We start from the raw sequence: 144179 nt of genomic DNA, 5'->3' as shown, positions 1-144179 counted from the left end.
AAGACTATAGAATACACAAGACATGTCACTCATATCATTTTAAATGGAGAATAGTGTAACAGTCAATATGGCGAATGAAGCCCTGCCTTCTAGTACAGGAGTCAGTCAGCAATCGCTATAGACTGACGATTCTCAGAGGGCGAGGCTCTGACGAAATGTGAGTTTCTGTAGATTTTGTCTGATTTGATTGTTTAGAAATGAAACTAAAAAGACAGTTGTTGTTTAATTTTATTGTTGATTCCCAAAATGAAATTTAATTGTAAGCTTGGCAAGCAATTTTGGAGAATTAGATTTTTCCCTATTCAAACAGAAGGTCTGAGCATACCACCCATTTGAGGCATTTTAAAGATGGCCACAGAGTGAAATGACTTGCCTTAAAGGGAATTTGATTAAACTGAAATTTGCAGAAAAAAAATTGTAAATAAAATAAAAATTGACATTGATTGACAGCATTTTTGTTAGAAAATAAATATGAATGACTATGAATGGAGGGGGGGGGTGAGCGGGGTGGTGATGTTGCAGATGACAGTGAAGAGGTATGGGGAGTTGCGGAAGACAGTAAAAGTGATGAGGAGAAGGGCGGTTGAGGAGGGGGATCGATAAAATGAGATGCCGGATCAGATTTCAGAGGTTCCGGATAAAGTTTAACAAATTAAAAAATGTTTTTTTGTCGCCACTGCCTCGCATGGTTCAGGATTGGTAGAGCTACGCATCGATGAATTGGCTCTTCAGTGTTTGAACTCTCAGAAATGATTAAATCACACTGAACTGAGCTAAACTGAACTGAACTTAAACACTAAAACCTGAACCACACTGTTCCAGTTACTGAACCACACTGTTCCAGTTACTATGACCATTTATGTGAAGCTGCTTTGACACAATCTACATTGTAAAAGCGCTATACAAATAAAGCTGAATTGAATTGAATTAAGTCCTGGTAATGCTTACCTACACATTCTAAAAGGCTTGCATAGCAGTTTTATTAATGTACAAGACGCTTTTTTTGTTTTTGTATTGTACACAACAACAGCATTTCTGTCATGGCCACTCTCTGGATTCAGTATGCTAATGAATATGTTATTGCCAATATTGATGTGTTTGGTCTTGGTGGAATAGATCTGCTATGCTGCTGTTACTTTCATTATTATGGCAGAGCAAGTACCGAGATCTGCTATTGCCAATATATTCACAGACATGCTGTCTGAGAATATAACATGCTACTGCTGCAAATATAATATATATGTAACCCCTGAAGCAGATCTAAACACAGGTGGAGCTGGGGTGGAGATGGGTCTCCGAAAACAAAAACAGAGCATTTAAATCATGAGGAGCAAGCTCATTGGCTGCCAAGGTGACAGCAACCAATCTTCTGCACCATTTTGTTAATGACGCAGGGGCAAATTAGGTGTCTGCCTGCATGTGCAGTTTCATGGCAGAAATTGTACTTTTGTATCTAAAAACACAAACATTTTTTAAAGTTTTTTTTTAAAAGTGCAGACTTTGTTATGTCTTTAAACACCCAAATCGAAGTTTCATTAAAACTTTATTTTGATGGTCTATTTGAGGCTTTATAGACTTTCTGCTTAATATCTGTTGATACTGCTCCTTCAGCAGACATTTAGGATGTACTTGTACTATGTAAAGTTGCCTCAAACCGGGCCAAAGCCCGCTAGTCCCCTCTCCCGTCTCCCCTGACAGCCTGCAATCACATTACAATCGGGCCTGGGCACGCTTACGTCATTGATGATGCGCTGTTCAGTAAACGCTCTCGCTCAGCACAGTGGCAATGTCTCTAGTTATATCGCTTTAGTCCTAAAGGATGCGGTGATTTATTAATTTTCTTTTCGGCTTAGTCACATTATTTTATCTGGGGTCACCACAGCGAAATGAATGCCAACTTATCCAGCATATGTTTTACGCAGCGGATGCCCTTCTAGCTGCAACCCAGCATTGGGAAACATCCATACACACTCATTCACACACATACACCATGGACAATTGGCTTGATGTTTGTGTGGACGTTACCAATATGACGTCTATTAGACGTTAGATTTTAGTTGATTTTAGTTGTTAAACACTGACATGTATTTGTCAGGTATGGCATCAATATGATGTTGGTTTAAGATGTTCCCTTGACGTTGGATTTTGGTCGCTTTCTAACAAAACAGAAATCAACAAAATATCAACCTTATTTTATGTTGTTATTGGACATCAAAATAACATTATCCTTAGATGCTGGCAGCCTAAATCTAACCTAATATTAACATCTTATGATGGTGTGTGTCTGTTGGGTTTTCACTGTTTACGAACAAGAAGAAGCTTCAAATTATACAGCATTTTTGGCCATATATAACGATAAGGATCGTTTTGAAAACGTAGTCATGTAAAGAGGAAATCATTTTCCTTTTTGGCTACATCAATGTTGTGTAAGCGTAACTTAAAATTGCTGGTCAAATATGGGCAAACCAATGTAGAACAGTCCTTTTTCCTGTTTCTCTCATGAAGCTTTTGGTTTTGAAAATTTCTAGATTTGTGCATCTATTGTTCCAGCTCAGCACCGCGTGGAATACATCAGCCTGTCATCTCATATTCTGAAATAACCTGTTCTCTTTCTCTAACTGGTATTTATTGATATGTATTTTCCTTTGTTACCAGAAGTTCCATCTGAAAAAGACACGAATACTTGACAGTGTAATCTCTTCTTCTGAGCCGAGGAAAAAAAAATAGCTTTGCCAAGAATTCAAAGACAACTCTACAATAAGGAACAAGCTCTATTGGTGCCCTCACAGCATTGTTGAAGCTCCTGTTTTATTCACCAGAAATTAAATGGGCATTCCTCTGCCGTCTGCCTCTCTCTCTCAGTCTCTTTCTTTCTGTCTCTCATCCCCTTTTCCAGCGCCTGCACTGTGACTCATCAGCGAGGCATCCTGGGACTGTTGAATAATGTATGTCCCACCATACAGGCGGAGACACAATGCAATCTCAGAGAGAGACTCGGGCCCGTGTGCTTGTTGGACAATCAGAGCGCTGCCTTGTGCACTGTTCTGTTTAAAACCGAGCACGAGCCCATCGGCCTCTTCTGTCAGTACTTCTCTCTGAGGGTTTCTTTTTAGAGGAAGACCAGTGATCTTTGCTTTACTATTATGTTATAATGGGACAATTTTTCCAATCAACTAATCAGACTTAAGCGATAACTTTACAGGTTAAAATACAGGTTCCAAATGTTTACGGATAAACGTTTACAGGTTTCAAAATCAACTTTTTCTAAATGAAGTTTCTGGAAATCCTGAAGCTGGGGTGTTAAAACTAGGTACTGGAGGGTCAATGTCCTGCAGAGCTTAGCTCCAAATTGCTTCAACACACCTGCCAGAATATTTCTAGCAAACCTAGAAAGAGCTTGATCACCTGTTTCAGGTGTTTTTAATTGGGGTTGGTCCTGGAGGGACCAAGTCTGTTTCTTTATATGCATTTTTAAGCGAGCTTGCTTCCTCGTTTTCTTGTGTAACGTCATCATCAACCACCAAAGTTCAGTTCCAAAACTTAAGACTGTAAGAACAGAGGAAGTGTGAAAGTAATCAAATGCAATCTTGAGATTGAGTAGGCATCACTGCAGACTTGAGTATAGTACTCACTCTAGAAGTCTCAGAATTCATTATGGTTGAAGGAGGTGGGAACCGCATCATTGTTTAATACAAGTTCAGACATTTAACTTAATTATCTCAGGAGTTTCTTTAAATGAGATTGTGATAGTAAACAAATGAATGCTGTACTGTTTAAATTTTTTTTGTTAAAAACGACTGAAGGTCATGTGACCATCAGGAAGAACGCAGCATGTCATTTCTCACAGGACGGATTCTCCCAAGTCTCCCGGGTTTTGTTCTTCCAAGGTAACTTAGCAAGAATGATCTCCACAAGAACACAAGTCTGTTCTATGTGTTCTTAGAATTGAGAAACAGCACCCTTGTCCTAAAGACCTTTCCCAGAAATGGGTTGCGGCTGGAAGGGCATCTGCTGCGTAAAAAACATGTTGAGTAAGTTGGCGGTTCATTCCGCTGTGGCGACCCCGAATTAATAAAGGGACTAAGCCGAAAGAAGATAAAATAAATAATGCCACAAATTCAAACCAACCAAAGATCACCATCTACTGATGTTAGACTTTAAAGTTGTATGGATGTCACATTATGACGTTAAGATGACGTTGGACTTTGGTCAACTAATTACACAACCTAAAATCAACGTCTAATGACGTTGTTTGTATGTCTTATGACTTCATTTGACGTTAAACTGACATTGGATTTTGTTCCCCTGACATCTTAACCAAAATATAACCAAATACCTACATTTTGTGACATTGTGTGTCTGCTGGGAAGGGACAAGCCAAAGGAAAATGAATGAATTTAGTATAAATTTAATGTCTTGTTCATCTTAATTATGGAAGTAAAAATGGACACATTTGCATTTGTGAAATGTGTCGCTGAAATTAAAATTTGTTATTTTCTTCATTGTGCAAAATCTCTTTGTACATTCACAGAACATGTTGTGTTCTCGTATTCTTCCAAGTTCGATCTTCCCAAGGTCACTTGGCAAGCCTGATCTCCACAAAAACATGAGTCTGTTCACTGTGTTCTTAGTATTGAGAAACAGCCACAGTTTAGATGTTGTGTTTCAAGACATTTGTCAGGTTTATTTTTTTTAAGTGCTTCCTCTGCCTTGTTCATCAAAATCAAACAATTGTCATGCCAACATTCTACTGTCAACAGAAGCTTACTGTGTTTGATTATTTAAACTGGACAGTGTCTAAAAAAACTATGAAAAAATTTAAGAAATGAACATCATGCATGTTTGGCAAGCGCATGTTTACATCGAAAAACAATAGAAAAGTAGGACATTGAAATGGAAAACAGATTATGTGTGAATGGCCCATTAGAATGTTCAACAGCCAACCAGAATCAAGCATTCATTGTCTGGCCATCTGAAAAGTATATAAACTAAACAATGAAGATTTTCAGTAGCACTACAGCACACTGCGATCATGAATTAGTACCATTTGTCGTTTGCTTTTGGCATTTGATAGAGTGTTTTGACCCAGAAATTGCAACGCGTGACATCAGACATGACAAGAGGAATTGGGGCTGTTATAGTAGCTTTTGTTTTGTGCTTGAATCTAAAGGGTCTGAAAATGTGAGCTATTTTCCAGACAAAAGATTATTTCCAGTGGTCTATCCTGCATGGACCTAAGTATTTTTATCACCCTCCTATCATCTCACACAGACCGGAAGATGGGTTTAAAGCGCAGGGCAATTATGAGGGACCTCCAGAGTATCCAGAGGGTCAAGTGCCTTTTTCAAGGACACAATGGCAGTCAGTGATGGAAAAGGTTTCTTTTAAAAGTAAAGTGTTAGGAAATTGTGCTACTCAGTCATGGTAAAGTTTTAAAATAACAATTTAAAGGGCCGCTATTGTGCTTTTTACACTTTCTGCTTGCTTTAGTGTGTAATTTTACTTTCTAAGCATGACAACAGTTTTTAAAAGAGGGTTATTCTTTATATCAGTAAAAAGAAAAGTGTTTCCGAACTCCCTCAAATGCCTTGATTGTAGTTCTGAGTTTTCTTCTGGGAAGAGACACATCACAGTATCCTGAATTGAAATAATTCCTGCCCGAGGCTTGCCCAAGGAGGTGAGGCCTGGTTGAACTGTGTTAGTAGTGTGTTAATAGGGACTTCTGACAGCTGGATTTTTGTGTGCAACTTCTGTGTCTGCTCGAAAAAAAAAAAAAAAAAAAAACATTAGGAGTTTAAACAAGAAATGATTTAAAACACATGCATATGTTTGGTTTGTTGTAGTAAAGACACAAGCACAATTTCAAAGTGGTAGGGAGTGGCAGTGAGCATAATTTGCATTTAAAAAGACACACAAAAACAAGTGTAAAATAAATAAATAAATAATCTGTGGGATATTTTGAAAATGCACAGACATACAGTAATTTGGGCTCTAAATCATACCTATAAACCCTCCCAATTTTTCGTGGGAATCTCCCATATTTTACAGTTAACCCGCTATCATCCCGTAAAGGTATTTGCCCGTGTTTTTTCCATATTTTCAGTCTTTCTCTAAAGGGTGGCAATAAACATTTAAAGAGCCGAGCCTCCCTATACGCATCCCATACCTCCAAACCACCAGGGGGCACCCCCTGGTTTTTAAATACGAGTATGTGCTGTGCTTTTGTTTTATTTAGGCATGAAAAGACATAATAATAAATATAAAAACAACAAGATTCCCTTTCCTTTTCATTACAGGTGCCGTCGCCCCTCCTATACAATCCTCAAAACAGTCATATAGCGGTGCGTGACTGTCAGCTGACACGCTCCATAGTGATAAACAGATGCTGTTTTCCAGTGTTTTTTAAGTTTACCATTCATTCATTCATCCATCCATTTATTTATTATTTCGATTGCAAGTGCCCTTAATAATGTCTCTGGGTGCCCCCTAAATGTATGAGCCCTTAGAATCATCCTAACCCCCTCCTTCTCCCAACACCCCCCCACCCCCAAGCGGCACCTCTGGTGTTACCCACTGCGCCACGCTGCTGCCTTTAAGTGTAAGCACCGTGCACACAACTAAAAAAATGCACCTTAATAATGCTAATATTTCACTCAGTAGACTAGAGTTAAATCTTGTCACTGGTATTTATTGGTAAATGAAACCACAGAAAAGTAATGAATATTATTTATTTAAAAACAAAAAGGCATTAAGGTTTAAATTTAATATGCTGCTACTGAATATGTATTACACTCAGCAAGCAGACTTACTATAAGTAAACGTGTACATGATAGATTATCCCCTAAAAAAATCTACATTTTTTTAACTCAACCTCATGCTGTTGTAAACCTAATAGTAATAAATTCACTTTATTATGCATACCTTAAATGCAATTTAAAATAAATCACTTTAAAATAAAATAAACGTCAGTGTGCTTTACGGTTGTTTTGGGCCACAGTGGCTTTCATTACATGGACAAAATACTAGAAAAACATTCTTCAGAATATCTCCTTTTGTGTTCCGCACATCTCTTTACAAATGCACTTCATCCACAAACACATGCAAATGCAATCTGTGCATGAATGCGATCCCACATGCAATCTCCTGTAGAGACTTTAAGTGCGTGTTCAACAGAGAATGAAAGAGAAAGCGAATCACTGCTGTGTGTAGTGTTCATTTACTGAAGCTCTCATGTTCATATTCGGAGGCTTTCGTATGCTCTCCTCCAATCCCAGCAGCCCCTGTGAACCGAATCCTCTCCCGCTGCCGCTGACTGTAATTCACCCCGGAGCTCCTTGCACCTTTGCAGCAGGGGTCAGTGCTATACTGCAACATACAGCTCCCGCATGTTCACCTCATTTCTACACTGCCTCCACTTCCCTGTCTGTAATCAGCCATTACTCCAGCACACAGCAGAAGATCAGTTCTTTTCATTTAACCCCACCGCTGTCCCACACCACCACACACACACACATATTGGCTCCCTGCTGAAATCCCAGTCACCGCAATATTCCATTTTCCCAACCTTTATAAAATGGGAAAACATATCCTAGATATTGAGGTCTTGGGATTAGGGATTTCAGGAAGATTTGATTTCGTAAAAGACATGACTCTCCCACATGTGTCAGTCTCTTTGATCAGTTATCGTAGACTCTTTCATTGCAGTTTAACAGGGTTTATACTTCAGCTCTGTCAAGATACGAGTTTAACTTTGTATGTTCATTTATAGTTAGTGGGAAGATGCTGCTGGATATCTAGTGCAGTGTTTCCCAGCCCTGTTGCCGAAGGCACACCAACAGTACAGATTTTCAACCTCTCTAATCTAGTACACCTGTATCAACTCATCAGAGCATCAGACTCCAAAACCTGAAGCTAATGGGTCAGATAAGGGAGACATCCAAAATATGTACTGTTGGCGTGCCTTTAGGAACAGGTTGGGAAACACTGATCTAGTGAACTGAATAAAATGATTAAGTCAGTTACTGTGTGAATAAAACAAATATTTTCTATTGTAGGGTTCAGGATGGGGTCATTATGTAACTCCTAGCTGTCTTTTTTTTTTCAAGTTGGTTCGAATTTAAATGGATCTCATTGTATTAACGTTAATTTGCAATGCGGAAGTACGCTAATTTTTGTGATTGTTTTAGAACTTCTGATTCAGCTGCTTATGGAGGAGATGACTCACAATAATAAACATCAGAAAACAACTTGGCCTAAAAAATATTGTTCATGAGTATACATGAAACGTAGAATAATATAATAAGAAAATATCCGTTTGCAACATCAATAAACTGCTGACCCTCATGGCCAATCATAGTCATTTCTGTTGAGCACTATGGCAAATCAGCAGTGTTAAAGAATGCGCTCAATAGGGCTTAAATGTTAGCAGGAAATGTACATTTTTAAAACATCAGTACAGACAAAACAGAGAGGTGCTATAAACATTTTACACAGGATTTCATTGTTTTATCGCTCATTGGGCTGAGCGTCCCCACGGTGTTTACCTGGTGTCATGAACTGAAACCTAGGAGGACACTTAAGCCTAATACTCCTGAAGAGATTGTGATTTTGTATGATGCCTAATATACTTTTAGTTGTTTAAATTAAACTTCATTGAATGATATTAAAGTCATGTTTACACCACATCTGCACTGTGAAATCACAGCAAAGGGCTAGAAGTTTGTAGTCCACAGTATTTTGTTGCAATGTTTACAGTGCTGGTTCTCTACTTCTGAGTTTCTCCCTACCGCAGCCTCACTTTCGTTTTTAAAATGACAGCCGCATGAAATTAGCATGTTGGGTAGTTTTCATTTCTGTGTGAACCTCTGCTTTAAATATTTTCGGACTGGCTGTTCATTTTTTCTTCAACAGTTTTGTTTTATATGCGCACAGATAAATGGCGTGTTGCTTGAAACATTGCTTTGCATCTGATTAATACATTGTTGGATTTCAATCTTTGCTATCTGCAATTGAAGAGTATCATGAGGAAAAATCTTTATAGCTATTGTCGTCGTGTCCTTCTCAGTTGTTACCTTATCTCTGCACCCTAAATTTTGTTCCAACTTTCAGAAAACAGTTAGCAGATACACTCATGGGTTTCCAACTTAACTGTCAACACCACCTTGGAGAGCCAGATTTGGGCTGTAGATACGGGGATGTTTATTTCATGCGCTCGGCACTATCAGAATATATCATCAGCTGTGCCTCGGGACATGTCGAAAGATACAGAATGCTAAGACACAAGTTCTTAAATTCAACCAACAGACATTTCACAGGATTTGTTGTACAACACAACAGCGGCAGCAGTGTTACAGTAGCCTGTCACATCGCTCCTCCTGGTGATGCTCGCCGATGCGTTCCATGTGTGCAGGTGATGAAGGCCAAGGCATTCAGAGCTGGCTGGGGCAAAATCATTTTGACAGTAGAGTAGCATGGGACCTGGAGCCTGAGCGGCGTCCCTGGGCCGGTGCACTGATGAAGAACGACACATACAGGAGGCACTGAGCCCCAGGCCTCTGATTACTGAACACACACGGACCAGTATCACATTTAACAGTCAACAAACCCAGAGGTCATCTTTGCAAAGAAATCCTGCAGTGGTCATACAGAATACTTCTCTCTCTGTTGTTCTAAATGTCTCTTTAGTAATGCAAGGCCTATGACAGCTAGGATGCCTGCAGACGCACTTTTGTTTTTTTCAAATAGGCAGTGTTAAAAAAGGGTCATGTTTAAAATTTTATTGTTGTTGTTGTTGTTTGGAACATGAAGTTGACAGTGCTATAGGGTGCAAATAAACTAACAAACAAACAAACAAACATTAACACACAACCTTTTGTGAAAATATAACTATGGAAACGTATTTTTCTTAAAGATGAACTATTCAAGAGTTCATACTTAGCTGATGATTGATAAAAAGATGGCATGCTCTCCAGGGAGAGACCCCTGAGCTCAGAAGCTCCCAGAGCCCGGGACTCCCTCCTGTTTACTGTAGAGCGAGGTCTCGAGATCTCCCTGAATTAGTTCTTTGGGCCTATTATTTGACTTTTGAAAGTTGCCACATGTCTTTGGACTGTAGGAGGAAAGCGAGGAACCCACATGACCATGGGGAGCATGTAGACTCCGCACAGAAATGCCTACTGGTCTGGACAGGGCTCGAAACTGTGACCTTGCTGTGAGGCAACAGTGCTAACCACTGAGTGCTAACCACCGTGCTGCCCTATCCTAGATTCATCTAGGAAAAGGGGGAGGATTAGGGGTGGATGGGGGGATTCTTTAAGACGAAGATTATAAGGTAAGATAATCTGGTGTTTGGATTTATCTGGTTGGTAGGTATCATTTTATTTTGATTGTCTCTTTAATGCAAGTCAACTTATTTTTATTAGATTATAAGTAGACTGTTAGGTTGGGGTTTAGGTTAGGATTAGGGTTGGGGTTAGTGTAAGTTGACATGTACTTGCAAAGTCTCTTATAGTCAGTTGAATGGCTGTTGAAGGAGCAGTATCAGCAGATAGTTAGTAATTGGAATGTTGTTGCAATGCAACTTTTATTCAACAAAATATGCAATAGGGACCATCAAAATAAAGTGTTACTGATTGGTAAATCATGTGTTAGCTAATATGGGACCAGCTGTGTTCAATCATGTGACCCTCTCGAAATTAGTTTATAAATAAATTTCACTACATATCTATAGATTTCTACCCACTTTTTAAATAAATATAATTTAATATTGAATATTGTTTAAATATTTTGCATAAAAGTTACATTTATAAAAAGTACAAGACCAATGTACATACAGTACATACTTTCCCCCATTACAATCACATGCACACATCACACATGTTGGATTCATGTTTTATAGACAATTCCCATAATTCCTGGGGTCCAAAAAAATGTACTGATATTGTTATATTTTTGGCCACTTTTGGTCCCTATATATATATATATATATATATATATATATATATATATATATATATATATATATAGTACTTTTAACATTTTTTTATTTTTTCCTCCGTTTTTTCATTCATTCATTTTTCTTTTTGGCTTAATCCCTTTATTAATCAGCGGTTGCCAAAGCGAAATGAACCACCACTTTATTTGAAATAGTCAAAAAGATACATTCACTAACAAACATAACTAACAATACAACATACATACAAACATAGTGATTTAACATTGTGTACATACAAACAAAGTCTATAGAATACACAAGACATGTCACTCGTATTATTTTGAATGGGGAAAAGTGTAATGGTCAATATGGCAAATGAAGCCCTGCCTACTAGTACAGGAGCTTTGATCGCTATATGGCGAATAAAGCCCGCCTTCTAGTACAGGAGCCAATCAACGATCGCTATAGACTGACAATACTCGGGGGGAGGGGGAGGACCAGACGTGAGTTTTTGTAGATTTTGTGTGATTTGGATGTTTAGAAACGAAACTAAAGAGACAGTTGTTATTTTTAATTTTATTTGTGATTCCTAATATGAAATTCAATGGTAAGCTTGGCAAGCAGTTTTGGAGAATTTGATGTTTCCCCATTCAAACAGAATGGCCGAGCATACTGCCCGAGAAGTGTTTCAAATATGGCCGTCGAGTGAAATGACTTGCCTTAAAGGGACTTTGATAAAAAATAAAAACAAAAAGACAAAAAGAAAAAAAAAAATGAAAACAATATAAGTATAATACAAGCAAAACCTGACAGATTTAGCAACATTTTGTCCACCTACAATTACATTTGGCTTTGGAAGTAATTTATGAAAGGACACCACATAGCAGAAAGTCTTAATTTTCCACATTAAAAAAATGCAATACATCATTGGCCAACTGTTTAAAAGAAGGATGATTGTTTACAATTGATTAAAACCAGGCGTCTTGGCAAAAGAGAAGTAAAAGCAGTCTAATTCACTTTTTGACAAATTGTTATTTTCATATACATTACCAAAGATGGCAGTTAAGGGATTTGCACATACATTTACAGACTTTACAAAATACTCTGGAGTTTGATAAAAACATTCGTCCAAAAAAAAAAAAAAACTGATTATCTGGGACATAACCAAAACATATTGACTAATGTAGCTGGATTTCTTATGCAATTGGGGTTATTGTTGAATTATAAAATGAAAAAAAAAAGTTATTTTTTTTCTTCTATTCTAATATGCTTAAAATTAGAATGTTTTTACTTTTTATACAATTTTATTATTATTTATTAATTTTTTTTGTAGACAAAAGGCCAAGAATCAAGACAGCTTTATTCTCCGTCTATATCTGTGCAAGGAAATAGATATAAATTGACCAGCTCACCTCAACTAGTCCATTATAGAGCTCTACTAGAAGCTGCTCTCAATTAGAGCCAAGGAGCCTTTATTTGTCTTTTTCTTTATCAGAGGCAGTTTATCCTCTGCCCCCTTGAACTGTTGCTCAATCTCTCTCCTTTTTCTCTCTCAATTACTGTCTTCGCTCTCTCTTTTTTCTTTCCTTTTCCCCTTTCATCGGTTTTCATGATCTATCCATAGAAGCATCTCACGCACACAGCGGAGCCAAAGGAGGGGAGCAAATCAATTAACTTTTCAGGCCTGCGAGGCTGGTGGGAGGACAAGTTGAACTGGCAGCGTGGGACTGTTTCTCCTATAGCAAGGTTACGCGTTGTCATCTTATCCAAGAAGCTCATCGCCAGCTTCACACTTGAGAGGTGCCCTAGCAAGCAAACTGGTGTTTACCGTCAGTACGACCCAGAAGGAAAATGCAACTGCAGTGTCGACAAGAGAGCTGAATAAACTGCCGGTGACTGACAGATAGTATAAACCAGGTGGAGATTTCTGAGAGACAAGACGAGCCATTTAGTGCTAAAAAAGGAAATCACAGAGGTGTGAAGGTGTCCTGGTGCGTTATGTCTCATATTATTCCTTTTGGGTGACTTTAAACTGCTCTTTTTGTTTTTGTATTGTTACTATAAGAAGTTAATATTGTACGAGGAAAGAATTTAGTGCTGATTCAGCTTGGGGTCTGGAATCAGAGTTGGGCATGATGCTGATTTTCTAATCATATGCAAATTAGTTCCATCTTCTACTATGTCATGACAACTAGAGTGTGTGTATGTTTTTCTGATAGATACTTTGGTCGAATATGAGAAACAGAACTTATAAGCTTTTTATGAACATTCTGTTACACTTTCTGTTCTTAGCAGAATGAACCGCCAATTACCGATGCCCTTCCAGATGCAATCCAGCACTGGACAACAGCTATACACTCTCTCATTCACACAAACACACACATACACACACACACACACAAACTCATACACTATGGGAAGTTTAGTTTACCCAAATTGCCTATCCTGCATGTCTTTAGATTGTTGGGGAAACCGGAGCTCCTGGAGGAAACTGCAAGGAGCATGGGAGAACATGCAAACTTTACACAGAAATGCCTCCTGACCTAGCCAGGACTCAAACCAGTGACATTGTGATTCTTTTCTGTTCTGTATTAAAGTTAAGATTCAATTCTGCTCTGTTCTTAAATTAAGAATGGGTTCTGTTCTAAGGTTTTCTGAAGATTGTTTCCTTTTCTGAAGTTAATATACTCTTTTGCTTTGAAATTAAGATTATGTTCTAATCTGAAGTAAAGATTCTGTTTTCTAAAGTAAGGATTCTTCTTCTTCTTCTTTTTCTCCTTCTTCTTCTTCTTTTTCTTCTTGAGCAATTTCATGCAAATGTCGACCTTGCCATGAAAAAAAATTACGTATTCACCAAAATAGCGAGACTCTTTTAAGTTTTAGGTGTAGTCTTGTATTTTACTGTACTGTAAAATACTCAAAACATCTCTGTCTGTGCTTTCCAACAATTATATTTGATTTACCAAAGTCACACAAGTGCCAATTTCACATCTGTCACATCCATAACGGTGATATGTCACATCCGTAAGCTTTTTTGCGATAAAAGCAAAAATGTAAACTAAAATAAAATCTGTAATATTTATTCTATAGAGAGCCAACTCTTTTCTTTTTGATTAGCATTATTTTCTTTGGGTTATGCAGTATAATTCACATAATTTCTACAAAGTATGTTTTATACTGTAAACGCAGTATTTTTTTTTTTTTCATCACATCCATAATGCATGTTTATTTCCCATTTAAAACATAAAATATGTTTACAGGTTTATATTTTTTCTGATCTCATAACTCTTTGGTGAATTGTTTTGGAAATTATAAACAGATATTTCAATATAATGTTAACATATTCTTCATATTATAAATTCTGTGTGAATTTAAATTGAGTTTTTTTCCGCAAAAGTCACATCCCTAATAATGGAATTGCTCCTTTTATTATGATTTATGTTAATTTATTAAGTTTAGATACTTTCCAGTTGTATTCCTAAAGATTTGGCTCTGATTGTTGGTTAATATTTAATTTTGTGCTAAGAATCTTTTCTGTTTTCTAAATTAAAAAATTATATTTGGTTTTGATTAACTTTCAATAAAGTGCAATAGATTTGTTCTGATCAAATGAAGTATTTGAAAAAACTGACAGATTGAAGAGGGACAGAAAAATATATGCTAATAACTAATATGTTGCATTGTCGCCTCACTGGGTCACTGGGTCGAGTGCCTGCTGGACCAGTTGGCATTGGGTTCATGTGGGATTCCACCAGATCCTCCGGTTTTCCCCACAGTCTAAAGACATGCAGTATAGGTGATTTGAATAAACTAAATTGGCCATAGTGTGTGAATGCAAGAGTGTATGGCTGTTTCCCAGTAAATGTATGCTGGAATAGTTGGCGATTCATTCTGTTTGTTGTGACCTCTAAAATAGAGACTAATAGGAGACTATAAATACAGTGCTCAGCATATAAAAGTACACCACTCACAAATCTATCTTTTAAATTCATATTTTTAATAGAAAGCTATACAATATTATATTTGTGCATATACATTAGATTAGTCAGTACTAAAGCCAAATCTGCAGCTTATCTAACAAAATATCTTACGACAGTGGTCCAAACACTAGTACACCCAAATGTATATGTTATAGAAAAAATATTAAATACAAATAAAAAAATCAAGAAAAATCAAGAGAAGCAATTAATAAATAAATAAAAAAATGTTTGAAATGTGTAGGTTGTAATTTTTTTTTATATTTTGCTTGAATTTAATTGTATTATCTTTCAATTTCTAAATTTGTTTGGTGACTAAAATATTATTTTAATAAATAAAAAAATATATATTCCTTTTTAAAATGGGCTGTACTCAATTTTGCTGAGCACTTTGTGTGTGTGTGTGTGTGTGTGTGTGTGTGTGTGTGTGTATATATATATATATATATATATATATAGTGTCATATATAGACTCAGAATTCAATATAGCGGAGGCAGGTTTTACATTTGAAAAGAAGATCAGTGTGACTTTACGTATCGACCAACAGGAAGTGGCCATAAAGAGATACAAACTCAATGTGATAGTAGTAAAATGAATAAAACCCTTTAACGACTGCAGAGAAGAGTAAACTATCAAATAAACTGAGATCGAGACACTTTATTGCGTTTGCAAAGACAAACAGAAAGACGCATTAGATTTTTCTTCAACCCAAACCACTCTTTAAATTTATCTTTTCTTTAGGTTTTTCTCTCTTTTACCCTCACCACCTCATCATTTTTGCTCTCTTCCCAACTCCATTGGTTGTATTTGCGCCGCAAGGTTGTGTATTCCCCATTAGAGTGATAAACCAGTCGGCATCAGATTGTCCTTATTAAGCCATGGAAAGGCTCCTGGTTTTGAAGTTCACTCTCACTTCCCTCTGGCCCCTAAGCCTGCGGGCCGGGCCCACCAGAGCAGGCCGACATTTTCACAGCCGCCATTGATGTATATCTGACCTTTGATGCAGTCGTTCTGTGTTCCCTTGCCTGGGGCCTAATTAAAACTAACAGCCCTGTGATTCGCCACAGCAACATGGCCCCGCATCTCCACCTCCACCTCTGACAACCCCATCCAGTTTGGGAAAGTCTCCAGAACATTCTGTCCCTCTTCTGGTCCTGAAGTCACGGTGGATGGCGATTGTACCACAGAAATGTATGAGTGTAATGTCTAATATATAGCCCCGTATGACCTGTGAAGTCAGCAATAGAGCAAGAGTGTAGAGAGTTTTTGGATCTATATTCTTATATTATGGTGATTCTCAAAACTTTGGGATAGTTCACCCGAAACTTAAGTTATATAGTTCACCCGAAAAGGAAATTTCACTCATCATTTACTCATCCTCTACTTGTTCTAAAAGCTTTACATGTTTTTGGTTTTTTTTCTATAGTTGAACACAAATGAAGGTATTGTGTTGAATGTTGGAAACTGGTAATATTACTTCTATAGTTTTGTTGTTGTTGTTGTTGTTTTCTACCTCATGAAGTCAATGGCTACAAATTTTATAAAGGAAAAGATCACTGAAAAAAAAACTACAGTGAAGGAGTTCTTTCCCATTTTGAAAATGAATATTTTTTTCAACTTCTCAGTGAATTTATCCAATGATTTTTCAAGCATTTAAGCAAAACAGTTTCCATTACATATTAGGTGAGAAACAAAATACATCTACATTGATAATACATCTACATTGCAACAAAACACATTCGTTCATTCATTCATTCTTTTTCCTTCAGCTTAGTTCCTTTATTTATCTGGGGTCATCACAGCAGAATGAACCGCCAATGTTAACACCCTGTTTTACACAGCAGATGCCCTTCCAGCTGTTAACCAGTACTGGAAAGCACCCATACACTCTCATATTCCCACACATGCACTACAGATAATTTAGTTTATTTTCACTTATAGTGCATGTCTTTAGACTGTGGTAAAACCGGAACACCCTGAGGAAACATGGGAAGAACATGCAAACTCCACACAGAAATGCCAACTGACCCAGCCGGGACTCAAACCAGCGACCTTCTTGCTCTGTTAAACGAACCAGTGACTTATATCGTCCTAAGACCCAATCAATTTTTTTTCTGTGATTTCCTACATCATTTGGGTTAAAAAAAATCTACAAAACATTTTGTTTTTATTTTTAATTTTACATCATGTCCACTGTAGTGGACCACAGGACCAATTTTAGTTTGAACTGACCACCACTCAAACAAAACAGTACAGGATATGGCTGTAAAGGGATATTAATCCAGCATAAATGTAACAAAAAACAAAACAAAAGCCATTTTTTTCTTTTGTATTGAATTTTCTGAAACAGTTTAGTCTGAAACAGAGCCAAACTCAAAAAAAAAAAATAATAATAATAAATTAAGTGATGTTAATCCAAAACAAATTTAACATAAAAGCAATTTGAAACTGATTGTCATTTTCTAATTGTCTGACTGTCAGACTCTAAATCAGAGTCTCCCTCAACTATCTTATAGCCACAGCGGATTCAACCGCCAACTATTCCAGCATATGTTTTACGCATTAATATTTTAAGTTTTATTATTATTATTATTATTATTATTATTATTATTATTATTTTGTGTTTTTAATATTTTTATTTAATTTACACAATAAAATATTTTTATAATCCATAATAATAATTGTTGTTATTATTGGTATTATTACTTTTATTGTTTTTATTATTAAAAATAAAAAAAACATAATAATAGTAATAACAACAACAGGAATAATAATAATAATAACTCTTCTAACTCCTCTAATAGTTATTATCATAGTATACTTTAGCCTTTACTACAGTAAACTGTATATATATATATGTATATATTTTGTTGACCACCGAAAAACAGAAAGAAGAAGAAATCGTTATTCTCACCATCATATGGACTTACTTGCATCAGCTAGACACCAGCCTCATAGCTCAGACTGGTTTTAGAAGCCTAATACTTTCAGTGGCAAAGGGGAAGTGCGCCACAAATTCAAACCGGAAAACCAAGCAAAAGCATCAGAATAGCACCGCTTTAATAAATGGCCATAGCAAAAGGCATCGTGCATAATAAAAACAGGCAAAGCAACATATTAATATTATTCAACATATCCCAGATTTTTAAAGAATATTTTTAGATGTAACCACATTTGTAATCTTTAACATTTTCATACTGTAAGTAATTGTAATTTAATTACACATTTTTTTCTCAGTAACTGTAACAAATTACTGTTACTTTTATTTTGTAATTTAATTACGTAACGCCAAAGCATGTTGTTAGTTACTCCCCAAAACTGCTAATTAGTGTGTTCTGAATCTGTACAACATACACAATTTAGCATTACATTTTTATATGCTCCCTATTGAAAAACAACTAGCTACATTGGCTAAGGTTTGTAGCTTTAGACTGATGTATTGACCTTATTCTTCTATGCGGAAGTGTGCTTGTTTTTGCGATTTGTTTTAGAACTTCCGATTCAGTTGCCTATCGGAAAAATTACTAGAAATAATAAACGACATAAAACTAAAAATCTGCTTGCTCTACAAACAAGTGTTTGCATGACAATACATAAAGAAGTAGAATTATATAATATGAAAATATCAGTTTGCAGCATCAAGCAGCAAAACAAGTTGATTTTAACCTATAAAAATGAATGGAAGTAAATGAGACCGGTAGTCTTGAACCAAAAAGATTAAAATGGCTGCGTCCACTTGTACGCAGAGAATAATGTGAATAGTTTGTCAAGATTACTTGTGTTCTTTTTAATGTAATCAATTCATAAACACTGACATGTTAAAAAAAAAAACAGCACCTTATAGTGCGTCCATGTCCTGATGCTGGCTAGCTTTATCAACTTGAGTTGGGACAACATGAATGAATTGTGTGGAATCAAGCATTTTTTACAGTGCAAGATGAGTCCTAGTATATTGCAAAATCACTGGTAAAATGTCCTTTGCTGTCATTAAGACAAAATGAATTAGTTATTAGAATTATAGGGTTTAAAAATGTGTTATAAAAGCCTCTCTGTTGAAATCACTTGGATTTAGATTTTTTTATAATTTTAATTTCACAGAAGGGCTAATAATTTAGCAAATTCTACAAATTACTGTAAAAAAAAAAATCGCACGACAGTCTGACCACAGTGAAGCAGTTCCTCCAGAATCAATGTTCTTGGCGGCCGAACAAGGGAAAAGGAAGGGCACAAAATCCAGGGAAACTTTTGACATTAGTGTTGTGGGGCAAGGTGATGGCTCATAGTGAGTACATCTCTGCCCCTCTGTGCTGCCCTGACAGGGCCTCGTTTATCTTGCTGTGGTGCAGTGTGAGAAGGTGTGGGTTTGTGCCTGAGGGTTGTGAAAGGGCTGATTTATGGCATGGCGCCCCAGAGGTGGCAGGAGCGAGCTGTGACAATCTGGTCTTTTGGGAAAATGGCGTGTGCCCAGAAAGCCCCAGGGAACAGGGGACGTGCCAGTGTCCTCAAAGAATGGCACTTCTGCCCCGGTTGCCCTGCTGTGGCTGGTAATGGCAGCTGTGTGGATGTAGAATCTTGTTCTGCTCAGTGGACATACAGGTGAAACAGTTTGGGACTACATCATTCGTATTACAGTCATATTTGAAAGTTTTGGGTCATTGCTTGGTGATTGTGCTCAGTAAATCTGGTTTTACTTGATTAAAAATTAAGCAAAAATGGACAGTGTGAAATATTTAAGAATTATAAATAATTTAATAATTGGGGTAACGTGGTGGCTCAATCGCTAGCACTGTCACCTCACAGCAAGAAGGTCGATGAATGAAGTACTGGCTGTGTCAGCTGGCATTTCTGTGTGGAGTTTGCATGTTCTCCCCGTGTTTATGTGGGTTTACTCTGGGTGCTCCGGTTTCCCCCACAGTCCAAAGATATGGCGCTATAGGTGATTTTGAATAAACTAAATTGGCCGTAGTGTATGTGTGTGGATGTAAGATTGTGTATGGGTGTTTCCTATGTAGTGATAATTGGATTTATCAAATATTAAAATCAGTATTTATGTATTGATATTAATAATGATATTTTACCCTCGTGTGGGGGCACCAATTAATGTAAAAATAACAGATAAATAACTCCTTTTAAACGGGGCACCAGACAGCTTTCCACGGTCAAAATAATTAACCCCCCCCCCCCCCCCCCCCCACACACACACAACTTCTAACATTTATTTATTCATTAATTCATTTATTCATCTTTCTTTTTGGCTTTGTCCCTTTATTATTCTGGTGTCTCCACATCGGAATGAACCGCCAACTTATCAAGCAAATGTTTTACTCAGTGAATGTCCCTCCAGCTCCCCCCCATATTCCCCCCACTCCCCCAATTTCTAACAATGCAGCTTCATTTTTTTGCAATTCTTATTCTATATCTCACTATTTTGAGTTTATCTCACAATTCTGACTTGTTTCTTAGAATTTAGTCTCATCATGCAATTCACATTTGGCTGTTGATTGATTGATTGATTGATTGATTGATTGATTGATTGATTGATTGATTGATTGATTGATTGATTGATTGATTGATTCATTGATTCATTCATTGATTCATTCATTCATTCATTCATTCATTCATTGGCTAATCAATTGGTTTCTTAAGTACTTTATTTTTTTCACAACACTCCTAAATATTTAGCTCTACTTTTTACAAGTGTAATTTTCAACATGCTCTTAAGACTTAAAACTGCACAATAAATAAAACTGAGATTACTTTATTTACAGTTGTCAAAGCTATACCAAAAATATCATTTCCCAGTTCAGTCAGTTAAGCTCCTTCATTCATCAAACCTCTTCAGTTTTGCACTCGCAATCTTTTTTTTTTTTTTCAAGGTCTCATTTAAAAGTTCTCCAAAACATCAGGCTTCTCTTCACTGGCACAGGTCACATTCCTTCAGTAATGTAACCGAATTACAGATCACACAGAGGGGAGCTGCTATCATTTATGCACATAAATTCACTTCCTAACTAGGTTTTCCCAGAGTCCGCAAGAGACACGGATGGATTTCCACACACATGCTTGCTCTCATTTTTTCCCCCTTTTTTGGGGAAGATTCATCTGACCTTTGACAGTAAATGCAGACCATTCATTGGTATTCCTAACATCAGGATGATTCGAGACCATTGCTCTCTGAACCCCTCCAGATCAACCCCAAATTTGGCATTCTCAACATGAGATCCGTCCTAAACCACTCATACACATTTACAATGCAAATATCCCAAGACAGATTTATCCAATGGCATTGGGAATCGCAGATAAACAGCGCACCGGCAATGACTTTGCTTGTCATTCTCCTCAGATGAAGTAAACATCATTATGATTTATAGTAGCGTGTGACTTTGCGGGTGTACGAAATATAAATATCCCAACTCACATGCTGATAGGCCGCCATTTGAACCTGAAGAAAACGTTCTGATTTGTAACATCATAAATACATTTGGATCAATCGCTCTGCTTGTGCGCATACATCAGTGTCAGACTTTATAGAGGCACATCTGGTCTTCATTCAGTTCAGTTAATACAGCACAACCTGTCGGAGAAACACAAGTGGACAGATGCCTCGGAATGGACGAAATTGCACTATTTGTGAAGAGATTGAAGCCATTATCCCCATAAAGCCCACTGTTTTAATATCACAACACAAGTTTTAGCTGTACATAAATAAACCTATACACTTTTTTTCTTAGACTACACTTTCACATTTAACAGATCTTATAGTTCAATCTCGCAATGCTATTAAATGGTAGGTTTTGTAAATAAGAATCTTAAATTGGCAATAAACAACTTGACACCTTGGTGGTTGGAGGAATATTAACATATTAAGAGCCTTCAGCTTGTGACAGTGGGAATTCTTGATCATTTTCAGCCAATCAGCAGACGGTGAACTTTCCTTAGTGCTTAGAGCATCTGCTGATCTAGTGGTCTTGATTCAGAGGGATATATAATGGCAAAGTAATCTTTAGGGTGTTTTTTTTTAATTAGCATGCCATTCACATGTGTATATAGAGTGTGTAAAAATTATTGCTGCCTTTTGTTAAATAAAATGTACTTTTCTAGTCAATTCAACTAACTTCTAGTCCTTTCAACCTTTTACAGTTTATGTAATATATATATATATATATATATATATATATATATATATGTGTGTGTGTGTGTGTATGTATGTATGTATGTACAACAGGGGGGCAAAGAAGTAGCGCAGTAGGTAGTTCTGTGTGGAGTTTGCATGTTCTCCCTGCGTTTGCGTGGGTTTCCTCTGAGTGCTCCGGTTTCCCTCACAGTCCAAAGACATGAGGTACAAGTGAGTTGGGTAGGCTAAATTGTTCGTAGTCTATGAGTGTGTGTGTGAATGAGAGTGTATGGATGTTTCCCATTGATGGGTTGCAGCTGGAAGGGCATCCGCTGCATAAAAACTTGCTGGATTAGTTGGCGGTTCATTCCGCTGTGGTGACCCCGGATTAATAAAGGGACTAAGCCAACAAGAAAATGATGAATGAGTTCTGTTTCGTTCTTGAACCTGATTGGCTGATAGCTGTGCGATATTCGGCCAATAACAGCACTCATCTAGCCTCCTTACCCTTCACTCTTGTGTTTTACTCCGCCCACATACAGCAACAAGCAGAGGACACTACGGTTTGAAGAATATTGCACCTGTTAAACAGCATAATTTTCTTTTGAGGCTTTTTTAGTCGGGAATGTTGTTGTTTAGATTGTAACTATGCAGTTTATTTATAAGGACAGTGCCTATTCTAAAATATTTAAAAATTTTTAGAGACTGTGAGTTGGTGGCCATTAACCTGTCTTTGAGCAAATGTTGTGGATCCACAAGATGGTGACAGAGATCGCATAATAAACCATTAGAAGATTAAAACTGCATAATTTCTAACTACAGCTGATCAAATCATTATTAAACTGGTGACTTTCTAAGTCGATCTGTATTTATACTATAGTAATTATGGTGTATTTACTGTGAAATGGGACTCACATATCAGGAACGTATCTATTTTGTGTTGACCAATCTTTGTATAATGATGCTAGTCTCTAATAAGTCTCCTGTTTTCGCTATTGCAGACTAGTTCAGTAAATTAAACAAAGCAGAAATGCCAACATCTGTTTAGCAATTTTCCTCATCGCAAACACAGAAGTAGCCTAATAGTGTTTGCTTTGCTTTGGCTTTTTTGGGGTTAATTATTGTGATCTCCCAATTGCAACAGTAAAATCTCTGTAGACTGATGGCATTTCATGCTGTCCAGCCTTAAAATCTTAAAATATCAGCAAAATCATCTACTTGATCATCACTTTAGACATTACCCTTGAGAATCATTCAAATACTAACTCTAAAGTGACATTGATGAAGTAGCAACGTTAGATGCCTCAATGTTAGGTAAGATATGGAAAAATCCAGCAATGAGGTGTTGCTGTTTCTCTTTTCCCAATTAAATTTAAATGATAGACTTTTTAAACCAGTGGTTGGGGTTGTCTACTGAGACATCACTGGTATGTGACAACCTAGAAAAGTAGATAGATGGATATTAATGGATTGATATAAATATATCTTTTTTTAATAATTTTTTAAAGCAAACATTTGCACATTCTAATGGATAAATAGCTGGAAATAAAAATTTCAACATAAGAAAAAAAAACTTTTACTACCACTACTAATGGTAGTTTACCATTAGAGCCTGGTTTGTCTCAAAGCCTGGTTTTTTTCCTTCACTTTCATCAATTGGTGAAGCTTTTTCCTCTGCACTGTCACCACTGGCATGCTTGCTTTGGGACTTGTGAAGCTGTGCATCAATAGATTTGCTCTTCTGTGTTTAAACTTTCAGCAAAACTGGACTGATGCAGCTTACTAGAACTTCTATGCTAAGCTGACTAATCTACATTGTAAAACCACTATAGAATTAAAAACCAATAATAATAATAATAATAATAATAATAATAAGTATAAATAATAATAATAATAATAATAATAATAATAATATTAATAGTAGTAATAATAAAATAATAATAATAATAATAATAATAATAATAAAAATAATGCCAAAACCAAAAAAATCAATCATCTCAAATAAATACTTGTCATATAAAAATGAAAATATATTTGTGAAATTCTCACTAAAATGAAAAAGAATGCAATAGTTGCTCATAAATACTGAAATAAAACCAGCTCTAAAAATAATGTAAAACATAAAAACTACTAAACAAAAAAACTAACAAAAAAAAAACTACATTTTGCTCAAAACTATGTATGCTATGCCACTATTCTATGTAGTTAAACTACACTGTTCTGCCTAAAAAAGTTGGATTACTCCACAACATCATTGTTACCTCTTCATATGCTGACTTGCATATTGAAACAAACATGTAAAATATAAACGCAGCTGTGTATGATTCCTCATTCTTATAAATGGTGAAGTTATGTAGACACACATGTATTTGAATATATGCTCATTCATGCAGATCCGCTCATTGGTAATGTGTGTTGAGGCACTCTGGAATGATGGCAGCTGATGAGCCCGAGGCAGATGAGAGCTGGATCTCACTGCAGATGCAGAAAGAGCACTCAAACACACACCCTGAATGTGTGCTCTGATCGGGGGTCCTTACTGCAGGTCACTGCACACTGAGCTGGATCTCCCTCTGCTCTCAATGTGAAGGCGTTTCTAAAGACGAGTGGGAGTGGAGATTTCTGTTTAATGCTGCAAGTCAGGAGAAATTGGAAAGCGGTTGTTTTTTGAAAGCAGGTGGGCGGATTGAACTGTTATGAGTCAAGATCTGTTGGATTAAATGCAAACTGAATGGATGATGGATAAATAAATTAAATAAATACATGAATAAAATAACCATAATAATAATAATAATAATAATAATAATAATAATAATAATAATAATATAAAAAAAAATAATAACACAATACATTATTTTTTTTATTACTTCATGTTTTGTTAGTTTGCATATAATAATTATTAGTATTATATTAACAACAACAATAATAATAATAATAAATAATAATAATAATAATAATTATTATTATTATTATTATAACGCGATGGTGCAGTAGGTTGTTCTGTCATCTCTTAGCAAGAAGATTGCTGGTTCGAGCTTCGGCTGGGTCAGTTGACGTTTTTGTGTGGATGTTCTCCCTGCGTTCGCGTGGGTCTTCTCCGGGTGCTTCGGTTTCCCCCACAAGACCAAAGACATGCGCTACAGGTGAATTGAGTATGCTAAAATTGTCAGTAGTGTATGTATGTGAATGATAGTGTGTGGGTGTTTCCCGGTGATGGGTTGCAGCTGGAAGAGCATGCGCTGCATATAACATATGCTGGATAAGTTGGCGGTTCATTCCGCTGTGGCGACCCCAAAATATGAATGAATGAATGAACGATAGATCATATATTATAGTATCATCATCATGCTATGAAAAGTGCAGTCATGCCAGATTGAAATTATCTCTTCTATCTTTTACTGTGGTAGTGTTCATTTCAGTCTCCAGTGGTTTAGTGTGCTGAAATGGCGAACATCTTAAGCTCTGCAAATGTTATTTTTTTCCAAAAGATATATTTGCTTTTGATTAAAAGCTCTCGATCCACAATACCCCACTGCTTTCCCACTAAGACACATTTATGAAGATCTATATTCATTTGTAAAACATTACATATTTTAACAAACAATGGAACCAAGCCACAAAGAGAGCAATTAATTTTAAGCAATGTGCTTTTTTTCATCTTATTAATATAAACAAACTCATTGTGACTTACATAATTGAAAAGAAGTCTACAAGTAATTATATATAAATTACCTTTTTATTTATTCTGTCTTGACAAAACTTCAAGTCGCAAACACATTACAAAGTTTCCTCATTTATTGAATTCAATAACATACTTTGTAGCCTAATTATTATTATTGTGTATTTTTATTTTTTTTTTTCATTTTTCCTCAACTTATCTATAACTAGCCTTTCTGAAGTATTTGTATGTTTGTTTTTTTATTACTTTGAGTGTGTGTTGGTGGGGGGGGGGGGGGGGGTGGTTGGTTGGGGGGGGGATGACCACATGTCCCCACATGTTTAGCAATTTCAGGCAATTTTTGACCTTCTGTCACTTAGGATTTAGTATGGTAATGAACATGTATATGGAAATATAAATGTATTTGATGTAGCTGCTGCTTCTTTGATTAATATGGCAGAGCAAGTACTGAGACCTGCTACTGCCAAAATATACACAGACATGCTGTCTGAGAATATATCACGCTACTGCTGCTTACATGATACATATGTAACCCCTGTAGCAGATCTAAACACAGGTGGAGCTAGGGCAGAGGAGGGTCTCCAAAAAGCTTAGCAGCTTAAAATAACTGAGCATTTAAACTGATGAGGAGCAAGCTCAATGACTGCCGAGGTGACGGCAACCAATCTCCTGCACTATGTAGTTTATGATGCAGGAGCAGATTAGGTGAAACTATCAGCTATCCATAGAGTTTCCTGGCAGAAATTTCTCTTCAAGAGTTCACACTTAGCTGATGATTGATTATAAGCAAGTTTGGCATGCTGTCCCGGGAGAGAGCCCTGAGCTCGAAGGTTCTTGAGCCCTGGGCTCCCTCCCGTTTGGAGGAAGAGAGGGGAGCCTCGAGCTCAGGTAGATCTCGACAACTCCCCTTTGATAATAGCTAAAGACTAAAATTTAAAGCTATTAAAAGATATGCTGCATTATTAGATTACCTGTATTGAAATTTAGATTTAACGATTAACTTGTTGTCCATGTTTTTGGAATGTGGGAGGAAACCGGAGGACCCGGGGAAAACCCACGCAAGCACGGGAAGAACATGCAAACTACACACAGAAACGACCACCGGCCTGTTAAGGAACTAGAACCGGTGACTACTTGCTGTGAGGCGACAGTGCTAGTCACTGAGCCACCGTGCTGCCCTATGGAGGGAAAGGTGAAAAGGTAGGGGTGGAAGGGGGGATTCTTCAAATCGAAGATGACTGTAGTGAAAAAACCCTGGCTCTTTATAGTGGTTAGGAATGGCCTGATTGGTGGATCAAGCATGCTAATGCAGAACCAGCCATGTTCAATCATAATCACATGCTCCTCTCGAAATTAGTTTAAGAATAAACTTCACTTATGGAGACATTTTTTTTTTTTGGTCCTCGTGAGGAAAATGGATAATACATTTTATAAATGAGTAATAAATATAAATAAACAATAAAAATAAATAAGTCACACAAATTGCCTTCTTGGGCAGCATCATGGCTCAGTGGTTAGCACTGTTACCTCACAGCAAGGTGGTCGCTGGTTCGAGTCCCGGCTGGGTCAGTTGGCATTTCTGTGTGGAGTTTACATGTTCTCCCCGTGTTGGCGTTGGTTTTCTCTTGGTGCTTCGGTTCTTCCCACAGTTCAAAGGTAAGTGCTATAGGTGAATTGGATGGACTAATTTGGCCATAGTGTATAAGTGGGTGTATGAATGTTTGTTTGTTTACCTTTTAGTGTTGACAGCGTGCTATTGAATCAGCTGACTTAATCAGCATCCTCCAGCTGATCCCTGTTTTACTGGCTATATATTCAGTCTGTGGTTACTGCTGGTTATTAGTCCGTTGTTTGTCCTTGAGGATTCTCTGCAGTCTGTGTGACGGTTGACGACTTTCGTTTGGGCCAGTGGGCTCCCTCTTTGTTTTAAACTTTGCTGTTGCATTGCCTCTGGAACAGCCAGTTGTATCCTTTAATACAAATTTTTTGGTTTTCATTCAAATATTACTTGCAATAGGATCCTCTCTGTTTAGGGTTATGACAAAAGGTTATAATTGTTATTGCTAAATAATAATAAAAATAATAATAATAATAAACAACAATAACAACAACAACAACAACAACAACAATAATAATAATAATAATAATAATAATAAGGTCTTATGGTTGTATTATTATTATTATTATTATTATTATTCCTGTTGTTGTTATTAATATAATTATGTTTTTTATTTTTAATAATAACAACAATAAAAGTAATAATACCAATAATAACAACAATTATTATTATGGATTATAAAAATATTTTGTTGTGTAAATTAAATAAAAATATAAAAAAACTAATATATGAATAAATATTATTATTATTATTATTATTATTATTATTAATAATAATAATAATAATAATAATAATAATAATAAAACTTAAAAAAACAATGCGTAAAACATATGCTGGAATAGTTGGCGGTTGATTCCGCTGTGGCGAATTCTGAAATAGAGACTAAGCCGAAGGAAAATGAATGAATTATTATTTCCTTTAAAGACTGGGTTTAGGGGGTAGAGAGATAGAATATACTGTTTGAATGCTTTTGTGTTTGTGTGTGTGTGTGTGTGTGTGTGTGTGTGTGTGTGTGTTTGAAAAAGCAATTTGCATTAAGCAACAACTCTACAGTTTACAGTAATGAAGGAAAGCCATTATGTCAGTAACACCATGTGGGTCGTCATGGTAGATTGGGCTCTACTAAAAATTTAATTGCGTTTAGTGTGCGACCCAAACTACTGGCTCATTGGCTGGAGTACATGACTAAATTCTTGAGGGCTGCGGGTTTGAATCTCACCGAAGCAGAGCGGCACTATAACGAGGAGAAAATAAACTAGCTCCTAATTATAAAATTTGTGCAGAAACTTCATTCGTTGGAAGGAGATAAGCTGTTCATGCAAGACTTCAACCGATTAATACCCCCATGATAAAGGATAAAGCTACTACCTGCTTACACGCTTGACGACACAGACAAACAGCGGCCGATGGAGAGATGCGTTTCTGCAAATCTAAACAAATAACAGATCCAGCAGTGTCCATGTGATATTTTTAGCTTTGAATGAGAATGACTGCAACAAATATATAAGCAGCAATTAAAGGGTGAGCAGAACAGAGACACAATGGAGAAATAAACATGATAGAGAGGAGTAGAGGATTTTAGTTTACTTATTTCCAAGTTGTCTCTAACAAGTTATATCTAGTTATATGATATAATGGTGTACTTTTAACCAGCATATGGACCATATTGATGTAGTGTGGAGTGAAAAGTTGGTGTCAATATGTCAGATATTAAGAGAATAGACAAGGTAACATTGCAAATAATGTGCTACACAAAACCATTTTCTCTCAGCATGAAGTCTGTCACATTTTTCTAGAATGTTTGAAGAGTGATCTTAGTTAAATTTGGTAAAAACCTTTTAATGAAAATCAAACTGTGGACAGAATGTTCAACTGATTATTGGTGTCAATATTCTCGTTCATTCATTCATTTTCCGTTAGCTTTGTGCCTTTTTTATCAGGGGTCATTATTCCAGCATATGTTTTATGCAGCGGATGCCCTTCCAGCCACAACCCAGCAATGGGAAACACCCCTTACACTCTCACATTCACACACGCATTGATACACTAGTCAATTTAGTTCATCCAATTCACCTATAGCGCATGTCTTCGGACTGTGTTCACCCACGTGCAAACTCCAGACAGAAATGCCAACTGGCCCAGGACTTGAACCAGAGGCCTTCTTACTGTGAGGCAACAGTGCTAACCACTGAGGCACTATAATGTAAGCAAAACTATATAAAAGTCCTTACCATTTTCTGAAAAAAAAAAACTTTACTGATAAATACCAACACTGAAAATAATTAATGAATGAAATACCTACATGGTTTATTGAGTGTAAAAATTTCAGTTGTGGCATTTTGTTCGAGTAGGACCGTAATCAGTGTTTCACGCTATGTTCACGGAGAGTGTGGGAGTTATGTCAGCCTCAGTCCATGTTCAGACATTAGCCCCTTTCACACATACAGACCTTTCCGGATAATTGCCGGCAATTTTCCGGAAAGGTTGTATGTGTGAACAGGTCCTTTTTGAAAATACCGGTAAATTCGTTCTGGCTATTTTCCGGAAAGAGAAGTTGTAACATTACCGGCAATTTGCCGGAATGCTGCGCTGTGTGAATGCAGAAGTAAGATTGTCGTAATAAGCCCGTGCACGTCTAGAACGTGCTGACGTGAGACGTCTGCTTTAGCCAATCACAACAGTCAGATGCATTTACGTCCGCGCGGTTTGTGAGGATAAAAGCTTTTGAATATTTTTCCAGGCACATTTAGCTGCAAGAAGTTAATCAGATCACGTTTATATGTTCTTCTTAATGCCAACTGTGTAAATAATCATCGATGAGATGCTTATGATAAGCCGTTGTTTGTTTACCTTCAAGCTTTGCGTGTGCCTGTGATACAGCCTAAGAGCGCCAGCACACGCACATATTATGAACATCTCGACATGCGAAAGTGATCCTGCGAAAGTTGTTCACAATATTGATCATCCACAGAGTTTGTAATTTAGTCAAATGTTTACAAATACAAGCGCAGCCGTTTAAAGCTCATTTGTGGTGAATGATGTCAGAATTTACCGGTATTTTGGAATGGATGTGTGAATGCTCTTTTCCGGAATATTTCCGTAACGTCCTCGCCTGTGTGAACAGCGCTTTTTTCAATATACCGGTAAAGTCGTTCCGGAAATTTTCCAGATATTTACCGGTATCACTGTGTGAAAGGGGCTATTGAGAGGGTAAGAGGAGAGAAAGTTTTCTCCTCAACTCTCAATTATATTGTGAGTGAAACAAGATAGCATGGAGAGTGTTTTTCGTGATAAAGTGTCCCATATGTTGCACATCAATATAGCAGCATTTTTTTATGACACTGTATAGCAATAATTCATTTTTACTGTACTGTGACTGAGGGTAGGGGTGGGCTTTAAAAAATTACTATTTATTGGGTAATTTCAAAGTTAACATAGATAATACTCAGTACAGCTACTGTTTTTGCGTTACTGTGACGATTGGGTTTTGGGTTTTTAGGGGTATAGGCGTTAATAAAATACACTAAATGTGTCATGAACCTGGTTTGATCAATGTTAAAGCTGCGGTCATACTGGGCTTTTCTCCCCATAGACTGGCAAATGCGCCAGACCGGAAACGCAGGGTCATGCGTCAAGTTTCGCAGGTTGCTGCGGTGCAAAGTTCAAGCTTGGTGAACTCTGACCTGCGAAATCGCATCACTTGACTGCGTGAGAACAACTGAGGATCAAAACATGACCTCTCTGGACAGAAATTTAAAACATGGAGCTATCGCTTGCTTTTTAAACACCTAATAATCTTGTTTATTTCTGCCCCTTTTCACAAGCGCTGCACAACAGAATTCCGCATTATCAAACTGTAGTGTGACCGCAGCTTAACGCCTTTCCCTCTGTGTCCTGCTCTTGGCTGTTAGCTCTTGTAATCAGCGTGAGCTCTGATCACCAGTCACCTGTTTTCGCTTTACCCTTATTGGTATTCCTATATCTTTCTCCTTTTCATTCTCTCTGTTGTCAGTTTGTTGTTGCTTCGTACGTTACTTTAAGTGTGTTTAGCGCTTCACTAACCTACACTTTTTTACCCAGTTTCATCCCATCTTGTCTTGCCGTGATCTTGATTATATGTACAAGTTGGCTGAACCCTGTTAAAGTGTGCGCTCATCTATAACTGTGCTCTGACCATCAGCGCCTGGAGGTCAGACGTTCTCCGCATCGCAGTGGTGGGCTTACGAAACCAGCCTGCCCTCTCCTCTCTCTTTCTCGGCCAAGTGGGTAGCCTTTTGAGAGTCCTTTTTGAAGATCCAGCTCTGTGTCCCTTGTTAAACGACAGACTGCCTTGTTTTGACTTTTTCATTAATCAATTCAGTTAAACCGCACTATTGTGTTCTGTTTCGTGACAAAATGAGACGTTTAATTAATAACATGAGTGCCCACGTGGCCAGTAAGTGTGAAAGGTCACAGATCACGCATTTTTAGGCTGAAGTGTGGATGGATTTTTTTCTTAAACGGTAAGTAGCATTTCTGTTCTGAAATGCTGTTGTAATGAATAAACAAGCTATTATAATCAACACCTTCAACTCAGTAGAAAAAAGATGACGATGATGATGACTATTGCAATCTAACAAGAACAAGATGCTTTCAGTGCTGGAGAAGATGTCTGTTTTATCTGATTATTCTGCAGTTTTAAAGCTCTCTAGAATCTGCTGCATTCGTTCAGGTTTGACTCAAGGCACTGGCATTTACAGGAGCATGTAGGCAATTTGTCAAAGGAATAACACAGAATTATTAGAGGTAAAAATCACTCCGATGTCAGGATTAACAAGCTGTGTCTAATTTGCTACATGTGGTCTGCATGTGTATGTACATGAGAATGGATGTATGCAAGACTATATTTGATAACATACTGCAATATTTCTGTATGTAATTAATTGATCAGATCACAGGCAGGGTGTGAGATCATTTTAAAATATTTACAGATTAAATATTTAAGTGGTAACTTGTTTGATTTAGTGGCTAATTCATATGAATTTGTTTGATCTTATTCATACAATTTAGCATGATTTCCCCAATGATGGTTGGGTTTAGGGGTTGATTTTGGTGCCGTGCCTCATTTTAAAAGTCGTACTGAACACTCTGAAAAGTTTAGATGTGAAAACCTCTAAATGCTATCTATCTATCTATCTATCTATCTATCTATCTATCTATCTATCTATCTATCTATCTATCTATCTATCTATCTATCTATCTATCTATCTATCTATCTATCTATCTATCTATCTATCTATCTATCTATATATCTATCCATCGATCTATCTATCTATCTATCTATCTATCTATCTATCTATCTATCTATCTATCTATCTATCTATCTATCTATCTATCTATCTATCTATCTATCTATCTATCTATCTATCTATCTATCTATCTATCTATCTATCTACATAATTTTAGGACAACTTTATTGAAAGGTTTTAATTTATTTTGAATGTTGTCTACTGTTATGTTATACACGTGATACGCACATCCATCCATCCATCCATCCATTCATTCATTCATTCATTCATTCATTCATTCATTCATTCATTCATTCATTCATTCATTCATTCATTCATTCAATCATTCATTCATTCATTCATTTATTCATTCATCAATTCATTAATTCATTCCTTTACTTCTGCTTATCCAAGGCAATATGCGTTTATTTAATCATATTCTAAGATTCACCTGCAATTTTTCTAAAACTTTTGCTTTCAAATTTTCTAGGCTTTTAATTTTGAGGTGATGGAATGCCTATTGGCTCCCTCTTTTAATACATGCTGTGTGTAAAACACATTCTGCACACCATAGACTAATGAGCAATTTATGAATTGAAAAGCTCATGAGTTCAAATCTCATTCAGGTGCAAAATATCACACTGACCTACAGCCAATGTGAGACAATTACAAAATTAAACTGTTTCTCCTTGTTACAATATACTGAAAGTGAATTTGTTCTTTGCTTTCATATTATTTAGGAATGAAAGCAGATTCCATTCATTTCTATTACAGGCACCATCGCCCCTTCTATATGCAATCCTCAAAACAGTAATGTAGTTCATGTAGCTGTGCATGACTATTAGACAAGCTTCATATTTATGTATAGACACAGTCACATAACTTAAAGTGGACGAAAAGTGACACTGGGACACTGGGACACTGGGTTTTGGGTGCGTGTTTGAACAGACTTACACATAATAATAATAATAATAATAATAATAATAATAATAATTATTATTATTATTATTATTATTATTATTATTATTATTCATTTGTAGCTTTTTCTAATGTATGTTATTTATTATATTATTTGTAGATAATAATAATATTAATAATAATAAAATAGTAATAATAATAACTATTATTATTATTTATTTGAAGCCTTTTCTAATGCATGATATTTATTTTATACTTTATAAGTAATAATAATAATAATAATAATTTATTTGTAGCTTTTTCTAGTGTATGCTATTTATTATATTCTTTGTAAATAATAATAATAATAATATATTTGCAGCTTTTTCTAATGTGTGTTATTTATTTTATCCTTTGTCAACAACAACAATAATAATAATAATAATATTAATAATAATAATAATAATAATAATAATAATAATAATAGTAATAATAATAATAATAAACATATTACTGGCCGTTTTCACTTTATTTACAATGAAACTGCTCCAGATGAACATATTTACGGGGGTGGGTTGGGAGGGCGAGGAGGGGGGTATCTCTTATTTTCACATTTTAGTGTTGACAAGTATGTCTTATTTGCTGACATTATCTTCAGCATGTGCGCTGTAAAAACTAATGGCGGATGGCTGCTTCTTACTCAGGGCTGTTTATGGTAATGAGAAAGAGATCGTCACTAATGGCCTGGGATTTTTTACCTCTGATGACATGTACAAAGAGCGAATGTCAATCAAAGTAAAAATAGAATTAATTTAGTTTGCCAATAGTGGCTGACTATATTTACAGACTTGTTGCCACATAACTGTGTTTAAACCCTTTATAATTTATTTTTATTTTATTTTATTTTTTTGCATAATGAATCCCCTTTTAGACTTTCTTTTCAATCTTCTTTTCCAATAGTTACTAAATGTGCCAATTGACCAATTCAATGTGGTCATGTCATTGGCCTGTGAACATTTCCAGCTTGTTATCTATTTCACAACTCTAACACAAGACAATTTAATCATACCTTCATGTTAAAACAGCTATCATAACATTATTTATCAATATGTGGACCTTATTGGATTCTCGGATGCTATGGAAATTAAAAATGTAAAACAGGAAATAAGTAAGGACCATTGCTATTGTTTACATTCGTCAAAATGGTCTGTAACAGCGTAAAGCACTGTATGTACACTTTAATAACAATAGATAAGGTGAAGTTCAAAGATGTGTGTCCAATATAAACTACTGTAACGCAATGCTTTGCTTTTTGTTTTCATAAAAAGTCAGATTCAAGCTTTGAGTTTTGAAGAAAAAAAAAAAATGCCCTACACTCTTACTGTCTTGCTGTTGAACGTGAATTTGTGTTGATTGAGCTCATTTTGCTTCTTAGGCTACACGCTGAGAGAGAATTTAAACACAAAAGCACCTGATTAAAAAGCGTATTCAAACAAACATAAACACAATGTAATGAAAGGGCCTTGTGACAAAAATCATCCCACCACTGTCTGTGTGCGTTTAGATAGCAGTCGGCGGAGAGCTCTTTCATTTCGTCTCCTGCAATTACCCTCTCCATCTTACCTAGCAATCAAAAACTTGTCGTGCTGTACAAGGCTAAATGCCTGCATAATAGAATCTTCCTATGATCTTTTGTAGTAGAGCTCAGCCTGCGGTGCTTCTCTCTCTGTGTGTGTGTGTGTGCGTGTGTGTGTGTGTGTGTGTGTGTGTGTGTGTGTGTGTGTGTGTGTGTGTGTGTGTGTGTGTGTGTGTGTGTGTGTGTGTGTGTGTGTGTGTGTGTGTGTGTGTGTGGATGTGTGCTGGTCTAGAGCTTTTAAGCATAGCACATACAGAATGATGTATCAGAGAGTACATGTAAATTATGACATTTAAAACAACCTCTCTTTTTTTTCTCTTTCTTGCTTACTTTCTTGCTTTAAATGCTAAATGCTAACTTGGCTGGTTAAATTTCTGCATTCACAAATGACAAATTCATTGTTTCATTCATTCATTTCATTCATTTGTATCTGACAAATTTAAAATGTTTTAATACTTAAAAAATATCCTAAAAGAGATGAATATATACATTATGTTTTTGTGCATTTAAAGGTAAAATATGAGTTTTTTTCACTAACATCTTAAGGAATTAAAAGATAATGCATTCAAATGCAAACAAGTTATTGAAAAATAATAATTGTTTATTATTTTATTATTATGTTTCTCTTGATTTATCCTGTTTATTTACATGTTATTGTATATCTTCTCTAGCATATTAATTTGGGTGTACACATGTTTTGACTGTGATCTTAAGATTTGTTCCAGTTTTAGGTTTGGAATTGACTAATGTGATGTAACTGCATACATATGTTTTTGCAAAACATTGTAGCAAAATATTTATTTAAAAGACAGATCTGTGAGTGGTGTGCCCATTTATCTGAACACATTAAAGTCATTAGTTTGACTTCACTTTAAAACAATTGAGTTAAACTGAAAAAAATTAAATTAAATACAATTTGTGCATAACTATAAAAAATAAGTTTTGTAAACTTAACATTTTCAAATTGTTTACTCACTTTTTTAAGATAAGTTAAGTTGTCGTTTTTTTAGCAAATTAGTTACTAATCACTAATAAAATTCTAAAGTTTGATGACAATAATTGCAAACAAGAAAAGATAGCTCATGAAATCTTCATTTTCAATTTAATCTTGTTTCTAGTATAAAAACATAAGTAATAGGAAAAAAAAGTTTGCTTAGACTTGTTTGACATTTATTCAAAACTGCAAATTCAAGTTTTAACATTATCTATCTAATGTAATTTGCTATGTCTATAGATTTTATATTTATATAGTGTTTAAACCATTTTAGATTATTTTAGCCTATTTCAGGCTTCTCTGTTTTTAATGTTTGTTAAGTAAGTAAAGGTTTATTTATATACAGACATTAAGCCAAAAAGCGCTTTACAATAAAAGAAAACCAGAAAACAAGTAAAAGAAAACATATTAAAAAAAAGAAAAACATATCAAAGCAGGTTAAAAATCTAAGAACAGAAACACCAATGTAATACCAGCTCACCATACTAATAATTAATAGGTTGGCCAAAAAGATGTGTCTTTAAATTATTTTTTAAAAGGTTTAACTGATCTCTGAATTAAAAATAATATAATGAAAGCGAATAAAAACAATAAAAACATAACGTTTATTGCTACACATTTACATATAGAGTACACACTGTAGGCATTCTCTTTATTGTTTTAGAAGAAGCTACTCTGTAAAATGCAGGGTTCCACCAACGCAATATTACTGCAATCCGTTACTTTTTGATTTAGTGGGTAATTCGTATGAAATCGTATGATCTAATTCGTACAATTTAGTAGGATTTGCTCATCACCCTATGACGGTTGGGGTTAGGGGTGGGGTTAGGTGTCATGCCTCCTTTTTAAAATCGTACTGTACATTTTCATACGACTGAACTAGTACGAATTCGTATGATATAGCCACTAAACAGACAAAACGTAAAATACTTACGTTTCCTCGTGAGATCAGGCTGGTTCCACACAATTTCTTCATGTTGTCCCAACAACACAAACTTATTATTATTATTAGTTTTTTTTTTACAAATTTAAGTGGATTGAACCTAAAACAATTAAGCTGTCCCCAATAAAATATTAGTAATTGTGTTATTTCAACACAAGTAGTTTAAACAAGCAGCAAACATATTTTTTTCAGTGTATATCATTTAGAACCACATGCAGACACAAAAAAAAAATGCATTAAAACTTTCCAAAGGTCTTATGTACTAGAACAACTGTGTCCTGTTTGTGAAATATAAAGTCATTGCAAACGGAGGCTCTGCACTCTATAAATAGACTCGCATCACTTCTAGTAAGGGCTGTTTTCTCCTTTCTCCGTCCTGTACCCAGGATGGCAAGGTTACCTCCCATCAACTTAGTTCCGAAACAAATAGTTGACAAACACAATGATCATTCCCCATATGGTCAATGCCAGCATTATACTCACAGGAATCACCCCCACCTCCTTCGCTTCTTGATTTCAGCTCTTGAGGATGCTTTGTTCAGTTCGCCGGTTTCTGTTAAGTGTTTCATCAAATCCCCCATGAGATACTCAAGACTGACCATTACACCCCATCTCTCCTACCGTACTTTCCAATTTTAGCTCTTTTATTAAACTTTCCCGCTCAGGTGTCAAACCTACCGCTGCTTTGGGGTTGAATAGCGAGGATAGTATTCCCCAAACAGCCCAAATCTAGCATCTTGCCTTTCGTTACCAATGCAATAATATGTAGTAACACAGCTAGTGACGTCCTTTCAAGATGTTAAGGAAACATTCTTGGTCATTTGGGGGCTTTTTCCCAGTTTAATAACCACAAATGATCCTACCTCCATCTCTGAAAAGCATCTTTCCCATGGGAAGATGGAGGAGGTGAATTAAGTCCTTGTTTTTCTCAGTCTGGGTTAGGAAAGACATCTAGGTCTTTTGATACAGTAAAAAGCGGCAAAACATACTATTAGTGAAAATGCAGAATGAACTGGTATGTTGGAATTTCAGACAAAATCAGGCCAAGGTAAAGTTCAAAACAGCTGCAGTAGTTAAAATAAACCTTATGGAAAGCAATGGCCATTACATGATAAGGAGATTTACAAATATTTAAAAATAATAATAATAATAATGCCATTAAAGTCTCTGTGAATTTGAAGTTGTTGAGTTTTTTGAGACAGAATGTTCTTTTTTTTTTAACTGAAACGGAATAGTAAGTTGGGGGGGGGGGGGGGGGGGGGTCTTCCTTCTTCCGCATCATTCAAAAAGGATCGCCACTCCAAATGGGGAAACAAATAGTCAGACTTTGATCAAAGAACTGACCATTACTTTAAGAATATAAATGTGCTCTGGCAAAATAAATATTTAAAAATTTTAATTTCACACAGACATTAAGGATTTTTATTAAAACAAACATCTGATTTATTGAGAGGCAGCACGTGGCACAGTGGGTAGCATGATCGCCTCACAGCAAGAAGGTTGCTGGTTTGAGCCACAGCTGGGTCAGTTGGCATTTCTTTGTGGAGTTTGCATGTTCTCCCTGTGTTCGTGATGCTCTGGCTTCCCCTACAGTCCAAAGACAAGCTAAATTGGTCGTAGTGTATATGTGTGAATGCAAGTGTGTACGGGTTTCGCGGTGTTGGCTTGCGACTGGAAGAGCATCCGCTGCGTAAAACATTTGCTGGATATGTTGGCGGTTCATTCTGCTGTGGCGACCCCTGATTAATAAAAGGGACTAAGTTGAAAAGAAAATGAATGAATGAATGAATCAGAATTATTACATTCATAATGTTAACATTGTGTTTTAGTCATGGTCGTCAAAGAAACAACAAACAAGAAACAAATCTTTTTAATTCTGATAACTGTACTTTATGACTTGACAGAATAGCCCAGTCTGTCAGAAACATCTGGTGGTATAGGGAATTATCTCATTTAAGGGTGAGGTTATTTTCTTGTAGTTACATCCACAAATGATCCAACCTCCATCTCTGAAAAGCATCTTTCCCATGGGAAGATGGAGGAGGTGAATTAAGTCCTTGTTTTTCTCAGTCTGGGTTAGGAAAGACATCTAGGTCTTTTGATACAGTAAAAAGCGGCAAAACACTATTAGTGAAAATGCAGAATGAACTGGTATGTTGGAATTTCAGACAAAATCAGGCCAAGGTATTGTAGAATTGTTACATTCATAATGTTAACATTGTGTTTTAGTCATGGTCGTCAAAGAAACAACAAACAAGAAACAAATCTTTTTAATTCTGATAACTGTACTTTATGACTTGACAAAATAGCCCAGTCTGTCAGAAACATCTGGTGGTATAGGGAATTATCTCATTTAAGGGTGAGGTTATTTTCTTGTAGTTACATCCATAAAGTTGAGCACTATATCTATATTTTTATGTATTTTTTATTAAATAATTAAATTTCTTGTAAAGCATTTTGGATCAACAGCGGTAGTGTAAATTTGTGCTCTATAAATAAATTGCTTTGCCTTGCCTATATGTAAATACACAAAACAGTGTTGTGCTTCTTGCAACATGATCCACCAGTCGTAACAGTGATGCACTTGAAAACCCTGAAGCTTTCAATTCATCTGTGCATGTCATTAAGAAAGAAAAAAAAAATAGTTAGCCAATCTTAAATTGAAATCTAAAAATGCACTTCCTGTTTTTTTTTTTTTTTTTTTTTTGGGGGGGGGGGGGGATGTCAGATTACATATATCTTAGTAATTGGTGTAGCTATAACATATTTAACCATACAACCTCTAACTGTCAGTTTTAACAACACAGAAATGGTGAGGAGTAGGTGTCTGTTAGGTTGTAATAACTTTCCCCAAACACTTTCCCTGATCTTTCTAAATGAAACGCCTACTTTACTACATCCAGTCAGCTCACTGTATAAAAAACAAACCACACTCACTGTTTGCTCATTACATGTTACCTTCCGGAATAACCATGGATAATGACAAATAGTGAGGAGAACATTTTTAACACACCTTCACACTGGTACAGAGGAAAGGGAAAAGAATATATAAAATATAGAAAGTACCTGAAAGTACTCAGCCCTCCTTTTTGTTTTTTGAATTAATCAAAAAATAATACTTTTTACTTAAATGCGTCCATTCTGATGTTGAATGCTCAGTTTATATAAACTGAATTCATATGACCGAGTGCCAATCACTAACGAGGATTTAAACATAATGAAACTGTGGATGGCTGTGATTGTTTTGTTGTTAAATGTTGCAAATCTCAAAGAATGTGTTTAACCTTTAGTTACAGTATACCTTTGTTTTTGATTACCTAAGGACAATTTTAGGCTGTATGTTATACTTCTATCTACAGTAAGAATGTCTTTGGAAAGATACTTAAACTTAAAAGTGTATTTATTCCAAAAAAAAAAAAGAAAATGAAAACATCACCTTAAAGTTGTTTTTTGCTGAACATAAAATATAATAATCTGAATAATTTTTGATAGGCAAAAGGTCTTTATTAAGTTTTTAAGACTTTATTATGACTTCCATAGTAGGGCAAAATCAGAATTGACAACAACTGGGACCACCAATTTGCTAACCAGCATTACTCAAAAGGTCTGCTTTTGTGTTCAACAGAATTTATTTATTCATTATTTTTTTGTTAAGAATTCAATTTAAAATTTTTGGTGAACTTAACCTTTAGGTGATATATAATCTTTACTTGGTATGTTCATTTACACTTAAGTGCAGTTTTAAGTAGCTTTTACACCCTGACTGTAATTCTAGTGTTTTATTTTCACTACCAATATACTATTGATTAGATACTTATAGATTTTTATAACTTTTGTTTACCTCAGTAAAAAAAAAGAATGCCTCACAGTAAGTGCATCATAGTGTGAGCATAAGAAAGAAACAGTGTTGGTATCCAGAATGCTGTAAAAGTGCAATCTCTTTAATCTTGTCTCTGGAAAAGCCTGGCTGGAGTCCTGAGAGATAGGTGCGTAGGAGAGATCAGACCCAGACACCAGAGGGATTAATGTCCCCCCCTCCCCCCACCGAATAAAACCCAAACACCATCAAAGATAAGCAGCAGACGGAGAGAAGCGGAAACACTAGGACCTGTGGCCTTGAACCCGCTTTGCTTCTGATACACAGAGCTTACAGTCTCCTAATGGCTTTATACTGATGAGGTGACTGATGTATTGTTCAGCGCAAAGAATTTCATAACTTTAGCAAACTGAACATCTCGAACAGAGCTGAAGCATTTTAGTAGTTCACAGTTAATTTCACAGTCATTGTTGATAGATAGACAGACAGACAAACAGACATAGATAGTTAGATAGACCAACATTTGAATCGACCAAAAGATTTATTTATTTGTTTGTTTGCTCATTTATTTATTTATTTATTTATTTATTTATTTATTTATTTATTTATTTATTTACTTATTTATTTATTTATTTATTTGTTTGTTTGTTTCATTTATTTATGTTTTCTTTTATTTGTTTATCTGTTTTTGTTGGTTTATTCATTTATATATGTTTTATTTGTTTTTATGTATTTAATCTTGCTATTTATTTGTTCGTTTTATTTATTATTTGCTTAGAACTATTTATTATATGTATTGCATGCAAAAAAGCGATTATTTCATCAGACTAAATATTTCATAAACTTTTCACTGCTTCTTAATAAAGAAAGATTTTTTCCTCCAGATGGTGCATTTACATCATCTACCAGCAGGGGTTAACTATAGGTCATGCCAACCACTAAAACTCTGACCTTTATGTCAAAACACATCCACTGCTTACTTGACAAGACAATAGGTTTGACAAGATTTTTTCAAGGTCTGTTCACAAGACTTATGCTTGGCAGAATTTTACAAACACAGGTGCCCCTCTTCTCTTTTTTAACAAAACCATGCATACAGTATGTTTACTACCACTCTTGAGGATTGTCATTTTTTTTTTTTTGTTCCTTCAAAATCTTTTTTAATGAGCCTCTGGATTAAAATATAAAAGAGATGAAAGTGAGCATGTGGCCCGTCGACGCTCTCCCTCCTGGTTAAGAGTGTAAATTAGGCCTCAAAAAACAAATGCTGACTCTGAGCACTGCCCGTTATGATAGCTATCATCATTACCATCACTATATCAAAAGCTCTTAATGTCATGCTGCCAGAACAAGTAGAAATTGCCCTTGATTTACACAGTCCAACGAGCGACCCGTCACCCACTATAAACCAGAGTGTTGTGGCTTTCAATAAATTAGGCAGTTATTCCATAGGATATTTTAATGAAATAAAAACTGTTATTTGGCAGATAATGTATAGTGAAATTATGATGCATAGAATCTTTTATTTTTGAATGATGGATTACATGAAATATACTACAATCCAAAATTTAGGGTAAGTTGTTGATGACAATACAACCACTACTACTACTATTAATAATAATAATAATATTCATAATAAAAAAATTATTAATAATAATAATAATAATAATAATAATAATAATGATATTATAATAAATAACAAAATACTATTAAAAAAAAATCCTAAAATTATGATTTTTAAAAATAATTTCAAATGATCACCTTAGCAGCACAACTCTTTATTTATAATAACATAATTTATTTATAATAATTATTATTTTGTTTACATTTTAAGATTATAAGGCTGAACAGCATGGCACCAGTTTAGAAACATTTTGCAGTATTTCTCTGTTGCAATCGGGATTAACAATTAACCCCGAAAAAGCTAAAGCAGCGGAATCACTACCATATTGCTGTTGTGTTTGCGATAAGGAAAAACACTAAACATGCTGGCCAACACAAAATAAATACAGGCTAATGGCCACCAACGAACTGTCTCTCAGAAATTACAAATATGTTAAAATTAGGCACTACCCTTATAAACAAATTGCATAGTTGCGATCTAAACAATTACATTCTCAAGAAAAAAGTCTCAAAAGTACATTATGTTGTCCAACAGCAGAGAAATTCGTCAAACTGTAGCGTGTCCTCTGCTTGTCATGAGTAACAGAGTAATACACAAGGGTGAAGGGTGAAGAGGCTGGATGGAGTGCTGTTATTTGCAGATTCAATCAGATTGAAGAGCCAGACAGAACTATTGTGTGTGTGTGTGTGTGTGTGTGTGTGTGTGTGTGTGTGTGTGTGTGTGTGTGTGTGTGTGTGTGTGTGTGTGTGTGTGTGTGTGTGTGTGTATATATATACATGAGCAATATCACTCGAGGCGTGCGTTGCTAATAATTAAAGATTTAATATAAGCATTTTCTCTAGACTAACAGTTTAAATGTCAAACGTGACCCTTCCAAAATATTTTGAAAAGCAAGTGTGCCTCAAAGTAAAAAAGGTTGAGAACCCCTGGTCTAATATATAGAATTAATGCTCAAATACCACGGTACATTATGCCACATCCACATTATTTTTTTTGACTTTATGTATAAAATGTAAATGTAATGGGCTGTCGAAGGAGAGGAAAATCTTATGGTGATTTTTCTGAAATTGTAATTTAGATTTTAAGAAAAAGCTAAATATTCAGAATATTCTAACACACACTTTAAACGAAAACACTACAACATTTAACAGTATGTATATATATATATATATATATATATATATATATATATATATATATATATATATATATATATATATATATATATATATATATATATATATATATATATATATATATATATATACATACTGTTAAATGTTGTAGTGTTTTCGTTTAAAGTGATGTATAATGATGTATAATGTAGCCATTATATATTTTATATGAATTAAGTCTATGCTCTAAACATCATTACATGATAATTCAAAACTGTTTACAAAAAACATAGTTCTACCATGGTTTTAGATCCCTCATGGGGGCAAACCCAAGCGGGTTCAGTATGGGCAACGCAAGGCTACAGGTTGGGTAGAATGGGTAAACACATGTGGGGCCTTATTGGTTCCAACGTGTAGGTCCCATGTAGGAAACACAAATGGGCAACACACACGTGTCCCACATGGATTAAACATGTTAGACATTAACAAACAAAATCAATCTCATATGGGTTGCTTATATGGGACACAAGTATGTGAAAACCCAGAGAATTACAAAAAAATTACTGAATTTTTTTCAAATAAATTAATTATATGTCAGCACAAAATGCTGCACATGTACTGTATATGTGAGTGTATGTTTGAATAGTATTATATACAGTACACAATTTTAAATGAATCTGCAGTCTGACAAAGTTGCATGTATAAATATTGAAACTTCTTATTTTACATATAGAGTTTAGAACATCACAGTCAGAATTTTCAAAAACCATGGCACATCAGTTATCTACGTATATACCATATACAGTACATTCCTACTTACAATATTAATGCTGTATCCCAATGATTCACTTTTAATAAATAGGACGACTCTACATCTGGCCCATTGTTTTTCTAGCTTATGTAAACACTTGTTCAACTCCTCAAACTGTCACCCATTTCTGTAAGCAACTCAAGCCCAGCCAAAGAGAAGATGCAGAACAACAGAAAGCAAGAATGAAAGAGTGAAAGAGAGATGAACAGCCAAAGCAGGCAAAGAACCAGCGCACATTATCAAGGCTGACAAGGCTCATTTGGACACAAGCGTGATGAAAGGAGCTCTCAGCCTCGTCTAATGCTGCCTTGTGAAAACGTTGTGACAATGCGGAGTGTCTCACTTAAGAATCTCATCAGGGGTCCCCAAGAGGGCAGTAACAGGCTCAGTGAGGAAAGAAATACACGCAGACATTGGTACAGGCACCGTTGAACACTATCACACAACTAAACTATGACAACAACTTCAGTGGTTCAAAATCGAACCGGGCATTTGTAAAAGAGAGAGTGGGCTATATATAGTTTGGAAGAACTCGCAATTGACGCACATGAAATTATAACAAGCCTACAGAAAAAGTATAATTAGCAAACCTTTTGTCCATCTTGTCGAAAACATACACGCACTATACAGACATGCTCTGACCAGATCCACATTCAAAGTCAATACAAGTTTAAACACAATGAACAGCTCCAAAAAATCTATATATATATATATATATGTTGTAAATCAACACAACTTAAGCAATGATGCAGATTTTATTTAGTTTTAATAAAATACATATTAATTAAATTAATAAATTATTTAATCCAATGAGTTTATCCATGTTTGACCCACATTTGCAACATAGGCTCATTCTAAAAACGTAGCCTGTATACATTTCTCGAGATTGTGTATTATGTAGCCAGAAGTACGTATGGCTTCATTTCATCTTTAAAACGAAAGTTTTGTTTCAATTGGTGCCTTTGAAAACACTATTGGTTGAGTTTAGGGAAGGAGGAGGGTCAATCAATCAACCGGTCAGTCAGTCATTCAGTTAGTCAGTCAGTCGACATCGGCCTCAGGTGAATTTAAGCAATAACAGCAGGTGCGATTGGCCCTCGCGAGAGAAATTTGAGATCTAAAAAAGTGAACAAAGCAACCTTTGGTGGATTTGTGAAAACAAAAACTGCAAAAAAAAAAAAAAAAAAAAAAAAAAAAAAAAAAAAAAAACATAGCCCCTGTGATGTATTTGGCGCTCTCCAGAAATGTATATAGTGGTAAGTTTTGTTTTCAGAAAAAGCCTTTGTTGCAAATTTGAGACCCATGTTTTAGAGTGTAATGAATAATTAAAGAATTATTTTAAAAATAGCCCTGAGTGTGCATTATTTTCTAATAATTCAATGGACTTTAGTCAATTATTCTGCTTGTGCTATGGTTACCATGCATAAAGAAACTGTTCAAATGTTGAATTTCAAGAAATTTGTTCAAGACTGCTTCTGTGTGTGTACTATTAGTACTACAGCATTTGCAGCTTGTTTAAGCTACTTATTTAAAACGAGCTGAAACAACACAATTCTTCAGGTTTTTTTGAGGGACAACTTTTTTTGTTTTATGTTTAATCAATTTAAATTTGTAAGAAAAAATATAAAGATAACAATCAATTTGTGTTGGGAGAACATGAAAGAATCAACCCAGAAATTTTTATAGTGCACCTTCCAGCTAATCGAAACAAATAATTTCAATCAATCAATCAATCAATCAATCAATCAATCAATCATAATACATTTGAAATGTCTTTTTTGTCACCTATATTGTTAAATTTATTAAAAAATGTATAAAATTATTGAGGGGCAATATGGTGGCTCAGAAGTGAGCACTGTCGCCTAACAGCAAGAAGGTCGCTGGTTCGAGTCCCAGCTGGGTCAGTTTGCATTTCTGTTTTGAGTTTGCATGTTCTCTCCGTCTTCACGTGGGTATTCTCCGGGTTCTCTGGTTTTCCCCACAGTCCAAAGACATGTGGTATAGGTGACTTAAATAAACTAAATTGGCTGTAGTGTATGTGTGTGAATGATTGCTGTTGTTTCCCAGTGCTGGGTTGCAGCTGGAAGGGCATTTGCTGTGAAAAACATATGCTAGATAAGTCGGTGGTTCATTCCACTGTGGTGACCCCGATGAAAAAAAAAAAAAGACTAAGCTGAAGGAAAATGAATGAATTAATAAAAATATTGTTTTATATTGTACACGAGACCAAATGAATTTGCTTACTACTGATGATTTGTGCATCAGATTTCTCAGTTGAAATGTGTGGAAGAGTATCACAACTTTCCAAGATTCTAAAGGTTTTCTTTTTCCTTGATCTTTTAATTTCCCAGCCGGCAGTTCTGTGTGGAGCTTGGGCTCACAGAGTGACTGTAATAACAGAAAACTAGAAAAACAATTTGTTTGCCCTTGTGTGGCATGGAACTCGCCTGTTTTCTCTACGTCCCTCTCTTCTGTTTGCTGAAGTACTGTGCAGTGTTTATTGAAAGTGCAGGCAAAACCACTGGGCCTGCAGAGGTGAATTAGTTACACAGAAACTTTCTGTGTGATGTCTTGGCCGAGATCTGTAAAGCTGGGTCTGTGTTGAGATCACTGGGCTTGATGTGAAGGCAGTGCCATACCTGTGATGCCATCTGTGCCACCCGGGCTCTCTATATGCAGGACGCCACCTGCCACTGGAAAGCTCTGGATGAACACATCTCCCCCGCTAGCCCTCCAAACAGTCTATTAGCTGAGGTCAGAAGGGAGAGAAAGACACAACTGACAATTAATGAGACAATTAACTACTGCGCAAAAACTTTCATTCTGATTTACTTTGGCTGTGAAATCTGTTTACATAAGTTTGCATCCTTCACAGAAAACTTTGCTTTTAAAAAAATGGAGCAAAAAATAAATCAAACAGCCAACATAAGCACATTCTAAAAATGCAGCCCTATTTACATTGCTGGAGACTTTCAAAATTTGTAGACAGAAGTAGGTATGGCTGCATTTTGTTTTTAATACGAATGCTATGGGGGTGGTATGATGCCATTCTTTTTTGCGCTAGCAACTTACCGCTTACCTCTGTATGGATGGCTTTTCAGCTGTTAAGCCTCAACGCATCTGCTAGTTCACAGTGAATGTTTTGTCATTTGTTTGCGAAGGTTTGCTTTGGGTGTGAGCGACATGATCTCATGTGGCAGAGCGTACAAAATTTTTGAGACTCGAGCGAACAGTATGTGCGGCGCCGCATTTCATTAAAGTTAAATATGAATCATTTTGAAGAGATTTTGTCTGAAACAGGTAAAACTGTACAGACACATGATCCGTCTATGCGTGATCATAGAGATAACAAGATGATCAATAATTCTTGGCTAAAAATTGCAACAATGGGAAAGAAGAAAAGTTTTTGTTAAAAAGTTTGAAAAAACCTGAGGTATAAGTTTGTCAAAGGCAAAAGAGGCCATGGCAACAGTGGAGACTCAGGTACAGAAATATGTTTTTACAAAATTTATAGGTTTTAGGTCAGGTGAAATTATAAATCAGCCTTTACCATATTGTCCAGTGGTTCTTAAGACACAGTCAGTACTTGACCGGGACAAGGGGGTTCAAGTGTGCCGAAGAACGGTTTCAAAAATCAGGTAAGACAAAAACAAAAAATTAAAACACAAATAAATAACAGGGTGAGAATATGGTAAAATCTGAAAATGTGGTAAAAAATCAGGGGGCTTTTCTTTTTCTGGATTGCTTTTCAAAACACTATTAGTTGGGTTTAGGGAAGTGGGTGAACACTGATCAATCTGTGCTTTTGAAAACACTATTGGTTGGGAATAGGGAAGGGGGTGGGTAGATGGTGGTATCAGTTGGTTGGTCAGTCAGTCAGACGATGCTGGCTCTGGTGGATTTACTTGAGAACAGCAAGCACGAATGGCACTCGCGATCTGAAAAAGCATACACAGTGACCTCTGGTGAATTCACAGAAACAAAAACTGCAAAAATATGTAGCTCCTGGCACGTATTTTGTGATCTCCAGAAATGTATTTAGAGGTACATTTTAAAAATGAGTCTGGGTTGCATACAGTACATATCCATATTACAATTATTTTTTCTCATTATACGCATTATAATCATTTATATTACATGTGAAAATTTGGTTGTTGAAAATGATTGCGCTGCAAAGAGCAAAACGAATTGTAACCATTGTAGTTTTGTATGTTAAGATGCCCTGGACTGATGCAACACACTGTTTATACAATACTGCCATCTTCACAAATGTGTTTTTTAGTACTGTAGCAGTAGAAGTTTACTTAAAGGCAATAATGGTATCATTGTCCAATACCTGAACTTTCTGACCTTTTTTAAAAGTTAGCTTTTTTTAGGCAGAAAAAACATTATTTTATAAATGAACAGGTAAAACACATGAGCTAAAAAGCTTTCTATTTTTAGTTGAAAATGGTGTCGAATGTTTTTTTTTTTTTTTTTTTTTTTACTTTTGTGTAGTCTTAAAGGTACTTGCATTTTCCCCATCTATACCTACATCATAAAGACTCTGTCTCATGTGAAGTGGCTGAAAACTAGCTTCTACTTTCCTTTTGAATAATTGATTTCCATGTTAGTTTGTAGAGGCTTTAAAATGTAAATAATTCATAGTAGGATTGAATCCAAGGGTGTTGTTATGACATGGAACAATCCTGTGCCAATACAGCAATTTATTTTGGAAATTACCGTCTATCTCATTAAGTCTCATAGTCAGCAAGCTGTCTGTTTGATGCAGTATGTGCAGCAATCACCACATGATTATTAAAGGGTTTTTTGGTGGCATGTTTGAGAAAGTCAATTTCAATGTCATATTCAACTGTCTGTGGAAAGGGTTGAAGCATTTCTTGGCTTGACAAATTCCAAACATTTTTCTTCCTGCCTTAATAGTCAAAGTAATTACCACTCATTAGGGTGACAAAACAAATTACTGTGAACTTGAATAGCTGAAAGGAATAGTTCGCTCAAAAATTTTTATTCTGTCATTTATTTGCACCCTGTCATTCCTAACTTGCTTTCTTCTAAGGCTAGTTGGATTAGTAGTTCATAAAGATCAGTTCTAAACTTGTAACTGAACTAATTGATAAATAAAACCATTTCAGAACAGTGAACTCATTGTCATGTTCAAAAAAACAGTCTAAGATGATTCGCACTTTATGACATGGAAGTAGCCCTTAGAAGATGGGTACACTGTGGTCATAAAGAGATGGACATGGTCAGCCATGTCAGCTGTGGTGTTGACATAATGCTTAATTGATACTAATGGGCATAAAGTGTGCCTACCATCCAAATGTTCCAGGAGAAATCGAGACTCATCAGACCAGGCAATGTTTTTCCAATCTTCTATTGTCCAATTTTGGTAAGCCTGTGCGAATCGTAGCCTCAGTTTCCTATCATTAGCTGACAGGAGTGGCACCCGGTGTGGTCTTCAGCTGCTGTAGCTCATCTGCCTCAAGGTCAGACGTGTTGTGCTTTCAGAGATGCTCTTCTGCATACCTCAGTTGTAACGAGTGGTTGTTTGAGTTACTGTTGCCTTTCTATCACCTGGAACCAGTCTGTCCATTGTCCTCTGAGCACTGGCATTTGCACCCACAAAACTGCCACTCACTTTGGACCATTTTTTCGGACCATTCTCTGTAAACCCTAGAAATGGTTGTGCCTTAAAATCCCAGTAGATCAGCAGTTTCTGAAATACTCGGACCAGCCCATCTGGCACCTACAACAAAGCCACGTTCACAGTCACTTAAATCATTTTTTCCCCCATTCTGATGCTCAGTTTGAACTGCAGCAGGTCATCCTGACCATGTCTACATGAATAAATGCATGTTGTTGCCATGTGATTGGCTGAAATTTGCATTAACAAGAGGTTGGACACGTGTTCCTAATAAAGTGGCCGGTGACTGTATTTATCTTGCTTACTTTAAAAACGACAAAAATCTGCAAAACATAGCTTTTGAAGACTTTATAAAAGTCATACGAACAACTTTTTAAAAAATGTATACTTTTGGGTGCTTTTTGAAAGCTTTACATTTCTCAAGGCTCTTCCAGTTAGTAATAAGAATACATTGTCCATGCTGAAGGACACAGGTTTTCTTTTCTTTCATTTCTCCTCATGCCACTGACACATGAATAAACCAGTCCTGAACGCATTCTCTGATCGTATGTCACTTTAATGTGGGCTGGGGTTGCTGATACTTAATGTTGAAGTAGTTAGATTAATCGAACTGCTGAACCATCTTCATGCTAAATCGCGAAAGCACAGCCATTTCGGTGAAGGCGACACAAGTTAATAATGAGCCACAGTCATTTTCATGACAACTGCCTTCCGGCTCATCAGGCCCAGCTTAGGAAAGGCAAAGCCATCCTCACGGTGAGCAGAATGGGGAACTCACAAAACAAAAGGCCGGTAACACATTCTTTAGAGATCAGTGATGGTTTAGCAGACTGTGGAAGGGATTTTTTTATAATGGATTTCTGTTGGCTGTTGTCTGCAGTGTTTTTTTTTTTTATTTATTTATTTGTTTATTTTATTCATTTTTATTATTATTTAGACTCAATACACTCAATAAACAATTATTATTATTATTAGGTATACCTTGTTAGAATTGGCTTGGAGTCTCTTCTGCCTTTCCAAAGTACCTGAATAATTAAAATGATTAAAAAAGCAAACACTATTGTGCTTAGTTCCATTCATATGTAACAAGTTAATACTAGTTAAATAGTCAAACAATCAAAGGACAAAAAACTCATCTTGGAATTTGTTTGCAGCATGTCCAAACTAAAGAAATACATGATCAGATACTTGCAAAATTTTTATTCTTTAAATTGCTAAATAATTATAATAACACTTAGCGCATGTTAAAAAAAAAATAATATTAATAATTCCATCAACCTGGATCTTCCTCTGTGCTTATATCAACCCCGGCTCATTTTGATTACGTACCCCTATATACATTTCTTTAGAGCATCAAATACATCCCAGGAGTTAGGATTTTTTGCAGTTTTTGTTTTTGCGAATCCACCAGAGGTTGCTGTGTATGCTTTTTAAGACCTCAACTTTTTCTCATGAGTGCCATTTGAGCTTTCTCTTCTCGCATAAATCCACCAGAGGCTGCTGTTGACTGACTGACTGACTCAACAAACGACTGACCAATCCTCCCACCCACACCCTTCCCTAAACCCAACTGACAGTGTTTTGAAAAGCAATCCAGAAAAAAAGCCCTCAATGCAGCCTGATTTTTTTTCAGTCATTGGCCATTTACACCACTGATGATTCCTAAATAGATTCAGAGGAGATACAGGACAGATGAAATTCACAAAAAATAAAACTAACATTAATGATAGTAAATAAAGAAAAATTACCAATATTAATCAAAAGCTCCATAAAATCCATAATTTTTACACTTATAAAATAAAATAAGATTTTAGATTTGCAAATAGGATTTGTACCCCTATTTTAAATAGGATAAGAGTACACCAGCATTCATTCATTTATTCATTTTCTTTTCGGAAGGAACCGCCAACTTATCCAGCATGTGTCCACCCATACACTACAAACAATTTAGCCTACCCAATTCACCTGTACCGCATGTCTTTGGACTGTGGGGGAAACCGGAGCACCCAGAGGAAACCCACGCGAACACAGGGAGAACATGCAAACTCCACATAGAATCACCAACTGACCCAGCCGAGGCTCGAACCAGTGACCGTCTTGCTGTGAGGTGAGAGCACTACCTACTGCACCACTGCGTCATCCATATATCAGCATCTAATCCTTTTATTTGGAAACACTGAAAACAAATTTCAAGATGAGATTTTTGCCCTGTGATGTATTTTATAGATGCAACAATGATAGATGCTGGTTAATCTGTGCTTTTGAAAACACTATTGGTTGGGTATAGGGAAGGAGGAGGGTGAGTCAGTCGATCGGTCAGTCAATCAGTTAACAGCAGCCTCTGGTTTATTTATGCGAGAACAGCAGGTGGAAATTACACTTGCAAAAGAACTTTGAGATCTCAAAAAATCTCTCTGGTACCTCCTGGGACATTTTTGGTGCTCTCCAGATATGTATATAGCGGTATGTTTTCAGAACTTTCCTCAGTGATTTTATTACACATTGGCATACAAGCGTCATGCAGTTCCTGGTGTTTTTTTTTTTTTTTGGTTCTCCCACTCTGGCCAGCCTTACTGACCCTATTTTGTTCTTTGTAAGTTCTTTGTAAGAAAATGTCACACTTTTTACTTTTTTGGGTTGAAAATAAGGTTTATAAACTGAATGTATCCTTTAAGGGGTGAATAGGAGAGCAAATTAGTAGAACGTTTACAAAATAACACAGGATGTACGGTAAAAAATATGTATCTCAGCCTGTTTCCCTAATTTACAATTACAGCGACAAGACTATGGTAAGAATGCATCCTGTAGGCTATTTTTAATTGGAATTCCTTACACCTCCCTCCGCTGCCTGCTGGTTTGACAGAATTAGCTAAAAGTTAAAGTGCACAAAACGGTAAGTTTGTAGACTACTGAAATTAAAGAAAGCTGAGAATAAAACAAGCTTTCTGTTTTAATGAAGTCATTACGCAGGCTTTTACAAAGCCAATTGTCTAGTCGTTTTTTGAAAATATAACCTGTCAAATAATAGAGTTCTTCACAATAGCTAATCTGCCCTGTCGTGGCTTACTTTGCACCTATCAAAAGGTGTGCATGTGTTACAATGCTTAAATGAGAACCAAAATGCGGAGTAAAAAATAGTTTCCATTCAAATGAAATGCATTTAAAGCATTTAGGCTCGAGCGATTTGAGTAAATCCATGAAAACATAATAATAATTGGTAATGTTAAATAAAGCAAGCGCTAAGTCCCTGATTATTATTGCATAGCATCAGTCCTCAATGACAGATTGTTTTGAGGTGCGTTGAAAATTCCCCCTCTCATGTCAATGCAATGCAAGCCATTGCATTACAATGATGAACCTGTCTTCGCAATGCATTCCCCTTGTCTTTCTCTTAACTGAGCGACTCATTTGGTTTCATCCTCCTCTACGTGGTATTGATTTCATTGATCGCTGCACATGATGGCAGAGTACTGTTTGCCGTGAGATAATTGTTCCATCATTGGTTCTGTGATGAGACTCTGAGTCCTCTTCACACATTTACAGCCTGCACCTGCTAGAGAGACTGATAAAACTGCTGAGAAAAAAGACATCAATTAACTAAAATCACTAAACAGTTGTCGTAAAAAAAAAAATAAATAAATTCCGTCATCAAAAGATTTTCATTCTAAAAAAAATAATTTTCAATGTAAATTAGGCTTTTTATTTATTATTTATATATTCTAAATTTAAATATTATATGTAAACATTTTAATAAGTAATTTATTTTGACAGTACATAATATTTTACTAGTTATTTTCCAAAATAGTAGCATTCAGCTTAAAGTAAATTTAAAGGCTTAACTTTCTTTATTAGGTTAATTAGGCAAATCATTGGACAATAGTGGTTCTATACCAATTGAAAATAAATCTTAAGGGTTCACATAATATTGACCGTGCTTTTTTGGTCACACTTATTTAGATGTACAATTCTTGCTTTAATTAACCATTAACTATGATTTTTGCTTCAATAAAATCCTATTATTTGTGTTATTGTGTTGATCGCTTTCAGCACTGCCAATTTTACATTGTCCTGTTTTTTTGGGAGTATGCTGTTGTATGTTGTGGTATTTGTTGTGGTCTGTATTTTGCACTGTCACTGTATTTGCACTGTCTGTATTTCACACTGTTTGGAGCCAGCACCTAAGCTTTTCACTCATCACAGCACACATGCTGCTGATGATGTGACAATAAAAGTGATTTGATTAGATTTGATATTACCCTGTAAAGCCCACTGGTGCAGCATTATGACATAACTTTAACAATTATAAAAAATGCAAGCAAATATTTTTATTTATTTTTTTTTTCTCAAAACCACATTTACATGATTGATGGGTCCTATTGTGTGTCCTCGCGATGAAATTTGATAGAAAAAAAAGTGTTTATAGGCCTGGTCATCCTGCCATGAACTTACTCTACCTTCAATCTTAGCATAGAGCTGATCTCTTTTTTTTTACACTTGGCTTGTAGCATATGTCCCCGGAATTGTGATGTGGAGAGGAGTTGACTGCGATGATGGGGTTTGAGTCCAGTGAAGAACGGTTCCAAAAAGCAGGTAAGACAAAAAAAAAAAAAAAAGCCAAAAAATTAAATAAACAGGTAAATAACATGGTCAGAATGTGATAATATCTGAAAAAAAAGGTAAAAAAAATGAGAGGAGGACTTTTCTTTTTATGGATTGCTTTTGAAAATATTGTTCCTCCTGGGATGTATTTGGTGCTCTCCAGAAATATATATAGGGGTACAAATTCAGAATGGCCCTAGGTTGGCTTTATAAGTACTAATATACAGCCAATATCTTAAATATAGTCACCAGTTAATAATAAGCCAGTATTTAATAGTAAGAATTGGTACTTATTGGTACAGTGTTGCCACTTTATTTACTTCCATGCAAAAAGACTTCTCTATATTAAAATATAATAGGAATGTTCCTTGCTCTCACTTGGGAAATACTATTAATAATAATAAAATATGCAGGGCTATTAATTTTGTATTATGTCTGGTTTTCATTCATACTACACTTGAATCTTTTAATTTCTCTCAAAGAAAACAAACTAAATAAGGTGTATACACAGTACAGTATTTATTTTCAAATGAAGAATGTGTCTACAAAAGATTATTGGAATCATTGATTCAATGGATTTATTCACAAACACAGACTCATTCAGGACTGGAACAGCACTCTCACTCTTCATTTTGATTACAACAGTTGTCCTTGGAATATTTGTATTACAAGTAACATGTCACTTGCAGTGTGATATCCCTAATTCATCCTTTTCTCTCTTTTTCACTCAGAACAATGTATAAACTCATCATTCTATCCCTCTGTAGACTGTGAATGAATTCATGTGGTGCAGAATGTGACCTGCTCTTTAAGATCCCAATTACACTCCTGACGCTGTGTCTGTCATGCTAATTTCAGCCAATAAGGAGAATCCCGAGATGATGTCATTTAGCAACTTGTAACCACAGGTGAGCTGGTACTGATCTAATCCCCAGCAAACCAGAAGAAAGAGCAGCATGGGGATGAATACTAACATCTTATGTTCTTTGGCTCTAAATGCCATGTAACCCAATTCGCAGCCAATATGGGGTTATTTCGTGTGGGAATGGCTGATAAATGCTATTAGTATTTTGCAGCTGGGGACCACAATGGAGTTAAGAGGGTTGATAAATTAAAGGGTATATTTTTTGCAGCCTAATCTCAAGAGGAAACACAAGTATTTTACGTTTTGTCAGTTTAGTGACTAATTTGTACGAATTTGTACGAGTTCAGTCATATGAAAATGTACGATTTTAAAAAGGAGGCGTGGCACCTAACCACACCCCTAACCCCAACCGTCATTGGGTGATGAGAAAATTGTACTAAATTGTTCGAATTAGATTGTACAAATTCATACCAGTTAGCCACTTAATAAAAAAGTTACGAATTGCCTTGACATTGTGTTGAGTTTTTGAGGTAATCCTGTTCGTAATCCTGTCCTTGTGAAATCAAATTTACAGTGATTGTTTTTCTAGCTCATATTGTCATTCTTTAGGTGAACAATTGATCTGTGTACGTTAAATCAATGGAAAATATGTTTGTTTTGGAAATCTTCAATCAAAGTTTGACCGTTTGCTTCCACGTTTGGAGAGGCGGTCCTTTTCTGATGATGCCCTACTCAATATTCGGTTTAAGTTGGAAGTAAATCAACATTAAAATAAAAGTCTCTGCAACTTTCGGTTGTAGCTCAAGTTATCTTGGTTTGGAAATATATGAATACTAAGGGCCTACTCACACTATGCCATCCGTACCGTGCCCAGGCCCGTTTCTCGGATCGTTTGAGAAGTGTGAGTGCGCTGAATCGCACTCAAGCACGGTTCACTTCATCAAAGTGGCGGATCTGTTCGGCGAAATATCTGACTGCGTGTCCCCGCATCCCTAAGGACTGTTTGGCGAAATATTTGACGGCATATCAAACGACTGAAACGATATAACTAGAGAAATCTCCACTGTGCTAATGAGTGAGAGCGTATGGCAAGCCGTTTTAGCATTTAAACCTTGTTCTGACTATCCATAAATATATTTAGAGATATCTCTAATTATATTTTTACTAGTCATAATTATAATTCGACTAGTCAGAATGACAATTAGAGATATCTGCAATTACAATTGTACTAGTACGAAATCAGATTGGAGATATCTGCAAATATATTATGACTAGTCATATTCCTCCATTGACTTCCATTGAAAAATATTTGCAGATATCTCTAACTGAGTTTTGACTCGTCAAAAATCCAATTCAAGATATCTACAACTGTAAATCGACTATTAGTAAATTAATTAGAGATATCTTCAAATATATTTGTAAATATCTCGAAATATGATGAATTAAAGACATCTCAAAATGTATTATTACTAGTAAAAACTCAGAGATATCTCTAATTACAATTGTGACTAGTCAAAACTCATTTAGAGATATCTGCAAATATTTTTCAATGGAAGTCAATGGAGGAATATGACTAGTCATAATATATTTGCAGATATCTCCAATCTGATTTCGTACTAGTACAATTGTAATTGCAGATATTTCTAATTGTTATTCTGACAAGTGGAATTATAATTATGACTAGTCAAAATATAATTAGAGATATCTCTAAATTTATTTATGGAGTCAGAACAAAGATTTAAATGCTAAAAAGGCTTGCCATAGAGAGCGCTTCTGAACAGCGCAGCAGCGATGACGTAAGCGTGCCGAGGCCCGATATGGTGTGAGCGCGGGCCATCGGGGGAGACGGGAGGGGGGACAAGCGTGCTTTGGCCCGGTACGAGGCAACTGTACCTAATGTGAGTACGGCCTAAGGGGCCGATCACACCAAATGCATTTTTTAATGATTTACAAATGGCTGCAGCACTTTGAGCCCTGCGTTCCTCACATTTTAACTACCTGCTGCGCCTAGCATTTTTGCTGTTGCATGCTGTGCGTTTGCAAAAAAAGTCAACTCTGAGCGGAAAAAGTATGTTACGTCTTTTTTATTGACCAATCAATTGAAAGCAGAGGTCCGGTTTCCGTTGAGGTGACAGCAGTGTTTGTGTTGTCAAGACGACTACGAAGACTTTTGAAGATAGCGGAGAGACTAGTGGTTGCTGTTTTGAGTTATCTGGTGTTGTATGACTCCGAAATATTGAATTTCACAATATGATTAAATATTAAAATTGTACCAATATCAACAGCATCAACACTCGCACACAATACACAGCTGATGCGGTTGTTATCTAGCAACATAGAAATCACACTGCACTTCTTTAATCTTGTCAGAAAAAAAATGTCTCGCATTTTTGGAACGTAAAACCAAAGAGCATAGAATCACCAAGAGGCGACACTCTAGTGCGATTTGGGAAACAGCCACTAGGTACCGCTAGTATCACACAGCGGCCATTGTGGAATGAAAATTCAATAGACGGCCGATCGCTTTGACTCCAAAATGTTAATTTTAAACAAAGTTAAGAATTGGCTATGATTTTTGAAGTGATTGTTAATGCTGCTGTACACTGTAAAAAATATTTGGAAATTAGCAGTTCTCCGTATTTTGTGATTCTTGTTTTTATTTTATTTATTCTTTTACCTATTTATTTATGCTTTTTTATTGCATTATAGGACCTTGATCTTTCTCCCAACAGCTTTAATTTCTTGAAAAGTTTGAAAAGGTTACCTTTATTAACATTTTTAATAGTTTAAAGTGATATACATGTATTTCAATATAGGCTCATTCTGAAAACGTAGCCCTATGTTAGTTTCTGGAGATTGTGAATTATGTAGCCAGAAGTACATTTGACTGCATTTCGTCTTTAAAATGAACGATATGGGATTGCAAGACACTGATTTCTTTTCATGCTTACCAGCTGACCGCTTACTTCCTTGTGGATGGCTTTCTTGCTGTTACCAGTTTGTCCAGCGAGCTTGCCATGTACTCTGGCAGACTTGCGACACAGAGAAGAGTTGACCACGATGACAGGGTTCGAGTCTGGTGATGAACGGTTCGAGAAAGCGGGTAACACAAAAACAGAAGCCAAAAAATTAAAAAATATAATAAACCAGTAAATAACAGGGTGAGAATGTTGTAAAATCTGAAACCGTGGTAAATATCAGGCGAGGGCTTTACTTTTTCTGGATTGCTTTTTAAAACTGTTAGTTAGGTTTAGGGAAGTGGGTGAGCAGGTCAGTTGGTGCTTTTGAAAATACTGTTGGTTGGCTTAAGGTAAGCAGGAGGGTGGGTCAGTCGATCGATCAGTCAATTGGTCAGTAATTCTGTCAGTCAGTCGACAGTGGCTTTTGGTGAATTTACTGGAGAAGAGCAGGCACGAATGGCTCTCACAAGAGAAATTTGAGATCTCAAAAGCATACACAGTGGCGTCTGGTAGATTTGCGAAAACAAAAATTGCAAAAAAAAAAAAAAATAGCTCCTGGGACGTATTTGATGCTCTCCAGAAATATATATAGCAGTATGTAATCAGAATGAGCCTGGATTGACATTTTGTATTCTAATAAACTCCCAGTGCATTTTGTTTTACAGATTTATTTCTCTATATATTATTTCCTATAAATTATATTATTTTAGTCTACTAAAATGTCAGTTGTGAATTTTCAATGTCAAAAGTCGACAGAGCGAAGATCAACATCCTATAATGCAATTCACAACCATAAATAAATACAAAATGTGGGAACTGTTAATTAAGAGATCTTTTTTACAGTGTATGTTTATGAAAATGAATGCCTTGTCTTAATAATTGCCATTTTTGGCTGCCCCTCAACCAATTGCCTTCACAATTACAACAAAACAATGTCTGTCTGATGCAATTGTGGTGGTGGAGATAGAAGGGATCATCTGAAATCCTTTTTTGTGTGTGTGTGGTTTCCTATTCTCTTTTAGTTTACCCAGGAATTGATTCTGGGGACTGCCGAAGGAGAAATTAAAATTTAATTTTGACAAACTATAAAGCCACAAAGGCAAGATTCAGGGAACAGGTAAGTATGAAATATGTGGATGGGGAAGGGGAAAACACTGGGAAATAAAGAAAGCGAGTCTTTTATTGATGTGCGGCCGAGTTTCAGAACACCTCTGGCAGACAAGATTGGGAAAAATGTAGACTGAAACATGATGTGCCTTGTGTCTGTTTATTTTTTATTAGTTATTGTTGTCTTTAATTCCATTCGCCACACATTGTTTTACATTACTAAATTGATAGTTAATTACCACAGCCAAACAACCATTTAACTCAAGATTTTGATTCACAAGATGTTTCATAATATTTTAGTTTTATTTATAATGAAAAATCTGACTGGAAAACTACACTGGTAGCATGGTAAATTAGGAAATATTTAACTAAAGATGATAAAGAATGACTAAAGAAAGTCAGACTTCCGGTCGCGAACGGTCAAACCGAGCACATTGGAAGTGCTGGTATAAGAATGCATGGGATTGTGTGTGCATGCGCACTGCGATCAGAAGCTGACAAAAAACATGGTTTCTCATGGTCTGTAAACACCCCCGGGTTGCAAACTTTGGTACAGTACACGATTGCAGCGGCCGCCCAAAACCTGCTGCATCCTGTCTCGGTTTTCAACAGTGTTATTCACCCCCGAAAACCCCCTCCTCCCGGTCTCTCTGGTTTTTAGAGACATGTTGGCAGGTTAGATGATTTCTCATATTTGTATGTTGTAGTGCTGTATTCATACTGATTTTCACGCATATCAGGAATGTGTGTTGTGTTGGCAGATTGAAATAAGCAAAGTCCGCACGTGTTTAATGTTTTTCCTTATCGCAAACACAACAGCAGTCTGATTTTTTTCGGGGTTAATTATTGTGATATCTCGATTGCAACAGAGAAGTACTGTAGACTGTTACACTGTAAGAAAATATCTCTGTAGATGGATGGCATTTCATGTCACGTTCAGCCTTATAATTTTGAAGTGAAAAAAAATCAGCTGCTTTGTCATCACTTTAGACAGAGAATGATTTAAACACTAGCTCTAAGTGACGTTGGTGAATTATGGCTTCTGCTGTTTTGACATCAGCTGAAGATGTGAATAAATGGCGGAAGAAAGTAGTTCCTAATAAAAAAGGGTTTTTAGACTCTCCGCGTTTGATTTTCTTATTTATATACACGATTGTGCTGTTGAACTGTTGTATAAATGCAATATCACACTCATAGCAGTATGATATGGCTGTATATTAGCACGGGTGGGACTCTAAGGCACTTGGCCTACAGCCTCCTGTCAATGCACGCCTCCCACCCATGCTGATATACAGCCATATCGCACTGCTACTCATGTGATATTGCTCATATATATATATAGGATGATCTCAATAAATTAAAAGTGATATGAAGACATGTTGTCTTTAATCCCTGATTATAATGACAGGCAAGAGGAAAAGGCACAAGAAAAGACTGATGGCTGGTGGACAGTAAGACGATATCATGTTTGTGTCTGTGTGTGTGTGTGTGTGTGTGTGTGTGTGTGTGTGTGTGTGTGTGTGTGTGTGTGTGTGTGTGTGTGTGTGTGTGTGTGTGTGTTAGTTTGGAGCAGGATCAGTTTTGGCACACCAAAGCAGAAGGCTGACAGCAAATCATTGGGTTGATCAGAATGACTCCAAGTCAGGGCTGATGGGTCACACTGATAGCAGATGGAGGAGCAGTGATGAATGGAGCTCTCCTGCCTCCACATGCATGAGGGTGGACATTCACAAGAGGACAGGAACACTTTAGATCTGGATCTTATTGGTCCTGATGGGAAGACCAGAAGTAACAAATCAATATGGAACAGCTTTTTGTCCTGAGTCAAATCTGAAAACTGCCCTTTTGTCCAAATCACTTACCTCTCATGGAAAAGAAGGTCTCATCAGCCTACATGCTACTAAATACTAACCACTGACCTAATTTAATTTAATTAAAATTTAAATAGTTTAATTCAATTTATAAATGTGTATGTATTGATTGACTTTACAATCAAGCATATTTCTTAAACCATTGAGCTATCTTATAAACAGCAATTCTTTAATCACTGATTTAGTCTTTCTTGAAGTGAGTCGAACATTTCAGGTTTCTTGTGGAAAACTAAAATCAGATTTAGAGGACATTCGAGCAGCTCTCCAAAGTAATTCACTGCTGAGAGGGCCAGGTTGAGCGCTATTGAGAAATGGAAGGGGTGTGCTTTTGTGTGCAAAGTATGTTTTGGGGTGGAATATCAAGCACTTGTCCTGCCATTTGTTATACTATGGGAGGCAAAAGCGGAGTTCATTCCTCGGTTTTGAGATTCTTCCATTTTATAAAGTGTGTTTTCAGTATAATGTATACACTATTTAAGTATTTATTTTAAAGTTAAAATGTGCTGGGGAAAACACTGGAAATCTCCACTTCAGCACCACTTATGGACTTCAAATGTAAAGTTTATTCTTCACTCTCAGAGACAAAGGTACAGGAGCTGTCACTGGGGCAGTCCCTTTTCAAAAGGTACATATTTGTACCTGAAGGGTCCACAATGGAACCTCAAAGGTGCTTATTAGCGCAGATGTACCCAAAAAGTACCTTTGAGGTACCATTATGGACCCTTCAGGTACAAATATGTACCTTTTGAAAAGGTACTGACCCAGAGACAGCTCCTGTACCTTTATTTCTGAAAGTGTATTTAGTTTATTTAGTTGATCTGTATTGTGAAGGTTTTTCTGAGGGATGTTCCTTTAGGGATAATTTGCCTGACTAAATACAGTATACAGGTATTATTATTATTATTTATTTATTTATTTATTTATTTATTTATTTATTTATTTATTTTACCTGTTCACAGTATTTTCCATATGTTCTTTTGCAGTGGCAGGTTCAAAACTGAAAAATGCTCCATGCAGAACTTCATTCAATTCAATTCACTTTTATTTATTACACTTTTACAATGTAGATTGTGTCTAAGCAGCTTATCATAGAAGTTAATCTAGTAAATTTGAACTGTCAGTTCAGTTTTCAAAGTTTTAGTTCAGTTTAGTTTAGTGTGGTTTAATTTTCAATCCTGAAAATCCAAACACTAAAGAGCAAATCCATCGATGTGCATCTCCATACTACCACAAATATGGCACAGTTTAAGCATAATTTAAACATCCAGTAAAGTGCTCTGAAATATACATTTTTATTCAATGACATAATCTCAACCGAAAAAAGAAGAGAGAATAGGACATAGTATAGCTCCTCCTCTTTTTCAAAAAAAAAATTAAAAAAAGAACAGCCAATGGCCTTTTGTTTTATCACAGCTTTGTCAGTGGGAATGGTTGAGCTCAGGTGCATCAAATAAAAAAGCAAATGAGAAATGCCTTAAAGGGGGCAGGGCATGTCAGATACAAGAGACCATTTGATTGGTTATGATTTGATGAGAAACTGAAGCATGAGGTGACATGAATAAAAGCGGTAATCCATTTAGGTGGAAGAAAGGTGGACAAACTACAAGCTTTACATGTTTTTATCAGTTTTATATTGTTTAAACTTTAAGCTCATCACTGTTTTGGAGCACACTAGCTTAAAGATATCTTACTAACATTTAAAAAAAATATATATATATATATATTTTATGGGAGCATTAAAACCTATTTATTTACAAATGCTTTTGATATTTTTTTTTACCTCGTTCATCTGCAGTTTCTGGAATCAACCTGCATTTTTCAGAAGGCATGGAGAGATGAGCAGAGGGCAGTGGGCTCAGATTGATGGGGAAATCCTTATCATATGAGACGAGTCATTCAAACCAGGCCAGGCTGAGAGGAAGGAAACCCGAAGAAGATTGAGGGCAAAAGGCACAACGAGGAAAGTGACATCATGAAAAAAAAAAGATGTGCAAGCGGATGGTGATGGAGCATTAAAATGCGACACTTGAGCATACCTCTTTACTTTTTATGCCTTCGTCTGCTCTCATTTTATACGCTTAATGTCAAGCATTTTAGTGATCCCAAAAGTCAGCATTAGCATGGCCCATGTATAAAATATATGGCTGCACCTCATGTTTGCGTTGAAATGTTAAGAGCTCCTCAGGGCATCGTCTGACACTTTCTTAACACTGCTTGACAGACACCAACTGAAAGGTCTCTGCGTGTTTATTCAATCATGCCAAAGAGGCAATAAGGTACATCAAATAATAATGATTGCCACCACTAAAGATGGCATATTTATTAAAATAGTTATTAGTTAATTTTTCTCAAATTTCTAATATATTTGTGGAGAATAATAAAAAAAAAATATATATATATATATATATATATATATATTATAAGGTACACCTTACTAGTACCGGGTTGGACCCCTTTTTGCCCTCAGAACTGCCTTAATCCTTTGTGGCATAGATTCAACAAGGTACTGGAAATATTCCTGAGATCAGAAATTTTGGTCCATATTGACATGATAGCATCACAGTTGCTGCAGATTTGTCAGCTGCACATCCATGATGCGAATCTCCCGTTCCACCACATCCCAAAGTTGCTCTATTGGACTGAGCTCTGGTGACTGTGGAGGCTATTTGAGTACAGTGAACTCATTATCATGTTCAAGAAACCAGTCTGAGATGATTTGTGCTTTATGACTGCGTTATCTTGCTAAAAGTAGCCATCAGAAGATGAGTACACTGTTGTCAAAAAGACCCTACCGATGGCGCAACAGAAATTGAAACTCATCAGACTAGGCAACATTTTTTCAATCTTCTATTGTTCAATTTTAGTGAGCCTGTGCGAATCGTAGCCTCAGTTTCCTGTTCTTAGCTGACAGGAGTGGCATCCGGTGGTCTTTTGCTGCTGTAGCCCATCTACCTTAAGGTTGGACATGTTTTGCATTCAGAGATGCTCTTCTGCAGACCTCGATTATAGCGAGTTGTTATTTGAGTTACTGTTGTTTTTCTTTCTCCTCTGACCTCTGGTATCAACATGGCATTTGTGCCCACAGAACTGTCGCTCACTAGATATTTTCCAATTTTCAGGAATATATATATATATATATATATATATATATATATATATATATATATATATATATATATATATATATATGTATATATATATATATATATATATATATATATATATATATATATATATATATATATATATATATATATACACATACACACACACATATATATATATATACACATACACACACACATATATATATATATATATATATATATATATATATATATATATATATATATATATATATATATATATATATATATATATATATATGTCATTATTTATTTTTTAGTACATTTGCTTGCCTGTCGATAATTTAGTGTCCAAATCCTTTCTACTAAAATAACATTAAACGTACATTTTGTAAGTTTTTTTTTCCATAATTATTTATTTGTTTGAATGCAACATTGCCACTAAACACAACTGTACCACAGCATTGATGTAGACAAAAAAAGAATGAAAGAAAAAAATGAAACGCCAAGGTCAAAAGCTTCATTTTTCTCTCCTGCTCAAAAAAAAAAACAAAAAAATCAATCTTAATAGGAGCAAAAAGACAATAAAATGTCATTTGTCTTTGCTATTTGTTTAAGCAGAGCAAAAAGACATGAAGATTAACCAAATGATTCCTTTTCACACACACACATGTTTTTTTTTTGTGAAAAGTGGGGACATTACATTGGTTTCCGTTCATTTTATATCATGCAAATCGTATATTATATTGCCCTCACCCCACCCCTAAACCCAACCATCACAGGAGACTGTGTGCAGCTTTACTCTCTGATTAAACTCATTCTCTAGGATTTATAAGCATTTTGAGAAATAAGGACGTCGCCAATATTCTCATATTTCACCTCCTTTTTGTAATACCTGTGTCATACCCATGTCATTATACAGATTTGTCCTGATATGTCACAAAATATGTATACACACACACACACACACACACACACACACACACACACACCAAAGCCAGAAACTACTGTGTCATAAACGATGAATGATTTGAAAATCTCTTTCATGTCAGACAGAATGAAAGAGCATTTATTTAGTTTCATTTCTATAATCCAACTGTCTGAATGAACAGCAGGATAGAAACTTAACACTCAAGTATATGCAAACTGCCATGAAAACAGTTTGTGGAAGGAAATAGCATTTAATAGATCAGTGATAAATGAGGATGTTTTCTATAGAACATCTCCAGATATACAGTTTAAAAGAAAATCATTTACTCATCGTTTACTAACCCTCAAGTAGATTAATGTGTTCTGTTGAACACAAAATAATTGGTTTTCATTCCTTGATGATGACAGAATTTTCATTTTTAGGTGAACTATCCCAATCGTCACAAAAGTCATGGCTATGTGTAGGAAACGATCATTGTTTCTTTTGTATATATGTGTGTGTGCTTCATTCAGTCCAGCTTTACGGTTCAATAAACCCAGCTCAAGTGGAAACAGAGAGCGTGAAATAAGCTTGACTTGGGCCAGTCTCTACTGTAACTCTCAGAATATAGATAAACTTCACAGACCTTCAGCATGTTTTGTGTTACAGATCTGCAGTGTGTACAGTAAAGAATGTGCATCTCTGATTTAGATTTACTGTAGGCTACGCCTCTGCCAATTTATACAACAGTTGAATAAATAATGTGTTATACACTCAAAAAAGATTTTTTGTTAAGTGAAACAACACAATTCTGGACAATTTATTTAGGAAACTTAATTGTTTTATGTTAAATTTGCTTAAAATTATTCACATTAACTTAATGGATTTGTGTTGAGACAACGTGAATGAATTGCGTGGAACCCTGCATTTTTGACAGTGTATTGTAAATGATATGTAATAATATTGAGTTTTACTGTATAAGACAGCATTTTGCCAACAAAAATAAGTTTTAGTCACATACATAGTCATACAGTCATAGACCTGTTGTGTAACTCGCATTAACATAAAAAAAGCTTTAATAACTTTGTACTAAATAGGTGAACCAAAGATCAATCCACAAAGAGAGCCATTTACTAAATGCCTGAATGAATCAGCTATTTAAATAAATAATTCACTGTCATTTTTTTATTGTATTATTTATTTTTATTTAAATAATACAATTTCCCAGAGATGGTTGCGGCTGGAAGGGCATCCGCTGCATAAAAACATGCTGGATAAGTTGGCGGTTCATTCGGCTGTGGCGACCCTGGATTAATAAAGGAACTAAGCAGACAAGAAAATTAATGAATGAATACAAATAAATAATAATATTTACATTTTAATAAATGCATTATATATATATATATATATATATATATATATATATATATATATATATATATATATATATATATATATATATATACATACATACATTTTTTTAGACCCTCAAAGTACCAGTAGCAATTGTCTTGCAATGATGCGTCATCAAACATCACGTTTTTAGCTAAAATATTCAGGGTGACCATCAATAAGTTAGTTTTGGGAGGTTTGGCAAGCCAGATTCATGATTGACCATCAGGAGCCAAAAGAAAATGTCCCAGTGCTTCCCATGGCCAGTTCAAACCTGCAGATATATATCGTCACCTTTATAAGGTTCTACTTGACATTTTTGTCAAAATTAAGTAATTCACATATCCTTTTTAAATGACAACTGATTTACATTATGTGAAGTTTTTTACATTTTAAAACTTTTTATTTAAAACAAAAAAAGGTTTTATCTACTAAGTCAAACTCTAGCTTGGCTAGCAACTAATTCTCAATAGATGATAAGTACTGTTAGGTTGGGATTAGGTGAAACCTTTTCATAGTTTATTTAACTCATTTGCTCATTGTCTGCACTGAACAAAATATTATTCTTGAAAAATTAAATGAATGTTATAGAAAGCTAAAATGTAACTTTCTCAAACATCACCATATTATTACAACCCCCTTTTTTTTAACTTAAATTAATAAGCAGACTGCTTGTATTTCTTGACAAGTAAAGCTTTAATTAATGATCTGCCAGATAGAGCCTTATAATTCCAAGGCAATCATATATATATATATATATATATATATATATATATATATATATATATATATATATATATATATATATATATATATATATATATATATATATTTTTTTATGTTTTTTTTTGTCACCTTCAACTTTTATGGCCTGCCAAAATTAACGTTATATTAACATTTTTAGAGTAAGCTGTCCTTTTAAGACAAAAGCCTTTAAATGCTTATGATCTGCTACACGTTTTGTAAGTTTTATATTTTGACCTGCAGTGCGGGAGGTCACAGTCTAATATGGGCTGCGTTTTAAGATGCGCAGGTGTGGAGGTCTTTCATTATTCATTCTGAACGCCGCATGCACTCAGATGCTCACAGGACTGTGAAACGCGCACTATTTCTTCCATAAATGTGTGTAACTCTAAAAACAATCCACTAAAAGTTTGCTTCTGAATTTACAGCTTCCCTCCAATCGCCAGCGGAAATTATATACACTCTGCCAGCTCAAGTCCCATTTTAGCTTTACCCAGGTGAATACGCTGCAGTGCAGCACGGTTAAACTGAATACAATTTGAAGCAACTCAATGTAAATCTTGTCAAACAAGTATTACTCAGATAAATCTAGGGAAAAAATATTCTCTGAAGGCGGTGATTGACGGGGACTGCTGTGGAAAGAGTCGCTCTCAATGAACGTTTCATAAGAACAACACCTGTGCACCTCTTCACTTCACGAGCGACGGTAGCAAGAGAAACAGATGGCTGCGCGCGGAGAGCAAGAGGAAAGTATCAGTAAGTGAAAACAGATCCTTTGGACTCATTTATCTAAATCAAACCCACTCATAGACACTTTAATTCACACCTGGATCAGTCACAGAAGGAAAGAACGAGAGTTTGGGTTTGTTTGTCATCAGCGTTTTGCTTAAATTAATATTATTATCATTATTTTTTTTTACAATTTACCATTCCTGAGGCCTGCTCCTCGATGCTATGTCCAATATTCTCAAAAAAAAAAAAAAAAAAGGTACAGAAGCATATTTAACTTTTTCATTTAATGTTTATGTTTATTTAAAATATTAAACATATTGAAAATGTTGTACCACATTGGTTCATATTGATAACCTAAAAGGTAAAGTAGGCTGCCTAATCTAAAAATAATATATAGTTTTATTTTTGGTAGCCTAGTAGCTGGTCATGTGTAACTACTGAATTCAAGAGAATTCACAATTACAAAATTAAAAACCTAACTTCGTTACACTTGCACCTTTACAGGGAGAGTTCACACTTGTCACAAACTTTCTATTATTACCTAAATTTTTTTTTTTTTTTTTAAACAAAATTATGTATATGATAAAATCTTAGGAACCAGTAAACTTGACTTTCATACAGTGGTGGAAATGGTGATGAAACATCATACTTGAGTTAAAGTACTATTAATTAGCCAAAAATGTAGTGCGACTGCGCAGGTAAACGTATCTGTCATAAATATTACTGAAAGAATGAGTAAAAAGTAGTCATTTTAAAAGTACTTAAGAATGGGAATGGAACAATAGCCGTTTTCAAGGTATACTGTGATTTGAAAAAGTCAAGGTTTTAAAACCGCCAAAATGTTCTGCAATACTGTTCCTAAGGTATGCGTAAGATTTTTCATTAACATTTCTTTTTGTTGTTTGTTTTTTAGAAGAGCAGTATCTGCAGCAGAAAAAAACAAAAACAAATGAACATATGTTTTTGAAACAAATGAAGCAAGCAGAAGTCAATGATTTATTTAAATTATATACCCTGACGTGATTACTGCTCATACATCTTTCAAACCATAGAATATATTGTTTTTCAAACAGCGAAAAAATGTTTTTGTTTTTACCCTGACATTTAAAAAATCTAAAAAGTTTAAGTCCAAATAGTCTCTCTGTCATATGCGTGTAACAATTTTGCACACTTCTTCTTTGACACTTTTAATGCTTTCAAACAGTTTGTTGCCTTGAGATTGTTTAATATGATAGGGTTTTCTTCCTATGTGCGATTTGATTGGACATGAATCACAGGAATGATTTTTCTATTCCCCATAGACAGGATAAGATAAAGTAGTGACTGGAGGTTGAAGGAAAGTAATGGAGTCAAAGTACCAATACAGCGTTAGAAACATAATCGAGAAAAAGTAAAAGTACACTTTTTTAAAAACTACTTGGTAAATTACAATTTCTGAGAAAAACTTCTCAGTTATCATAATTTAAATATATTTGTAATTTTTTGTAATATATTTGTACTATTTACGTCAATGTTTAGGTTTCTAACATTATTCAAAATGTTTTCTTTCATGCTCAACAGAAAAAAAAGAAAGTCATAAAGGTTTGGAACCACTTGAGCTGAGTAAATAGTGATTAAAATTTCATCTTTTGGGGTGAACTATTCATTTAAAAATGTTATATTTTGAAAAGTTACCTTCACCATGATGTGCATTTGAATGAATCAGCCTAACCAAAAGATATTCAGGCACCAGATATAATTTTAGATTATTTTAATTTTGATGGTGTGTATAGGAGTGGCTAAGTGGTTAGCACTGTTGTATCACAGCAAGAAGCTCACTGGTTTGAGTCCCGGCTGGACCAAAATAAAGTCAACTGTGATTATGTATAATATAACATATGATATATTACAGTATAATAATTATACAGTATATGCTGCACTTTTCTATTAAAATTATTGGACATTAACAATATTAACTTATTCTGACAAACTTTAAATCTTCTTTCTTATCATATTTAATTATGCAAATATAACAATAGTGAATACTCTCTTATGAAGTGAGAAATGTTGAAAGTATCTGTATCTTTTTTCGGGTGATTGTATTGATCTTAGTTTGCAATGTGGAAATATGGTCTTTTCTGCAATTGTTTTAGGCTAGGTTTTGTATTTGCCAATACAGTGGTCACTCGTTGATCACAGGAGTTAATATCCTGCAATAAGCAAAATCTGCGAAGTAGTCTGCTTTATTTTTTATAATTATTATTTAGAGGTTTTAAGGCTGCTAGAAAAAAAAATTATGTAAATTTGGCAAGCTAAACACATTCTGTACTGCACAGGAGACATGGCACGGAGGATATTGATTGACAGTGGATTACAGCCAATCAGAACGCAGAACCCAATGCTCTGTAAAATAAAAACAAAAAGCATGTTGAGTTGCACAAAAAAAACAGACTTTCTAGCGTTATAATCTAAACCCAGCATTATAGCAAGAGACCACTGTATGGGGATATGATGAGGAACAACAAATGGCATTAAGCAGTTAAACAACTTGCTCTACAAATTAGTGTATATATAAATGCTAAAATAATATAATTACAAAATTCCAGTATGCAAAATCAAGCAGCTTTATGGTCTAGTTTTTTTTTCAGTCAAAAGTTAATAGAAGTGAATAAGATATAGAGGTCTCGAGCCAATAAGTTTCCAATGGCTGCCCCCACTATCACGTGAAGGAATGAAATTATGTAAACAAAGCAGAGATTGAAGCTGCACTACTCCAAGACCTGGCGAATGAAAAACTAAGGATAATAACAGGTGATTCCCCAGATATCAGCGATGATTGACACATGTAGAGTTTCCTAGATTAAAGTCAGCCGTCGAAATGACATGTTCAGTGAGGTTAATGAGTGTGAGGGACATTCCCTCGCATTTTTGGAAAAGGCAAAGGTATTTATCCACTAAAGTTGGGAATAGGAAATCATAGCAGTTCTATAATCAAGCACTTGTTTCTAAATTAAACTGGAGATTATCTTTATCAGCTCCTGTACATGTTTTTTATTATTTTTTTTTCATGTTTTTAACCCTGCCAATCTCCCAGGACCTTCTGCTACAATATAACCACTGGCACACAAGTAAAAGCTAAAGGTATGTAATCTTTTCAGCACTGAATTAAAAGTTATTGTGAAATTATTATTATTATTATTATTATTCATTAATTAATTTTCCTAATTTTCCTTCAGCTTATTCCCTTTATTCATCAGGGGTTGCCACAGCGGAATAAACCGCCTATAAATATTATTATTAGTAGTAGTAGCAGTAGTAGTGTTAGTATGAGCAGTAGTGGGCCGTAGTGTATGAGTGTGTGCTTAAATTAGTGTGTATAGTTGTTTCCCAATACTAAGTTGCAGCTGGAAGGGCATCCGCTGCCTAAAAAATATGCTGGGATAGATATATGTTTCTGGCAAATAGGTGACATGTTTCTGACATATATGTCGACATATATGTTTCTGGCATATAGGTGACATATATGTTTCTGACATTTAGGTGACATATATGTTTGTGGCATATAGGTGACATATGTTTGTGACATATAGGTGACATATATGTTTCTGGCATATAGGTGACATATATGTTTGTGACATATAGGTGACATATATGTTTCTGGCATATATGTGACATATATGTTTCTGACATATAGGTGACATATATGTTTGTGGCATACAGGTGACATATGTTTCTGACATAAAGGTGAAATATATGTTTCTGGCCTATAGGTGACATATGTTTCTGGCATATAGGTGACATATGTTTGTGACATATAGGTGACATATATGTTTCTGACATATAGGTGACATATATGTTTCTTACATATAGGTGACATATATGTTTCTGACATATAGGTGACATATTTGTTTCTGGCATATAGGTGACATATATATTTTTGCCATATATGTGACATATATGTTTCTGGCATATAGGTGAAATATATGTTTCTGACATATAGGTGATATATATGCTTCTGACATATAGGTGACATATATGTTTCTGACCTATAGGTGACATATATGTTTCTGGCATATAGGTGACATATATGTTTTTGCCATATATGTGACATATATGTTTCTGGCATATAGGTAACATATATGTTTCTGACATATAGGTGACATATATGTTTGTGACCTATAGGTGACATATATGTTTCTGACATATAGGTGACATATATGTTTCTGACATATAGGTAACATATATGTTTCTGACATATAGGTGACATATATGTTTCTGACATATAGGTGACATATATGTTTCTTACATATAGGTGACATATATGTTTTTGACATATAGGTGACATATATGTTTCTGGCATATAGGTAACATATATGTTTCTGACATATAGGTGACATATATGTTTTTGACATATAGGTGACATATATGTTTCTGACATATAGGTGACATATATGTTTTTGACATATAGGTGACATATATGTTTCTGACATATAGGTGACATATATGTTTCTGACATATTGGTGACATATATGTTTCTGACATATAGGTGACATATTTGTGTCTGGCATATAGGTGACATTTATGTTTTTGCCATATATGTGACATATATGTTTCTTACATATAGGTGACATATATGTTTTTGACATATAGGTGACATATATGTTTCCGACATATAGGTAACATATATGTTTCTGACATATAGGTGACATATATGTTTCTGACATATAGGTGACATATATGTTTCTTACATATAGGTGACATATATGTTTTTGACATATAGGTGACATATATGTTTCTGACATATAGGTGACATATATGTTTCTGACATATAGGTGACGTTTTTGTTTCTGGCATATAGGTGACATATATGTTTTTGCCATATATGTGACATATATGTTTCTGGCATATAGGTGAAATATATGTTTCTGACATATAGGTGACATATATGCTTCTGACATAGAGGTGACATATATGTTTCTGACCTATAGGTGACATATATGTTTCTGGCATATAGGTGACATATATGTTTTTGCCATATATGTGACATATATGTTTCTGACATATAGGTGACATATATGTTTCTGGCATATAGGTGACAAATATGTTTTTGCCATATTTGTGACATATATGTTTCTGACATATAGGTGACATATATGTTTCTGACATATAGGTGACATATATGTTTCTGACCTATAGGTGACATATATGTTTCTGACCTATAGGTGACATATATGTTTTTGCCATATATTTGACATATATGTTTCTGACATATAGGTGACATATATGTTTCTGGCATATAGGTGACAAATATGTTTTTGCCATATAGGTGACATATATGTTTCTGACATATAGGTGACATATATGTTTCTGACATATAGGTGACATATATGTTTCTGACCTATAGGTGACATATATGTTTCTGACCTATAGGTGACATATATGTTTTTGCCATATAGGTGACATATATGTTTCTGGCATATAGGTGACATATATGTTTCTGACATATAGGTTACATATATGTTTCTGGCATATAGGTGACATATATGTTTCTGACATATAGGTGACATATATGTTACTGACATATAGGTAACATATATGTTTCTGACATATAGGTGACATATATGTTTCTGACATATAGGTGACATATATGTTTCTTACATATAGGTGACATATATGTTTTTGACATATAGGTGACATATATGTTTCTGACATATAGGTGACATATATGCTTCTGACATATAGGTGACATATATGTTTCTGGCATATAGGTTACATATATGTTTCTGGCATATAGGTGACATATATGTTTTTGCCATATATGTGACATATATGTTTCTGGCATATAGGTAACCTATATGTTTCTGGCATATAGGTAACATATGTTTCTGACATATAGGTACATATATGTTTTTGACATATAGGTGACATATATGTTTCTGACATATAGGTGACATATATGTTTTTGCCATATAGGTGACATATATGTTTCTGGCATATAGGTGACATATATGTTTCTGACATATAGGTTACATATATGTTTCTGGCATATAGGTGACATATATGTTTCTGACATATAGGTGACATATATGTTTCTGACATATAGGTGACATATGTTTCTGACATATAGGTAACATATATGTTTCTGACATATAGGTGACATATATGTTTCTGACATATAGGTGACATATATGTTTCTGACATATAGGTGACATATATGTTTCTGGCATATAGGTTACATATATGTTTCTGGCATATAGGTGACATATATGTTTTTGCCATATATGTGACATATATGTTTCTGGCATATAGGTAACATATGTTTCTGGCATATAGGTAACATATATGTTTCTGACATATAGGTGACATATATGTTTTTGACAAATAGGTGACATATATGTTTCTGACATATAGGTGACATATATGTTTTTGACATATAGGTGACATATATGTTTCTGACATATAGGTGACATATATGTTTCTGACATATTGGTGACATATATGTTTCTGACATATAGGTGACATATTTGTGTCTGGCATATAGGTGACATTTATGTTTTTGCCATATATGTGACATATATGTTTCTTACATATAGGTGACATATATGTTTTTGACATATAGGTGACATATATGTTTCCGACATATAGGTAACATATATGTTTCTGACATATAGGTGACATATATGTTTCTGACATATAGGTGACATATATGTTTCTTACATATAGGTGACATATATGTTTTTGACATATAGGTGACATATATGTTTCTGACATATAGGTGACATATATGTTTCTGACATATAGGTGACGTTTTTGTTTCTGGCATATAGGTGACATATATGTTTTTGCCATATATGTGACATATATGTTTCTGGCATATAGGTGAAATATATGTTTCTGACATATAGGTGACATATATGCTTCTGACATAGAGGTGACATATATGTTTCTGACCTATAGGTGACATATATGTTTCTGGCATATAGGTGACATATATGTTTTTGCCATATATGTGACATATATGTTTCTGACATATAGGTGACATATATGTTTCTGGCATATAGGTGACAAATATGTTTTTGCCATATAGGTGACATATATGTTTCTGACATATAGGTGACATATATGTTTCTGACATATAGGTGACATATATGTTTCTGACCTATAGGTGACATATATTTTTCTGACCTATAGGTGACATATATGTTTTTGACATATAGGTGACATATATGTTTCTGGCATATAGGTGACATATATGTTTCTGACATATAGGTTACATATATGTTTCTGGCATATAGGTGACATATATGTTTCTGACATATAGGTGACATATATGTTACTGACATATAGGTAACATATATGTTTCTGACATATAGGTGACATATATGTTTCTGACATATAGGTGACATATATGTTTCTTACATATAGGTGACATATATGTTTTTGACATATAGGTGACATATATGTTTCTGACATATAGGTGACATATATGCTTCTGACATATAGGTGACATATATGTTTCTGGCATATAGGTTACATATATGTTTCTGGCATATAGGTGACATATATGTTTTTGCCATATATGTGACATATATGTTTCTGGCATATAGGTAACCTATATGTTTCTGGCATATAGGTAACATATATGTTTCTGACATATAGGTACATATATGTTTTTGACATATAGGTGACATATATGTTTCTGACATATAGGTGACATATATGTTTTTGACATATAGGTGACATATATGTTTCTGACATATAGGTGACATATATGTTTCTGACATATTGGTGACATATATGTTTCTGACATATAGGTGACATATTTGTGTCTGGCATATAGGTGACATTTATGTTTTTGCCATATATGTGACATATATGTTTCTTACATATAGGTGACATATATGTTTTTGACATATAGGTGACATATATGTTTCCGACATATAGGTAACATATATGTTTCTGACATATAGGTGACATATATGTTTCTGACATATAGGTGACATATATGTTTCTTACATATAGGTGACATATATGTTTTTGACATATAGGTGACATATATGTTTCTGACATATAGGTGACATATATGTTTCTGACATATAGGTGACGTTTTTGTTCCTGGCATATAGGTGACATATATGTTTTTGCCATATATGTGACATATATGTTTCTGGCATATAGGTGAAATATATGTTTCTGACATATAGGTGACATATATGCTTCTGACATAGAGGTGACATATATGTTTCTGACCTATAGGTGACATATATGTTTCTGGCATATAGGTGACATATATGTTTTTGCCATATATGTGACATATATGTTTCTGACATATAGGTGACATATATGTTTCTGACATATAGGTGACATACATGTTTCTGACATATAGGTGACATATATGTTTCTTACATATAGGTGACATATATGTTTTTGACATATAGGTGACATATATGTTTCTGACATATAGGTAACATATATGTTTCTTACATATAGGTGACATATATGTTTTTGACATATAGGTGACATATATGTTTCTGACATACAGAATAGGTGACATATATGTTTCTGACATATAGGTGACATATATGTTTCTGGCATATAGGTGACAAATATGTTTTTGCCATATAGGTGACATATATGTTTCTGACATATAGGTGACATATATGTTTCTGACATATAGGTAACATATATGTTTCTGACCTATAGGTGACATATATGTTTCTGACCTATAGGTGACATATATGTTTTTGCCATATAGGTGACATATGTTTCTGGCATATAGGTGACATATATGTTTCTGACATATAGGTGACATATATGTTTCTGGCATATAGGTGACATATATGTTTCTGACATATAGGTGACATATATGTTTCTGACATTAAACTGAGGTCCTGACTATCTGTGGTATGAATGAATGAATGAATGAATTAATTAATGAATGAATGAATGAATGAATGAATGAATGAATGAATAAATTAATGAATGAATGAATGAATGAGTGAATGAGTTGTAGTAGTAGTAACATTGCAATTATGACTATATTAGACTATATTATATTTACATTAGAAATGCTTTTGTTTGTTTGTGTATTTGCTATTGTGTTAAGACAGAATAATGAGATAAACAGGACTGGAAGAGAGAAACATGCAATTCTGATTTATTATAAGTGCAAAAAAATGTGCCTTTTCAAATTCTGTAAAACCAGCCAGTATTACAAGATTCTAATAATCAGGGATAACTGACACATGCGAAGCCTGTCTAATCTGTCTATTTTATAAGTAGTTTTTTAAACACAAAAAATGCTTGGCGGGAAGAAATTGTTTGTGCATTATGCAAGCACTGTATCCATAAACTGTTTGAAAAGCATTTTAATGACCAAACATTTTCATATCTACACTATCTGCTAATTGCACAAGTGTTTTTCCCATTAGACAAAATAGCAAATACCAAGAGGAGCCCAAATTATTGACATTATGATTGGTTGGACTGACTGTCAATCAAACTCCCAGCAAAAGGCCAATTATGTGTCAAAGCAATCGAACCCTTAGTGAAAACTTGTGACCCTGAGGTCAAACTCTTCACTTATTTGACTCAAATTTACCCGAGGGACCCAAGCTTTATCTGTGAGGACTTTATTGATCTGAATGTTTTGATCGTTTGTTTGTTTATGCTAATTAGTCTTGGTTTTAATGAGGTACTTGTGAGGTTATTATATGAGGCTTAAGTACTCCGTGGTCCTTTAGACATAGAACATCTACATGTTAATAATGCTGTAAAACTAAGTTAGGGTGTCATTAGTATCTCTCTTGTGTATGTGCTTTTCTTTCATTCAAGCTTTAGCAACCTAAACATGGATGTAGAAAAGTTTGGATCAACTTATTAAGAACCAAGGGACAGGAGTTCAGATAAGGTTGCTCAAATTTGTAATAATGCCAACAAATAAATGAATGTAAAATAAATAAATATAAAAAGCCTAAATTGTTAATAAATTAAAATAATTAAAATATTATAATATTTATACATGAACATTTACTTATTAAAAAAACAAATAACATAAAAATGACATTAGACAACATCACAAATTTAAATATAACATGTAGATTATTATAATATTCTTACAGTTTTGCTGTCTAAAAACAGCAAAACTGAAAGAAATGTTGTACACTTACCGGCCACTTTATTAGGTACACCTGTTCAACTGCTTGTTAACGCAAATTTCTAATCAGCTAATCATATGGCAGCAACTCAATGCATTTCGGCATGTAGACATGGTCAAGACAATCTGCTGCAGTTCAAACCGAGCATCAGAATGGGGAAGAAAAGGTGATTTAAATCACTGTAAACAAGGCATGGTTATTGGGGCAGACAGGCTGGTCTGAGTATTTCAGAAACTGCTGATCTACTAAGATTGTGACACACAACCATCTCTCGGGTCTACGGAAAAGAGAAAATATTCAGTAAGCGCCAGTTCTGTGGACGCAAATGCCTTGTAGATGCTAGAGGTCAGAGGAGAATGGCCAGACTGGTTCCAGCTGATAGAAAGTCAACAGTAACTCAAATAACCACTGAATGCACAACATGTCAAACCTTGAGACGGATGGGCTACAGCAGCAGAAGACCACACTGGGTGCCACTTCTGTCAGCTAAAAACAGGAAACTGAGGCTATAATTCGCACAGGCTCAACAAAACTGTACAATAGAAGATTAGAAAAACGTTGCCTGGTCTGATGAGTCTCAATTTCTGCAGCGATATTCGGATGGTAGGGTCGGAGTTTGGCATTAACAACATGAAAGCATGGATTCATCCTGCTTTGTATCAACGGTTCAGGCAGCTGGTGGTGGTGTGATGGTGTGAGTTATATTTTCTGGGCACACTTTGGGCCCATTAGTACCATTAGTAGTAGTATGAGCATTGTGTCAACTCTACAGCCTACCTGAGTATTGCTGTTGACCATGTCAATCCCTTTATGACCACAGTGTACCGATCTTCTGATGGCTACTTTTAGCAGGATAACACAGTCATAAAGCACAAATCATCTCGGACTGATTTCTTGAACATGACAATGAGTTCACTGTACTCAAATGGACTCCACATTCACCAGAGCTCAATCCAATAGAGCACCTTTGGGATGCGGTGGAATGGTAGATTCGCATCATGGATGTGCAGCTGACAAATCTACAGCAATTGTGTGATGCTATCATGTCAATACGGACCAAAATCTCTGAGGAATATTTCCAGTACCTTGTTGAATCTATGCCACGAACGGGTTAAGCGAGTTCTGAAGGCAAAATCGGGTCCAACCCGGTACTATTAAGGTGTACCTAATTAAGTGGCCGATAAGTGTATATTAATGGTGCATTTAATTATATATATTTTTTAAAACAATTAAGGAATTATTTTTATTTGTTGCAAAATATGTGTGCACACATAACACAATGCCTAAGCACTTCAAAATAAAATAAAGATCTTTAAGTAAAATGTGCAGGCATCTTCAATGGCATAAAAGGTAGAGCTATTGAGATATCCATCACATGTGGGTATGATGGCAATTATGTACATCTGCTCGAAAGCTACTGCTGTGCTGTGCTGTGAAATTTTAATTACTTTGCGACACTAAAATGCACTGCTCTGAATGAGATGTGTGGATGAATAATCAGTTATTTACTCTTCAGCATCGAGAGCTTGTCTGCTGTCTTTTTTTATTGAAATTCTTGGCAGTAATGATTAACTCCTCTATTATGACTGAAGTCAGTTTGACCCCACTGCAATATTAATTCATAAAAGCACATTAGTTTTATTTTTTAATACCTTCCTTTTCCCCTTTTTGACTTCAATCTTACTTTAAATGAGGATAGAGCATAGAGCTATTGAATATTATCCTATGAAGTCAATGCTTTTGGTCAGTTATTACAAATATACATACATAAACACACCATGATGAACTATGATGAGCAATGGAAGTAGAAAGAAAAGTTAATATTTTTCCTATCTTAAATTAATATGTAAATACTTAGTGTTAAAATAATGTTACATTTATATATTTAAAGGGCAAACATCCCATATAGAAATTCGATATATGGCAATATAAATTACCTGACATACAAGTTCATATTATGGGTGACGCGTTGGCGCAGTAGGTAGTGCTGTCACCTCACAGCAAGAAGGTCGCTGGTTCAAGCCTCGGTTTGGTCAGTTGCCATTTCAGTGTGGAGTTTGCATGTTCTCCCCGCGTTCGTGTGGGTTTCCTCCGAGTGCTCTGGTTTCTCCCACAGTCCAAAGACGGTAAGGGTGATTTGGGTAGGCTAAATTGTCCATAGTGCATGAGTGTGAATGAGTGTGTATGGATGTTTCCCAGAGATGGGTTGCAGCTGGAAGGGCATCCGCTGCGTAAAACATGTGCTAAATAAGTTGGCGGTTCATTCTGCTTTGGCGACCCGGAAATTAATAAAGGGACTAAGCCAAAAAGAAAATATGAATGAACAAGTTCATATTTGGATTTCACATATAATTATTTATATTAGCTATCATTTTATATGCACATATGAACACACACACACACACACTAGGGTTGGGTCGATAGACGATGCCATCATCCATCACAGATGACCGATAGACATCATGATTCTGAGCTGGCATCGTGATCTTCTGCCCCGCCCCCATCACTGCAGCAACCCACCCGCAAAAAAATACACACTTAGGCCCCGTTTACACTAATACATCTTTTTTTAAATGGGATTTTAGAACAAAAACGATCCACGTTCACACTGGCGTTTCTAATATTTCTGAAAAGTCCCCCTTTCACACTACCGTTGAAAACGCACATTACATGACCACACATACACACACCACAGGCATGCGCAGCAGCATACATGCACGTCTGAGCTCCAGCAGTCAGGGTGTGCTTTGAGCACAAAACCCCAGAGAGCAGTGCACGTCAGACAGTTTATCAAGGATGTATCCCTGGATCACGTTTCACTTTAGTTTTTAAACGTGATATTTATTTCATCTTGTCTCTATTTAATGACTCTTCGGTTTTTAGACCGGGTATAGATCAGGTATTTAGATCAGGTACTGTGCCACAGCATCAGTACACAGCTTCAATCATTTGCTTTCTCAATCCAGATACTGTTGGTTGGTTCCTGTTGGTTGTGCACCTTTTTTACCAACCAAGTTTGCCTATTAATGCCAGAGTCCCGCTGAAAAAGTTATTGACAGGTGGTAATTTGTGTGTAACTTTGTTTATTTATTTTACTATATTTATTTGATTGATGCGGGTAAGGAAAATGAAACAGTAGGCTACAAATAAGTCTTTAATTATGAATGAATTAATCATTCATAAATAGTTGATGATAATGATAATGATGTCATAGTCTATCATGATGTTTCACATTAGACATTGTACAATGCCAAATTGGTCGACATCACTTAACCCTGACACACACACACATTTGAATATATATTTACATATTTCTAATTCTGATGGTTAAAAAATATACAGTATAAATATTTATGACATATATTTCATGTATGTTAAATCCAAATATGAACTTGCAGATCATATATGACATGTCCTGTGGTTATGAGGTACAAAGCAGTAACAATATACAGTCAAATTTATTAGCCCTTCTGTGCTTTTTTTTTCTTATTTCCTATAATATAATTTTTTTCTGAAGAAAGTCTTATTTGTTTTATTTTGGCTAGAATAAAAGCATTTAAAAAAAATTAAGGTCAATATAATTATCCCCCATTAAGCAATATTTTTTTCGTTTGTCTACAGAACAAACCACTGTTATACAATTACTTGCCTAATTACCATTCACTAGTTTAACCCAGTCCCTTAACCCTTGACTCTTAAAGCTGCGGTCACACTGGGCTTTTCCTCCCATAGACTTCCATTCATACGCACACGAATGCGTCAGACCGGAAACGCAGGGTCATGCGTTAAGTTTTGCAGGTTGCTGCGGTGCAAAGTTCAAGCTTGGTGAACTCTGACCTGCAAAATCTCATCACTTTACTGCATGAGATCAATCGAGGATCAAAACATGACCTCTCTGAACAGAAATTTAAAACATAGAGCAATTGCTCACTTTTTAAAATGCCTAATAAGCTTGTTTAAACCCGCCCATTTTCGCAGCGCCATTCGACAGAATTTCGCACACACAAACTCTAGTGTGACCGTAGCTTAACTTGACTAGTTGACTTAATTAACCTAGTTAAGCCTTTAAATTGTACATTAAGTTGAATAAAATAAAATAAATTAGGATTTTATGTTTTAGGTAACAGATTTTTAAATGTCAGAAATGTCAGTTTTTTTCTTAACTAGATCTTACCTTAAGTACTCTTTGCTTCTCATGTAACGCGAGCACATCATCTAACTCAACTCCAGGTTTCTGATTGGCCAAAAGACTGGCAGCACTGGCCATCCACATTGTGAGATTTTCCATTCAGCCTTCTGCTGCTGCACATCCTGTATAACCGCAATGGAGGAGGTATGGAAAGCAATCACAAGAAGATTTGCAACTGATCATCATTAAGACTTTACAATTGTTCATCATACTTTCAGTTCCCCACCAAACTCTCAAACTTGTCACTATGCCAGGTCTCAGAGAACTGACTGAGCTTAATGTGTCCACAATCACACAAAACAACTCTCCTAAACAGGCCAGTGAAAAATAAACAAGAGACAAATAGTAAAACATCTCAGTCGGATATACATCTTGCCATATATCTGATTTCTGTATGGGATTGTACATTTGCATTTGTAAAAAGTGTTATTTTAATGAAAATTGCTTAAATAATCCATGAAACCACTAAAACACGCTAAGAATAGAGCTTTGTTCACATTTATATCTAACAATAACTAGCTTCCACATGAGTGCACAATTAATCTCAGCTCATTACAAGTACAAACTGCAGTTTCTCACGAGTCAAAAACTACATTACCCAGCATTCCCCTGGTTCCTCATCTGGCCGTCAAACACACCTGCTGCCCATCAACAATACAGAACCACACACTTCACCTGCTTGATGATCTTTGGTGAGTCTGCTTACTCTTCACACTGAGTGTTTTTCTCCTTTGAAGGAAATACCTCATTATTCATTGGTTTATTTTCCGCTTTTCTGTAAATATCTGTGTAGGTCATCAATTACTGCCTCCAGTCTGCTTCAAACTGTTACACAGTTTTATTCCACCCAGCTTTAATTAGTGGATTTGACATCAAGATTTGTTCAGTTAGCCATATGAGCAGCCATGCTGGCGATACTGTGATGTAAACAACAGCATGGATTGTACGGTTAATGTACTTCTGAACACTTTATTCTGCTAATTTATGCTGTTTAAACCACTGGAAAAAATGGAAGTTGCTAACCTACATAAAAAATATTAAAGTGATTTATAAAAAATTTAAAGTGTTTTTGAACAATGCTATAGTAAGGTTACTTGAATTTATGAGTTTTGGAAATGCTACAACTATAGTAATATAAACAAATGACCCAATACTGTGCAAAATTTTGATCTGTACTTCCATATAGGGTATATTATACTACAATGTACCAGCTTACAGCAGTTTAATTTCTTAATTCACTTTAGCTTATACTACAGTCTACTGTAAACAAATAGTTGTAAATACCATAATGTGTACAGTATAATACACTATAGAGGTAAAGTTGGTTTTATATTCACACATTCAGACTTTCCCCTTAATAATATCATTTCATAAAAGTATTATTTGCCAACTCTAAATAGCAAAATCAAATTAGCAGCCAATGACTATCAAAGTACAACATTGTTCACCATCAAATAAACAGTGTTAATGTTGTTTTCAAGTCACACTCTATGCTAATTCCAATCGAATATTCAAAGTAACATGGTAAACAATACAGAGTCTTCTAAATGAACAAATGTGTGAATATAAAACCAACTTTACCTGTATTAATACACTTGACTCTTGTAGTCAAAAAGTTTTGCCACCAATAAACTTTCAATTCAGCCTTTTCTGAATAGTTTTTTTAAAAGCATTAATAATGTAATTTAATTAAAATATAATCAGTTAAATAGATTGCATCAATAATTGAATTTTCGATCGATTTGTATGGCACAAAAAAATTACAATAAACAATCATTTTCAAATGTCTGACACTCCAATATGTCTGACACTCAACCATTTTTAATGCCGGAAAGATTCTGATTGGCCCCTAGTATTTTAATCAGCAGATAAATCATTCTGAAATTAACTTCAACTGCACATTTTCTGTGTCATATGTTAGAGTTAAGGTGTGAATGCAGTAGTCTTTTATGTTTGGAATGATTTTTACAAATCCATCTTCTTATTTCATGTAATATTTTGTGTGAATGAGCTTTAAAGGTCTCTTCACACCAAGAGGTTACACTACACCAATTATGGTAATCATTCCATTTTACTGTGAATATAGGAATCAACCTGAAGAAATTTTAATACTTGAATAAATGAATAGGCAGACATAATTTGTTGTGCTTTGAGGGCATATGAACAAAACAACTTTAATTAAAAGCAAAATCGTGTATGCAATTTTGTTGTTCATTTGCTCGTTATTTGAATTGTGTTGGCCTGAAAATGAAAATAATAAAATATTGACTGATTAAATACTAAAATAAAAGTTATGGAGTTAATCTAGTGCCATAAATACTTGCAAAGAAAAAGAAATCTTTGTAAACAAAAAATAAAGCATTGAGCAAAAAATAAATAGATAAATGCAAATCTCCAAAAAAATAAAAATAAATAAATAAATTTTTTTTTTTTTTTTTGAGAAATAAAAATGAAATTGGCAAACAGAAAAAAGAACTGAAAATAAAAAACAAGTAGTGCAAAAAAACAAAAATATTTTCAATAAAAAAAACGATTCAAAAAAAAAAAAAGGTCCAGGCCTACTGGGCTGTAAGACCACCTCGGTGATCACCATCTCTAGGTGATGTTGCTTAAATGGAGGCAGGTCTGGGCTTGCCATAAACTCCCAAGTTTCCCGGACTTCACCTCATTGTCAAATCAGAACCACAAAGTGAAATGAGCAGAAATGTGGTGCAAAGTGAAAACAGCCTTGCAAACTCACAGTTTACTAAAAAGCATTGAGCATTGCAATTGACTGGAAGGGTTTTGTGAAGAAATGCTATAAAAATGTTTTGCAAATATTTTAGTTTTTTTGCACTTCTTGATTTTTATAATTTTTTTTGCCGTTATTTATTTATTTATTTAATTTTCAAAACGTTATTTTCGCTTTGCGATTTTTGGAGATTTGCATTTATTTATTTAGTTTTTGCTCAATACTTTATTTTTTGTTTGCAAAACTTTATTTAATTTTGCAAGTATATGGCCCTAGATTTACTTTAAAAAATTACTTAAAAAATAATTTTCATAGATTTTTTTATGATTCTTTTAAAAGTTTTTTTTGTACAGATGGAAAAGTAAAACAAAATCTCATCGTTATATTGTGTATTGTGTAATCATTACTAAACATACCATTATCATGTATTGTTGGGGGACATTAATGTTGGCTATGTCATCGTTAAAGGTGCAGTATGTAAGTTTGACACTCAGTGGTTGAACTAGGTATTGCATCCCAGCTTTAAAACACATGCAGGTTGCCAGATTGACGACATCAACAGAAGTGTACATGACTGTTGAGCCTAAAGGCTGGTTTAAGGCTGATTTAAGTTGTGTTCTAAATAAAAGCAACGGCAAACGATAGAAGGAATATTTTCAATAATAAAAAGGAGTTTTTGTCCCAACCAACACCTGAAGTTTATATTTTAGAAACAGCTTTTATTTCTTGCAGCTTAACAACAGAAAACTGACAATGAGCAGGTACACCTAATGTGCTTTATTCAGTGTTAAATGCTAATAATTTGAGTTTGAATGCCATTTTACATGACATTTATTGCCATACTACTGAAAGCAGCAGCAGACCGTTTACCTGAGATCTTGAAAAAAAAAACTGCTTGAAATTAAACTTTATAACTAAACACATATCAGTTTAATTTTGTAGTGGAGTAAGTGCAAAATTCTGTGCTTCTAAATGGCTGTATTTAAATTTCTGTCGTGTTTTCGTTTGGTGCAAACAGCCAAATTTATTATCATTACTGCAAATCCCGTCATGTAGCATGTATTTAGGACACGAGGTTACAATGTTACCTGCTCACCTAATGTTTACATATGTAATATTTATATTATTTGCTAATTAATAACCGCTTAATGTGGAACTCTGAATCTGCATCCCATTTCGGAGTCTACTGTCCACCAGAGGTCGCATTTTGGTCACGGATGCTTACTTTGAGAGCCTTCCTGACTGAATGAATGAAACACTCGGTTTTCCATCAAGTAAACCCGGAGTGCTGAAATATAATTGGCTGAACAGGCATTGGGCGGGTTAAAAGAACCAAAACAAGACAGACGTTCCAGCACATATTGCACATTTTCAAAGCAGAATATCTGATTTCAGCATTGTTTTTGAGATTATCAAGAATGTTCACTTAGCATGTTACTTAAATATTTGCAAACATATTATGGTATTTTTATACTTTAGAAGAGTCAAAAACTTAAATACAGCAGAGTTGCCATTATTATTATCATTACTACTTTCAAATCTGTTGGTTCCCAGTTTGTATGTGCACCATGGTATAAGTTTGCATGGTCAGGTTTCTGTGCTTTCACCCTGAGATGAAATTCTACATGCGCCCCTGGTTTGATATGTTGTATTATGTCACAGCGAGTTCCGGTATTGCATTTGTGCAGAGCTGGAGGCTCACATGAAGATTTAAATGACAGAAGGCCGCACACTCCCTGCGTGTCAGAGTTCTGCATGTCAGACGGCAGGAGGCATTGAGGGAGGTAAAGTAACTCCATCAGTCATTCTCATTACAGTCAGACTCACACCCGCGAGCGCTCTCCATCTGCGAATATTCAGGTCTGTGAGAGCTGCGTGTAATCCAGGCCTAGTTTCTAATCACCATATTTGTGTTCAGGTTCATGTCGTGAAAAGCGCTTCATGTTATGCGAGCACCTCGTGCTATTACGCTACACCGTTCGATGAAGACTCCCACAGAGAGACACTCTCTTATTTGTTAAATAAAGGGAATCATGTATAACTTTATGCAAGTAAAGATTCAAGGTTATTCATTTTGACTGAATTCATCACTAGCGCTTTTAATTAAAATTTTAAGCATGGGAATGAGGATGGGAAAAAGAAATGAATCCAGTAGTTTTAAAGACTTGTGATGAAGAGAAAAAAATATTAAAAATAAATGATACTCAAATTTTTCTCACACAAAATTTCAGCACAGGCTTTTTGGAAACCTATGCCACAGTAAATGTAAAATACTATGCTCAAGGTACAGTATAGGTTTTGTAGCTCATTTAAGATGACATATCCACTAGAGGGCACTGTTTACATTTTTGATAATCTGAAATACATTACTTAGGGTATGTTTTGTTCTATTTTACAGAATCACTGACGTAAAACCCAACTAATAGTGTTTTCAAAAGCAAACATAAGGGAAAGTGCACTGCAAGCAACCACATAGTTTTATCTTGATTTTTACATTAGTTTAATCTCTTCTGCAGATTCGATCCCGAACACTACAAACTGACCACAACAGAAAAGTTGCCCATATGGACATTTGCAGGTGAGCAATTTGATTTATCAAATGTCATAGACACCGTTAATATGCCCTGTGGTATTTATTTGGTGTTGTGAAAAGAACTGCTAAAAAATCCTTTATTTGTCAATAATATGTCCCCATAAATATCATTAGTGTGAAAAGGAATAAAAGTTTTTGGCGTCATACTGTCCAATATAGTTCATTTTACTATGAAAAGTGCAGTAAAATGTTTGTTTATATACATTTTTGTGGTTTCACAAAAAATGAAGGCATAATCACATATTCCCAATGAAACTGTTGAAAAATGCTCTCGCTGGTTCCCATAATAGTTGTTTTGTTCCCTTTTTTTCTTGCTGTGGAAAATGAATGAATGAGAATTTGAATGAGATGCATGTGAATGAGATGTAGCACAGACAAACTCCAAAGCTGGTCAAAAGCCTGCACCTTTGCACTGTTTTCCAATTTTTTTAAAGCCACACTACCTAGAGTCAGAATTATTAGCCCCCCTGAATTATTAGCCCCCTGTTGATTTTTTTCCACAATTTCTGTTCAACAGAGAAAAGATTTTTTCAGCACATTTCTAAACATATTAGTTTTAATAACTCATTTCTAATAACTGATTTATTTTATCTTTGCCATGATGACAGTACATAATGTTTTACTGAATGTTTTTCAAGACACTTCTATACACCCTAAAGAGACATTTAAACGCTTTACTAGGTTAATTAGGTTAACTAGGCAGGTTAGGGTAAATAGGCAAGTTATTGTATAACGATGGTTTGTTCTGTAGACTATCAGGAAAAAAATAGCTTAAAGGGACTAATATTTTTGTCCTTAAAATGGTGTTTAAAAAATTTAAAACTGCTTTTATTCTAGCCGAAACAGAGAAGAAAGAAGAGGAAGAAAAAAGTGAAGAAAGAGAAGAAAAAAATATTATCAGACATACTGTGTATATTTCCTTGCTCTGTTAAACATTATTTGGGAAATATTTAAAAAAGAAAAAAAAATCAAAGGGGGGCTAATAATTCTGACTCCAACTGTATGTGGGGTACTGAAAATAAACCTGGGCTAACCTGTAAAACTTAAATGAATTTGTTTCAATTATTGACAAATGAGACAAACTTTGCCCTCAAATACGACTGTGTGTCTGGAGGGAAAGATCATTAATGACAGTTCTTTACCCAACAACAATTGAGATAATTCTGAAAGCTTACAAACTTTTATGATACTTTTTATACTACCATGTGTCTTTTTAGAGCTTGAAAGCTCCATTATATTGGTTTGGGATTGGCCAACACATTATTTTGTGCTTCAGAGAGAGAAGAAAAAAAAACTGTAAAAATAACGATTCCAAAAGGGTGTTTTCATGGCAAAGCTATAAAACAAACATTCTTTGTCCTCAAAGAAGGTTTAACTGAAGAGTTTTTGATAGTGCTATTTTGCTCTGTGTGGTACACAAGTATTCTTGAAAACAATCCCATATTATGCAGCATTATTGGGATATTTCACCCAAAAATTTACATTTACTTACTATTTATTTACCTTCAAGTATTTGCATACAGTACAGTACTTTTGGGCTCTATTTTAACAATCTAGGTGCAAAGTCTATGCGGAAGGAAAAATATGCTCTGTGCGCTGGCGCATGGTCTATCAGGGTTGTGCTTAATCTTTTAATGAGTTATGGGTGTGGTTTTAACATAACGTGTATTAAACCAATCAGTCTCATTTCCCATTCCCTTTATTCCACTTTGTAAGTGGAAAAACTGAACGCTTCTAGCGAGAAAACAGTTAAACAGAGCATCTACAGCCCGAGTATAAAGAACGAGTTTTCTCTTTACTTTTACTCTTTACTTAGACAAATCTAAAGTTGTGTTTATTAAAACAAATATCAATATGCATATAATAATTAATAATAATAATAATAACAGTATACAAATGCAAATTGTCATGAATATACTGATAAAAGCCCCCTGACATGAAGACAGGGGTTTTTTATATTTATGTAGAAAATAATAATTTTTGTAACATTTTAATCCTTTAATTGTTTTCATATGTAAAGATATTTGTGTATTGCTGTACATCCTGTGTGTATTAAGCTATGTGTAAGCATTTTGCACCTGCATAGGTACACAGGATGGGGCATAATTTTGATCCCTATATAGTGTGTGGCAGTTGAGTGCACTTCCTCAGCAAGTAGGCTAGTTAATGAAAGGAAACAAGGAATTTGGACACTTGCATAATAAATCATGCTGGAGCTGTCAAAGAAACAAATGTGTTGCCTGCTTTTCATCTTACTGTTTAATAATAAATGTCATATTTACTTTAGTTGGTAATTGTACATACTTCTACCCTGTAGTTTAATTGATTTCATATGAATGCAATAAATACACATTAGGATTTCCATGGTTACCCCTTTTCTCTCAAAAGCATTTAGGCATAAACCCTTAAGCTGAATCACTAATAAGAGAGTCAAGTGTGCATTAGTTTGTTAATTGTATTTTTAATAACGCCACTCTTCCCCCATAACCCAAAAAAATCATTTGGTGTACCTTGTTAAAAACCCTGTTAATTAAATAAAATATTTTTCATATATATATACATATATACACACACATACAGTTGAAGTCAGTTATCCAGCATATGTTTTATACAGCAGATGCCCTTCCAGCTGCAACTCAGTACTGGGAACACACATACAGTACAGCCAATTTTGTGTATGTATGTATATATATATATATATATATATGTATATATATATATATATATATATATATATATATGTATGTATATATATATATATATATATATGTATATATATATATATATATATATATATATATATATATATATATATATATATATATATATATATATATATATATATATACACACACATACATATATTCCTCTGTGTAAAACATATGCTGGAATAGTTGGCGGTTCATTCCACTGTGGCGAGCTCTGAAATGTGGCCGAAGAAAAATGAATGAATGCATGAACATTGTTTTAATTTATTGATCATTATACCTAGTTTATTGTGTTTTGTCCTTTTTATATATGCCTTTAATATTTGGTACATGGACTAAAAAATACATTGCCAGACCTTTTTTTTTTTTCTTTGGACAACTAGTTCTGCCAAAAAGCCCAGTAATAACTATGTGATCACGAGCAGCAGATAGAGTAAAGTAGTGTGGCGGCACTGAGGGATCTGCACTGGACTGCACTGTCATAAAAGTGCACCACAGAGGCTGTATCTGCAGGCTGCTTGGCCACAGCACTTCCCTTTGATGGATGGTCATTTTCATTGCCTTCTCACGCTTAATGAAGCCTGCAGTTCAGGTCTTAATTGAATGCTCTCTACAGTCTCAAGTTATTCACCTCGGCCCGCGCTCTCTCTCTGTCTCTCTTCTCCAGCCCGCTCTGTTCTCTGCACCGCACGCTTGCACTTGTTCTTGTTTTTGTGGCAGATCTCTGATGAGTTATGATTGAAAAGAGCGGCGTCTAACACACACATTTTCACTCACACCGTCTAATGCTTTTATGAGGCCGCAGGAGCCAGGGATACTGAGTGGGCAATGCTGATAAAGGCATATAGGGCAAAACACATCACTCTTATTTTTGTTTTTTCTCCCTTTTTCTTCATCTCTGGCGTATGCCTCTGCCCCCACCTCTAAAGTGTGCCTGAAGAAATGGCTATATTGCAAAGAAGTCATGCTTTGGATAATAAATATCCAATGTACAGTTTCCATGGTGAGGTCGCTCTACTGGTTTTAAACAATTATTTTTTCCTGAAATACTTTAAGTATACTTTATTCAGAAATCTCGTTGTTCATAATATTTACATTCATTTACAAAGTGTGTAATTGTGGTTTTGGCATGCTTTAAAATAAGTTTGGATAATATATAAAGTTGCTATTGTTTGGATGAGTTACAGTGCTGAAATTTGATTGGCCAAGCAGCCTTATAAAGGGTCATTCACATAATATATTTTCACACTGATAAACAGCATTGAGAGTATATTATATTATATTATATTATATTATATTATATTATATTATATTATATTATATTATATTATATTATATTATATTATATTATACAGCTGTTCTTTCTTGTTTTTGTATCTGACTGGCTGATAGCCATGTAAAATTCTGCAAGTAGCAGCACTCATTCAGCTCCTTTACCCTTGTGTATTACTCCGCCCACATAAAGCAGAGGACACTATACAGTTTGACGGATATTGCTGCTGTTGGACAACAAACTGTACTTTCGAGGCTTTTTTAGTCAAGAATGTAGTTGTTTAGATTGCAACTATGCTGTTTATTTATAAAGCAAGTGCCTATTTTAAAGTATGTGTAATTTCTAAGAGAGCATGTCAGCGGCCATTAGCCTGTCTGGTCAGAGCAAAGACGGTTGACGTTGTTTATCCACAAGAAGGCGACAGAGACTGCATAATAAACCCTTAGAGAAGAAAAACAGCGTAATTTCTAACTACAGTCAAAGAGCATAGATCACCCAGAGGCGACACTCTAGTGCGATTTGGGAAACAGCATATTATAAGTCTGTAAAATAAACAATTAAAAGTGCCAATGATTGTGATAGTGAGTGTTGTATTGTTGTCTTTCAGGTTGTATTTCAGCTTTATTGTGCTTTTTAAATAAATAAATAAATAAATAACAAAGCAGCTGCTTGCCGTCACGACAGCAATTAGATCCAATGGACAGCAGATCGATTTCACTCCAAAATGGTGGAATCGCGGGGCTGTTGCTGGGCGCTGCTGTTGCAATGGAATGTTTGCAACAGGAATGTGTGTATTTTGTCTTGGCCACTCTTTGTATAACCCTGAGTTTCTTTTTGGTTGGCCATCAGTTTGTTTCTAATGCATCTCCTGTTTAGCTTTGCGATGTGGCTGTATATTGTCACTGATAGGGCCACTAAGGCACTCGGCCTGAGGCTTCGTGTCAACACATGCCTCCATCCGGTTCCGATATACTGTACAGCCTTACTGCAAGGAGTGTGATATTTCTCATTTTTATTAAATATACAGTTGAAGTCAGAATTATTATCCCCCTGAATTATTAGCCGCCCTGTTTATTTTTTCCCCCAATTTCTGTTTAACGGAGAGAAGCGTTTTTCTGCACATTTCTAAACATAATAGTTTTTAATAACTCATTTTAAATAACTGATTTATTTTATATTTGCCATGATGAAAATACACAATATTTGACTAGATAATTTTCAAGACTCTTCTATATAGCCTAAAATTACATTTAAAGGCTTAACTAGGTTAATTAGGTTAACTAGGCAGGTTAGGGTAATTAGGCAAGTTATTGTATAACAATGTTTTTTTTTTTTCTGTAGACCAACGGAAAAAAGTTAGCTTAAAGGGGCTAATCATTTTGTATTTAAGACTGTTTAGTTTAAAAATTTTAAAACTGCTTTTTTTCTAGCTTAAATAAAACAAATGAGACTTTCTCTAGAAGAAAAAATATTATCTGACATACTGTGAAAATTTCCTTGCTCTGTTAAACATCATTTGGGAAACATTTAAAAAAAGAAAAATCAAAGGGGGCTAATAATACTGACTGATTCTGGGTAGCACGATCACCTCACAGCAAGGGAAGGGCATCCACTGCGTAAAAAAAAAAAAAAAAAAAAAAAAAAGAACATATGATGAATAAGTTTGCGGTTCATTCCGTTGTGGTGACCCCAGAATAATAAAGGGACTAAGCTGAAAAGAAAATGAATGAATGAATGAAAGATGTGAAATGTTTGCTGTGACTCTTTAAAAGATTATAAAGCTTAAAAATAATGTCACATTTTATGCCTTGACTTGTTTTATAGCAAAAAACCTTTAGTATTTTCAGACAAATAGGATATTGTTGTTGTTGTAGTGTTGTTGTAAGAAAACATTTTAATGTTTGTAATTACCTTTTTTGACTTTCAAGAGTTACTAAATTGTTAAATCATGTCTTTAAAAAATAAAGTACACATGTTAAGTATAACAAAAGTATATATAAAAAAGTTCAAAGTATTAAACAGTCCAGGCTTTTGAGGAAAGTTTATTTTTCTGAAGTTTTTTTTTTTTTTAAATATCTTAAGAATCATAATTGGTAGTTAAAAAGTGACAGCTGATATTAATTTTAAATAGCGTATACATGCATAATCTCATTTATTTACATTAAATGTATTAAGAATTTATATTCTAGATCGATAAATACCAACATCATTTACATAAAAAGCAACAGAAAAAGAAAAAAAAACTGAAAGAAAAAGCCTTTAAGCATTTAGAGCATTGAGAAAGACTCACAAAAAGCCACTTATCTAGGAAGTCTTTGCATTGAAAAGGGTTTTTAAAGTAGCACAGAGGAATGCAGTGTCATTGGCCAACATTGTTGAGCCTTTTGTTTTCTTGAATCACTTCAACGTTTTTTTTTTTTTTTTCATTTTGACTGTCATTTTTTGCTTTAGTGATGATTTTATTGTACATTTTATTCTTTCTGCAGGTCTACATTCATTCAGATATTCATTATTTTAGCACGTGGTCATAACGCACTTTAGAAGTTCCACTTGATCAATTTATTCTGCTGGTTTGAATAGCAGTTATACAAGTCACTGAATTGTTCACTCAAATAAAATTGTTCAGAGGCACTAATTCATTCAGAAATGCCAAAGGTGACTCCTCAGGTGATGCTTTCTCATAAAGTCTGTGTGAACCAGAACTTTCTGTACAGTATACATGTTCAGGTGATCATCCAACTAATATTAAATATTCAGTAGGGGTGTGGCTTTCTTTCTGTGCATATGTATCTGATGTAAGAGCGGCGGGGTTAAGAATATTGTGGCTGAAGCTATCAAACTGACATCATCAGAGACTGACTACTACTCCTATCATGGAAGCAAACGGACTTCGATTGAAGATTACAGAAACATATCTAAGTGGATTAATGGATTAATTATTCACCTAAAGGATAACAATGTGCACTAGCAAAATAAACATTTATATGTTGACTTTACACAGACTTTAACATTCAGTTAATTTATTATCTTAACATCTATACTATCATTCATAGCCCATAAATGAATTAATTGTGCTCCCAAAGCCAACAATATTCATCTAACGTTCGATTTCTGTAATCCAGGAAACATATTGATCAAAGAAAATCACACAAACACATGGCAAAAACAAAAAAATAGACAGGCACTTTGTTGCAAGCAGACAGGAAAAAATCTTCAGGAAGAGAATATCAAATCATATGCATCTTTAATATTTCATCTGCATGATGAAATATGCATTATATTCCGCAGTAGTGGAAATGCAATGATTTAGACACACACTGTATAACTTAATCTGTTAATAACATCTGCATTGTATCTGTAATTGGCATGCTTTTATCTAAGTCTACTTTCTGTTTTATTTCCCCCTAGTTTTATCCGAATCAATTACCTTGGTGTAATGGCTTTGCTGGATTTGTGGCAGACCTTAAAATTAAAGCCCTCAGATACACAAGCTTAGATGTTTAAAAATAAAATGCACACGGTGGATGTTATGTGAGGTAGCTGTTTTATTAAAAACCGCTGTAATATGTCGAGTACATGACAATTTATGATTAACAAAATCTAAGTAAAAAGTGTATCAACAGCCAAAACGAGTGAACAAAACAGGTGGTCAGATCAAAATGAAGGCATCTGGCGCAGTGAACCCCGGAGGAACTGCAATGAGAAACAACAATGAATTACTTAAAGTGCTTTTCAAAATTGTACTTTTATTTTTTGGCTCAGTAGACAGGACACAAAATTCAAGATGTAAATTAACTGCCAAATGAATAACCCAAAGTCAGTTAATAGCATAGGCAAAAAGCTTGTATATTTAGTCAAACTTTCTTATGAAATCAGTGAATCTTCACTTATTTTTGATCCAGAAGCAGAAACGAGCTAAATTGTCGATCAAACATGTACTGTAAGCTAATATATTAAAGTTATAAGTGAAGTTTTTCAAACTTATTTCGAGAGGAGCATGTGATATGATTGTCTGCAGCTGGCTACCCATCTACATTGATTAGTTAGCCAATCAGATCTATCCTAACTCACTATAAATAGCCTGGCTAGATTTACTCCCTTATCTTCGTTTTCCGAAGAAACCCCCCATCCACCCCTTTCTCCTCCTTTACAAAAGGGGAGCTCTCGAGAACCACCTGATCTCGTATTCCCCTCTCATGCTCTATGGCCCTGGCGGAAGATCTACGAGCTCAGGGTTCTCTCCCGGGACAGCATGCCAAACCTGCTAACAGTTGTCAAGCAATATCTAAGTGTGAACTCTTGAAATTAAATATTGAATGAAGTACATGACTATTCAAGCTTTAAGAGTGCTTATAGATAATTTTGATAATTGTTCTGAATCCAATTCAGTGGTCCTTTCTTCGTACGTGGATTACTCGATTAGCTGGATTTGATTATTGACGATTTGACACAATTCAGGATCATTTCGTTCTTCAAAACTCATACGAGAGTTGTTGTCATTGCAACAGCTCTGGTAGCTCAAACCTGGTCAGGAGCAGGCTTATTTGATATAAACAGGATTAGATCGGGTTAGATCGAATGCTGATATTTTCTTATAGTAGTAATAGATTATATACATTGGGTAAAATAGTAAAAATAATAATAAATAAAAACATAAGTTTTAATAAAATGTTTATAAATAAAACTGTGTTATGCCATCTACACTCTGAATTAAAAGTACAAAACTGTCATGGGGTGTTTTCTCCACTGGGTTCAAAGAGATTGTATTTTTTTATTTAAAGAAAAGGAATCATTTATGCAGTCATGCACATGTTTTGACAGCTAATATGTCGGTGATTTGATCTTTTGCAAAAGTTACAGACACTTTTACCAATATCAAAATGTTTTTTTATGCTAAATTAATTTAATCAGCCATTTATTAAGAAACTTGAATAGACATAGGCTACTATAATAGAGAAAATTCTCTCTAAAAGTAAAGCTAAATTAATCGCTAAATACTCATGAAGGTGTAAAGCATGCAGCCAGCAATAAAGGTGGAAAATTATTCCGTATCATATTTAACAAACAGTTTACTATGAATATTATGTAAACTTGCTCACATGGATAATTGATTATTAATCAGATGATGTCATTATGCTGTCAGCCAATTGTTGCATTGCTAATCATGATTTTGAGGATCAATAGATCTGTGCTTCCAAGCTCTTCTAAATTATCTTAAGATCATTTAAGTGAGGTACAAGGAACGGACTCCAGATATAGTCTCTGATGTTTTAAATTGCAACAAATAAAAAACCTTGTTTTATTTAAAACCATACCTAATCTAATTTAATGTTTCCTTTTGACCGGTTGCGGTCAAAATTTAACTAACTTTAGAGAGAGGATAGGATTGGGAAAGGTCGGGATGTGCGCAGCACTGTTGGACTGCATGTCGGAACACTGCCCACTAGCCTATCAGGATCTGTCTTGTTAAAAGTAAGCCTTTGTGTGAGTGAATTTGTATTGATTTATGCCTGCTGAATACCCAGCTTACAATTTTAGGTTCCAATTTTATGGTAATGCTCATAGAATGTTCAAAAAATTGTTTTTCAAGCCCATTGTTCATCTCCATTGTAAGTGGGCTTGACAAAACACTAGTAGAAACACCGTCAACCGGGTTTCTCCAAGTAGGACATGTTCCTGGATTGACATGTTGATCCTGGAACAACATTTCAATCAGCCAATCAGGATTAAGAGATACATTTACTGTTTATGTTAATTTTAGGCTAATGGTTAGGTTCATGCACTTCTACATGACCTTCTACATGTTATCCAATTATTATTCCCCTCTGATTTGGGGAAACGTGTACAGTTATGGTTGGGTTTAGGGGTTGGGAATGGGTTATAGATTACATTTTCGAACAAAAATGATGTTCTAGGATCAACATAGATGTTAATCCAGGATCGCAAAATCATGATACGCTAGAAACACACTCTCTCTCTCTCTCTCTCTCTCTCTCTCTTTCTGTTTTAGAACATCCCATTCACATTATATTAATATTATATATTTTTTTTTTATGTGAACATTGAGAACATTAATCAACAACAACAAACACCTTCAAGTTGTTCCAAGAACATTGTTCTAAGAATGCTTTTCTATCAGTGTTAAAAGAATGTTCCTAAAACTATTACACATTTAAAAAAAAAATGTTCTGAGAATATTCTTTATTAGTTGTGTAGCCTTCTTTATCTCTGTGTATGAATAAAAGTAAATGCACATAACAAAACAGATACAAAAGTCATGGAGGCAATGACATTTTTAGGTTTTAAATTTGATTTCAATACAAGCGGTTGAAGTGTTTAAAATGTTACAGAAATAAGGACTTACTAGGACAGAAAATAGAATAGTTTTTACTATTGGGCACAGACTTGTCAACCCTAATATATCTTCTCCTGAGCAAACTTTTAAGAAGACCATTTTAGAAGGTAAATCATGAAGTTGTGAAACTTTCCCTGCTAAACTCTGATGCAACATGATTCTCTGTGCTTGTAAATGTGTTTTGTGTGAAGCCGGAGACTCATGAAATCAAACTTTCCTTAAAGGTCTGACAACATGGAGGTTGTGAGTAAACCTTGCTCCATTTGAAGGTGTGTAAAGGCATTTAGCCTAAAGAAGCCAAAGCAACACGTAACATGAAGGAAACCACAGCAGCATCTCTTCGAGATTGCACCGATTGCAGCTTGCACCAATCGAGAGCTGATATGTGCACAATTAAAATTAATGTATTCATTTGATGTCAAGCGCTTTAAATATTTCAGACACTGGAGGGCAGGGGAAGACGATCTGAACAGCACTGCAAGGGCGCTGTATTATTGATTGATCGCGCGCTCAGCTCGTCACGGCCGCTGTTCAGGTGTGCATCTGCGCTCCGGGTTATTAGCGTCCCTGCTGCAGATGGAGAGATCAACTGTGTACTTTTGTGTGCACGATGATGAAATTTTTGCTCAGGGAGAAACTCATCCAAAAAGAAAGGCTGAAAGGGCACTTAGTCTGAAAAGATGTTACAGGGATTCCCATTGTGACCCATGGTGTTGTCCTGCTCAGGGCCATGTTGTGAACACTGTGTTTTGGAGATGTTTTTTTTTTTAAGGAATTGATGGTGGTCTAAATAAACCTTCAAAAAAACAATATTTATGTTATGAAATGCTTGAGTAATGAACAGTCACTTATAGAAAAAAACAAGACATTAGCGTTATATGTGCAGACACATTAAAATCAAATGTGATATGTAATGTTATGAATAATATATATATATATATATATATATATTTACAAGTAAATTATTTATAATATCATATATATATATATATATATATATATATATATATATATATATATATATATATATATATATATATATATATATATATATATATATATATATATATAATGTTATTAATAATTTATATGTAAATATATATATATATATATATATATATATATATATATATATATATACATACATACATACATACATACATACATACATACATACATACATATATACATACACACACACACACACACACACACACATATATATATATATATATATATATATATATATATATATATATATATATATATATATATATATTATTTATAACATTTTATATATATATATATCTGCCTGAAAAGAATTACATTTGTAAATCACTAACATAACAAGACCTTAAACACTATTCCATCTCGCCATTTCTCATTTTGTACGTACACACACACACACACACAATAATAATAATAATAATACAATGCGTTAAATAAAATATCAACATTTTCTCTTTTCTCATTAAGTCCCATGCACAACAATGATGGTAACTTCTGTTTAAGTTATGTCAGCATCAGAAACAATATCAGTACTTCGATTGTTTCATATTTGTCTTACATAATTCAATTTAGCAGACTGCACATTTGCAGAATTACATCATTTGAAAGTAATCCAATTTACAAGGGAAACAGAATTTTTTGGTGCAGACCACAAATAATATGATTGAGTAAATCAGACATCTGTGCTTTCACATATTTGCAGTGTCGAAAAATAGGAATAATCTACTTGTGTCAGAAAAGAATGTTTTTCTAATGAATTCTGATAATCTTTGACATGTTTTTAATATTTTCATGAAACAAGTTGTGTATTTTTTTTATTATTATTCAGAATGCATGCAATATAATATAAAAAAGCAAATAATCTTTTTGAAGCTCCAAAGGCTAAAGGACCATAATCAGCAAGCATTATATAGGTCTCCACTTATCTGAACACCCAACATTACAGTATATGCACATACTGTACATTAATGCCCTGATCATCAACAATAAATGGCCAAGTCAATCAAAAGCCCTATGAGCAATGCCCCCACAGGCCCAGTCCAAAAATCCTGCCCTGATCCTGCCTAATATAATAGCGATCGTAATAATTACTGTAACTGATTGCAGATAATCAGCGGTGACTAATCGTTGGCAGAGTAATGATTCTCATTCTTTGACAGCCTGTTGAAAGAACGCTTACAGCTTTATAATGCATCCCAAAAATGGTGAAATCACAGATGCAGTGTTTGGCAGCAGATGCCATGAAGAGGCAGAAATCTCTATGGCAGTGACTCATCATAAAACTGCTCGTGATAGACAGGCTCTTGTGTACTTGGCTGGCGTAATAATCAAGACCCCATACTGTATGGCATATTGAAGTAATGCTAGTGTGCGGAAACAACATAAAGATATCAACCTTGTTTTCTTCCACTTTCATCCTATGTTATTTCCTTCTCATTTGGCCATATAAAAATTCCTTTTTTTCCGTATTATGGTGTGATGGTCACGCTGGAGTAGAAAAGTTCTAAAGTTCAGCCTGAAGATGACTACTCTAGACATTGAGCTATAGTGTTTTTTTTCTTTCTTCTTCTTTATGTAAAAAAGAAATGGTCTATGGCGAGCATAAACTGAAGGATTCATGTGTTATCATTGATAAAAGGGTCAGTCTTGCTGAGCTCAACCTTGACCACTGAGACTGACAAAGAAAGTAGTTATGTTAGGGGTGGGGAAACTCGGTCCTAGAGGGCCCGCATCCTGCACAGTTTAGCTCCAACACTAATCAAACGCACCTAAACATGCTAATCAGAGTCTTCAAGATCACTAGAAATCTATAAGCAGGTGTGTTTGATTAAAGTATGGAGCTAAACTGTGCAAGAAACCGGCCCTCCAGGACTGAGTTTGCCCACCCCTGTGTTAAAGTCACAGAAAGTAAAATCAGTTTTGAGCTGGAATGTTTTTTTTTATTTATTTATTTTTTTTTTATGTGTTTTAAATTATATTGTGTGCGGCACGGTGGCTCAGTGGCTAGCACTGTTGCCTCACAGCAAGAAGTACACACAGCAGTTGTTATGTCTGCATGTTCTCTACGTGTTTGCGTGGGTTTCCTACGGGTGCACCAGTTTCCCCCACAGTCCCAAGGCATCCGGTACAGTTGAATTGAATAAACTAAATTTTCTGTAGTCTATGTGTGTGAATGAGTGTATGGGTGTTTCCGAATACTGGGTTGCAGCTGGAAGGGTATCTACTGTGTAAAACATATGCTGGAATACTTGGCAGTTCAGTCCACTGTTGTGACCTCTGAAATAGCGGCTAAAGGCCGGTGATTTTTAATTTGTAATTTTATTTATTTATTTATTTATTTATTTATTTATTCATTAATTTATTTTAATAATCCTAAACGATTGTAGTAAGATCTTAACTGTCATAATGTCAGACTGAACCAACTCTCCCAACTCTCAATGCACACCAACTCTCCCAGAGTTTGACGTCATCCAACCCTGACTCTCACTACAGCAAACGTAAACAATCTGTAGTGGCAATTTTGCACGCAGCGTGTCTCAATAATAAAACCAATAAGGAGAAAACTGTTTTGACATTTCCCCGCAGCCATTTGAATTGTCGCACGGATTGCGTCATCAGATTCTGCGCTACTATTGGTTCTTGAATTGACACTCACGGCAGCTTTTTTTACACTGCAGGAAGGTGTCTGAAATCTTCTGATGCTGCCAGAACATTATCGGAGGGAAAATCTGATTGCAACGGGCACCAAGCGGCTGTTTGAACATTTTAGCAATCTTTTAGGATTTCCCAAATTTATCTCAATGACAAAATCATGGCTGTTGATATTGAGCTCATAGTGTGAGCAGGGCTTTAGTCGAAGGAAAATGAATGAATTTTGATATTGTTGCAAACTTCTTGTTTAGTGCCTGTAATGACCTTTTTGTTGAGTGCTCTTTTTAAAGTTAATAGCTTTTTTAGTATGTATTTGTATGAAATCATAACTCACTTGAAAGAACAGAGACCCACTTTATATTGTGTATCTATCAGGAAGTGAAGATCAAAGATTTTTAAAGAAACCAGATCTTAAACATGGCCGTTTTATAACCGGAAGTGTTGAGGCTGGCTGGCTGAAATTTAAAGTCTATGAGCATATACCCTGTTCAGGAAATCCCACTATCAATTCTTTTTATGCTTGTGTAAGTTCAGAGGATGTCAGTATTATCTGCAATTCACCATTTGCCTAGTAATAATCTTTTATTATAATTTATTATATAGTTTTACTGTTTGCACATGAATTTGTTTTATAATTATGCGGCTTGCCCTTACCTTGTGTGTATTTTCTGTGCATATTTAAGATTCCCTGCTTGCTACTCAAATTCAAATCACTTAATATGAATATTCATTTCAGTAATATAGCTAAATTGGAGGGTTTAAATTCCAAAAAAGGTCATTTATTTATTAAATAAATATTACTAAGTTCATATTAAACTGAATCAAAACTAAAATACAAATTGCAACATTGGTTACATAAAACTCATAAGAGGGTTATTTTTGTGGCACTTAAGTGATTCATCCTTGACTTCTGCGAGAGAAAAAAAATAAGTAGTCATATAATGTGATCATTTTTGAGCTGAATGCTGTGTACATGTGCTGACATTTATTCCAAATAGCTTGTTTTGTACCTGTAGCTTTTCCCAATGGTCTTTTCATTGAGCACTCAATTTCAGGTTAATAGCTTCTTCTTTTTTACAGTATGTATTGGATGACTTTTAATTCTATAATTTCAGTGTAAAAAAAGAAAACATGATTCACTTTTTGGCACAACATCTCCGACGCTTCCCTTAAAATGTTGTCCCATTATCTTTAATTGCAAGCCCACAGCAACTCGGCGGCGGAGAGTTTTAAATGGCTTTCATCTCCTCTGAACAAGCAGAATTAGGAATTTTTACCTTGGACAAGTGCATAAGTGCTGAGTTGAAAGGCTTTAAAAGGAACATAATCGCATGTGTCATTCACAACTCGGCACATCTTGCGAATGGAATTAGCCCCTAGTCACACTTTCAAAAAAAAAAAAAAAAGACAATGCAAGGTTACGAACGTCACAGTGCGCATTCTCATACTTGAGCAAGCGTGTTTTTGCTTGGCAGGGGCTTCATTGTGAAACACAGATGACCCGTGAAATTTGATGTAACACACTTCACCTCACCTTCTCACTGATGCGGACCGCGCTACAATTTTCCCCTCAAAGAACAGAGCAAATCAACCTTACCGTTTGCCGGGCACGGGAAGCCCTGTCTGCCCGCTGCTGATGGATTTACATTGTCTGGAAAATTGACACTGCGGGTATAAGATAAGAAGGAAAATTAACATTAATTCCACAATGGAGGTGTGTAGTGTGGATAAACAAAGGCTCAAACTGAGAGATGTCTTGTTAAATCACTGATTTGTGGATAGATTTGAGGGGCTTCTGACATTGCTCTTGAATCTATGTAATTACTGTTTCCATTCAGCAGTGACGGGAATATTATTGAATCTGATCCTCGTGAGCTCTTAAATGCGCTGTTGAACCAAAATTTGGATATTCCTAGGCATAGCTGAATAAAATTAATTCAGTACATGGAAAGGCATACTGTGAGGGATTTTGCATCATAGGTGCCGTTTAGCATATTCAATCAATGCCTTTTATGGCACCTTTAATATCCCAAGACGATGCATGTCATATATTTTAGTTAAGCATGCTCATTTTGCACTCCAGGTGAAATTTGGCAAGTTGACCTTTTACTTTTCTAATCAAAGTGTGACTATTAAAGAACCAACAGAAAATATTAGTGATGCATGTGCCTGTGTAATCGTTGTTTGGGAGATTTTAATAAGAGGTGCTTGTTAATCAAAGATCATTAGAGCCAAATGTTAATTTTCCTAACAATGGGAGGTGTTATCATAAGTGGTGTGAAACAGGATTCTTACCAGTTGCCATGTTGAAAAGGCCACAGGGAAAAATCTCCAACAGTATAGCATGGATTGAAGCCAAATCCATGGGGAGGCAGAAGATTGGAGAAAAATAAGGGGTTGACTGGTATGTACACCTGAAAAAAGGCCAGATCAAAAAAAAAAAAAAAAAAAAACGATCAAAACACAACTCTTTGTCAATTAATAATGAAGCAAGCAGCATCGCAGAAGAGTTTCTACAAAAGCATGTAAGAAGTCAATTTGTCCTGTCATCAGTTTTAGAAAAAGGAGTACAGTTATGAAGTGATTTACTGATACAGTGCATTAGTGCCTGTCCACATTTTCAGCAGAGATGGTTCCGGTAATGTTTTCCCCATATACGTTTTCTTCATTTAAGCTTTATATACCATGAACCAAACTGCATTAAACTAACTGAAAGTGCAATAGTATTACATTTTGTTGTTTCATGTTGCTTTGATTAATTATATTGTCCACATTTGTAAGTTTCTTTGCTTAAAAAAAACAGCAAAATTATTAAACGTTAATGTAAATAATTAGTTTGCATAAGATTACAATCAAAGTCTCCTTAAGGCAAGTCATTTCACTCAGCGCCCATCTTTGTAACGCCTCTCGGGCAGTATGCCCAGGAATTCTGTTTGAATGGGGAAACATCAAATTCTCCTGCTAAGCTTATAATTACATTTCACATTACAAATGCCCAAAAAAATTAAACAACAACCATCTCATGAGTTTAATTTCTAAATGCTCGTATCACGCAAAATCTGCAGAAACTCATGTATGGTCCGAGCCTCTTTCCTGGAGAATTGTCATTCTATAGCGATCGCTGATTGGCTCCTCCACTAGAAGACGGGTCTTCATTTGCCATATTGACAGTTACACTATTCTCCATTCAAAAGTTTACGAGTGACATGTCTTGTGTATTCTATAGTCTTTTTTACTATCCAAGATGGTGCAGAGCATCAGTGCAATTTAAAAAAAAAAGATACTTGATGGTCTACATCACCCCAATATGACTGTGGACACTATACGTACACACAGTTCTGTCCAAACAGCTTAAAAAAGATGATTTTCATCATAGGTGGGATAAAGTAAGGGGGATTTATAATAAGGGGAATAATAATATTAATCTTAACTGGTTTTAATAATAAAAAATTAATTAAATGTTTATTCTAGCTGAAATAAAACAAATAAGACCTTTTCCAGACGAAACAAAAAATATTATTATAGGAAATACTTTGAAATATCTGTTGCTCTCTTATACATTATTCAGGAAATATTTGAAAAGGAGGGCTAATTATTTTGATTTTAATTGTATTTTTTATATTTCTAGCTATTTAATTGCCACTTAGAACAGCAGGTTAAATGATTGTAGGTTTTATTTATGCTCGTCTTGTTTGATTGTATATTATTAATATGGGGGAAATTATAGTCACGTGATTGTTTGCATCAAACAAGATACTTCAAACTGCTCTGAAACTTGCCATTATAAAAACACATGCTTGTTGTTTCAGGGGTTTGAAAGATAGGTGGATGGGTAGATGGATAGATAGACAGACTACCTGACAAAAGAAAAAACTACTATAGGAAGTACTTTGAAAAAAGTCTTGCTCTATGAAACATTATTTAATATATATATATAAAGAGGGTTAATTATTTTGACTTTAACTGTTTATTATATTTCAAGCTATTTACTTGTCACTCAGACCAACAGGTTAAAAGATTGTAGGCTTTATTTATGCTGGTGGTGTTAACTTTTATATGGTTAATATGGGGGAAATATGAAGATTGTTTACATCAAACAAGATACTTCGAACTACTCTGAAACAATCTCTTGCCATTATTCCATCATTTTTATCCAAAATGTGCCTCTGTTCCAGTAAAATAAGCATAAAAAGAAGATAACGCTCGGTTTTCTATCTATCTGAGAGAGGACTTTCATTTTCTTTTCCTTGGCGCCTCAGATGTAAAAGACCACAGATTCACAGTCGTGACACGACATCAAAGCGGCTTGATCTGAAGCAGCCTATACCTCCCTTTTAGTTTCCCATCTCATAAATATCATCAGAGCCACATATTGTATGCGCATGAATGTGACAGTGTCGCTGAGGTAATACATTTACTTGCTGTTGTTTGAGCATCTATAACACTTCAGTTCAGCTGATCTGAGACTCGCAGATGCTCCTTTGTATCTGTTTTCTCCAAAACCGGGATTCACCTTGCACGTTCATAAATGATTCAGCTGTGCGCACACGGGTTCAGAGGCACTGGAAAGTGCACACATATTTATTTTACCTTAAAAAAGACGTGTAAGATGAACCCCTGAGTTAAATCTGTGGCTGCTGCAAACTTTCCGCTGTTTTGATTGGCACTTCAGGGTAGGCCGGAAACAGCAGAGCTCAACTCTGATTTGAAAAAATCTTGTAAAAATTTGTCAAGAATGAGAATGATCGTCAGTTATCTTCACTGCACTCTAGTTTTATATGAGGTCGTAAATATGTTCTACTTGAATTGTTTAATGTAACACTTAATAGAAGAGTTGTTTCATCTTCTATAAAAACATGTTTGATAGATAGACCGACAGACAGACAGACAGAAAGACGGACAGACAGACAGACAGACAGACTACCTGTCCTTGATCCGAGTTGTAAGAGCAACGAATAATAACTTGACTTGACCATTTGAAAAAGAATGTACATTTTAATGATTCATCTGTTGAACTGCATATTAATCATCACAAATACTGCAGAAGACCTATTGGAACCTACATAGACCCAAGATTCTTACAGAAATCAGTCAAGCAGGAAAAAGGAAAAATCATGGTTTGGGGTTACATTCAGTATGAGGGTGTGCAAAAGATCTGCAGAGTAGATGGCAACAACAACAGCCTGAGGTATCAAGACATTTGTGCTGCCATTACATTACAAACCACAGGAGAGGGCAAATTCTTCTGAATTTAAAGAAACATCTTTGTTTTTTTTACATGAACACTTATTTATTAGCTTTTTTTTTTACATTGTTTAAGCTTTTTATTACATATACAGTATAAGTAGTGTCCACTTTTATTTTTGTATTAACTTTTGTTGTAAAATGTCAAAATATGGGTGAATTAACGTTGTCATTCTCCATATGATTATAAAAATTAATAAGCTCACAGATGTTGACCTGTACTATTTAAATGTTTAGTAGTCATACTAAATTATATATTTTAATATTTAATAAATGAAAAAAAATAAAAAGCCCTTGGTCATAATTAGGTGAAACCTTTGTTTTATTGGCAAAGATTTAAATTAAATGAGATTTAAAAAGACTTTTACAGTGTTCAGCAAAAATAAGTACACCCCTCACAAATCTCTCATTTAAACTTATATTTTCTATAAGGAACTATGCAAAATTATATTTGTGCATATGCATATACATTACTTTAGTCAATACTGAAGTCAAATCAGGAGCTTATCTAACAAAGCAACTTATAATAATAAATAAATTTAGTAGCCCAAATTTATATGTTAGGGAAAAAAAAGAAAATAAAAAAAATGATATTGGTATATATATATATATATATATATATATATATATATATATATATATATATATATATATATATATATATATATATATATATATATATATACATACATTTTCTTTTTTTGTTCTTTACAAAAAAGAAACAAAATATTTTTTTCTTTTTTTTGTAAAGAGCAAAAATCAAGAGAAACAAAAATGTATATAAAATGTTGTTGAAATTTTGTAGTTTGTATTTTTTGTTTTCCAATATTTTGCTTGATTTTAAATGTACTATCTTTTTATTTCTATATATGCATGGTGACTGAAATTTTATTTTAATAAATATGTTTGTTTAATAAATCTGTTTTGTTTAAATGCACCAAAATATATTGCCTATATTCACTGAGAAAATATTTATTTTCAAAATAGAGTCAAATACGTTTTTTTTTAATCATTATATTATTCACCACTTATTAATCAAACGATTTTTGTCAAAGGATTTCAGAAAAACAAAACATATGTGCACTGATGCTTCAGAGAAACCTGCTGTTTTGTTTGAATTGTTTGAAATATTTAGAAAAGCTTTTTAAAAATTACTCCATGGATTTTGCTGTAACTAAATGAGAATATAAAAAAAATGTATTTAAATGTAAGTCCTCATGGCTAAAACTTCACACTTGGAAGTCTATTAAAAATGACGTCTGAACTCGACAAGATTATCTTCTTTTAGTGTCCTGATGACTTTTACCCCAATCTTCCCTTTACCTCCTTTTACACACAGATAATACATCTTTATAAAGCAAGTCTCCAGGCTCATACACTCACACACACACCTAGAAGTACTTACACAGCCCACAAAGTTTAAGGTGTGATGAATGAATGCAAATTATGAATACAAATGGCTGTGTGCGAGTCACAGAAAGGGGTTCATAATTCACAATAACCAGCGTGACTTTACTACTATCGGCCAAGCCAACCGCCTCACTAAATAAAACCATCAGATTATAGGAAAGTGCTGACTCATTTAGACTGACAAAGGTGGCACGGGTTGATGAGTTTCACCATCCCAGTTGCCACCCCAAAGCAGTATACTGGACTGGAGTAGTTTTGATTGAAACCAATATCAGTATTAATACTTTTTAGGATATCAATAAGCTAGTAACTTTCACGTCACCTCAAACTTCAGTTTTCCATCAAATCCTGACCAATCAAATGCTCACTAGTATCTGATATGCTCCACCCTCTTCAAGACGCTTTCTTTACTAACAACAGTCTGTAATATGAAGGCATTGTAGCAAGAACTTCCACAATAAAATGTGTTTGCTTTCTAAAGACCATGTGAACAAGATGTTTATTTCATTATGTTGGTGTACTTCCAAATAAAACTGTTGATAATTTTGAGGGTGGGGCTTTGTTCATTCTTTCATAGCAAACTGTAACAGAGCCACGGTTAAAAATTTTGTGGATGTCATCAAACTGACATCATCAAATAAGCACTGGCCCTCGAAACGGTTAGTGGATTAACTTGCATAGATCATGGGCTCTATTTTATTAATCTAGGCACAAAGTGAATGGTGCAAAAGCATTAAGGGCGTGACGGAATCCGCTTTTGTTATTTAAAGATCGGAAAAACATGAATCACTCTGCAGTGCATGGTCTAACAGGGCTGTGCTTTTTTCTTAATGATTTATGGGTGTGTTTTTACAATAACGTGCATTAAACCAATCAGAGCCTCATCTCTCATTCCCTTTAAGAGTCAGTTGCATCACACAATGGTGCATTTGCTATTTACATGGCAAACTTTGTAAGTGGAAAAACTGAACACTTCACTCTTAAAATCGGTCTCTTTACTTTCTCTTTCACTTTACTTTACTCCTTTACTTTCGTGGATAAGAAAACGGTGTTGTACGCATTCCACTGAAGACATAATTAATTTCATTTGTTAAGCGCAAAGATTTGTTTCAAAACAGATTTGTTTTTATTTTATGTTTTATCCAAACACACATATATTATACCCCATATGGTCCAAAACCTGACAGGTGGACAAATCTAAGCTTGTTTTTATTAAAACAAATATAAATATGCATATAATTAATATTACTGCTAATAATAATAATAATAGCATTATACAAAATCAAGTTGTCATGAATCAACTGAAAAAAAGCTCTCTGAGGTGAAGAATGCATGGGGATGTGGTTTTTATATTTATGTAGAAAATAGTAACTTTTGTAATATTTTATTCATCTAATTCTTTTTCATATGTAAATACATTTGTGTATTGCTGTACATCCTGTGTGTATTAAGCAATGTGTAAGCATTTAAATCGCATAACTAACGCGCTCTGCGCTGGACTTTAGACCTGCTTTCAGCTGGTCAATTGCATAGTCTATTTCAGTTTCTCAAAATAGCAACGCATCTTAATACACCTCTATTTTGGACCGAAACACCCATGAGTCTACACAGTGGCACAAAAGGATTTGCTATTTAAACAGTGTGACGCAAAATGAGAAAATAACTGTTTCGCTGGTCTGAAAATAGCAACACATCACGCCAAACACGTCTTGCACCTAATTGTGCCAGGTGTATGATAGGGCCCTAAATGTTCACCTAAAGAAAAACAATGTGTCCTAGCAAAATAAATATTGTAAATTAAGATTTCACACATACTTTAAAAAGTATTTAGTGTAATTAATTACAAAATAACTAGTTGCTGTAATTAAATTACTGCTATATATATATATATATATATATATATATATATATATATATATATATATATATATATATATATATATATATATATATATATATATATATATATATATATATATATATAATACATTATTTTTCATTATTAGGTAATTTAATTAGAGTTCATATTTCTATTTCTCTTAAAATCTGCACATACAATTAATTAACAGTATAAACCAATTCAGATAGAAAGAGACATTTATTTTTTTTGTTATAGAAATATATTTTGAGAAATGAACTAAAGAATGCTACATTTATCTAGACAATCGCACATAAATAAATTGAGTTAATAATTACTTTAGAAATTTGATTAACCCCATTTTTAAACTAAAGGACGTTAGGTTTGTCCAACAATTGCAAATGGTTAAGTAAATGAGCTCAATTAGATATTTGTAAATATTTAAGTTAAATTCTTATATATGTTGAGATTTGTGTGAATTTTAAGTAGTATTAAGTCTAATTGAGTAATCAATTTACTGTTTAGACACAACAAATTAAATAAAAAAGTAATTTAAATATATTTAATAAATATATTTAATAAATGATAAACTACTTTAAGTAACTTACTCAACTTTCTAAACCTCTTCTCATTTTATTTAGAAAACTCTCAATAGCAGTTTGTGACATGTTTAGTCATAATCAGTTAAATCAATGTTTTTACAAAATCATAGTGTTCACTACAGTTTCTAGTCTTGCTGCATGTCAGACACCAGTATTTTAAGGATCTATTAATGATGAATTATATATTAAGCATGCATAGACATAAACATTATGATCGTGATTTTTAACAGTATTACAGCACTATGATTGTATATGATTGTCAATTTGTACTTGCTTTCAGCATCTAATTTAGCATTTGGACCTGAAGCTTGACACTGATGGATCATTGAATTAGCATATTTGTAAGGTGACCGTTATGAAGACAGTGATGGAAAATGTGTAAGGTTGTAGTTCTGAAGCAATTTGTGCTTGCTTGTACCATCTGGATACCCAATAATGATTGGAACAGTGGTTAGCTGTTAATAATAGTAGCCGTTTGAAATAAGGATGTTACCTATATTGATTATAGACCACACAAAGACATAAAGCTTGCACAGATTGTTAATGGTGTGATTTTATCAGTAAAAGAATTGAAAACAGAAGTCATAACCTATATTGATTCCTGTTGCTAGAATAATTAAAACCAGCGGCTTCACTATTAGCACAGACTGATATGCAATCGTGCTCTTGAAATGCATTCAAATAAATTATATATCTATTATCTGATAAAATAACTGATAAAAATAGTTATATTCACCCTTTCGAAAATAGAAAAATATATATTTTTTATGTTAATAACCATAAGAATTGTGCAATAAGTAAGAAATAATTGACAACAGGCCACTGATTTATTGGAAAAATAATGCACACACAAGGTGGTAAAGTGGTCATGATGCAAAGCGGAGGTTATAGCATGAGTGTGCATTATTTTTGTACAATTCATAGACCAGAGTCAATTATTCTGCTTATACACTAAAACTAAGATGCACATTCATTAATTTCCCTTCAGCTTAGGCCCTTATTCATCAGAAGTCACCACCGTGGAATGAACCACCAACTATGTTTTACACAGCAGATGCCGTTTCAGTGACAACCCAGTACTGAGAAACACCCATACGCACTAATTCACACACACATACACTAGGGTCAATTTAGTTTATTCAATTCACCCATACCGCATGTCTTTGGACTGTGGGGAAAACCAGAGCACCTGGAGGAAACCCACACTAACATGAGGAGAACATGCAAACTGCCAACTGGTCCAGCCAAGACTTGAACCAGCGAGCTTTTTGTTGTAAGGCGTCAGTGCTACCCACTGAGCCACTGTGCCCCCCTCATTCTGCTCTTGTTTCCTTTTTGCCACCCTAATTACACAATCCAGAACTCGTCCCTGCAGCTTTTGGCCTCCGAGTCCTTGACACAGCAGCTCATATACACACCTCCACATGTGCTTAGGGCACAATTATTGCACCCCCCCAAAAGGCCTCCAGTCAGCCTTCCCATAATGCATCACTAATTCACCCGTCTGCCCTCATCGCACCGCTGCATGCCATTTGAGGACAAAAACGAGCGTTCGTGTTCCAGTCATGTCATCGACATGTGATTAATGATCACATGATAAAAAGCGAAGTATGATGAAGGGAGAGTGAAAACAAATGGTACACCCCGCTTGCGGGAATGAAAGAGGAAGCAAGTGCAGATAACTGAAGATTGAAGAATGATCTGGAATTTCAGGGCTGTTATGAGGCGCATCCATCACCACAGACAGTCAAACAAATAGCATCTTCCATATTCAATTAGTTCCCCTCATGGAACCGGTTACACGATCGCCATGCGGTAACTGTACAGTGAAAACTTGCAAAGCCATGGACACAGTATTGCAAGCCATTTTAAAATGTAATTTAGGAATGGACCAGTATATACTTCTGCTACTAGTGTATCTTTTAAATAAAAATAATACTAGTAATAAAACTGTAAAAACATTACAAATACACTTCATTCAACATGTCTTTTACATGTAAATATAATTTCTTTTGGAAAGAATTTAGACTTTCATGCATTATACACTAGATTTTTCCAAACACAACCTAAAATCAGCCTAATATCAACATCTTTGATGTCTTTATTGGACATCAAAATAAAATTGTCCATAGATGCTGACTAGACACTGAATTTTGGTCACCAAAATTACTAAATGCACTACAGAATGTTTCATGTACACACATCCACAAATTAGATGTAAATGCATCAGCTTAACAGCGTAATACACACTACTCACTACACTTGAGTCCTTTTGAAAGGTCTATTTACAATTTGTAATATTTATAACAGACACCTTTACTTGCACTACATTTTTAGTCAAGTAATAGTACTTTAACTTAAGTGTGATCCTTCAGTACTCTTTTCACCACTGGTTACTAGTAACTTTTTAATAGACACTTGTATTATTTGTAGTTATTACTAAATCGCAGAAAAAAATTGAAATTTGTTACTTGTAACAATAGAATAGTTACTAGTCACTTGTAAAATTAGTATATTGAGTAAGTCCCTAATATCTATTTAAAGGAATAGTTCACCCACAACTGAAAATTCTGTCATAACTTTGATCTCTATTTACATGTTCCAAAGCTTGAAACCTGTAACCATTGACTTCCATGGTATTTAATACCTCAAAATCGATGATTACAGGTTTCCAGCTTTACGCAAAATATTTAGTGTTCAAAAGAACAAATAAATTCATGAAGGTTTAGACCAACTTGAGGGTGAGTAATGTATCATCCTCTTAATAGGTACACTTTAAAAATGCTGGGTTATTTAAATTCAAATATTGGTGAAATACAGACAAACTCAAATGCAAATAGTCTAGATTTTATTATTTTTTTTTTTATTATTATTTTTTTTTTTAATAACCCATAGGTTCTTTGGTCCATATTTTACCCAAATTGGTTGAAATAACCCAGATTTTTTAGAGTGTAGAATCTAGTGAAAAAGTAAAAATAGTATGTTTCACAAAGGAACCAGTTTCTTAGAGTACAGAATAAGCTCTAGCACCAAAAGATGAGGAAAAAAAAGCTCAGCAGCATGAAAATAGATACTCATTCGCTTTATAGATGAAACTTTAAAATAGCTCACACACACATACTTTCACCATAATGCTCATCTGTCTGACCTTCACTTCTGTCTTCCGGATCTATTCATCCTCACATCTGTGACCATTGTTCCGTAAGGTGAAGTTGTGAAGGGCTTGACATGTTAAGATGCTGTTCTGGTGACAGCAGAGTATTTTGGGAATGCAGTGTTACTTTGCAGTTGTCACACAAGGTAAAACAATAGCGCATCGACTGCTTTTCTATAGGGACTGACAGCAAATAGGGTCGGTGACCTACTTTCCCGTTTGTTTAATTATATATACTGTATATTATTTATTTATTTATTTATATTTATTTATATTTTTTACTTATTTATTTTCTATATTTTGTATTTATTAATATTTTGTTTAATTTGTTGTGTTTTTATTTATGACTATTTTTATTTTATTTATGTATTTGTTTATTTATTAATTCTATATTTATTTTATATTTTTACTTATTTTTACTACATTATTTATTCATATTTTTGTTTCATTTATTTTCTGTTTTTTTATGACTATGTTTTCTTTTATTTAAGGTTTATTATTTTTATATTTATTTAATATTTTACTTATTTATTTTCTATTTTTATTCATTATGTTTGTTTAATTTATTTGATTCATTTTTATTTATGATTATTTTTGTCTTCTTTATTTGTGTTTATTATTATTTTTGTATTTACGTTATATCTCATCTTATTTATTTTCTATATTTTTGTTTATTAATATTTTTGCTGCATTCATTTTCTGATTTTTATTGATGCCTTTTTTAATTTATTTTTATTTAATTTGTTTTTATTGTGTTTATATTTATATTATATTTTTACTTATTCATTTTCCATATTTTTTATTTATTATTATTATTTTTGTTTTATTTATTTTCTATGTTTATTTATGACTAGTTTTATTTATTTATTTATTTATTTAATTTTTCATTAATAATGTTTATATTTTTTAATTTTTACTTATTTTCTATATTTTCTATCTATTAACATTTTTGTTCCATTTATTTCCTATTTTTTTATTTATGACTGTTTTTGTTTCATTTATTTAATGTTTATTTATTATTTTTAGATTTATATAATATTTTTACTTATTTATTATTTTAGTTTCATTTGTTCTGGTTTTTATTTATGACTATTTTTGTTTCATTTATTTGTTTATTTGTTTGTTTATAAAGATATATTCGTGTTTTTCTGTTGTTATTGTTATTGTTATTGTTTTTTTTTTTTTTTTTTTTTTCATTTGTCATTTGCTGTTGCTTTTTAACAGCAAAAGACCCACTCTAGCTTGGAGAAATGCACACAACTGTATTCTGATTGCATCAGCTCATGAAGGTCCCTTGATATTTCTGGCAAAGAAAGCAAAGTTTGTTATGTAATGCGCAAGGACCAAGCGGAGTAAAGTGAAGACGATTTGATTACAGTGTGGAAAATCAAGAGGAGGATAAATTACTAAGTGAATAAGAATATAGAAAAGGAGAGTAAAATCAATGTCCGATGAGCAGAGCCAAGAAAATGCCAATATAACAGCAGGCACAAGATATTCAGATGCCTTGTTTGGACGCTGGAAACCGTGACGTGTCCAAGGAAGCTGGTTTGCTTGGTACATAAATAAATGCGGGAATGGGCTATTTTATTAAGTGTTATCCCAATAGCCACATCATATATTAAGCAGAAGATGTGAAAAATGTGCTAAAATAGATCAAACCTACACGCTAACAATAATGCATTTTGAACCTGTTTCAAGAAGAAGCTGTCAAAACACTTCTTTGAGTTCCTGGTGCGTTTAAAAACAAGGATAAAAATAAACTATTTGCATGGCAGTGTATTAACAATCCACGTATTAGAGTCTTTAATACAACCATTTTTTTTTTTTTTGAATGTGGTAAAAATGACAGCCCAGACCCAAGAGTGGCCATACGTGAAGCGCTGACATTAAACATTTAGGTACAATATAAAATCTACAGACCTGAACCGAATGCTAATGCTAAATGTTTTATGCACATTGTATCCTTTTAGGGATATGCAAACTCTAAAGATGATAAAAGTATAATGTAGTAAACAGTTTTCGAAAGAGTACATATTTATGAGAACTGTGGCAGAAAAATATGATGCAATTATGTACATTTTTACAAACATCATCAAAAAGTAGCAGACTGTATAAAAGGCAGATGACATGGAAATAAGAACAAAACTGCCCCCGTTTACCTCTCTAATGGAATAAATACATATGTCTATCAAGTGATTATTTTTTAGAAGACAGAAGGTTTTCAGTGCATCCTTTTCAACTGAAGTTTTTATAAAAATGTTTCTTGCAAAGAATTACCTTAATTTACTGTAAACTTCTGGGGTTTTGTTACAGGCTATCAAAATGATGAAACAAAGATGAAATAATAAAAGTAAAAAAAATGTAAAGACTGTGTAAACTGACAGTTGCTTAGACTTTTATTTTAGTATGTTGATGTACTTCCAACTGAAATAGAATATTGAGTAGGAGCAGGACTTTCTATCTGCGAATCATTCACTCAAAGCAAACTAACAGTAACAAGGGTGTGGTCAAGAATAATGTGTCAGATATGATGAGACTTTGATTGAAGATTACCAAAACAAAATTTTGGCAACTTTTTTTTTTTTTTCAGTGGACTAACTTACACAAATTAATTGTTCACCTAATAAATAACGCAGAATAAACAATGGACCTTTTGATTTCACATGGATTTTAAACCAATCGTTAAAAAGTTACAGTATGTTACCAAAAGGTATAGCACTTTTTCCTTCATTCATTCATTTTCCTTTGGCATAGTCCCTTTATTTATCAGGGGCCGCTACAGCAGAATGAACCGCCAGCAATTCCGGCATATGTTTTACACAGTGGATGCCCTTCCAGCTGCAACCAAGTACTTGGAAACATCTGTACACAAGTCATTCACACACATACACTACGGCCAATTTAGTTTATTCAATTCACCTATAGCTCATGTCTTTGGACTGTGGGGGAAATCGGAGCACCCAGAGGAAACTCACATGAACACGGGCAGAACATGCAAACTCCACACAGAAATGCCAACTGACCTAGCCGAGACTTAAATCAGCGACCTTCTTGCTGAGACGCGAAAGTGCTAAATCTTAATAGCTACTTAAATAGCTACCTAAGCTTTAAGTAATTTTTGAATGAACTTTTAGATGTCTTATTCAACTTCTTTTTATTTTATTGCAAAACATTTATTTAGCTTTCAGTGAAAACTCAAGACCTTCACAATTGATTATGGCATTTAGTTATTAATTTAACATTTATTTTAGACTGACCAAATATGTTATTAATCTGATTAATCCTCTATGAAGAGTTAACAAAAAGCATCTGCTAAATGACTAAATGTAATAAAAGTATAAAAAATATATATATATTTTGTAGTCCAGCAGGTGGCGCTATGAGTAATGGAGTATTATACACACGAATCGGCCACTTTATTAGGTACACATTACTAGTAGCGGGTTGGACCCACTTTTTGCCTTCAGAACTGCCTTAATCCTTTGTTTCATAGATTCAACATGGTACTGGAAATATTCCTCAGAGACTTTACTGACATGATAGCATCACACAGTTGCTGCTAATTTGTCGTCTGCACATCCATGATGCAAATCTCCCGTTTCACCACATTCCAAAAAGTTCTCTATTGGATTGAGCTCTGGTGACTGTGGAGGCCATTTGAGTGCAGTGAACTCATTGTCATGTTCAAGAAACCAGTCTGAGATGATTCATGTTTTATGACATGGCGCATTATCCTGCTGGAAATAGCCGTCAGAAGATGGGTACACCGTGTTCATAAAAAGATGGACATGGTCAGCAACAATACTCAGGTAGGCTGTGGTGTTGACAAAATGCTTAATTGGTACAAATGGGTCCAAAGTGTGCCAAGAAAATATCCCCCACACCATTACACTACCACCAGCTTGAACCGTAGATACAAGGCAGAATAGTTTCATGCTTTCATGTTGTTGACTCCAAATACTGACTCTACCATCCGAATGTCGCAGCAGAAATTGTGACTCGTCAGACCAAGCAACATTTTTGCCAGTCTTCTATTGTCCAATCTTGGTGCGTCTGTGCAAATTGTATTCTCAGTTTCTTGTTCTTATCTGACAGAAGTGGCACCCGGTGTGGTCTTCTGCTGCTGTAGCCTATCCGCCCCAGGGTTCGATGTGTTGTGTGTTCAGAGATGCTTTTCTGCAAACCTCGGTTGTAACAAGTGGCTATTTGAGTTACTGTTGCCTTTTTATCACCTGGAACCAGTCTGGCCATTTTCCTCTGACCTCTGGCATCAACAAGGCTTTTGCGCCCACAGAACATTTCAGATCATTTTCTATGAACCCTAGAAAGGATTGTGTGTGAAAACCCCAGTAGCTCAGCACTTTCTGAAATGAAATGACCAGCCTGTCTGGCACCAACAACCATGCCACATTGAAAGTGACTTAAATCCCCTTTCTTTCATATTCTGATCCTCAGTCTGAACTGCAGCAGATTGTCATGACCATGTCTACATGCCTAAATGGATTGAGTTGGTGCCATGTGATTGGCTGATTAGAAATCTGCGTTAACGAGCAGTTGAACAAGTGTACCTAATAAAGTGGCCGGTGAGTGTAAGTTATTATATTAAAATGCATTTAATTTTTGAAATATGTATTTTTATAATGGTTACACTATGGACTTCTGTCAATAATATTTTTCTGCTTTTGGCAGTAGCTTAGCAACATCTTGACCTCATCTGCCTGCTGGTCAACATATAATTAAGCTGAAAACTAGAACTTCAATTCATGTGATTACCGGCAGCATTTCTTTCCTTATCTTTTTCATCTTCTCTTTCCCAGCACCTCAATTCTGTGGTTCCTCTGGACTGTAACTAAATGGCAGAACACGAGCCAAGGCCCCCGAAGCAGTTTCATTTAAGATTTTTCAACATTATCAAAAAAATCTCATCTCTTCCGACCAAATAAATAATTTAAGACAGCGAAATTCAACAAGGACGATTGTCCGGTCAGTCCAGAATTATGCCTATATGATGAAATAATGGTTTTCCTGATAGCTCTAGATGAAAAATCTAATTGCACAAGAACAAGAAACCTGTGTAGCCTAGCAACAGCACACAGTCTGGTTTTAAAGCACACTGTTCATGTAAATGCTCTTCATGGCTGGTCACGAGGAGGGAACAAAGTGACTTCAAACTCTTGAAACTAATCACCCATATCTCAAGCAACATGTGGCACCTCATTTCAAGAGAGAAAAAAATAACAATAATCATAATAATAATAATCATAACAAGCATGACCCATCAATTAGGGTTCCACAGCTAGAATTAAACGTTGAATCAAATATTCAGACGGGCATCAAACATGGCAATTTAATTGGCCTCCTGTTCTTTGTTACTTGCATCCCAGTTTTCCTCGGTACTAAATGCTGTGCCACAGCAAATAACAAACATCTTAAGATGCCCTTCACTTTACTCGTACACAAGCTCCTCCTTGCAACTAATCATTCCTGAAGAGAAGCGAAAAGGTCAAGCAGTCATCAAAATAAGATTATGTGTCCAATATAACCTCATCACACTTTCACACAAGGATTGTAGTAAGCTGAAAGTCGGCAGGTGAAATGTTCATATTTGGGGTTTAGAAAATCTGTAATAATTTAGTGATACACATTTTGTAATTTTATACATATATATATATATATATATATATATATATATATATATATATATATATATATATATATATATATATATATATATATATATATATATATATATATATACATACATACATACATACATACATACCTACATACCTACATATATATATATATACATATATATATATATATACATATATACATATATATATATATACTACCCTATATATATACTACCCTATATATATACTACCCTACAAAAGTCTTGTCGCCTATCCAAGTTTTAGGAACAACAAATAATAAATTGACTTCTAGTTGATCATTTGGTATCAGAAGTGGCTCATATGAAGATTATGCAAATTTTACCAAAATAAAATACGATCAGGCCTTGATTTTGAATTATTTCATTAGGAGAGTAAGGTCTGACTTTGCCTAGACAAAAGTATTGTCGCTAAACAGAAATAATGTACAGTATAGAATATAAAGTCATAGTGCAGTGGAAAAAGAATTATTATTGTGTATGACTCCCATGGGCTTGGAGGACTGCATCCATACATAGTCATCTGGAATGGCAAAGAAAGTGTTTTTGCAGGACTGCCAGAGTTCATCAAGATTCTTTGGATTCATCTTCAATGCCTCCTCCATCTTACCCCAGACATGCTCAATAATGTTCATATCTGGTTACTGGGCTGGCCAATCCTGGAGAACCTTGACTTTCTTTGCTTTCAGGAACTAAAACTGTGGAGGCTGAAGTATGAGAAGGAGCTTATCCTGCTGAACAATTTGCTCACTCCTGTGGTTTTTAATGTAATGAGCAGCACAAGTGTCTTGATACCTCAAGCTGTGGATGTTGCCATCCACTCTGCAGATCTCTCGTACACCACCATACTGAATGTAAACCCAAACTATGATTTTTCTTTCACCAACTTGATTTCTGTGAGAATCTTGAGTCCATGTGTGTTCCAATAGATCTTCTGCAGTATTTGTGATGAGTGAGATGCAGTTCAACAGTTGATTCATCAGAAAAATCTAAATCAAGTTATTATTTGTTGTTCTTACAACTTTTGTCAGATAGTGTACAGTACCCACAATCTAGGGGATAAATGGATCAGTTTATGAAACACAGGAATTATTGTTTAACGTGAGGATAAACTGGATCATGAAAAAATATCCAGACTTTAGCAGTTTTCCATATTTTGTGATTCATGTTTATAATTTATTTTTCTCCATTTATTTATGCTTTTTAATTGCATTATGGGATGTTGACCTTTCTTCCAACAACTTTAACCTTGAAAAGTTCGAAAAAGTAACTTTTATGAGCATTTTTAATAGTTTAAAGTGCCATATCGTCTGGGTTGGTGTTGTACATAACGGTACAAAAACCTTGTAATAAACTAGATTTCTGTTATTTTACAAACTTAGTTCTCTATGTATATCTTCTTATACCTTATATTATTTCAAACTACTAAAATGTAAATAAATCACTTTGTTAAACTCCAGAGTTGAATTTTCAACATCAAAAAGTCGACAGAGCAGAGATCAGCATCCCATAATGCAATTCACAACTGTAAATAAACAAAAAAACACTTGTGAAATACAAAATATGGAAACTGTATTATTATTATTATTAATATTAATATTATTATTATCTGGATTTTTTTTTTTTTTTTTTGTATTTAACAGGGTCAAGGGCAGTTTATGAGTTAAAATACCATTCTAGTTCTGTCAACCGAGCAGAAGAACTTGAAAACCTACAATACAAATATCAGAAAAGAAGGTCGGTGGATAAGACAGTTGTGATGTTCATTAACCACTGTGGCATAAGAAAGCCGTATAAACGTGACAATACATCAAACATGGCCATGCGTCTGAAGCATCATCAATAACAGGATTGATGCAAAAAGATGAACTAATCAATCTAAGAATGCCATTAAATAGGCCTATCATGTAAATTGTCACCTATTAATACTGATTTTATTGTAAAATATGGAAAATACAACTACTAATGGGATATGCAATATAGCAATCAGGCATCTAGCAATTAGTATTACTAGCTTATATATTAATAGCTGAAAATTTGAAAACGTATAATAGATTATTTATTTACTTATTTATCGTATTTCCAGTAAAAATATTTGTTTAATGTGTTATCTTTTTTTTTTATTCAAGAATTCTTGTTTTTTTTACCACTATAATTCATTTTTTCCCCTTACCATTTCACCAGGAGTTTTCATTTCTACATTGCATATTTATTTAGTAATATTAATACTTTTAATTTGGACCATTTTAATGTGTCCTTGCTAAATAATAATGCAGTATCACAAAAATAATAAATATAAACAGTTTCAGACCAATGCTGTTCTTTCTAATTTTTCATTTAAGAGAGAATTCACATCAAATTAAATACTTTTACATTGCCCACGTCCTTGACCACATCATAACATTAAGCATAAAACATCAACAAAGATTAAAAATCTACAACAGTTATTCTCCATATCAGTAAGTATGGATAATTAAAAATGCTGGGTTGTCATAACCCAACATTAGATCACAAACCTAATGGACAAACTACATCGCACTTTACGCTCTTATACATAATCTTATTCATAGTCTTATTTTATTTTTCTTTATTTTAGTTTATCTTATTTAATTCTCTAGAATTTTTATAGTAGAGCACAATACGTGTCATATTGTCAATTTATATTGTTTGATGTACATAGCACCTTGGTCTTGGAGGAACATTGTTTTGTTTCACTGTATACTGCACTGTATATTGTTGAAATGACAATAAAAGCAAACTTGACTTGATACTGCACAAAAATATGGACAAACATAAAGTTTGATTATATTTATTATTACATTTTAATCATACTTTATAACTAAACAGTTGCATTTACCCACATTTAACCCAACGTTGAGAAACAACAGCCCAGCAATTTTATGACTGGTATTGTAAACTGCATTTACAAATCATTGGCAAACACTGAAAATTGGCATGGTAAATTCTCAAATTTGGGGTTTACCTCAGGGACCCACAGGTAACAGTTGGCTGGCATTGACCACAGGCCATGACCCGTTCCTGTAAAAAATGGGGCGTTTTGTAGGGCACACCTTCCACTGCTGTTCCATGTCTGGACGCCATCCATATCTCCTGGCACTGTTATGTCTGTAAGCACAAACACAGAGGACACACCTAGTAAACAACGAGAGAAACAGAATGAACAATGAGAGACAGAAATAAAATAAGTGAATCTGCCTCACCAGGGCCCGGACCTGTGGCCTTAGTCTTTGCAACAGTGGCATCCTTGCGGTATATATGACATTTGGCATTGTCAAGAGGGCCAGCTGCGTTCTGGGTCCCACTGCCAGCCCGGGTCTGTGCCATGTGGACACCATCTGCACTCCTGCCCAGCTCCACTTCTCCACCTTAGGAGGAACAGGTGACAGGATTAACACATGGGGAACGGGAATACTCGGCAGATCCAAACGCCATTTTCAATTGCCATATGCCATAGTGAGAAGGAAAGTCAAAAAATGTACATATTACATGTAGTAGGTCAATATTAGTATTTATGTGAATGCTTTATTATAATAGCAATAATCAGAAGAGTAATTGTGGTGAAGTAATGCAATATAGGTATTTATACATTTTAATCTGAATAAATAAACTATCTATCCATCCATCCATCCATCCATCCATCCATCCATCCATCCATCCATCCATCCATCCATCCATCCATCCATCCATCGGCACAGGACGTCAAAACACAGGCTCAATGTGAAAACGTATCCCGGTATACATTTCTGGAGAGCACAAATTGTGAAGATACGTATGGCTGCATTTCATCCTTAAAATTAATGCTACAGGGCAATACAACACCACGGACGGCTTCTGTTTCTTTTCGCACTACCAGCTGACTACCTATCTCCTTGTGGAAGACTTTTCCGCTGTTACCAGTTTGCCCAGTGGCCCAGTTCAAACACAGAGAGGAGTTTATGGCAATTACGGGGTTCAAATCTGGCAAGAAACAGTTACAGAAAGCAGGTAAAACAAAAACAAAAGAAATCAAATAAACATGTAAATAACAGGGTGAGATGGTTATACGATCTGAAATGTGGTAGAAGTCAGGTGAGGCCTTTTCTCTTTTTGGATTGCTTTTGAAAACACTGTCGGTTGGGTGAAAGGTAGGTGGTTGGGGTATCGGTTGGTTAGTCAGTCAGTCAGTCAGTGAACTGTGGCCTCTGGTGGATTTACACAAAACAGCAGGTGCGATTGGCACTCACAAGAGAAATCTGAGATCTGAAAAAGTGTACAAAGCAGTCTCTGGTGGATGTGCGAAAACAAAAACTGCAAAAAACATAGCTCCTGGGATGTATTTCAGGATCTCCAGAAATGTATATAGGGGTATGTTTTAATAATAAGCCTGGTTTGGGATTTTCAGATTTACGTTGTACCCCATCGTCATGGAACATTGCATTTTGTTTGCAAATGAAAATCGGTTTGAAGAACCTAACATCAGGCTGATGTCAGTGTCCAACGTCGGACATATGTTGCATTTTGGTTACTTTCCAACACAACCTAAAAAACAATTTAATTTCATGTCATTATTATTAAAATAGCATTGTCCTTAGACTCTGGCAACCTAAATCTAATCTAATATTAACATCTTAGGGGCCCATCACACCGAATGTGATTTTACGTTGTAAAAACACGAAGCACACCACACTGCCTTTTTTTCAAAAACAAATGTCTAAATGTCCATGTTTGGGTGTTTACAACTAAATTCATGCATCAGTATTTGGAATATTTCATTAACTTTCTTAAGGTTATGTTGTTGTGATTGTTTAATAGTGACTGTTTAATGGAAGGTGCTGAGACTTTTATTTTAGTGTGTTGATGCACTTCCAAAACTGAATATTGCCAAAAACTATAGAACACACAAGACTTGTCACTCGTATAATTAATGGGTAATAGTGTAATGGTCTATATGGCGAATGAAGCCACGCCGACTAGCACAGGAGCCAATAATCCATCAGTATAGACTGACGTTTCTCCGAGAGAAAAGCTCAGACTAGACATATGATTTTATGATGTGACTAGGAAACAACTAAATCAGCTTCGTATTTAGACTTTTTTTCAATTGTGAGTGCACAGTGCGCAACGGCAAAAACGAGAGGCGCAGTAGGCAGTTAATAATGTGAGGCATGCAGGGTGTATAAGCAGCATGTAAAACACTCATGGCCATTAGTAAACCATTCAAAAGATGTGCCTCTCAACACAAAAAGCATGTCCGGTGTGATCGGCCCCTTATGATGTTGTGTGTCTGCTGGGTGTAGATGCCATAGAAAATTTTTTTTTTGTTTTATTATCATACTAAAGTAGCTACAAATAAATAAATAAATATCAACATTGTTAATAATAAGAAATGTTTCTTGAGCTCCAAATCAAATATGCATTTAGTGGAATGAACCGCCAACTTATGCAGCATATGTTTTACGCAGCGGATGCCCTTCCAGCTGCAATCCATCTTTGGGAAACATCCGTATACACTCATTTACACACATACACTACGGACAATTTATCTATAATTTATACCCAATTCACCTGTACCGCATGACTTAGGACTGTGGGAGAAACCGGAGCACCCAGAGGAAACACACACAAACACGGGAAGAACATGCAAACTCCACACAGATATGCCAACTGACCCAGCTGAGGCTTGAACCACCAACCTTCTTGCTGTGGGGCTATCGTGCTACCCACTGCGCCACTGTGACACCCAAATATAATGTATAACAATGACTTCAAAAGGAACGTGACTTTAAAAACTTAAATAATCTCTAATAAAATATAACTTTTAAGATCACATGAAAAAACCCATTTTAAAAGTATATTTCAAACTAAATTTTATTAATCATAAATTGTTTATTTATTAATAGTTATTTATTCATTAGTTTGTTTATAATTTTCCCCAGTATAACTAGTTTTAAAATATTAACAACTTTTATTTTGTTTATTTTACATTTACACCTGTAAAACAAAAACAAACAAAACAAACAACAAAAAAAACATTTATTTATTTTACCATATATATAAAAACAATAACAAAACAAAACACAACACTTCAATATGCAATTTTCACAAACCACTATCTAAATCCACATGTACCCTTTGGCATTTAGGATCCGGAGGCAAAAGCAAAACCCAAAAAGATAGATGGCAAGAGAAAGAGAGTAAAGCAAAAACATGAAGATTGCAAATCGATTGTGTTTAGACTGCTATTACAAACGGATTCCATTACCAAGAGGAAATGGATATATTGATTTGGGCCAAAACGCTCTCTTCTTTATTTGTTTGTATTTATTTATTTATTTATTTTTTCCATTTTCAAAATAATGAGTGACTTTTTGGGTTTGAGGAGCTCTTTTTTCCTGCCCCGAGGACAGAGTTGACTGAGCACCGTCCATAGCCATCCTCGCAAAACAAAAACAACACTTTCCCTCGAAGCTAATGCAAGTCGTACATCAGTGCCATGCAGTGTCACTACCAAAGACTCCCGAAACGACAAGACGGCATGAGGTGGATTGTTATCGCAATGAAACCCTTACTTTAAATGGCGCCTCAATTATTGCTACGCTGGAATAAAGTACAGAGGCTCAATACACCAAAATGGGAAGCGGATCTGTTTGTGTTCGTTAGATGAAAACTACTTTAGTAAAAAAATAAATAAATAAATAAAAAACATTGTCATATTGCAATATATACAACTCACAGCAGCACAGTACAATAAGTTGGAATGGAGCTTGATATGACTCTAGTGGTATCTAGTCATTCTTGAACCATTGCATTGCCTCCCAAACCCACACACGCACTTTACGTAAGGCAGCTTATAGCCTGTTCAAACACAGAAAGGCTGCAGTGTGTAGCTTTATGTGTGTTGTTGGCTTCTAAATTATCATGTTTGAGTGTTTACAACTAAATTCAGGCATCAGCATTGGAAAATTTCCTTAACTTTCCAAAGGTTATGTTGTTGTAATTGTTTAATAGTGACTGTTTAATGGAAAGTGCCAGGACTTTTATTTGAGTGTGTTTGTACTTACAAAACAACATATTTAGTAGGGGCGGGGTGTTCTTTGTGCATCACTTCCAACCTATTGGAAAAGACTACAGAATGCACGAGACATGTCACTTGAATATTTTTTAATGGGGAAAAGTGCAAAGGTCAGTATAGCAATTGAACCTTGGCCTACTAGTACAGGAGCCAATCATCGATTGATATAGACTGCCGTTTCTTGCAGTTTGTTTGTTTTTTTCTCGGAATTGCAAGACAAAGAGTAAACAAACTTTTCTCCAAAAGCGTTTCCACTGACTTCTACATTGACTTCCAAATAATAAAACTAATGCTGGAATGCAGATATGGTTATAAGTGTTGGGTTTCCAAGATTCTACCATTCACAACACACTTAAAAACACTTAGGACTCCAAAAGGTCTTTTCTATACAATAATACCAGTTTGGGGTTTCCAAATAACCTTTTACTGAATAGTTCTTGAAAGATCCAATTTTGTCTTAAGAGTGAAAAACATTTTAAAGTGCAGCTATTATGGATTATGCTTTCCGGGTCTGTGCGCACAACAAGTTGAAGGACAATGTTTCACTCAGATTTCTCGATGAAATGGCTAAAGATCCGTTTGAAAAGTGACTCATTAAAACAATTCTTGAGTCTTTCTTTTTGAGTCAATAACTTCATACATGATGGACTTTCAATTTAAAACTTAGCTGGATGTGTTTATCATTCATTCATTCATTTTCCTTTGGCTTAGTTCACCAACTATTCCTGGCATATGTTTTATGCAGCAAATGCCCTTCTAGCCGCAACTCAGTACTGGGAAACACCCATGCACTCTCCTATTCACACACACTCAAACATCCAATTCACCTAAAGTGCATGTCTTTTGACTGTGGGGGAAACCGGAGCACCTGGAAGAAACCCACATGAACCCAGAAAGAACATACAAACTTCACATAGAAATGCCACTGAAATAGTGCTACCTACTAAGGCATAAATAATATACATATTATTTATTTATTTTTTAATTTGGTGTTACACACTGCATGAGGTAACTTATTAAAATCCATAATTAGGGGCTCATTACATTAGATTTTTTTTTTAATATTTTGTGAAATTAGAAGGTTCCAAAGATGCTCAAATGGTTGTTCGCATAACCAATGAGGTTATAGATGCTTGAACCGTTGTTTTGGCTGGTTGACATTAGCTTGGTTTCCATCACCCTGAAATTAGTGATGGAAAATGTGATGCTAAATTTTGTACCAAATTAAACCTCTTAATTTAAAAGTTTTTACACTTGTTTGAGGTGCACTGTAAGCACATACAGGTTGATTGCATTTCTTCAAATAATGGAAACTCGTTTCCCTATGAAAAGCTACTTTCATATAGTTGAAAAAACAATCTTTTTTAAGTTTATTGTAACAATAACGTTTTGTCAAAAATGAACATCAACCTAATGTTAGACAGCTTAATCTTGGATGTAGTTTTCTTGCTACTGTTACATATTTTGTTTACTAAATGAAAACAATGTATGAGCTGTTTGAGACAAAAGTATGAAATTGTGCTCACAGTGACCAGCAGACATAAAGAAGGTGCACTGTACCCACCAGTGACTTTAGTACAAAGAGCCAATCACTTTTCCTTGCATATTGTCCCTTTGACAACAGACTAGAATAAGCTCTGTTAGGTACATTAAATTTAATCATTCCAATAGAATAAAAAATTCCATGCAAATCGTACAACAAACTAAACAAATGGAGTAATTAAGCAAAATCTTTGGTATTTATGTTTACTGAATCTAAGTATTTTAAATTAATACAACATTAGGGATAACAGTGTGGTTTTGAACTTTTGTGAAAAAGGGTAGGTGTAATTAATAGTAGATGGAAACACATTTGCAGAATAAACTCAGCCCCTTTTTCACACATACCTTTCAGGAAAATTACCGCCAATTTTCCAGAAAGGTCTGTATGTGTGAACAGGCCCTTTTTGAAAATACCGGTAAATTCATTCTGGCAATTTTCCAGAAAGAGAAGTTGTATCATTACTGGTTATTTGCCGGAATGCCGCTCTGTGTAGAGTCAGAAGAAAAATTGACGGAAAGAGCATGTTTATGTTCATGTTTAGAACTTACTAACGTGAAATGTCTACTCCAGCCAATCAGAACACTCAGACGCATTCACATCCATGCTGTGTATGAAAATAAAAGCCTTTGAATATTTTTCGAGACACATTTAGCTGCTAGTCAGATGATGTTTCTGTGATCTTTCTTAATGCCAACAGAAAAAATGGCAATCGGAAAAACTGCTGATGATAAACCGCTGTTTGTTTACCTTCAAGCTCTGCTTCAGTTGCTTGACACGTGTGCTCGTAAAGAGAGTGCTCCAGTGAGCGCCAGCACACACACATATTATGTACATCTTGACATACCAAAGAGTTTTTCCAGATGTTTTCATCGAAGTTCTTCACAATACTTTTCCTTCCACATAATTGGTAATGCAGTCAAATGTGTAAACATTTAGGTTTACACTTCTGCCTTTGGATATCTCTGGTGGAGGTGTAAACCTATACTGGTCTCACGGTTCGGTTCGGTTACGGTTATGTTGCCATCGAATGGGTTTAATTCGATATCTCAGTGCATCACGGTGCATTGACGATTCTTTCCATACACACTGTTATATTTTGGGGGGTGGCTATAACAAGCTGTCTGTTTAAACACACACACACACACACAGCAGTCTCATTCACACACATACAAAAACATAGACAGAACCAAACATGCACACACACACACACACTCGCCACACACGCTTGCTTGCTTGCGGGGGAGTGATATTGTGAGGAAACTATTAAAATTATACCAGAGTTACTGACCACTCCCGCGCTTTATTCGGAAATTTATTCCTGCGCCGCATTAAATCTGGTCGTGTCCTGCAACAACAGGTGTAAGAGGCGCCAGAGTGGACAAAAGTCAAGCAAAAGCAGAGAGAAAGAATGCACGCAAGAGAGACCTCATACAGGTACAGCTGCGGGAATGCATAAAGCCGAGAGGAAAACAGAGGGGAGGAAAAGTCACGCAAGCAGCCGAGAGAAAGTCACGCCAGCAGGTGAAATGGGCCACAGTGAGAGAGAGAGAGAAATGGAGTTTACATTCTTTCCCTCAATCGCAGTGAAATAGGAGCTTCTGCTGTAACTGTCAGTAAAAGACTGTAGAGAAATCACACACACGCAGTGAAATTGTGCACAGTTGGCGCCTGAAGTGTTGTAAATACCCGTGCTCACCTCCCTCGCGATAAAGCGCATATGCGGTAAATGACGTCAGTACATAATAACCAGTTATGATTACTGCTAAACTAATACCGAATTGTCTGCGTCTGCATCGCTGTGCACTGAAGAAAAAATTAGTTTTGACACCCCTAGTCTCTGGGATAAAGCAGCTGCATGAATGCTAAAGCTTTAAATAAAAGTGAAACCATCAACAAAAGCCTGACCACTTCTATGTTTACAAATACAAGCATGGCTGTTTCTGGTTAATGATGTCATAATTTACCGGTATTTTCAACACAATCTCACAGCAATTCGTAACTTTTTGATTTAGTGGCTAATTCGTATGATTTTGTACGATCTAATTTGTACAATTTAGTACGATTTGCTCATCCCCCAATGACGGTTGGGTTAAGGGGTGGGGTTAGGTGCCACGCCTCCTTTTTAAAATTTCAATTTCGTATGACTGAACTTGTACAAATTCGTACAAATTAGTTACTAAACTGGTATAACGTAAAATACTTACGTTTTCTCATGAGATCAGGCTGGTCTTTTTGGAATGGATGTGTGAACGGTCTTTTTCTGAAAATATTTCGGAACGTCGTTGTCTGTGTAAGCAGTAAATTTTAGAATGTACTGGGAAAGTTGATCTGGAAATTTTCCAAATGTTTACTGCTATCACTATGTAAAAAAGGCGCTATAGTAAATAATTACACCCACATCACACCATTGTGCTTACCTTGTTTACTGTTGGTTACTAGGTTACCAATACTACAGTCAGCCACTCTAACAACTTGATGAAAACACATCTAATTTGGATTTGATATTGTTTTTAGTTTTTGCAGTAAACTTTGAAAAGATTTGCTTCATGTTAGGATGGAAAGCCGGCTACTATTAAAAAAGAGCTGATGCTGCAGTTTATATAATGATCAAATTAAAGTGTTTTTTGACCTTGAATCCATTTAAATACTTCAAAAGAGCTGTTTTAATAGACATGGTGGATTTACCTTTAAATGTGTGATCTTTAAGTATTATCTGCTCCTCTGCCATTTGGAACTGTGCAAACACAGATAGATGGGAACACCTTGAACTTCGTCCTTCAAATAAAACTTTTTCTTTGTGCACGTTTCCTGTTTGAGTGGAACCGATGTCGTGACTTGTTTGTGTTTCTATCTGCGGGGTTGTTCTGGATGAGACGAGAGGTTTGACTCTTGGATGTTCCTTTTGATTTTGTTTTGGACCCCTCTGTGGTTTGCCACCATGCAGCTGGCAGTCTGGTTTTCCTTTTAAGAGAGTTGCTTTATTGGAGGCACTTATGCTGACAGGGAATTGCTGCGGTGGTCTGTCCACTCGCTGTGAGATAAGAGGAGGGAGTGCAGGAAAGTCTACATTTGAGGCCTGTTTAGGCTGGAGAATTTGTTTAGGAAAGTCTGCAGTTTTGCTTCTGTCAGCCTCCTTCTGGCTTATGACCTCTTTTGTCTTGTCAGGTTCATGTTCATAGCTGCATGGATCATCAGGGTGACACAGACAAGTGGTATCGACATGTCGCTGTAAAAATGTCTGGGTCAGATTATGCTGAGTCTTTACCATGACCTTGTCCAACTTCTGATGTCCTGTACTGCTGAAAAAAAGAAAAGCATGCATTATTTTAAACTACAAACAAGTAAGTAATGTGCATTTATATAGCACATTTATCGAGTATGACCCAAGGTTATAATAGTTTTAGATTTTTCATTGGTTTGGTTTTGAATTTTTGTTTTAAAATGAAGTTCGTTTTATTTAGTTTTTAGAGGTAGATTTACTAGTTTTTATCAGTTTTTATATTTTGAAATTGCTTAGTTTAGTTTTTATTAGTTTCAAGATTAGTTTTAGTGTTTTATATATTTGTTAGGTGTAAGATTTAAAATCATCCGACAAAATATTGTATAATGAAAAGTCAACCAAATATACTTTTTGCATACACACACTACCATCTACCCATCCTCAAATTCAAATACATCTTACAAGATAGCAGGCCTAAGTACAATATGTGTGGGTGCTTCTCAGGTTAAATACAGTAGTGATGGGAAGTTCAGATCTTTAACGTGAACCGGATCTTTTGTCACATCCCTCCCATGTTTGGACTCAACACATCAAAAATATGTAGTCAGCAATCATAATTTTAGTTCAGTTAGTTAAAACATCACTATAATATGAAAAGTTTCTTACAATTACGTGTTGCAACCCAACTGAAGCATGATTCGCTTATTTAAATTCCATGACGATTTTCTGTTAAGAAAAATATATGTTTCGCCAAATCCTCTTATTTAAGCCCTCAGTTTAGCCGCACTGCAGTTTTTTGAAGTTTAGTTCAGTCACATCAGGCTGTCATGCACTGTTTGTGTTTGGTTCACTGAATCATGCATGCACAGTATTATCAGTTTATAGGTTCTCAAATCTGGTCTTAGTGTACTGTTCTAATAACTGAAAAACTCTGTATATATCAGTTTATTTCGAGTTAGAGGGAGTATCAGGTATGTAAAAAAGTAAGTTGTTTGTGGATTAGTCCTTACTGGAGACGCGAATCGTTTCAAATGATTCAGTTCGATTTGGTGAACTAGTTCGACCGGTTCACTTAGAAGATCCAGTTAAAAAGAACAATTCATTCACGATCGCGATCCCTAATACAGAAATAAAATCAATTATTGGGCACAAATGTGTTAAAGTAATAGTTTTAAGTGTCTGTTCAGGTTTTATTTAATGTTGTCACCATGCATTTTTTTTTTTTTTTTGTCGAGGGAGCAACAGCGAGGATGACTGGAACCGAACAACATATGATCTGACCAATGGCAGCAGGATTTCAGACTCTGAAGTGCTGTACTGTCAAACACCTGGCAGCACAAAGAAAATAAATGTACTTTTTAGATTACAGTATGTATTAAATACATTTACAAAGATGAAAACGACAGATTTTTTTGTTATAAGTTAGTTTCAGTTAGTTTTGTATGCATACAAAACAGTTTCAGTTAGATGTAGTTTTTTTTTTTTTTTAACTCATTTTAATATTTATTTTAGTTCATAAAAATGTTTTGGGGAAAAAAAAGGGGGTGAAAAGACAGTGATGGAACCAACTCGATGGATTGGGGATGATAGGGAGGTCATGACAGCTAAGGGCCGATAAAAAGAATTTGGCCGGGACACCAGGGTTACACCCCTAATCTTTACAAGAAGTTCCATGGGATTTTTAGTGACCACAGAGAGTCAGGACCTCAGTTTAATGTCTCATCCGAAACATGGCTCTCACTGACAGTATAGTGTCCCCTTCACCATATTGGGACATTAGGATTCACACAGACTGCAAGTTGAGCACCCCACGCTGGCCTCATAAACATCACTTCCAACAGCGACCTTGTTTTCCCATGTGGTCTCCTATCCAAGTACTGAGCAGGCTCAGCCTTGCTTAGCTTCAGTGAGTAACCGGTTTTGGGCTGGAGGATGATATGACTGTGACAAGTGCATTGTGAATGCAAGACCATCTTTCAAAGGCTGAAAAATATTGTAGAGATGGATGCATTAAAAACACCAAAGTACACCATAGTTTTATGTAAAAAGGGTAAACAAATCCTCCATTAACCAAACATGAACACTGCTGTAAATGGAGCATATATTGCCCCAAGTATGAATATTTCATGATTTTCTTATTGGTACTGCGCTTTGTGAGGTTCAAATGACTAACAGAAGGTGGTCTTCCCACTGCTACATGGTCTACCAAAAATAGATGGGCTAGGTGTTTCCATGGACCACCGGGGACAGATGGCAGATCTATTATCATGGGCTGCCGTGGCCAGATTCTCTATGCAGTAATTCAGACTATAGGGAAGCAGAAGTCTACAACTTTCTTTGTTTGTTATCTGTAAAAACTTTTCCCATCTTCAGTCCAATTTATTATTGACTTAGGGCTCTTTACAAAGCCAAGTTTGAAGCCACTTATTTAAATGCAAAATCAGTGAAGCCTTGAACTTTGTAATTAAATAAATGCGATGAATAAATTTGTGTGAGTTTATTTGGGTCAAAGACAAAAAAGCGTTGTAAAAGTTTAATAAATAGCATTGTTTTTATTTTGGATTGAATAAGTATGTTGTTTATTTTATATGTGTATCTGTCAAGTTGAATGACTGAGTTTAACTGACATTGTTTTTTTCACAATAGTTAAATGAAAAGTTAAGCTGAACAGCTTTCTGGCTCTAATCACTTTAGCCTAAAGGGATACTTCACCCAAAGTGAAAATTCTGTTATTATTGACTCACCCTTTACTTGTTCCAAACATGTTTGAGTGTCTTTCTTTTTGAAGAGAGCTGGAAATCTGGAAATCTGGAACAATTAACTTGCATTGTATTTTTTTTTTTCTATTATGGAAGTCAATAGGCGACACGGCAGCTCAGTGGTTAACATTGTCGCATCACAGCAAAAAGAGTGCTGGTTCGAGTCCCGGCTGGGTCAGCTGGCATTTCTGTGTGAAGTTTGCATGTTCACCCCATGTTCACATGGTTTTTCCTCCAGGTGCTCCGGTTTCCCTCACAGTCCAAAGACATGCAGTAGAGGTAAAATGAATAAACTAAATTGGCCATAGTGTATGTGTGAACAAGTATGTATGAATGTTTCCCAGTACTGGGTTGCAGCTGGAAGGGCATCCACTGTGTAAAACATATGACCCATGATGTAAAAAGGGTTTAATTTGGGAACTAAGGGAAAATGATTGATTGAATGAATGAACGAACGAACAAACAAACAAACAGATGGATGGATAAATATGAATGATTAATGTTATGGATTTTCTGCTTCTTTAGTGTTTAAGAAAATAAAGAAACTCATAAAGGGTTGAAACCACTTGAGGGTAAGTAAATAATGAGAAAATTTTAATTTTGGGAAGAACAATATTTATTTAATTAGATGCAGAATTGATATATCTGCTAATATATCTAAAAACACACATATATATATATATATATATATATATATATATATATATATATATATATATATATATATATATATATATATATATATATATAATATTGCACATAGATGCGATTGACAGAATTGTCATATTTAGTGAAACGTTTTACTTGAATCGTCACATATATTATGCATAAGCATTAACCAAAAAGTCACTGTATGCATTACAACTTACTGTACTATGGGCAGTCTGCCATCGTGTCCTCTGGTGGTATAAATACCGCTGTCTTCATCCGCAAACACATGCGCGTTTTCTGGTAAATGAGGCCAGACGCCCTTGTTGGCCAAAACCGAGCGCCTCAGCACTCTTCTGCAGGTTCTGTCCAGACTGTCTTCTGGTGTGTGCGGATGAATCCACACTGACCGGGGAAATGGCCCCAATGCGTCCCACGACCGCTCTGGTGACTCGCCGAAAGGTCTTGTGGACATTATGGCGTTCTTTTCCAGCAAATATGATGATTGTTTGTGATTGTCCTGTATGCGGCTTGCGTCTGTCCTGGTTGTAAAGGTTAATTTCAAATATAAACAAAAACAATTTTGCTAACATTTGCACTATACATCACATGCAGCCTACGCATTGCAAAATACATCGCGAGAATAAAAAAGGCTATTTGTTTATTTATTTTTTTTTATTTATTTAATAAATATACATTTATTTATATAAGTTTATTTGGTTTTTTTGGAGAGGGAGTTGGGTGGGACACTCAAGATGATCATCTAAATAAATAAATAAAACCAGGTAAAAAAAAACTATTATTATTATTATTATTATTACAACGTTATGTAGGCTATTTTGTTTTTGTTTTGTAGACAAGAGTTTTGTATGTGAACATATTTAAAATGTAGGTTTGTGTGGTTGAAAGAGGAATGCTGACTCACCGAATGTTGATTCACACTGAACCCTGAGTAATGCTAATCATCCTGAATCATATGAATGAATTACAATTCATATATACTTGCATATAAAACTATAGTTTTACATTTAAATAATTTACCTTAATATTTATGTTTTTCTTGTAAAATTTTATCAAACATAACAGCCTTTAAAAACAAAAACAAACAAAAAGTACAACGTTTCTAGATAGACAGACAGACAGACAGACAGACAGACAGACAGACAGACAGACAGACAGACAGACAGACAGACAGACAGACAGACAGACAGACAGACAGACAGATAGATAGATAGATAGATAGATAGATAGATAGATAGATAGATAGATAGATAGATAGATAGATAGTGTATTATAATGTCACCATTCAAACAAAACAGGAACAAACTGAGAAAACTAAAAGTAAAGCTAACCTAATGTTTTTATAGGTCCATGAACACGTTTTTATAGGTTATATCTGTTTATTTAATTGTTTATTAATTAATTATTTAATCTATTTATTTATTCATTTATTTATTTATTTATTTATTTTATAGCAAACTTAATAATGTCTGCATTTTTGGTTCACAGAGAGAGAGAGAGAGAGAGAGAGAGAGAGAGAGAGAGAGAGAGAGAGAGAGAGAGAGAGAGACCATCAGACTGGACCATCAAGATTAAAAGTCACCAATGTTGATCATGGATTATCAAGTTTATGAATTCACTAATGTTGATCCTGGACCATCAAGATTAAAATTAACTAATGTTGATCCTGGAACATCAAGAAAAAAATTCACTAATGTTGATCGTGGACCATCAAGATTAAAATTCACTAATGTTGATCCTGGACTATCAAGTTTATAAATTCACTAATGTTGATCCTGGACCGTCAAGATTAAAATTCACTAATGTTGATCCTGGACCATCAAGTTTATGAATTCACTAATGTTGATCCTGGACCATCAAGTTTATAAATTCACTAATGTTGATCCTGGACCGTCAAGATTAAAATTCACTAATGTTGATCCTGGACCATCAAGATTAAAATTCACTAATGTTGAACCTGGACCATCAAGTTTATGAATTCACTAATGTTGATCCTGGACCATCAAGTTTATAAATTCACTAATGTTGATCCTGGACCACCAATATTAAAATTCACTAATGTTGACCCTGGACCACCAAGATTAAAATTCACTAATGTTGATCCTGGACTATCAAGATTAAAATTCACTAATGTTGATCCTGGACCACCAAGATTAAAATTCACTAATGTTGATCCTGGACCATTAAGTTTATAAAATCACTAATGTTGATCCTGGGCCATCAAGTTTAAAATTCACTAATGTTGATCCTGGACCATCAAGATTAAAACTCACTAATGTTGATCCTGGACCATCAAGTTTATAAAATCACTAATGTTGATCCTGGACCATCAAGATTAAAATTCACCAATGTTGATCCTGGACCATCAAGATTAAAATTCACTAATGTTGATCCTGGACCATCAAGATTAAAATTCACTAATGTTGATCCTGGACCATCAAGTTTAAAATTCACTAATGTTGACCCTGGACCATCAAGATTAAAACTCACTAATGTTGATCCTGGACCATCAAGTTTAAAACTCACTAATGTTGATCCTGGACCATCAAGATTAAAATTCACTAATGTTGATCCTGGACCATCAAGATTAAAATTCACTAATGTTGATCCTGGACCATCAAGTTTAAAATTCACTAATGTTGACCCTGGACCATCAAGATTAAAACTCACTAATGTTGATCCTGGACCATCAAGTTTAAAACTCACTAATGTTGATCCTGGACCATCAAGATTAAAATTCACTAATGTTGATCCTGGACCATCAAGATTAAAATTCACTAATGTTGATCCTGGACCATCAAGTTTAAAATTCACTAATGTTAATCCTGGACCATCAAGAACAAAATTTACTAATGTTGATCCTGGACCATAAAGATTATGAATTCACTAATGTTGATCCTGGACCATCAAGATTAAAACTCACTAATGTTGATCCTGGACCATAAAGATTATGAATTCACTAATGTTGATCCTGGACCATCAAGTTTAAAATTATCTAATGTTGATCCTGGACCATCAAGATTAAAACTCACTAATGTTGATCCTGGACCATCAAGTTTATAAAATCACCATCAAGTTTATAGATTCACTAATGTTGATCCTGGACCATCAAGATTAAAATTCACTAATGTTGATCCTGGACCATCAAGATTAAAATTCACTAATGTTGATCCTGGACCATCAAGAATAAAATTCACTAATGTTGATCCTGGACCATCAAGTTTATAAATTCACTAATGTTGATCCTGGACCATCATGATTAAAGTTCACTAATGTTGATGCTGGACCATCAAGTTTATAAAATCACTAATTTTGATCCTGGACCATCAAGTTTATAAAATCACTAATGTTGATCCTGGACCATCAAGTTTAAAATTCACTAATGTTGATCCTGGACCATCAAGTTTAAAAATCACTAATGTTGATCCTGGACCATCAAGATTAAAATTCACTAATGTTGATCCTGGACCATCAAGTTTAAAATTCACTAATGTTGATCCTGGACCATCAAGAATAAAACTCACTAATGTTGATCCTGGACCATCAAGAATAAAATTCAAAAATGTTGATCCTGGACCATCAAGATTATGAATTCACTAATGTTGATCCTGGACCATCAAGATTAAAAATTACTAATGCTGATCCTGGACCATCAAGATTATTAATTCACTAATGTTAATCCTGGACTATCAAAATTAAAATTCACTAATGTTGATCCTGGACCATCAAGATTAAAATTCACTAATGTTGATCCTGGACCATCAAGTTTAAAATTCACTAATGTTGACCCTGGACCATCAAGATTAAAACTCACTAATGTTGATCCTGGACCATCAAGTTTAAAACTCACTAATGTTGATCCTGGACCATCAAGATTAAAATTCACTAATGTTGATCCTGGACCATCAAGATTAAAATTCACTAATGTTGATCCTGGACCATCAAGTTTAAAATTCACTAATGTTAATCCTGGACCATCAAGAACAAAATTTACTAATGTTGATCCTGGACCATAAAGATTATGAATTCACTAATGTTGATCCTGGACCATCAAGATTAAAACTCACTAATGTTGATCCTGGACCATAAAGATTATGAATTCACTAATGTTGATCCTGGACCATCAAGTTTAAAATTATCTAATGTTGATCCTGGACCATCAAGATTAAAACTCACTAATGTTGATCCTGGACCATCAAGTTTATAAAATCACCATCAAGTTTATAGATTCACTAATGTTGATCCTGGACCATCAAGATTAAAATTCACTAATGTTGATCCTGGACCATCAAGATTAAAATTCACTAATGTTGATCCTGGACCATCAAGAATAAAATTCACTAATGTTGATCCTGGACCATCAAGTTTATAAATTCACTAATGTTGATCCTGGACCATCATGATTAAAGTTCACTAATGTTGATGCTGGACCATCAAGTTTATAAAATCACTAATTTTGATCCTGGACCATCAAGTTTATAAAATCACTAATGTTGATCCTGGACCATCAAGTTTAAAATTCACTAATGTTGATCCTGGACCATCAAGTTTAAAAATCACTAATGTTGATCCTGGACCATCAAGATTAAAATTCACTAATGTTGATCCTGGACCATCAAGTTTAAAATTCACTAATGTTGATCCTGGACCATCAAGAATAAAACTCACTAATGTTGATCCTGGACCATCAAGAATAAAATTCAAAAATGTTGATCCTGGACCATCAAGATTATGAATTCACTAATGTTGATCCTGGACCATCAAGATTAAAAATTACTAATGCTGATCCTGGACCATCAAGATTATTAATTCACTAATGTTAATCCTGGACTATCAAAATTAAAATTCACTAATGTTGATCCTGGACCATCAAGATTAAAATTCACTAATGTTGATCCTGGACCATCAAGTTTAAAATTCACTAATGTTGACCCTGGACCATCAAGATTAAAACTCACTAATGTTGATCCTGGACCATCAAGTTTAAAACTCACTAATGTTGATCCTGGACCATCAAGATTAAAATTCACTAATGTTGATCCTGGACCATCAAGATTAAAATTCACTAATGTTGATCCTGGACCATCAAGTTTAAAATTCACTAATGTTGACCCTGGACCATCAAGATTAAAACTCACTAATGTTGATCCTGGACCATCAAGTTTAAAACTCACTAATGTTGATCCTGGACCATCAAGATTAAAATTCACTAATGTTGATCCTGGACCATCAAGATTAAAATTCACTAATGTTGATCCTGGACCATCAAGTTTAAAATTCACTAATGTTAATCCTGGACCATCAAGAACAAAATTTACTAATGTTGATCCTGGACCATAAAGATTATGAATTCACTAATGTTGATCCTGGACCATCAAGATTAAAACTCACTAATGTTGATCCTGGACCATAAAGATTATGAATTCACTAATGTTGATCCTGGACCATCAAGTTTAAAATTATCTAATGTTGATCCTGGACCATCAAGATTAAAACTCACTAATGTTGATCCTGGACCATCAAGTTTATAAAATCACCATCAAGTTTATAGATTCACTAATGTTGATCCTGGACCATCAAGATTAAAATTCACTAATGTTGATCCTGGACCATCAAGATTAAAATTCACTAATGTTGATCCTGGACCATCAAGAATAAAATTCACTAATGTTGATCCTGGACCATCAAGTTTATAAATTCACTAATGTTGATCCTGGACCATCATGATTAAAGTTCACTAATGTTGATGCTGGACCATCAAGTTTATAAAATCACTAATTTTGATCCTGGACCATCAAGTTTATAAAATCACTAATGTTGATCCTGGACCATCAAGTTTAAAATTCACTAATGTTGATCCTGGACCATCAAGTTTAAAATTCACTAATGTTGATCCTGGACCATCAAGATTAAAATTCACTAATGTTGATCCTGGACCATCAAGTTTAAAATTCACTAATGTTGATCCTGGACCATCAAGAATAAAACTCACTAATGTTGATCCTGGACCATCAAGAATAAAATTCACTAATGTTGATCCTGGACCATCAAGATTATGAATTCACTAATGTTGATCCTGGACCATCAAGATTAAAAATTACTAATGCTGATCCTGGACCATCAAGATTATTAATTCACTAATGTTAATCCTGGACTATCAAAATTAAAATTCACTAATGTTGATCCTGGACCATCAAGATGATAAAATCCCTAATGTTGATCCTGGACCATCAAGATTAAATGTCACTAATGCTGATCCTGGACCATTAAGATTAAAATTCACTAATGTTGATCCTGGACCATCAAGATTATGAATTCACTAATGTTGATCCTGGACCATCAAGATTAAAATTCACTAATGTTGATCCAGGACCATCAAGATTATGAATTCACTAATGTTGATCCTGGACCATCAAGATTAAAATTCACTAATGTTGATCCAGGACCATTAAGATTAAAATTCACTAATGTTGATGCTGGACCATCAAGATTATGAATTCACTAATGTTGATCCTTGACCATCAAGATTAAAGTTCACCAATGTTGATCCTGGACCATCAAGATTAAAATTCACTAATGTTGATCCTGGACCATCAAGTTTAAAATTCACTAATGTTGATCCTGGACCATCAAGATTAAAACTAACTAATGTTGATCCTGGACCATCAAGTTTATAAAATCACCATCAAGTTTATAGATTCACTAATGTTGATCCTGGACCATCAAGATTAAAATTCACTAATGTTGATCCTGGACCAAAAAGATTAAAATTCACTAATGTTGATCCTGGACCATCAAGAATAAAATTCACTAATGTTGATCCTGGACCATCAAGTTTATAAATTCACTAATGTTGATCCTGGACCATCATGATTAAAGTTCACTAATGTTGATGCTGGACCATCAAGTTTATAAAATCACTAATTTTGATCCTGGACCATCAAGAATAAAACTCACTAATGTTGATCCTGGACCATCAAGAATAAAATTCACTAATGTTGATCCTGGACCATCAAGATTATGAATTCACTAATGTTGATCCTGGACCATCAAGATTATGAATTCACTAATGTTGATCCTGGACCATCAAGATTATTAATTCACTAATGTTGATCCTGGACTATCAAGATTAAAATTCACTAATGTTGATCCTGGACCATCAAGATGATAAAATCCCTAATGTTGATCCTGGACCATCAAGATTAAATGTCACTAATGCTGATCCTGGACCATTAAGATTAAAATTCACTAATGTTGATCCTGGACCATCAAGAATAAAATTCACTAATGTTGATCCTGGACCATCAAGTTTATAAATTCACTAATGTTGATCCTGGACCATCATGATTAAAGTTTACTAATGTTGATGCTGGACCATCAAGTTTATAAAATCACTAATTTTGATCCTGGACCATCAAGTTTATAAAATCACTAATGTTGATCCTGGACCATCAAGTTTAAAATTCACTAATGTTGATCCTGGACCATCAAGTTTAAAATTCACTAATGTTGATCCTGGACCATCAAGATTAAAATTCACTAATGTTGATCCTGGACCATCAAGTTTAAAATTCACTAATGTTGATCCTGGACCATCAAGATTAAAATTCACTAATGTTGATCCTAGACCATCAAGATTATGAATTCACTAATGTTGATCCTGGGCCATCAAGATTAAAAATCACTAATGCTGATCCTGGACCATCAAGATTATTAATTCACTAATGTTGATCCTGGACCATCAAGATGATAAAATCCCTAATGTTGATCCTGGACCATCAAGATTAAATGTCACTAATGCTGATCCTGGACCATTAAGATTAAAATTCACTAATGTTGATCCTGGACCATCAAGATTATGAATTCACTAATGTTGATCCTGGACCATCAAGATTATGAATTCACTAATGTTGATCCTGGACCATCAAGATTAAAATTCACTAATGTTGATCCTTGACCATCAAGATTAAAGTTCACCAATGTTGATCCTGGACCATCAAGATTAAAATTCACTAATGTTGATCCTGGACCATCAAGTTTAAAATTCACTAATGTTGATCCTGGACCATCAAGTTTAAAACTCACTAATGTTGATCCTGGACCATCAAGATTAAAATTCACTAATGTTGATCCTGGACCATCAAGATTAAAATTCACTAATGTTGATCCTGGACCATCAAGTTTAAAATTCACTAATGTTGATCCTGGACCATCAAGATTAAAATTCACTAATGTTGATCCTGGACCATCAAGATTAAAATTCACTAATGTTGATCCTGGACCATCAAGATTAAAATTCACCAATGTTGATCCTGGACCATCAAGATTAAAATTCACTAATGTTGATCCTGGACCATCAAGATTATGAATTCACTAATGTTGATCCTGGACCATCAAGTTTAAAATTCACTAATGTTGATCCTGGACCATTAAGTTTATAAAATCACTAATGTTGATCCTGGGCCATCAAGTTTAAAATTCACTAATGTTGATCCTGGACCATCAAGATTAAAACTCACTAATGTTGATCCTGGACCATCAAGTTTATAAAATCACTAATGTTGATCCTGGACCATCAAGTTTAAAATTATCTAATGTTGATCCTGGACCATCAAGATTAAAACTCACTAATGTTGATCCTGGACCATCAAGTTTAAAATTCACTAATGTTGATCCTGGACCATCAAGTTTATAAAATCACTAATGTTGATCCTGGACCATCAAGTTTATAAAATCACTAATGTTGATCCTGGACCATCAAGATTAAAATTCACCAATGTTGATCCTGGACCATCAAGTTTAAAATTCACTAATGTTGATCCTTGACCATCAAGATTAAAATTCACTAATGTTGATCCTGGACCATCAAGATTAAAATTCACTAATGTTGATCCTGGACCATCAAGATTAAAATTCACTAATGTTGATCCTTGACCATCAAGATTAAAATTCACTAATGTTGATCCTGGACCATCAAGATGATAAAA

The 144179-nt window shown here is 34.8% G+C and overlaps 1 protein-coding gene and 2 long non-coding RNA genes across 16 annotated transcripts in view; 2 read left to right on the top strand and 1 right to left on the bottom strand.

Annotated features, from left to right (window-relative positions):
* Positions 1-56345, top strand: part of LOC147832620 (uncharacterized) — a 335349-nt gene extending 279004 nt beyond the window's left edge. The window contains exons 5-6 of the long non-coding RNA XR_015517061.2: positions 54579-54663; positions 55404-56345. This is a non-coding gene — a long non-coding RNA (uncharacterized LOC147832620). The remainder of the gene's footprint in view (positions 1-54578; positions 54664-55403) is intronic.
* Positions 56346-83266: 26921 nt separating this feature from the next.
* Positions 83267-133626, top strand: LOC141379157 (uncharacterized). Of its 6 annotated transcripts, XR_015517057.2 has the most exons (5): positions 83267-83356; positions 87058-87179; positions 87912-87973; positions 131710-131885; positions 133000-133626. It is a non-coding gene; the product is annotated as an uncharacterized LOC141379157 (long non-coding RNA). The 6 variants fall into 6 exon arrangements; XR_015517055.2 differs by lacking the exons at positions 131710-131885; positions 133000-133626 and adding an exon at positions 119073-119208; XR_015517054.2 differs by lacking the exons at positions 131710-131885; positions 133000-133626 and adding an exon at positions 102011-104137.
* On the bottom strand, positions 95497-135816 carry c19h1orf94 (chromosome 19 C1orf94 homolog). Of its 9 annotated transcripts, XR_015517052.2 has the most exons (9): positions 135393-135749; positions 131230-131843; positions 123151-123315; positions 122913-123055; positions 104280-104398; positions 103582-103649; positions 103262-103369; positions 102995-103087; positions 102736-102894 (listed from the first exon to the last, which is right to left on the bottom strand). XR_015517052.2 is itself a non-coding variant. In XM_087295939.2 (7 exons), exons 1-7 carry the CDS (start codon positions 135644-135646, stop codon positions 95619-95621), a joined length of 1407 nt encoding a protein of 468 aa, XP_087152065.2. In that variant the 5' UTR covers positions 135647-135816; the 3' UTR covers positions 95497-95618. The 9 variants fall into 9 exon arrangements, 3 of the variants coding, with proteins under 3 accessions (XP_087152065.2, XP_087152066.2, XP_087152067.2); XR_015517049.2 differs by lacking the exons at positions 102736-102894; positions 102995-103087 and adding an exon at positions 95497-95662 and having other exon boundaries at positions 103519-103649; positions 135393-135793; XR_015517051.2 differs by lacking the exons at positions 102736-102894; positions 102995-103087 and adding an exon at positions 95497-95662.
* Between the last annotated feature and the right edge of the window lie 8363 nt (positions 135817-144179).

The sequence above is a fragment of the Danio rerio genome, chromosome 19 (assembly GCF_052040795.2).
Source record: "Danio rerio strain M-AB ecotype USA chromosome 19, GRCz13ab, whole genome shotgun sequence".
Lineage (NCBI taxonomy): Eukaryota > Metazoa > Chordata > Actinopteri > Cypriniformes > Danionidae > Danio > Danio rerio.
The sequence above is the reverse complement of the archived record's forward strand: the minus strand, read 5'-3'. Positions and strand labels throughout refer to the sequence as shown.

Coding starts and splice junctions, on each gene's coding strand:
- c19h1orf94 (XM_087295939.2), bottom strand. CDS start 135,646: ATGTCCACAAGACCTTTCGGCGAGTCACCAGAGCGGTCGTGGGACGCA. Junction 131,844..135,392: donor GGCAGACTGCCCATAGTACA/GTAAGTTGTAAT, acceptor TCTTTTTTTCAG/CAGTACAGGACATCAGAAGT. Junction 104,399..122,912: donor GTTACCTGTGGGTCCCTGAG/GTAAACCCCAAA, acceptor GCCTTTTTTCAG/GTGTACATACCAGTCAACCC.